Source organism: Lacerta agilis, chromosome 2 (assembly GCF_009819535.1).
Source record: "Lacerta agilis isolate rLacAgi1 chromosome 2, rLacAgi1.pri, whole genome shotgun sequence".
Classification (NCBI taxonomy): domain Eukaryota; kingdom Metazoa; phylum Chordata; class Lepidosauria; order Squamata; family Lacertidae; genus Lacerta; species Lacerta agilis.
The window spans coordinates 216,164-338,059 of NC_046313.1; the positions used below are offsets into that span (position 1 = coordinate 216,164).

The 121,896-nt window shown below is 46.3% G+C and overlaps 4 protein-coding genes across 4 annotated transcripts; 1 reads left to right on the forward strand and 3 right to left on the reverse strand.

The window, feature by feature from the left end:
- Positions 1 to 18,063: 18,063 nt before the first annotated feature.
- On the reverse strand, positions 18,064 to 49,893 carry COLGALT1 (collagen beta(1-O)galactosyltransferase 1). The gene is given in 13 exon segments (XM_033136436.1): positions 18,064 to 18,831; positions 21,614 to 21,820; positions 22,410 to 22,537; positions 24,476 to 24,608; positions 25,336 to 25,442; positions 26,175 to 26,251; positions 33,988 to 34,107; positions 36,365 to 36,430; positions 36,433 to 36,568; positions 37,680 to 37,814; positions 41,482 to 41,599; positions 43,099 to 43,209; positions 49,737 to 49,893. Coding segments are annotated over 12 exon segments (1,551 nt in total). The 5' UTR covers positions 43,155 to 43,209; positions 49,737 to 49,893; the 3' UTR covers positions 18,064 to 18,563.
- A 9,896-nt stretch (positions 49,894 to 59,789) lies between these two features.
- PGLS (6-phosphogluconolactonase) lies at positions 59,790 to 71,865 on the reverse strand. Its single transcript, XM_033136448.1, has 5 exons — positions 71,529 to 71,865; positions 71,028 to 71,135; positions 69,619 to 69,720; positions 61,776 to 61,916; positions 59,790 to 60,304 (listed from the first exon to the last, which is right to left on the reverse strand). Exons 1-5 carry the CDS (start codon positions 71,820 to 71,822, stop codon positions 60,167 to 60,169), a joined length of 783 nt encoding a protein of 260 aa, XP_032992339.1. The 5' UTR covers positions 71,823 to 71,865; the 3' UTR covers positions 59,790 to 60,166.
- A 1,682-nt stretch (positions 71,866 to 73,547) lies between these two features.
- Positions 73,548 to 113,194, reverse strand: SLC27A1 (solute carrier family 27 member 1). The gene is given in 15 exon segments (XM_033142622.1): positions 73,548 to 75,439; positions 79,699 to 79,845; positions 83,305 to 83,469; positions 87,273 to 87,410; positions 89,696 to 89,822; positions 92,461 to 92,630; positions 92,633 to 92,669; positions 94,826 to 94,934; positions 95,067 to 95,155; positions 96,084 to 96,154; positions 96,557 to 96,712; positions 97,940 to 98,288; positions 98,290 to 98,335; positions 105,165 to 105,332; positions 113,113 to 113,194. Coding segments are annotated over 14 exon segments (1,929 nt in total). The 5' UTR covers position 105,332; positions 113,113 to 113,194; the 3' UTR covers positions 73,548 to 75,281.
- A 6,388-nt stretch (positions 113,195 to 119,582) lies between these two features.
- On the forward strand, positions 119,583 to 121,402 carry NXNL1 (nucleoredoxin like 1). Its single transcript, XM_033142516.1, has 2 exons — positions 119,583 to 119,908; positions 120,961 to 121,402. The coding sequence occupies exons 1-2, from the start codon at positions 119,583 to 119,585 to the stop codon at positions 121,256 to 121,258; spliced, it is 624 nt and encodes a 207-aa protein (XP_032998407.1). The 3' UTR covers positions 121,259 to 121,402.
- Positions 121,403 to 121,896: the final 494 nt, after the last annotated feature.

Genomic DNA, 121,896 nt, shown 5'->3' on the forward strand with positions numbered 1-121,896 from the left:
AAGAAACCCCACCACCACATTTAATCATGTTCTTCTACCTCCGTCTGCTGCATTGAACAACCATATATAGCAAATTCTTTGGAAACAGACATCCCTGAGAAAATATGTAGAATAGCATTTGAGTTTTAGCCATCAGGTTTTCCCCTTTTTTCAGTTTTTCAGGATCATTATCAAAGATAGCACCAGTAAGATTGTTTAAGATCTATAATGCTGGAAATTCTAATTCAATCAATTGTATAAATAATGGTCCACAGCTGAAAATATTTTGATATAGAGCCAGAGGGAGGAACCTCATGTCTGGGGTTGGCAAATGTGACCCTCTGGGGTTCTCTATGCAGGCCTCTGGACTCTTCTGGGGCCACATCTCTTCCCCAGGGCAAACACCTCACCTGCCTCTTAATTATCACTGCTTTCCTGGTGCCAGAGGATGGAGAATGGAAACTGCATGGCTGCGACAGAGCTCACAGTCACATCCATTATAGTCAGCCCACCCAAAGCAGCATGAGGCCCCTGTTCTCCACAAGGGAATGTGGCCTTAGGCTGGAAAAAGGTTCCTCCCGCCTGATATAAATAATGGAACCATTCCAGCTCCAGATTGGCCCATCGTTCCACTCTTAAAGGCTTCTGAGAGGCACCAGGTGTCATGTCTGACATATATAATATACATATTATATTTTATTTATTTTCTCGACGACAATACAAACAAACATATACAACTAAACATTATAAACACAAAACATAAAAAGAAAATTAATATCTTCTTAACCTTTCTTCTCTAACATTTTAAGAGTGACTTCCCCCGATCCCCACCTTCTGAATTTCTTTGCCTATCTACTTTGGCAGTCTCATTTCCACAGTCACATCTTATTACTTCTTTCTAATATCCTTATTAAATTCATTTCAAACATCATACCAAAAATCTAATATAACTTCCCTAAGGTAAACTCATCTAAATAAAACAGTATTTTTTCAAATAATATCTAAATTTCTTCCATTCTTCTTGCACCGTCTCCTCCTCTTGGTCATGTAGTCTCGCTGTCAGTTTGGCCAGTTCCATATAGTCCATGATTTTCATTTTCCATTTTTCTACTGTGGGCATCTCTTTCATCTTCCAATATTTGGCAATTAAAATTCTTGTTGCTGTTGTGGCATACAGAAAGAAAGTAGTGTCTTTTATGGGGATTTCATCCCCTATAATTCCCAATAAAAAGGCTTCTGGTTTTTTAATAAAAGTGTTTTTTAACACTTCCTTCAATTCATTATAAATCCACATCCAGTTCGTTGCGGCCATCGGAAAAGAAGCAGGGAATAGCTCTTCAGGGAATTCCGAGCGGCATCGGGGCTTTTAGGGGGTCCTGCAAAGGCTCTGCAGCCCCCCAAAACCACGAGGGGGGTACCTTGTGGATCATGGCACCCAGCAGCACCATAGCGTGCTCTCCCGCTCTGCGGATTTTTGCAATAAATCCGTATGACGGGATCGAGCTGCGGGCGCAAAGGGGAGGCATCGCTAACCCGACGTTGCGCAGTCTCTGGCTTCTGGTGAAAGCGGCGAGTTTCCTAAATTTTTAGATCGGATTCTGTTTTTATTGGGGGGGGGGGGTTTACCCTGTAATTTTTTATTTGGAGTTGGACTTTGAAAGAATTCGGAAAGCTGAAGGGCGCAACAAGGGAGTCCGTCTGACAGCGGTGAGAAAATGGTGCTGGTTTCTTTGAAAATCCTGGAATTCATTGGGCAGGGCCGTCTTAGAGGGATCGGCCGCCGTGGTGCAGCGATCCCTCGGCGCCCCCAGCCTGCTGCCTCTCCACCCGCCTCCCTCCCGCGCTGGCCGCCCCTCGGGAGGGGGGGTGGGCGAGCTGGGGATGAGGGGCGTGGCGTTGGAGCGGGCGCTCGCGCGCCGGCAGGCGAAGGATGGCGGGCGGGCGCTCGCGCACCGGCAAGTGGGCGGGCTGCAAGCCGGCAGGCAGGCGGTCTGCAAGCCGGCCGCCTTCGCCTCCCGGAGCCCCAGCTGGGGTGCTGGAAGGGCACGCAAAGCCCCACGCCGCTCCAGCGCTTCAGCTGGGGCTCCGGGAGGCGAGGGCGGCTGGCTTGCAGCCCGCCCGCCCGTCTGCCCGCCGGCGCGCGAGTGCCCGCCCGTGGGGGTGGGGGCGGGTTGGGGAGGGGGAGCCCGGTATGCCGGCGGGCTCGTGGGGGCACCCCTGGGGGGCCCTGCACCCTGGTGCGCCGCGCCACCAGCCCCTATGGATGAGACGGCCCTGTCATTGGGACAGCAAAGGGGTGGATATCAGGATCCCATACTTTGCTCTGGAGAGATCAGTGAGGGTGGAGGACTGTATTCCCCTATTTGGGGGACATTTGGATTCCCCTGTCGGGGGGTGGATTATAAAGCCCATTGGGGCAGGATTATAATTTAGCTTTATTGGGTATCGCAATCCCCTGTTGGAGGGGGGTGGATTACAAAGCCCATCGGGGCAGGATTACAAGTTTGGATTGTTTGTGGCTTTTGGTGTGGAGATTGACTCTGTGCGCTGGAAAGACTGACTGTAAAGTGTTGATTGTACTCTCGGACTCTTCTCCTTGCTTTTTCTGTTGAGACGTTTAAAAGTTTTGTTGTGATAGTAAACTTTTGTTTCTGCAAAGAGGGGAAACGAAAGTTAGAGAGAGTGTGCCAACGGCTGACATCTAGTGGCAATAACCGGTATTGCTGAGTTTTTGACTTTTGTTTTTTGGATGTGAATAGGAGCTCCCTCTATTGGAGAAATTAAGATTTCGGAACAGCTCTCCCTCCAGTGGTGAAAATAAATCATTACATTTAGAATAAAAATACAGAAATGGCAGGGAGAGATGCAAAAAAGGTTCAAGGAACCCCATTGGATAGACGACCCTCCAGGCAAGAAGAAGTTAAAGATTTGGAAGTTTTGTGGCAAAAGATTAAGGAGGAATTTAGGCAAAATGAACAACGGATGGAGAAAAAATTGGAAAATGTACAGGAAACCTTGGATAAAAAAATAGAAGGAGCGGTTGGAGAATTAACAACAAAAATTCAATACTTGTCAGTAAAAGGAGATCCCTACAAGATTGTTGAGAAAGAGAGATGGATACAAAACGTTAGTGGCACTACTCAAGAAAAATGAGATTCAGCATAGATGGGAGTACCCGGAAGGGATTTCCTTTTACTATAAAGATAAGAGATTCAAGCTAACAGATCCTTTGGAACTTTACAAGGAGGTATGAAGATGAATTGGGAAAGATCAGATCAGCTGGGTTGGCACCAGGAAAACAAAGAGTTTGGAACAGGAAAAGGAGGAGGAGGAGGAGGAGAGTGAATGAATGTACTTTATTCGGTCACAGACCAGCATAAAACAAGATATTTACATTTATAAAAACAATGTAAAAACAATGTAAAAAATATATGTTTAAATGGGTACTCATTACATGATGAGAGCATATTCAACATATCCAGCCCAACTTAAACCATGTCCTTAAAATCATTGATTAAACATAGATATAACTAATAAAATTTAGACTCGGGTATCGGTTCTATGAGATAGGCTACTAAAATATAGATCCAACAATATTTTAGGCCACTATTTAAAGTCGATTTACATCACAGACCATCTTTCGACGTATATCTATCAAGGCTGCACAGAATCTGGCGACAGCGTAAGTGATTTCTGGGCTTTCATCCTGTAATAGCAATGAGATATTATGTTGTTCTGAAAGCCCAGGAAACTTATCTAGAATGGGTTGGATAAACCTTGCTCGGACATCCGTATAATACTTGCAGTAGAAGAAGACATGTTCTAATGTTTCCTGCTGCCCCGCACCACAAGGGCATTTCCTTTATTCATGGGGTATCTTCTCGTAACGGCCTTCTTGCATTGCTGAAGGTAATGCCCGACATCGGGCCAAAGTGAATGCCCTTCGCTGCTTTGGAATTTCAAGATTAGCTACATATGGCATTTGGGTGGTCAAATATCGTCTATTTTCACTAATCAGAAATCTTGGGGAGCTGGCCAAGTCAGCTTGTCTTTGAGTGTCTACCACTCGCTGTTTAATAGTGTTTCTTGCTCCTTCATACCCCATGGCAAGCAGGGTTTGTGGATTAAATCCCAGGGTTGCTATTATTTTTCCCACTGCTTCTTTCCATGTTGTTTGGAAGTCATCTTTGATGGTCAACGGAGCCAGGCCACTCGGGAAGAAGACTAGTCTCAGCCAATAATTTAAAATGGCCAGCCACACTCTTGCCTCGATTCTTAGAACTCCAGTCTCGAGGCGTATGGTGGCATTGGAGACATATCTGGGTACTTGTAAGGCAGATCTTAGGAATTTGGATTGCACCACCTCTAAAGGGGCATAGTTGGTAAATGGGCCTAGTTGAGCACCATATAGCAATTGTGCAATTGACTTGGCCTCAAACAACTTTAAGGCTGCTGGTATATAATTCCCACCTTTAGACCTGAGGTACCCGAGGATAGCATTGACACTTCTCTGGGCATTCCCTGCAACGTACATGCCATGGGTCTTCCTACTTCCTGATGAGTGCAGGGCTATACCTAGATATTTAAAACAGGTAACCTGTTCAATCTTATGCCCGTCTATAGACCACACATATGTTTTGGGCCTCTTTGCAAAGACCATAATTTTAGTTTTTTGATAATTGAGCTCTAATTTGCTCTCTGTGCAATATGCAGCTAGTGTTTTCATGGCTCTTTTAAGGCCGATCGGTGTTCTAGAGAGGATTGCAGCGTCATCTGCATAGAGCAGTACTGAAACCTGATTTCCTGCAAGTTTCGGAGGATGGAAATTTATATCAGAAAGATGAGGGATCATATCATTTATGTAATAATTAAACAGGGATGGGGCCAATATACATCCCTGCTTAACTCCCTTCTCTGTTTCTATTGCCTTGGATACATGGCCCTGGGAGGTATAGCGCACTTTTAATGACGTCCCTTCATATAGCATGCGTATTAGATATAACAGACGTCTATCTATCGTGGAGGTCTCCAGTTTTTCCCATAGTTTTGTTCTGGAAATAGAATCGAAAGCTGCTCTGAAATCGATGAAGGCCACGTAAAGAGAAGCAATTTTACTAGATGAATACTTCTCTATCAGATGTTGAAGGACTAGGCATTGGTCTATAGTCGTACGACCTTCTCGGAATCCCCCTTGTTCATCTGCCAAAATATTTTCTTGTCGAAGCCATTCTTCCAGTTTCCACTGCAAATGTCTTGCATACAGTTTACTTATTGTATTAAGAAGACTGATTGGTCTATAGTTGGTTGGGTCATCCTTTCCCCCCTTTTTGTATATCGGGACTATGATTGACAGCCCCCAGTCTTCAGGGATGTATCCATAAGTATCTATGCCAGTGAAAAGTGAGGCTAGAGTTGGGACCCAAAAATCCGAATTATTTTTAATGGCCTCTGCGGGTATTAGGTCTGCGCCTGGTGCTTTCCCCAATTTCAGTTGGGCTATTAGACTTTCGATTTCTAGTGATGTCACAGGAGCCCATTTTGGGAGGTCCAGAATATTTTCGGGGGGTTGAGCTCTCCCCCCTGCTCTATCTTTGTAGAGTTCTCTAAAATGTGACTCCCAAATTTCTGGTGTTATGTGAGTTTCTTCCCTTGGTGGTTTATTTGGTTGGGAGCATTTTATGACCTTCCAAAAAAGGGCTGAATTGTTTGATTTAGCTGCCTGTATGACCTGTGTCCAGTTATTTTTTTACTGCTTCCTTTTTTTTCTGTGCCAGCACCTGCTTATAATGTCTTTTTTGATATAGGAGAGCTAGTGCAGCTGAGTGAGTTGCATTTGCAGCAAATGTTTGATGTGCGTTTATAAAGGCTTTCTTCGCGCTAATGCAGTCTTTGTCGAACCATGGTCTAGAATGATGTTGACATTGCTGATGGTATCTCTGCTCTGGCCTGCTAAGATTTCGGTGTAGTTCTTTGACCAAGTCCTTGTAGGCTGACAGGAGGGTCTCTGGCGACTCAGCTTTTATCAGAGTGGTACGAATGTTCTGTAAGGTTTCCGTGTTCAGCATTTTAGTAACTTTTGAACTTAGTGAGGGGGTCCATTTGGCCCGGCATAGGGTTTTTCCTACAGGCCTTAAGGTGCACTCGGGATCTCCCTCGTTATGTTCCTTTTGTATGATTCCCGTTAGATAAAGTAAGACCGGGAAGTGATCACTCTCGCATCTGGCTAGAACCTCCATATTGTTTGTATATTGCAGAAGGTCTTCCGAGACAATTATATAGTCTATGGCGCTCATCCTAATTCCAGACAGGAAAGTGAACTCTGCTGGGTGGTCCTTTCCCAGGGTCCCATTTAGAATATAGAGACCTAGTTTATAGGTCATTTGGGCTAGACAGAGACCTGCAAAATTTGACATTTGATCCTTTGAGGCTCGAGTTTTTAGTGGCCCTACAGCCTCCCAGTCAGGTGGGATTTGGCCAAAACGTGTGTATAAAGTTTGATTATTCGGTCCTAGTCTAGCATTTAGGTCCCCTCCCAGTACCACCATTGCACTGGGGTTCTGTATGATGAGATCTGCCACATATCCTTCCAACTCACTCCATTGGGCTCTGATATCAGATTTCTGGCACGCTGGAGGCATATATACATTTATGATTAGTAGAGTCTTCTCTTTTAGATGGAGCAGGGTAGCCATGGCAGTTGTCTTTAGGGAAGGTAGGGGCCTTGGTGTAGAGCCCATTTTGGTGGAGATAAGGGTCCCCAAACCCCCTTTTGCTCTGCCGTATCTCTTTCCTGATTCAGCTCCGATTTTAAAGCAATGATACCCCTTTAATACTATGTCATTCCTGGTCCAGGTTTCCTGGATCAAGATGATGTGATATTGTGAAAGGAAATCCGTGAATTGAGTGTTCTTGGAGGCTACTGCCCACCCAGCTACATTCCAGGTTAAGAGGGTGGCTTTATGCTGGTCTATTGGCAGTCAGTCTCTCTCTTCTTCATGAGATGGTTGAAGGGCTGTTTGATCTTTCTGTACGTTTGGAAGAATTAGAGCTGCGTGTGCTGCAAAGTGGGGGTCATTAGCTAGGAGAGAACTACTATTGCTATTATAATGATCCAGTTGTTCAATTACTTCGGTCATTGTCCCTGGAACACTCACATTTGTATTTACCGGCCCTTTTCTTTGCACCTTGCTCACCCATGGGGATTTCTTAGTTTCAGTTCCTGATTCCTCCTCCTCCAGGTATCTCATCTTTGTCCAGAACTCCGGTGGTTCTATTGTTATCATTCTATTATGGCCATGAGGTCTAATATCAGTCTCTACCTCTGATTTTTGGAACTCTTTCAATATCTGATTCATATGGTCAAGCCTCTTTATGACTACTTGTTGCTCTGCTCTTGGGAGGTCCTTAAAGGAGCTAAGAAAATCTTCATCCAAGGTGTTTACAGAGTGTTCAGGTTCCTGTAGTTGATTGTCTAAGGGCGTCAGTTGTTCCTTTTGGCTCTCCTGCTCGTATGGATGATGGACATGGCTCTGAAAGTTCAGCTCAGTCGTGTCTGTTTCTTCTCTATTTGTCAGGATTTTTTGTGCTGATGTTACTTCCCTTTGTGGCTCAGATCTTAATTTTGTGGCTTCCTCTGTGGAATCAGTCCTCCTCTTACATAGTGGTGTGACATTAGAATTGCGGAACACCCGATTTGGAAAAACTCCTCTGCATATCAGTCTAAATTTCGATTTGTGAATCATTGTAGGCAGTTTAGGAGAGGAGAAGGTTAGCATGATTTTTTGGATTTGATTTGTGGTATTCAGTACTTCCATACCCACTAAATCAATTTCTTTTAGTCCAACACCAAGCAGAACTGATAAATGTCGTTTGGACTGCCGGATCCCTCTCCAGCTAGGGGTTTGGTAAGGTCTTCCACGTATTATCATACAGATCTGCTTTGGTTGGAAAATTAGGTAGGAAGAATTTATTTTAGTAGTTTTAAAGGTTTCTATGCATTCTGTCTCATGCTTAGGGGTCAGCTCTTGTCGCCATTTCCCTTTGGAGCTTTGATGTACCGCTAGTGCCTGTTTATTGTTGGCTGATAGGTTGAGAACCTCCTCAGATAATTTGCTTACTTGGGAGGCAATACCTCTAATTTGATTGAAAATATGCTCCACTGTTCTAGCAATTAAAGTTAGCTGGGTATTCTCCCCACTTGTTATTCCTTCCTCTCTTAAATGTCCAAGGTCAACTTGCCCCTTTATTGGATCTGTTTTTGCATTCCCATCTCTGTTATTCTCCTCTTCATCATCATCATTCTCCTCGAGAGGAGAGAACCGATTTTTTGTTAAAACTGTAAAAACAGATTTATTATTAAAAAATTCCTCCAGCTTAGATTGCTTGGAAGCTGGTGTTGGAGCTGCTTCCTCTGGGTCCTCTGGGTCCCTGTTACGTTTTCTAACTGGCATAATAGTGCAAGTAGAAGTAGATGACTCATCAATATTGGTTTCTTAACCAGAGGGAAGGTAGAGAGTACTTGAGTACTTGAGTTTATTCAGTCTGGAATTAGAGGTTTGCTTTAAGTTTAAATTTCTCTGTGGATACTGCTGAAAGCAGCTTCCAGGAGCAGGACACAGAAGGAGGTGTCGGTAATCAGCAGCTGGCGTTCTGCCCAGAACACTCCTCGCAGCCTATCAATGCCGATAGAATCTCAGTAAGTCCATGTGTTCAAAATACAGATATTTGAATGAAAGAGAGTTTACTTCCCTGAGTGTAGACAGCACTGTTTCCAGCTCTATTATCTGTGAGCTCCGAATCTTGCAGCTTGTTCCGTCGCCATCTTGCCGCTGCCTGATCTTTATTTATGATCTCTGATAAGACTAATTTAAGTCTTCTTGCTAGAATATTAGCAAATATTTTATAATCCACATTTAATAAGGAAATTGGTCTGTAATTTTTTACTCGTCATCTATCTGTTTCTGGTTTAGGAATCAGAGTAATGAAAGCTTCTTTCCAGGTCTCCGGTGCCCCCCCCCCTTAAAATGACATTACATCCATTCATCAGGTCAACCAACCAATCTTTCAAATTTTATAATACTTGGATGTTAGCCCATCAGGTCCTGGAGCCTTCCAAATTTCCATTCGGCTTATAGCCAGTTCCACCTCATGTCTCGTAATCAAGTCGTTAAGCAAGGTCTTCTTATCTGTAGGAATTTTCTACAAACCTTTGGAATTCAGGAACTGTTGAATTTTATTTTTATCTTCTTTTTCCTTTGTATAAAGCTGTTTATAATATTTCTGAAAATTCTTCCTAATCTCTGCAGGGTTCTCGATATTTTTTCCATCTACAGTGATGTGTGTCACAGTATTTTCCTTCTGTCTCTTCTTCAATTGCCAAGCAAGTAATTTTCCACATTTATTAGCCGATTCAGAACTTTTGTCTTCTCTAAACAGGGCTGCCTTCAGATGTCTTCTGAATGTCTAAGGCCTCATGGGGCCTTAGGTGCAACTTCGGGGGCCCCCAGGCGGCACATGCAACATGATTTCATGATGTTATATTAGGTCATGTGCCACTGGGCCCAAGTCAGCACCCCTGTGTCCAGTTCTGGGTGTCATATTTTAAGGAGAATATCTACTACTTTTAATACATCCAGAGGAAGCTGACCAAGAGTGATCTCAAAACCAAGTCGTGTGATGATGAACAGTTCAAAGAGCTAGGTTCATGGATGCTGTAAACAGGGCCGGTGCGTCCATTTAGGTGAACTAGGCAGTTGCCTAGGGCACCAAAATGAAGGGGGCGCTGGCCAGCCTGCCCTCCGCCACCACCCGGTGCCACTTCGCCAGCGGCAGAGTGGCAGGGAGGAGGGAGCAGCCCGAAATTGGGCTTCTCCGCAGGGCCGGTGCTAGGGATTGGCGGGGGGGGGCACCAGAAGGTGATCTCGCCTAGGGTGCAAAAAACCCTAGCACCGGCCCTGGCTGTAAAAGCAGCCTGCATTGCCAATGCTACATTCAGGATGACCTCCCAAACTCCCTCCAACTATAAGATTTTATAATTCTTTTTCTCAGCATGGGCAACCAGATGGTTCAGGGATGACTGCAAGCAAGGCTTGTAGGGCAACACCCCACTCCTGTTGCTGATATTCGGTGGCTTAGTGCCAATAATGTGTCTGGTAGCCACTTATAGACCTGCCCATTGTGAATTTAGCTAATCATCAGATAGCGAACTCAATTCTCTGAGTGCCAGGCACTAAACACAAGATGGTGGTAGCAGACTCAGGGGCAACTCCAAGATGGGAAGAGTCCTAAGAAGCAAAAGAAAAAAACAAAATACCACCTCATCACCAGCCCAATGAGGACTCAGCATGTTCAGTGGACAGGGAATGCTGTCTGATGAGGGGAAATAGGATGGAATATCCTGCAAAAGAGCAGGAGAGACTATCTGGAAGCATGAACAGTGAGAACATGAACATACCACTGTGGCAGAAGGTAAACGGCATTTCCGTGCACTCTGGCACTCTTCACGGTGTCCCGTTGTACCAGAAGCAGTTTAGTCAAGCTGGCCACATGACCTGGAAAAGCTCTGCAGACAAACAACAGCTCCCTTGGACTGAAAGTGAAGATGAGTGCCGCACTCCCTAGTTGATTTTGACTGGACTTAACTGTCCAGGGATCCTTTGCGTTCACCTAGTAGGTGTATGTCTAATTGCAAGACATGAGAGGAGCATGATGGAAAGGAAGCAGCAGTCGCTGGTAATCTTATTGTCTTGCCTTCAGTCATGAACCAGCTGTTTCTTCATCATTTCCACCATGCTTTCTCCTTTGTTTGTCTTAAATGAGCCAAGGCATTTTATGTGAGGCAAAATAGCAAGACACAAGATTTATGAATTAAGGAACAATGTTGCAAAATTATTCGGTGTGCAGTTGAAATAGTCATATATGAGCTGGAAAGCTTATGGAGCTTTAGGGAGACATAAAAGAGAAGTCAGAAGAATAAATATGATGGCAAGAAAAGCAGCTGGTAGGAAATGGGTCAAGCGTGCATATACCTTGGCTCCCAATTTCCCTCTCCCAGTTGCTGTCCCTAAGGCAAACAGCCACCAGCGTGTTTGTTATCTCCATTTGCACTGAAAATGCAGAAAAGTTCTGACTCGGAACCCAAAAGGAAGCAGCCTCAGGCGGGTGGAGAGTGCAAAACAGGAAAGGGATGTATAAACTGCTCTACACCAACATGTTTTGAAAAGTTTGTGGCACACATTTCTGCTGCAGACCAGAACAATTTATATTTGTGTAATAAATTTAGACCCCATCTGTAGGGGGTGTGACTCATAAGATGGCTATCTGCAGATGTTTCTGAAACGTGGACTTATTTTTCACTTATTTTTCTTTTTTGACTCTCTCAGCATGACAGTGGAATGGACTCCCTCAGAAGGTGGTGGACTCTTCTTCGTTGGAGAGGTTGGATGGCCATCTCTCATGGATGCTTTAGTTGAGATTCCTGCATTGCAGGGGGGTGGACTGGATGACCTTTGGGGGTCCCTTCCAGCTCTACAATTCTATGATTCTATGAAAGAGCTTTCCAAACTTTCCATGTTGATGACACACTTTTTAGACATGCATCATTTCGCAACACAGCAATTCAGTTTTACTAGCAACACACCTGCACATTGCAACCGACACGCGGTGTTGCAACACAGTGTTTGGAAAGCTCTGTTCTATGATATACACTTAGCTCATGCAACAGACCAGCTTTCAATAATCTCGTGTTCTCCAGATATTGGCACCAGATTGGGAAAGGCTTCAACAGATGGTGGAGCAACCTTCCCTCCACATATGGGAAAGTGGGGCCTTTGCCTGCAGAGATCCCCCAGGTTCAATCTCCAGCATCTCTGTCAAAAAGGATCTCAGGAAGCAGGGCTGGCAAAGAGCTCAGCCTGAAACCCAGGAGAGTCTCTGTTAACTGGGAGTAGACTGCTCAAGCCACTGATGACCAATACTCTCCTGTGGCAACAGACTGCAAGAGAAGACCAATGGTGCTGGACAAACTGACTTTCAAATAAGTATGTCCACCATGACTGATCATCTGATTGAAGAACCTCTGAGAAGCTGAAAAGAACCCCAAAACACAACTTTGAAAAGCATGGATCTAATGGGAACGTGGTAGAACAGTCGAATGAGTCTAACAGCCGGCTAGATTGAGATTGCCTACTTGTGGGTACATACAATAAACTGTAAAATAAATAAATAAATCACTCTGGAATGCGGAGTATAAACAACATTAAATTCTATGGGTTTTGAGGAGACAGGGACTTCCGGTGGGAAGCGCCATTCCGCACAGCAGGGAGCCATCGGCTCCGGTCGCCTCGGGAATTTGGAGTGACTGCAACCGCGCTGCAGGCTCCGTTAACCCTCGGGAAGGGCGTCCCAAGGGAAGGTTTTCTTGCGGGTACCATTTACGACAACCTGGCTCTCAGGCAACCCTTGTAAAAGGGAGGCTTGAGCGAGACAGGCTCTGTCGTGGTGCTGAAGAAGCCATTGCTGACCGAGGCACCGAGCAGCGGACTAACTGTCAGATTGAGCGCACCGCTTTTCCTTTGATTTGGATTCAAACAAGGACTCTGTAAGTACGGAGAATAATTGGAACCCTAAAATTTAAAATTAGGCTTGCAGAGAGAGATTAAAATAAGGGAGTCCGTCTCTCTCTATTGTGACAAAGGAAAGTAACAAGAAAGAAATGTTGCCGTTTAGAATTGCTTTGAAGTTGAGTGCTGATTCCAGAGACTGTTGAAACCCCGGCAGGGGGAAAGGATTGAAGAAGAAGAAGAAGAAGAGTTTGGATTTGATATCCCGCTTTTTACTACCCGAAGGAGTCTCAAAGCGGCTAACATTCTCCTTTCCCTTCCTCCCCCACAACAAACACTCTGTGAGGTGAGTGGGGCTGAGAGACTTCAGAGAAGTGTGACTAGCCCAAGGTCACCCAGCAGCTGCATGTGGAGGAGTGCAGACACGAACCCGGTTCCCCAGATTACGAGTCTGCCGCTCTTAACCACTACACCAAACTGGCTGAGACTAAGATTGATTGTTTTTTATGGATTTACAACCTCTTTATGGATTTATAACCATGGATTTACAACTTTGTGACTTCGCTATCCTCCGGCTAATGGCGGCCGTGGGTCAGATGAAGTAGCTAGAAAATTACTGAGTCCCGGAAATCCTCCGCCCACACAAATCCCACGGTCTCCTAGACTCAACAATTGGAAGAATGGAAAGAATATGGATTGAACTGAACTTATTTCTGCAGAATGTGGAAAAAACTTTTGAGCGGCTTGGGGCTACTGTGGAAGCTTGTATTAAATATCCACATGATATCCACAAGGCTGATTCAGTGGAAATTTCTGAAGAAGAATGTGCACAGGAAGATGAACTGGGTAGGCTCCCCAGTGAGAGGGGGGAGGCCCTTGTTGCTTTGAAAAGTAAGGACAGTATCTGGGGTGAGAGCCCAGGTGCTTCTGAACAACAAAAGGAAGAACAATGAAACAGTGGGGTCACTTAGAGGAGAAGATGGTGAAATGCGAACAGGAGATAGAGAAAGGGCAGAACTCCTCAATGCCTTCTTTGCCTCGGTCTTCTCCAAAAAAGAAAACAATGCCCAACCTGAAGAATATGGAGCAGATGATTCAGCAGGGGAAACACAGCCCAGAATAAGTAAGGAGGCAATACAAGAATACTTGGCTACTTTAGATGTATTCAAGGCTCCAGGGCCAGATGAACTACATCCAAGAGTATTAAAAGAACTGGCAGAGGTGATTTCAGAACCACTGGCAGTAATCTTTGAGAATTCCTGGAGAACAGGCGAAGTGCCAGCAGACTGGAGGAGGGCAAATGTTGTCCCTATTTTCAAAAAGGGGAAAAGAGAAGACCCAAACAATTACCGCCCAGTCAGCCTGACATCAATACCAGGAAAGATTCTAGAGCAGATCATTAAACAAACGGTCTGTGAGCACCTAGAAAGGAACGCTGTGATCACTAAAAGCATGGGTTTCTGAAAAATAAGTCATGTCAGACCAATCTGATCTCATTTTTTGACAGAATTACAAGCCTGGTAGATGAAGGGAACGCTGTGGATGTAGCCTATCTTGATTTCAGCAAGGCCTTTGACAAGGTGCTCCATGATGTTCTTGTAAAGCTGGTAAAATGTGGGCTGGACAAGGCTACCATTCAGTGGATTTGTAACTGGCTGACTGACCGAACACAAAGGGTACTCATTAACGGCTCCTCTTCATCCTGGAGAGAAGTGACTAGTGGGGTGCCACAGGGTTCTGTCTTGGGCCCAGTCTTATTCAACATCTTTATCAATGACTTGGATGATGGGCTTGAGAGCATCCTGATCAAGTTTGCAGATGACACCAAATTGGGAGGGGTGGCTAATACCCCTGAGGACAGGATCACAATTCAAAATGACCTTAACAGATTAGAGAACTGGGCCAAAGCAAACAAGATGAATTTTAACAGGGATAAATGTAAAGTACTACACTTGGGCAAAAAAAATGAAAGGCACAATTACAGGATGGGTGACACCTGGCTTGAGAGCAGTACATGTGAAAAGGATCTAGGAGTCTTGGTAGACCATAAACTTGACATGAGTCAACAGTGTGATGCAGCAGCTAAAAAAGCCAATGCAATTCTGGGCTGCATCAATAGGAGTATAGCATCTAGATCAAGGGAAGTAATAGTACCACTGTATTCGGAGGAATACTGTGTCCAGTTCTGGGCACCACGGTTCAAGAAGGATACTGACAAGCTGGAACGTGTCCAGAGGAGGGCAACCAAAATGGTCAAAGGCCTGGAAACGATGCCTTATGAGGAACGGCTTAGGGAGCTGGGTATGTTTAGCCTGGAGAAGAGAAGGTTAAGGGGTGATATGATAGCCATGTTCAAATATATCAAAGGATGTCATATAGAGGAGGGTGAAAGGTTGTTTTCTGCTGCTCCAGAGAAGCGGACACGGGGCAATGGATTCAAACTACAAGAAAGAAGATTCCACCTAAACATTAGGAAGAACTTCCTGACAGTAAGAGCTGTCCGACAGTGGAATTTGCTGCCAAGGAGTGTGGTGGAGTCTTCTACTTTGGAGTTCTTTAAGCGGAGGCTTGATAGCCATCTGTCAGGAATGCTTTGATGGTGTTTCCTGCTTGGCAGGGGGTTGGACTGGATGGCCCTTGGGGTCTCTTCCAACTCTATGATTCTATGATTCTATGAACAACATCCATGGAATGTACAGCGAGAAGAGAGTGGAGAAAAGATATTGTGTGAACCCATTTCAACTAGCTGTTATGAAGACTGCTGCATTCTGGAGAAGAGAAAACAACATTTGAAGGAATGGGTGAACTGTTGGGGGGGGGAGACCGTGGGGGGAAGGGTAAGGCTAAGGGGAGGAAGATGGACAGGAGAGGAGTGGGGTAAGGGGGAATTTATTGGGACATGATAGGCTGACCACGGCACCCAGACCTTGGAGGAAAATTAGGTTTTTGAGAATGGAAGTAATATTTTGGTATTGATTTATATGTGTTTTTTTTAATAACAATTGGATTCAGTGGAAATGCTGGCAACAGTTTAAAGAAGTTAAGTGAAGAGAGGATATATGAGGTAGTGAGGCGTAATTTGAAGGTAGATTTGATAATAAGAAATAGATTTTAAGAATAGGATTTGTGGTTTATGATAAATGGATTATGATGGTTTAATGATGTTTAGATGTAAGAAAGTAGATTTTACAATGTTATGGAGTTACTAAAGAAGATTAGAAATGAACGCAGAAGAGAGGATGTGAGGAAGTCTTATGATTAAGATTGTAAAGAAGATTAAGACAAGGATTTATTGTTTTTGTTTGTGTCTATTTGGTGTTGTTTGTTTAGTGTATGTATTTTGTGTATTTTGTTAATAGAAAATTTCAATAAAATTTCATTAAAAAAATAAAAATAAATTCTATGGGTTTTTCCCAGGTAACTGATATATAATGACCCCCCCCCCCAAAAAAAATCTCATCACCATCACAGACATATAATGAAGAAAAGGCATAGATAGGGACTACACTACAGCCAAATCATTTTAGTGTATTGATTGCTTAAAGTAGATGAAACAAATAACATACAGCTCTATTTTAGTTGTATCAATACAACTTGTGCATCATTTTCATGGTGACAAAAATAAAACCCTGATGTGTTAGTTCTCTTGCTTCAAGATTCTGCACCTCAAACATGAGAACTTGAAAAAAAGCTTTGGTCTACAGATGTCATTAAGATGAACAGCAAAATGGAAGCAAGGATTTCTTTACTTATGCCCATTTTTCTAGCCTCATAGTGTAATGGTACAATCCAATTTGCAAACCCACCTCAACCGTCATGGGGACTAGAAGTTCACCAAGCAAAGGTGATTCTAATAAGGCTTAAACAGGTACCAACAATATTGATCATTCTGGGCTGGTGCTGCCCTTGGACCTGTAAGAACTGGGTTCAAACCTCTGCTTAGCCAGCTTCATTTCTGCTTTTGCTTAACAGGCATAATAGTCACTTGCATCTTTGAGGGTTTATTATTATTATTTAAGGGTACCATCTATTGCTATTCTTCTGTTTAAGCCCTACTGACATTAATGGGAGCTGCACACAAGCTTATGGCCCACTTGCTGGTGGATTTCAACCCAATTGTGCATCAAGGGGGGGGGGAATGTGCTTTCTCACTCCAATTGACCCCCACAAACCAAATTCTACCTCTGGGCTGGTTCCATTTTTTTGGCCTCCCTGCAACAGGGACATGGGTGAGGTCAGCACAGACTGCCCCATCTAAAATGACTCAAGAGGAAAGACCAGTATGAAGTTCTTCTCCACTCCATCACTGCCTTCCTCTCCAAGCAACATGTGTAGCATTTTGCAAATGAAACGTCCGTGCAGACACAATACACCCTAAATTATGTGTGTCCTATATACAACATCACTCAAATTGCAACACAGGTGTAGTTCTGCCAATCCAACTCCAATCAGAAGAAATGTGTAGTCCAAGGTTGTTCCCAATACCATGTGCTAAAGAATATACACCTCTGAAAGAGGAGAGTATCAGATGCAAAACGTCTGCGGAGAAGTGGAGGGTGCAGTGAGAGAATGCAGCTAACTATAGGGCTGTGGAGGAAATTCTCATGTAGTATAATCTCATGTAGCAAGAAGTAGCAAGGCACTTGTTTTGTGAATTGTTTTGATTTTGTGCATCTTGTAAGTGAACACACAGAGGTCTGGGGCAGAACTTCCACAGTCTCGCCATCCTGATGTGATGGAAGAGCTCTGCTAGGGATCTCCCATCCCATCCAGCAGCAACCCTCTCCACCTGGTGACATGATGCATCACAGGCAATCTGCTTCAGAGTTGGATGGTGCTTGCTAGCAAAGGCAACTACCACCATGCTTTCTGAGGCACCTCTGCTGTCACCAGAAGGGGCAACATGGTGGTATGTCCTTCCAGGATGGGTGAAACTGCAACAAGGCTGACATTGAGCTGTGTCTTCTAGAACCTTCCAATGTTCTATGTTATGATCGCTAACACTACCTTGCAGGCCTCCCCTTCCTCTCCTTCTTCACCCCATTTGACCTGTTCCAATGTTTCAGCACTGAGTTCTCCAAACTTCAGGAGCCTTTGGACTAACAGTCTTCAGCCTGCAGATCTGGGGCCCACCTTTTTAACCCTGATTTGTAACACGAGGCTCATTTTAATTAACTATATCTTACCCTCTCTTCCCCAGCCTCATATTTTTTATTTTGGCTTGAAAAACAAAAATAATAATGGTGGGATGCTGCAGGTGCAACCCACCTTGAAATGCTGCCCCACAAGTTGAAGGGCAAAGTTTTATACTTGCTTGTCCCAATGTATGAAGGGAAATGTGGTTCCAACCATGCCTCCCACAGTGGATGGCACCTCTCAGGATAAGAATTCATCAGCCCAAGGGAAACAAGGACATTTTTTGACTTTCCACATCAAAACTCGGCGTTGCAATCTCAACACGGACAAGGCACAAAGAAAGGGGAGGGGTGGGGAATCAGGATTCCACAAAAATGAGATCTGAAACTGTCACCAGTAAAAAAATTATATAAAAATAACTGGACAGGTCTGAAACGTACACGAAGATAAATGGTTTGTCTGACACAGAGCATCATTGTGCTGTGGTCTGCAAGTCTGGCCTGCATCTTTTTCAAGGACTAACCACTCTCGCTCCTTCCAGAAGATATAGGGCTCCCTGTAGTACCAATTTTTCAAAGAATAAAACTTCTCTTACACAACTGAGTATGGAAAGATCTCACCCACACCACTTCCAAAACAGAGGGTGGGAGAGGCGGGCGATGGCACAGCTAAGCTAAGCTAAGCAAACCAAACCATTTATGTCGCAGGCTCCCCATGACAGAGGGAGTGGAGCTTGCCATTGTTGCTTTGCCACAAGGTGTAATGAAAGATGTGGACCCCACAGTGAAAAGTGAGGGAAGCAACCCATAAACCCTGAGAAAGGGAAAAGCCCTCCCCGCCTCATGCCACGCCATGCCCTCCTGCTCAGCCCCCTTCATCTGTGCAGGGTCATAGTTCATCACGGGCTGTGCTGTCCAGAGGGGACTGGAGCACATCAGAGTTCTTGGCTTCATTGCTCAGCTCCTGCTGCTCCTTCATCTTCTGGGACTTGGCCCGGTCCCAGTCAGTTTTGACGTTCTCATTGTTCCACACCACGGAGGTTTCCGTGTCGCTGATGTAACCATCGTCTCCTGTGTAGTGCGTTGGGAAGACTAGCAGCGGTTCTACAGAGAAGGCCAGCAAGTTTCGGTTCTCAAAGTGCTCCATATATTCAGAACTGCAGGAGGAGAACAAACACCACATGAAAAGAGCTGCTTCTGGAGATACCTCTCTGCTACACGTGTAAATCAGTCAAACAACTAACTGCACAAAAGTACGATTCCTGGGGTTACATGAGGCAAACCATGAACCCCCTTTGAAGAGAATAATAATAATAATAAAATTTATTTATACCCCGCCCTCCCCAGCCAAGACCGGGCTCAGGGCGACTAACACCAGGTTTAAAAACTATTGATTAAAATACCACTTAAAAACAAGATTAAAATACAACATTAAAATGCAGCCTCATTTCAGTAGAAACTCAAATCAAAAACTGGGGAAGAAAACGTCAAATCTTCACCAAGGCCAGCTATCCAGACTGGTCCTACATGGGCCAGAAAAAAGCCAGGGAAGTCCCCAAATAGGAGCTCCACCACAGAAGGAAAAAGTAAAAAGGAAAGGGGGGAGGGGATCAAGTTGATTCCAAGCAAAGGCCAGGCACAACAACTCTGTCTTACAGGCCCTGCGGAAAGAAATCAGATCCCGCAGGGCCCTGGTCTCATGAGACAGAGTGTTCCACCAGGCCGGAGCCAGTGTTGAAAAGGCCCTGGCTCCAGTTGAGGCTAATCTGACTTCCTTAGGGCCCTGGACCTCTAGGGCAGGGGGTCAGCAACCTTTTTCAGCCGTGGGCCAGTCCACCGTCACTCAGACCATGTGGTGGGCCGGACTATTTTTTTTGGGGGGGGGGGGGAATGAACGAATTCCTATGCCCCACAAATAACCCAAAGGTGCATTTTAAATAAAAGGACATTCTACTCATGTAAAAACACGCTGATTCCCAGACTGTCCACAGGCCAGATTGAGAAGGTGATTGGGCCACATCCAGCCCACAGGCCTTAGGTTGCCTACTCCTGCTCTAGGGTGTTGCTATTTATGGACCTAAAGGTCCTCTGCGGGGCATACCAGGAGAAGGAATGCCTTTACTGTATCCTTCTCCTCACTACCTAAGTTTGTCTTAGGTTTCTGATGAGCTAGAAAAGATGAAACTTCATAATTTCACTTCTCGATGAATACAAGGGTCTACTGTACAAATATATTCTGCTAATATAACTTTCCCCACTCATCCACTCATCTTGCTTATATGGACCAGGTTTCCTCAGTGTTAGATATTTTGTCATATTCTTGTCTTCCTGTGAGATAATCAGCTCCTTGGGCAGCTGTTATGTTCTAGAACACTCTAGATTCTTCCAGCACACACATATTAGGAGCTGTGATATGAAAGCTAGGAGCTAAATTGCTCCTTAAATCTGTTATGGGCACAACAATGGAATGTCTAGGTGCGCTTTTTTATAACAAGAATACACAGCTGAAAATGAATGAACTGCAGCTAAAATATTATGTTCATTTTTCACATGGTCTAGTCCTTCCGCTGCCCACCCCCCACCCCCCGATATTCTTAAGAGGGTCTCTTCTCCAGTGTTCAGAGAGTAGCTGGAAAGAGGGAGGCAGAAAAAGCTCCTCCTTTCCTTCCACTCTGCAGTTTTAATCTGAAATCTTACGCACAGTACTGTGCCCAGAGCTCCGAAACTGCTTGCACTGATGAAATTCTGTATCTCAAAATGTGCCTAGAACTACTGTATGGGAGTTTCAAACATTGTTTAGAAGTGAGAGTGGATCCTACCTAGAGTGAAGGCTACCTAGGCAAAAGCTACATAAGATTCCACAGAGAATTGATTCCTACCTTCTCAAAGAGTACAATCATCTAGCTCAGGAGTTGCTAATGCAGTTGCTCTTCAGATGCTTGGACTCTGGCTCCCATCAGCCCCAGCCAGACTGGCCGATGGTCAGGGACAATGGAAGTTGCCGTCCAGCAACCTCTTGAGTTGACTACCCCTGATCTAATCACACTGAGGGGAATCCACTTCAGCTGCCCAGTGTCCTTGGCTTCAGATAGATGGCATGGCCAGAGAAGATAGAAACCAACTTGGAACAAGGCAAGGGAGCATGAGAGCAAAAACCATTTTCCAAGCAAGAAATACATGCCAGGACAGAATCTACAGATGAGACAAAAGCAAAGGTGTCCATGCCAAAGTAAAGAGGAGGTGTGCAACAGGACTGTGGAAGGAAGCTCAGATACGGCCATCCTTCTGGCCCAACAGGCTGCCACTGAAAATCCTTCTGTAAATCAGGAGGGCCTACAACTATTACCTTGTGATACATATTTGAGAGAAGAATCATAGAGTTGGAAGAGACCACAAGGGTCATCCAGCCCAACCCCCTGCCAAGCAGGAAACAAGAAAAGACTCCGGAGTAAACCCTACACAAATCTGGAGTGGAGTGTACTGGATGGTGCCTTGTACGCCTCCTCCCAGCAACTACTGCAGCCCAGCTGATGCCAAACGTCTTGATCTGCTTTCCTTTGGACCACATCAGCGAGGCCAAGAGGGGAGGTCTTGTCACCTGGGCACCCCAGGACCTTCATACACACTGCTCAGGTTTGCATCCCAGGGAGGTCACTTCGGTGCTGCTGATGTAGCAAAAGCAATGCAGGAGGCAGCAGTTACAAGTCACCAGACTCTGCAGCTAGAGCAGGCGCTGAGATTCTCTGGCCATGTGACTTCCATTGTCTTGAGTCAGATGAATGCCAACAGCTTCTATCCAACAGAAAACAGCAAGGGACTCCTCTCTATCTCCCTCATTTAAGAAGCTGTGCCAAGGGTGTGTCAAAGCACCCTGCTCCTTCCTGCCCAAGGCCACAGGCCCCTCTTCCCCCTCCCAGCAGCCTGAAGCCCAAAACTTACACAGGGTGTTTGTCAAACATGACAGGTAGGAACTCATCCACAGGCAGCATCTTGGAGAGGGGCTGGGCATCCAGGAGCTTCTGGGCCCCCTGGAGGGAGATGACGTAGGCCAGGGTCCAGTAGGAGTAGTCTGCTTCCACCAGATTACGGACGTGGGGCACGGCCTTCTCAGGGTGCTCCACTTGCATGCGCTTCCGGCCAATGTAGCTAAAGGCAGGCAGAGATTGAGATCATGACACTTCTTCCCTTTGAATCACTTGGGGGCAGCTTGGGGGCAGACCTCCACTTCTCTCCATGCAGCCCACCAAGCCCCAGGGCGTCTACCCCCCCCCCCACAGCCACCAGCAGGGAAAAGGTTGCTGTCCCTGCGCTGCTAATTGTAGAACAGGGAGAGCAATTTCACCTTCACTGGGTTTCCTGGCAGACAGTGCTGCAGAGATTCAAGTGTGAGTGTGTGAGGCAGGTGAACAGGAGTGAAAGGCATGGGGGGAACTAGGTGCCTATGAGTGTGAACGGCAGGGCAGATATCATAGAATCTTAAGAGTTGGAGGGGACCCTGAGCGACCACCCCCCTGCAATGCAACCTCAACTAAAGCATCCATGACAGATGGCCACCCAACTCGTGTAAATGTGAAAGGGGCCAGGGAGGATGCTGGTCCCTTAACTCCCCGCTGGCATGCAGCTCCTGCCCACATGAATCCCTCAGAAGCAAACATGTTGCCTGCCCGACTCTGCCATACAAGATTCCCCACTGAAGGATGCTTCCCGGTGCCCGAGTCAGCACTTCCGTACTTACATCAAATCCCAGTCCAGGCCCTCCTCTTCTAAGTCATAGATGAGGTTCATCATGCGTCGCTTAAAAAAGATCTCGAAGCGCAGGTCATCCTCAAACACCACCGACTTCTCCAGGCCTCTCTCAACAACCTGGCAAAAATCAGCACACATCACTATTTATTGATTCATTTATTTAATGAAAATATTTCCATCCTCACTGGAAGGGCAGATCCTGAAGTTGAGGCTCCAGTACTTTGGCCACCTCATGAGAAGAGAAGACTCCCTAGAAAAAAAACCTGATGTTGGGAAAGATGGAGGGCACAAGGAGAAGGGGACGACAGAGGATGAGATGGTTGGACAGTGTTCTCGAAGCTACTAACATGAGTTTGGCCAAACTGCGAGAGGTAGTGAAGGATAGGCGTGCCTGGCGTGCTCTGGTCCATGGGGTCACGAAGAGTCGGACACGACTGAACGACTGAACAACAACATTTCCATCCTGTTTTTCCACTAAGGGGCTCAAGGGGTTAAATTTGCTCTTTCTTGGACCAAGTTATTTTTGACTGCTTGGCTTGAGATTGATGGTCACAGAGAGGGGCAAGAAGTCATGCAGGGGACAGATGAGACCCCCACCCCTACCCCACAGCAACTGGTAGCTCTGCTGGGTCTTGTCCAGCCTTTCCCAGGCTTTTGTCTTTCAGATACTTCAACTCTCACCAGTCCCATCAGCACAACACCTGGAAGACACCAGGAGTGGGAAGCCTGGTCTAGAAACTTGCTTTTTTACTTTTAAAAATGAAAGGTTGTATTCTCAGAAAGTGGGTGGTATTCTCAATGCCACCTTCTGCACTCTTTTTCTTCAGTCTTCTATGTAGCTCTGCCTCCCAGAGCAGAGAAACAAAACTGGCATTCAGATTCTGAGTGGCAAATATCCCCTAAAGGTCCCTTTCATTTCTAGATCATCACACCATGAATGTTTTCCATATTCTGGCTGATGTAATAATCCAACGTGCCAAAGAGGTGGCAGCACATACTAAAAATGCAGTGAAATCCGGTTCTAAGGGATTCCTCTCTGCTGCTTTGGAAGACTGCAAGCAAGCAAGGCCAAGTCTGGCTCTTGTGCCAAAATAAGACCAACATCCCACTTGTGCCAGCACAACAGGGCCAGCTCTGGAATTCTGTGTAACACTAAAGCCCCCATGTTTCTCCACTGATGGAAATTGGTCCAATGCATATTGCTTCATCTCCTTTTATTTCTATTTTTTCTGTATCTTGGGCCAATAATACAATAATTGCCTAAACTGAACCATTTTCACCCATTTCAAAAATAAACTGAGCCCTGAATTACAGACACTTCAATGTGACTGGTCTACTCACGTGGGATGAGGAGACCAATGGAAGGTTGCAGATCTGCATCTATAAAAAGGCATTTCTGTTTCCAGATCATATTCACTTCCAGAAAGCTAATCTGCAGCATTCAATAGGCTCCATATGGAAGGAGGCCACTTACGTGAGCTCTTCAGTATGCAAGAAGGCCAGGGAAGGCACTTTGTTTACCAACTACCATTTTAAAACATCCACTCACTTAAATCCCGTGCCACATTAACCCACATTCTGCAACACAAAACGCTGAATTCTGCAACCAGTGTGAATTATGTAAATTAGGCATGGAATGGTACAAAAGCCCCACCCATTTTCTGGAAATCTTATAGTGGGAATGGGAAACCTGTGGCCCTCCAGATTCCCAGCAGCCCTAGTCAACATGAGGAAATGGATTATGGAACTTGTAGCCCATCATCACCCCAGAGCCACATGTTCCTCATCCCTGTCCTACAGAGAGATCTCTCAACCCCATGGGCCACAAACTTTCAAGCCTAGCTAGGAGGACTGGAAGCTTGCCTACTCCCCTGATGAAAGGGGAGATTCTTTGGAAACTGGATTCTGTGCCAAGTACTGTGTCCTGCAGTCCTTAACTGCTTGTGCAGAACCACACATTTAGTTTTGAAAGGGTTTCATGGTTGGGAACAGATGACCTAATCTCCTGAAAAGACAGACTATGCCTTGCTGTTTGACATGATGAGCATCACTTACCTCTTGCCAAATCTTATAGTGGCTGAGGAAGCAACCCAATTCCCCCTTGGTGAGTGGACGGCCGTGGTATGGGTCCTTGTAACCTGGCAACATCTTAATGCCCAAGGCTTCCACCTGGCTGGTGTTCATTGCTCTGAGGACAGATGGAATGAAAGAATAAAGGAGGACAGTCAGTAGAACACAAGCTATTCATGAAGAGAGCAGCAGAGATACATGCCAAAGATATATGGCTGTGTGATTTTCTTTCTCTGGATCAACTTCTATTGGTGCAGAAGCTTCCAGCCAGCACAGAGTTCTTCACTGAACAGAACAGAAAAGCAGTCAAGCCCAAGGAGCAGGCTTGTGTGCAACTCAAAGTTTGCCTACTTCTTTCCACAGCTGCTGGAGTTTCTCCAACGAAAGATTTCACTTCCCCTATTATTTCTTACTTTCTGTGAGCAATTTGGCAACAACTGTCTGAGGGCAACTGTTCATCTGTTCATCGCTCTGCAAGCGAAGATGAAACAAGGAAGATAAAGAGCACAGGGTGTTGACTTTGGGCAGATTAGTTTCCTTTCTGGCCACAACTGGCTGGGGATCTCGGGAGTCCCAGGCAGAAGGCCCTTCACGTCAAACCTGCTGCCCCAGAGCCTTTTTGACTGCAGATCCAAGACCTTCTGCAGGATGCAAAGCAGGGGCTCCAACACCGAGCTACAGCCCCCCCCCCCATAGGGTGAGTGTGAGCCCATTCCACTACAACACCATTGGGCCCCTAAGTACACAGGATATTGGCATGGCTAAGGTCGAGCACCCTATTCCACCCCGAACACTCGCCCTTCTCCCCCTGGGGCTTTTCGTCTTTGTTCCAGGCGGGCACTCACTTGCCATCCACAGCTTCGACCACTTTGCAGTCTATCTCCTGCTCATAAAGCGCCCGCAGCATCCGCTCCCGGCGGTCGGTCCGATGCTTCAGGTTAATCATGAAGACCTGGGAAAGGAAGCATTGCGGCGTCAAGAATGCAGAGTGGTGGCAGAAAGGCAGAGGAGGAAGCAAAGCAGCACCCCAGGCTTTGCCATAGCTATGCAGGCAACCGAAGGAGGTAGCAGAGCTGTGAGGAGAGAGTCAGAATGGACTCTGCATCACTTCAGACTGTGGGCAGAAGATGCTGAGCTCCCTGCAAATGGCCAAGTAGCAAAGCAGGAAATAAGCTGGGCTGCAACCTTTTTGCTTGCAGGAAGCTTTCTTTTATGCAGGGGGCATTATAAAAGGTGATCTTCCTCCCCACACCTGCAACACACACCTGTAGTCTGAAGTGGTACAGTCCACTCTCCTCCCCTTGGGATTCTGGCACCAGCTCTCTCGGAGGGCAGGGCAGAGATGGAGTCCCATGTCTAGACATTTCCCCTACGGCACTATACTCTAAGATCTGTCTGCAGAGCTGAACAAAGAAGGCTCCAGAAGTGAGAGAACTAGGGAAGTCTGCAACTTGGCTTTCAGAAGGCAGGGTGACTGAAGGCAGCAGCATCACAGTCCACCAATGAAAAAGTCCCCCAAACTGCCCTCTACTAGCCCAAACCCAAAGGAAATCACCCAGACCTCATGGAAGCAGATGTACATGATGGTGGAGATGATGACAATCAAGGGTCGGTCAAATTCTGTGCTCTACTTAAATCTTGTTACTTAGATTATGCATTCAAGCACATGCTTGTTTTTCCTCACCTCATCAAATCCCATCTTGTCCGGGATTTTGGGAGGCACAGACAGGTATCGAGAAGGTTCCACTGGAGGGTTTTTAACTGTAGGGAAAGACATCACTGGGTCATGCGGTGGGTCACGTGACCTGTCCCCAGGTTTTATTTAAGGAAAACAAGCGCAGAGATGCATTTTATGACAAGCTCCCCGCCCCCCGCCCCCCGCCCCCCAATTCTTGGCCTTGTGTCAGATGCTGGGAAGAGCCACTGTTCAGCGGCAGAGCTTCTGTCTCACACACGGAAGATCCCAGGCTCACTCCCTGCCATCTCCAAGTAAGGCTGGAAAAGACTCCCAGTCTGAATCCCCCAAGAGGTCCGTGAAGACAGTTCCAAGCCAGATTAATAAAGCTGCATCCTAAATTTCGGTGTGGAGGCACATACAGTCAACACTTGGGTTGCGAACATGATCCGTGCGGGAGGCACGTTTGCAACCCACAGCGCTGTGTCTGCGCACGTGTATGATGCAATTCAGTGCTTCTGCACATGCGCATGAGATCATTCTGCGCTTCTGCGCATGCGCCAAAACCCAGAAGTAACCCGTTCCAGTACTTCCGGGTTTGGCACGGTCTGCGACCTGAAAACGTGCAACCCTCAGCGTTCACAACCCGAGGTATGGCTGTACATGAATTGTTCCCCATGAATGCCCAGTGCACCACGTAGTCCTGGAGCACTGGGTCTCCCAAACTTTCAGGGGGGAAATTTGCTCACACCACACTGATTTTTTTATTGATAAGAAATACATTGGAAAACAAAAAGTGCTTGATTTATAACATAGAACACAACTACTTTATAATATGATCAGGCGGCATCTGGAAAGCAGCCACAAGGCAGCCACATAAGAACACAAATCATTCCCAAAATGTAAGTATGTATACAAACTACTTGCTTTTGCCTGGTAAACTTATTTATATTAGATCTTATTTGATACAAACAAACTCTCATCTCCTCATCAACACAAAGAAGCCTTTCTCTTTTCTGATTTTTCATATTTGTCAGAGCTGACAATCCCTGTTCACAACAATATGTTGTGGAGAACTGTAGAAAAGCAGCTATGCTCTTGAAGAGAGGCACAGATAAATATAAAAAATATTTTAATACTATACTGAAATGTTTAACTGTTTCTTTGTTTGTCCTTGAATCTTCCTGCCGCACTTGCCTTCCTCTCTGCCACACCCTCGGAGAACCACTAAGAGCTGTCTAGGTGGATTTTTAAAAGGGATTTTCTCCTTAGCCCAGGGGTGGGGATCTTGTGGCCCTCCAGATGTGGTTGGGCTAGAACCCTTCATCCCTGACCCCTGGCGGTGCTGGTAGGGGCTAAGGGGAATTGTAGTTCAGCAACATCTGGAGGGCCCGTCTAGCCTTAGCAAAATGCCATTTTGACTTCTCAAGAGCCTTAGGAAGACAGTTCACTACCTCTGAGTTTACACTAACTTTGTAAATAGATCTCCAGGAAACCAGGCAAGGACATTTCAGAAAGTCCCTGCCCCCTTGCCCCTCTGACTGCAAATGACAAACATATGGGGGGGGGGAGAGAGAGAGAGAGACTAAAGTCCTTTTAAATTTATTTCCTTAAATTATACCTCATTTGTAAACCTTTTAACTCCAAGGTTTCATGGCTTTCTTTTCTCATCCCCTGGTCAATATTTTATCATTGTAGCTTGGGTTCAAGATTGCCCCAAATATTTTCCAGTCAGATTCAAGGCTAAGTTGAAATGTGCCCTTGGCCGTCTCCTGGAGGGCAGGCGAGGGGGTCTGGGCACAAGGCTGGCTCTCAGTGTGGGCTAGAAGCTTCGACGACATGTCTTCCTCTAACTCCAAGTTCTCCCTTAAAAAAAAGAAAAATCTTCCTTTTCCAACCACTATTTTCAACAGACTTGACTGTCCCACTCCTCACAGATACATTCTCTCTATTCTAATCTGCAAGGATGAAAGTGTGCCTGACAGCAAAGGCAAGGTCTTCTTACGTGAATGTGCTTTTGCAGAAGAAGAGATGTGGATCCTGCCCTGCCAAAGGAAAAGATCTGAAGGAGCAGCTGGGTGGCAGTAGGGGGCAGGAATGTCTCTTGACTCTCCAAAAGTCTTGTTTTTAGAGGGCTTCTCCTAATATTCAGACACCAGGCACTGCTATTTTGCCCATGAAATGACAAGCAAAAATCAAAAATCAACCCCCATGTTTCAATACAAAGAGGTTGCAACTTTAAAGAACCGAAACCAGTTGTCCATAGCAGCAGAAACATGCCTGAAACAAACATCACTCCACTGGTAGGGGCAAATGTTGAGAAGCTAAACGTTTTCTCCCCAACACACTACCTTTCCACATGCAGAAGGTTTTTGGCATGGCAGCCAAGCCATGTACATTCTGAGGCGGTAGGCAGCCTACAGTGCACCTCAAAAGCAGCACCCTTGAATGGGCTCTTGGGCTCTCTGGGCCCACAAGCAATCTGCTACTTACAGGTGCTTTGCCTTTGGAGAAATCTCCCAAGGAAAGGTCAGCACACAGAATGCCCCTTTCGGTTTGCAAAAACAAGCAGTTAGTAATGAAAAGGGGGTTGCACACGGAGCTCTCCTACCTTCCACCTCAATCACCTTCTCAAAGAGGCGACCATTTTGCCTTTAAGGGCAGTCAGATTTAGTGAAAGGATCTTTGTGTAGCTGCAACCCTTTACAAAGAGTGACTTGTGAATCCTCCCCAAGGGACGGAATCCTGCAAACTCCTCCAGAACCCAAAGGAGGGGCGACTGCTACACACAAGCGCCATTGATGGCAGAGGCTGCTCTGAGAGGTTTCACACAAGCCACGTGGGGCTGGTCAGGCTGCCTTGAACTGGAGAAGCAGAAAGCATGAGCCAGGGCAGAAATGTTCTGGTCAAATGTCCTGCAATTTCAGTGGCACTTTTTGCAGCATGGTCCTATGCATGCCTACGCAAAAGGAAGCCCTGTTGGTTATCATTGGAGGCCCTTCTTTGTGTGCTCCTCTGCGAGAGGATGGTGGCCGCATAAGAACAGGGTCTTTTCTGCAGTGGCTCCCCATTTGAGGAAGGCTGCCCCGGGGAGGTTTGCCTGGCACATTTGTTGCATATCTTTAGGCAACAGGTAAACTGTTCATCTATAACCAGGTTTTGGCCAGATTAAACAATTTATGGCCTTTCAAACTTTGTGCCTGGGGTGGGGTTGTTTTGTTTGTTACACCGTTATTTTTCTGTTTTTATACTGTAAACTGCCCTGTGATGCTCAGATGAAGGGCAGGATATAAATGAAATTAAATAAATAATTGATGATTTAGTGAGGTTTACTCCCAGCTATAGAACCTCAACCTTAACTTGCTTTGTATCTTTGTGTGCTGTCTTCACAGTGACCCCTGGGAGGTAGGCCAAATACATTTCCCCTTTGACGGCAAGGGAACAGAGGCTGAGAAGCAAAGCTTTGCCAAGGCAGCATAAGGAAGTACAGAGAGCCAGCTGGATCAGGCCACCATCCTGGTCCCACAGCAGCTAACCAGATGCCCATTGAGGAAAACCAGGAAGCAGAACATGAGCTCAAGAGCTTCCCCTCCAGCAACTGCTGTTCAGAAGCCTTTCTGCCTCCAGAATGGCCAGCCTGGCTAGGAGCCATCGACAGCCCTCTCCCCCTCCATGAATGGGCCCAATCCTCTTTCAAAGCCACCCAAGCCAGTGATATGGCTGCCTCTGGGAGTAGCAAGTTTGACAGTGTGTTGTGGGAAAAGGAATTTCTTCTAGTTGCCCTAAACCAGGCACGTCCAACAGGTAGATTGTGATCTACCAGTAGATCACTGGACGTCTGTGGTAGATCATTGGTAGATCCCTGGCTTCCCCCAAAGAAGCTCAACATTTTTGCCCTGCACCACCCCAAAAGTGGGCTTTCCTCCTCCATAAAAATAGCTCAACAACTTTGACCTGAACCCGTAAAAAGGGGGCAGATCACTGCCGGTTTTTAACTCTGTGAGTAGATCACAGTCTTTTGGGAGTTGGCCACCCCTGCCCTAAACCTCCCAACATTCAGCTTCAACTTTCCTCTCTCTACTTTCCCCACACAATGCATAATTTTATTAAATTCCATGATGCCGCCTGTTACTCACCTTTTCTCTAAAACAGGCATCCTCAAACTTTTTACACAGGAGGCCAGTTCACTGTCCCTCAGACACTGTTGGAGGCCGGACTATAGTTTGCAAAAAAGGGCGCCTTCATTATACACCTTCAGGCGCCGGGCGAAAACATTCCATTTTAGCCAGGCTTTTGGTTGATTTGATTGACATCCTATGCCCTTTTTAAATGTGCTTCTTTTTTTGGGGGGGGGGGAGATGTTATTGGGTTGTTGTTTTTCTTTTGCATATACCGGTATATAATTGTGGTTTTAGATTTAGATTTTGTTCTGTGAACCGCCCTGAGACCTCCGAGTATAGGGCAGTATATAAATTCAACAACAGCAGCAACAACAACAACAACAACAACAACTCAGTGGCAGTCCCAAATTCAACCCCTGGGATCCCCAGGGAGAGCCTCCTGCATAAAAACCTGGAGTGCTGCTGCCAGCCAGGGTAGGCAATACTGAGCAATGGTCTGGCTCAGTATAAGGCACGTCCCGATGTGTCTTTCTCCTCCTCCTCCTCCTCCTCCTGCTCACCCGTCTGTTGCAAGAGCTGGCTGCTTGTTGGGAGAGTCTGCCCATTCTCTCCGGCTTCGCCTGGGGCCTCCGCCTCCAGCCCATGGGATCCTCTCGAGCTGCCATGGCGACTCAGGCACCACGCGGCCCCCGCCTCTCCACAGGAGGTGCCCACGGGCCAAGGGGGACCCGAGGACTAAGCGGTGCGGCTGCGACAAGGCAGGCCAGAGTGGTGCCATTGCCCGACTGGTGCCTCTGCCTTAGCGGGAAACTACAGGAAGGTGGAGGGGTCAGGAGCAAAGTTCCACGGAATGCTCAAAACGCAGGAGGAGGGAGGGAGGGAGGGAGAGACACCACTCTGCCTTAGCAGGAAACTACAAATCCCAGCAGGCAACGCAGCCACAGAGAGTAAGTATGATTAGGCCAGGCGCGGAGTTGCAGTCGAATACTTTCGTTGCGTTCAGTCAGAACGCTTTGCCACTTGTTCGCCCCTGCCGGGCAGACCGAATTCAGGACCCTGGCAGGCCACATCTGGCCCGCGGAGCATAGTTTGAGGACCCATGCTCTAAAACATCCCCAACGCTGCAACCTTTCTTCCTCGGGGAGTCGCTCTATCCCCTGGATCATGTTGGCAGCTCTTTCTGAACCTTTTCCAACTCTACAACATCCTTTTTGAAGTGATTCTGCATCAGAAGAGCTCTTGCGTATTGCCCATCAAGTCCAGGACTCCTAGCGACCTGCATCAAGCAATCGCCAACAGACACCTCTGGAAAGCCACTGCCCCACTGCTAGTGCCCCACTTCTCCCAGCAGCCTCTGTCTTGAAACCCAGAGGGTCCGCTTAGCTACCAGACATAAGGAGAAAGAGGATGCCAGGCTCTTAAACTGCAAATTGGTCTTTTACTCCCCACATCTGGATGACATGGCTCCCAGGTTTCATTATGCATCTACATAAACGTTCCTCTACTCTTAGAAATGGCACAACAAATCAGATGACCAAGCCAACTAGCCACATGCAGGGGTAGCAAGGGGGGCCAGGGGCGGTCTGCCCCGGGCAGCACCCTGCTGGGGGGTGACACTTTGGGCGGTGCCCCCCCAGGCTTTTTTAAAGGCTATTTTCTGCACTGCCAGGGTGGAGCCGCAGGGGCGGCCAGCGAGGGGGGTGTCACCGCCCCAGCAGCGCCGAAAATAGCCCCCCCTTCCAGCGGCTTTTTTCGCCGTGGCATGGAGGCAAGGGGCGGGCCAGCGAGGAGGGCTGCCACCCCCTCCTCGCTGGCCCGCCCTTGCCTCTATGCTGCGCTCCACAAGGGCCAGCTGGCGGCCAAAAAAGCCTCTGAAAGGGAGGAAAGGAAGACAAAGCAGGCACTTTCAAGCGCCTGCTTTGCTTTCCTTCGCCCCCTTTCAGCGGCTTTTTCCCCGCCACTGGCTGGCTTGCGGAGCCGGGGCATGGAGAGGGGCAGGCCAGTGAGGAGGGGTGACATGCCTCCATGCACTGGCCTGCCCCTCTCCCTGCCCCGACTTGCGCTCCGCCGAGGGAGCCTGGGCGGCGGCTTCGGGAGTCTCTGCAGCCCGCAGAGACTCCTGAAGCCGCTGCCTGGCATTCCCGGAGGCAAGGTGTCACGGTGCCCCACCCCCAGGGTGCCTCTTGGCTTCCTGCCCCGGGCAGACAAGGGGCTAGAAACGCCCCTGGCCACATGGCTTAGGAGATGAAGGTCCTGTTCAGCCTTCAGTCTCTCTGTGATTGTCCAGGGCAGAATTGCAAAACAGGAAAAAGCATGCCACTTTGCTCAAAGTGCATACATGTATCTGGGTCACATAGCTTTGCCTTTATCAGCCCACAACCAGGATTGCCCAGGGGCCGAAATTAATAGCCCAGAAGCATGCAGAGCCCTTCCTATAGCAAACCACCAGTGAAGATGTCAAAAGCTCTGCCAAAAGTAAGCCACCCTTGCTCTCCCCTAAGTAGGGCTGGGCGATATCTGGTTTTCAACATCACAATATATCACCAGCTAAATATCACAAGATCTCAATATATCACAAATATATCTGCGGCGGCAGAGGACCTTGCTGCCCCCCCCCGGAACAGTGGTGGGTGCACCTCACTTCCCCCGCAGCACCTGAGGGCCTTGATGAGGTTCCCTGCGGCGGTGGAGGGCCTTAAAATGCAAGGTAGTAGATTTAATAAAATATGAAATAAACTTCCATATAAGATATTTAATATATTTCAACCAAGTAGTTTGTGATTTACTAGTCAAGTTGCATCTGCTTCCCCACTCAGAGGTCTAAGTAGAATCTTTGCGTGCACAAGCCCCACTGAATTCAACTAAACTTACTTTCCTTTCCTGGAAGTAAGCCTCGTTGAATTCAGTAGGACTTGTTTGTGAGTAGACACACATTTGCTTGCACTGCTTACCAACAAACACCCTTCCCATCATGCTCTCATAGTACCCACCCTCCATTTCACATAAGGCAGCCAGCTAAATCTTCTCCCTCCACCCCCCACAGAAGCCCCCCCCCCAAAAAAAACCTCATCCCACCAATCTCTTTCTTATTATCAAAGGCAGGGAGGGAGGGCAAGCAAGCAAAAGATAGTCTCCTTAAAAACAAAAACCCTTCCTTTTTAATATGGAGGAAAGGTATTTAGGGGGAACCAACAACATACACACCACCAGAAATAAAAACAAAAACTCTTCCCCCTCTTTTTTCACGGGGGGGGGGTGAGGAAGAAAGAAGAGCTTCCCAATGTTTTATTTATGTTCTTTGTATACTTTGCCACTGAATCCCTGGAAAGACACCAGTGAAGCTGAAAGAGTTCCTAAGCTCAACAATTCCTGTGGTTCTCCTAAAACAAACAAAAACAAAAACCCTCAAAAACTTTTGGGGTGCCCTGGTCTTTGCTTTTTGAAACACGGCCACCCTAGATCTGCTTAGGAGGGAGGAGGGAGAGAGCAAACAAAGCAGGAAACACAGCGCCTTGTTGAAACTCTCATCACAATGTATTCAACGATATGCACAGCCCCCCACCCCAGGGTAGTTTTCTAACCCTCCTTCTAACCCCTACACAAGGTAAATCTGGTGTCTGTTTATACAAATTTCCTCTGGTTTAAAACAACAACTTGCAAAGGCCTTGCTAACTTTTGGCCAAGAGTCACATAGAACTCACCCATCACCTCCAGCTGCACGTGCATGAAACTCTCCACCTCGTCGAGGATGGTGCTGTGGGATCGCAGAGGCACAGGAAGGAAGCCGTACACCTCTTTGTTGCACACGTACATCTGAACTTCTAAACAAAGTGGGGAGGAACCACAAAAGGGAGCACACAAAATCAAGATGTCATTGGGCAGCAGCAACAGACCCCTCTCCATATGGATTCGTTTCACCTCCCTATGCATGAAGTTGGGCTAATTCGTGATTAAAATCAATTCTGATGTACACTTGGCAGCCCACAAAATGCTCCAGTACCCTGTTCAAAGATTTAAAACTAGGTGGAGAACCAGCCAAGGAATCCGCACTATTACATGCAATTCTACAGGAGCTCAAAATGTGGGAAGGGTGCTTAAGTCAGCTTCCAGGACTCGCGGGAAGCTTTTCTTCTTTTTCAAAGCTTCTAGCCCTTGTGTTAATTCTCAATAGCAACAGAGGAGCCTGAACGAAATTTTCTGTGGTTGAGGCAGAGCTTCAGGACCCTTGCCTCTCCCATGACCAACCCAGAACGAAAATTCAAAATATTAAACACAGAAGAACAAAGTATGCAAAATAAGATCAAGATGCACCATTTATATAGCTTGCAGAAATCCACATCAATTTTTTGCTTTTTGTTGTTGCTAGCATGGGAAACATGTAGAATTGGTTGTGCCTGCAAATCCCAAGAATGCCTCCTTGGATTCATGGATTTGTGTTTCTGTTTAGAAGGCACTCGCCTCAGCTGAACTGAACTGGCCCCAAGGAAGCAGACAGGCAGCAAAGTAGATCTGCTTCTCCTTGCCCATGCTGCCACCTGGTTGCCCATTCCATGGCAAGACTATCCCAGGTGCAGCAATATTACAGCAGAGATGGGGAACCTGTGGCCCTCCGGTGTCGTGGGAGTACAATTCCCATCCATTCCATCATGACAGCCAACAGTCCGGGATGAAGGGAACTGGAGTCCAGCACAACTCCACCCCTCTTGTTTGAGTCCCACGTGCAGGCAATGGGGAGGGGAGGAAAAAATGTGCCTTTTGGAAACATCAGCTACCTGGGAGAGACATCCCTTGTATGCCACACTCTTGTTCCTTGCCACAAGTGATGCCAGTTGATTGATCAGAGGATGTGGTTGGGGGAAAATGGCCTCATGGACTGACCCCCTGGCCAGATGTTCCCCATCTCTGGAGTAATAATTTTTCCACAGGGGTGCTATTTCCTAATGGCAGGGAGCAGCATGGGGCTATCCAATCTCCTCCTCCTGGCTTCAAAGAGCAGCAGTTGTATGTGATGAGAACGGAGAATTTCTAGGCAGGCAACAAGTTGGGGGCTGAAGAAATGCTGTGGTTCAATGGTGGAGGGCATGTCTTGCAAGCAAAACCCTGAGGCCCAATCCTGGGTGTTTCCAGGCAGGGCTACGAAGGACTTTGGCTTGAAACTTCGGAGAGCTGTAGCCAGTCCCACTGTTGATATGCTGAATTAGACTGGCCAATTGTTGTTGTTGTTCAGTCGTTTCAGTCGTGTCCGACTCTTCGTGACCCCTGGACCAGAGCACGCCAGGCACGCCTATCCTTCACTGCCTCTCGCAGTTTGGCCAAACTCATGTTAGTAGCTTCGAGAACACTGTCCAACCATCTCATCCTCTGTCGTCCCCTTCTCCTTGTGCCCACCATCTTCCCCAACATCAGGGTCTTTTCTAGGGAGTCTTCTCCTCTCATGAGGTGGCCAAAGTACTGGAGCCTCAACTTCAGGATCTGTCCTTCTAGTGAGCACTCAGGGCTGATTTCTTTGAGAATGGATAGGTTTGATCTCTTGCCGTCCATGGGACTCTCAAGAGTCTCCTGCAGCACCATAATTCCAAAGCATCAATTCTACGGCGATCAGCCTTCTTTATGGTCCAGCTCTCACTTCCGTACATTACTACTGGGAAAACCATAGCTTTAACTATACGGACCTTTGTCGGCAAGGTGATGTCTTTGCTTTTTAAGATGCTGTCTAGGTTTTGTCATTGCTTTTCTCCCAAGAAGCAGGCGTCTTCTAATTTCGTGACTGGCCATTAGTTTCATAGAATCATAGAGATGCAATGTTGGGAGGGACTACAAGGACCATCTGCTCAAACCTCCTGCAATGCTGAATCACAGTATGACTCGGCATAGGCAGCTTCCTGCGTCCCTATTTTCCAAGGCAAAATAGGGGAAAGTACGCAGCTACGCTGAAGAATTGTCTGCAAGGCAGCTCAACAAAGAAAAACCATCTCAATTTATTTTATTGATCCTCACAAACAGATGCCTCTGTGAGGCCAACACACACAAACGGAGGTGGCATCCTTCTCTGTGAATGAAGACAGGGCTTTGACTCACCTGCCTGCCTGCAGGCAAAGGCAAAGACGATGATGTCATCGAATGCCCAGGTGTAATCTGGATGGGTGGGTAGAAGACAAGGCTCCGAGTGGCCTCTTTCTGCAGGTTGATGAGAAAGGTGGAGTGCACCATGGGAACAGCAAAGCAGCCCTGGCGGTCTCGCTTCCTGATGGGGATGTAAGCAGGTGTGCGCTTGTAATAGCCCTAGGAGAAGCAGAAGGGAAATTCCACATGAGATTTCCTACGAAGAGAAGCAGGAATAGAGCCCAGCCTAGGAAAACTTGCAACACTTCAGCATCATGTACAGAATGAGTCTTTGTGCTGAATTATATGAACAGTAAGGCAGGAGAAACGGTGTTTCCGTGCACTGCTCTGGTTCGCCAGAAGTGCTTAGTCATGCTGGCCACATGACCTGGAAGCTGTACTCTGGCTCCCTCGGCCAATAAAGTGAGATGAGCGCCGCAACCCCAGAGTCGTCCGCGACTGGACCTAACGGTCAGGGCTACCTTTACCCTTTACCTTTAAGGCGGGAGCATAAAAACCGGTCTCATACATGATGACAGCACTAGCTGCACAGTTTTTAAAAGACTTGTCTCAATAGCTAAACTAACTTGTTATTTTAGATAAAACACATTTTATCTAAAGAAAAAAGATGGCAAAATTAATTCAGAAGATATTGGTCTTCTTTTACCATGTACTGTAAAAAAAGCCACTGTTTTCAAAAACACACCATAGACATGCAATGTTTTGAAATCAATTGATGTTTACACTTTTCCAATAGGGTAAAGTCAGAACTTGCTTTCTTGGTTCATGGCACAGCTGCTGCAACAAAATGCATAAACTCATTATCTTGCATATCTATAGCAGAGAATATTTCAAAGAAATGTGCAAGCATGGATTTAATTTTAACTGTGTTTAAATACCTCATTATCTTTTTATGGCTCTAGGTGCTTGATTCTTAATTTGCAGAACATATCCTTTTCTTAAATAATCATTTTTTAAATGAATGAGTGCAGATGCTCACCATCCTTGATCCACACACAAAGAGAGATTCACTCTGATGATGAACAAGTTAGAACTGTATTGGCTAGGAGGCAAGGAAATTGCAGAGAATATGCCTGGTAGATATTTCTCTGTGTTGAATTTGTTGAAGGACAGAAGATTGTTGAGGTCATGTCAGCTGACAATGTGCTTAGCCATGGATATACCAAGTCCTTCATGCCTACTGCCCCCAGGCCCCAATCATAGTCTTTGGCTGTGGTCTCAAGCACACATGGCAAGAACAGAGTTAAACCAGAGGCTGGGATCCACCTACCTGAGAGGTCATCCCACACCAAAAGTTTGAATAGGCTGCCCGTGAGTCCAGCATCGGAGCCACCACAGTCTTGTTCTCAGCTATCAAAAGGCCCAGAGTATCAGGGTTCGTCAGGAGATTGTCTGCATCCACAAACTGCAGAATTATGCAGCAAGAAAAAGAAGAGAAAAGTCAGTTCTACAGCAGCTGTTCCAGATTAAATGTTGTGAATCCCCAAGGTCCAAGGTTGCTGGTGAGCATGAAACCTTAGCTAACAAATTACTGTGCTCCTGTCTTAGGACCTCAACTTCTAACCTATGCTTATGACAGGCCAACATTTTTAAACTGGCAGCTGCAGGGCCAAATCTGGACCCGGGAGATTTTGGTCCAGCAGCTGCAGCCTCGAGATCCAATTGCCAGAAAAATAACTTTTCAGAAAGGCAGGACAGGTATGAAAATGAGAGGTGACAGCTGTGAAGGCAGTGAAGGGGACAAGTAAGGATGGTAAGGAGTCAGCCATCTGCTTGGCAAAGTAAAGACATGTTGCTTCCCCCCCCCACCTTTCTTATTGCCCCCTATACCTTCTCAGAAGGAAGGGGACCCAAAACACGGGTGGCAGCTGCTTATTCCAAGGGGCATTATATGTACCTTCTCATGGTCACTATTTACTAGGGACCAAAGCTTTGATATTCTGGTACTTGTTGCTGGTAAATTCTTGTCCGTATTTTGCTTGCAAGGGCAACTTTGGGGATAACCACCATGGTAGCACAAGAAGCCAGAACATTCAAGCTACTAGTCATTCCCATCTCTAAGCGGGAGGCAGAGATGTGAACATGCAAGCACACAGACACTAAGGCTCCATGGAATGTACAGCCTGCCATTTTCCAGCTGGCAATATTTATTTTGGTCTGTCTGCAGTGCGAGACGCCCGTTTGCATTTGCTTTTCCTTTTAACTAAAAGCACCAGGAGCATCTTAGCTTCTAAAACAGCACAGGACAGTGTATTGTGAGGCCATTAAAACACAGAACGTGGTGGAGGCTCTTTTCTGCACATGTAACACAAGGCGGACGCCACTCAGATTGCTGTAAAAACAAATGACAGAGTGTGTCCCATTTTTCATCTGTGAAACAGAAGGAGGCAGAAGAAGAAGAGTTTGGATTTGATATCCCGCTTTATCACTACCCGGAGGAGTCTCAAAGCAGCTCACATTCTCCTTTTCCCTTCCTCCCCCACAACAAACACTCTGTGAGGTGAGTGGGGCTGAGAGACTTCAGAGAAGTGTGACTAGCCCAAGGTCACCCAGCAGCTGCATGTGGAGGAGTGGAGACACGAACCCGGTTCACCAGATTACGAGTCTGCCGCTCTTAACCACTACACCACACTGGTATGCTTGACTTGGAGGACAGCTACAAGAAAAGCCAGCTTAAGCATGCGAGGACACTCTTCCATAAGAAATCCTTTGAGGAACTGTGCGGGGAGCTGAGGTCCATTGTGGGCTTATCTCCTAAGAGCCAAGGTACTACTAGGATTAAAAGAAACCCGATGACGTCTCCACAAACAAACAGGTGCCTCTGCTTTTCATGAGCAGGGCAGCTCCCTCCAGCCCTAGTGAGAAGAACAGAGGCACACAAATCACCCCCTGCCAGCAATTCTGGGCTGCAGGCCACCACCTAATTCCAGAACAGAAGTACAAGGCATGACAAGCCAAGGGGGCTGGCTCCAGTGAGAACAGCTGGACTTCTACCACTCCATCCCAAAATCCACCCCCAGCTGTGCTTGCCCAGGAGTGAAAAGCACCAAGGGAAAGGGCAGCCCACCTAGGAATGTAGGCTGTGCTCCCAGTGAGGCAAGAAGGGGCACTGCAGACAGGGAAGTGGCACCATCGCCCCCAGAGATATTCCACTCTGTACTAGAGGAATCAGGTGAGGCAATGCAGGGCCTGCACCTGCTGTGCTCTGCATTGGATAGTTTCCTTTTAATACCAGATATGGCAGTATTTGAAGAAACAGCAAAGTGGCAAGATCAATGGACTGGATAAGATCAATGGACAAGGCACTGCCGTGGCAAAGCCAGTCTCACCCCAGAAATGAAGGGCCTGTCGTGAGCTCTCTTCTTCTGTTACTTTTGTCCTCAACCAACATCTTATTACAAGAAATTGAGGGTTCTGACCAAATACCACGTTTGGTTTTGAGAAGAGGTCTTTCCCCACTGCAGGGCTGGGGGGGGGGGGGCCGAAAGGCTGCCTTTCCCTATGGAGAGTCCAAGGGCTGTGACCTGAGATCTCTAATAGAGGGAGCACCAAGCTTTTCGGCCAGTGGTCACAGCAACTGTTTCCCCACCCCCCACACGTCACTTCTCTCCCTTCCCCAGAAAGAGAGAAAAGTGCAAACACACATGCTTCACTTTCCCAAGGAATCTGGATAAAAGTCAGATGCAGCAGAATTATCCAGAGGTTTGGGAGGCTCTCAGGGCTGAAAGAGGAAATGGGGGAAAGTGTTGCTCCACCAACTTCCCCTTTCAGTTCTATGTACTTTTCCAAGGGAGACGGGTAACTTCATCACTTCATGACTCAGGGGGCAGACAATGGGTGGGGGGCTCAGAGGCTTGGTAGGAACAGGGGAAATACCGTGAGGGGGCACCTTTGCACCCACAGCTGCCATCTTAGCAACCTCTGCCCTAGGGCCCTTGGTGGCACACGCATCCTTCCCTTCTCTGTGCAAGGTCAGTTGTAGGCAGGGGCACATGGCTTGGCCAAAACAACTTCACAGGTCAAATGGGAGGGAGGCCCAGGTTCAGAATGTATTGAAAGCTTGGAAACAAGTCTGCTCACTTCTCCCCAATTTCCTCGGGAGGTAGGGGCTCTAACAAAACAATCCTCAGTGCTTAGGCAAATTATTCACATCATTGTCAGTAATCCCTACAACAACCCTATAAAGCTAAGTCAGAATCATCATCCTCACATTTCCACTTTGCCTGGGGTGGGGTGAAGAGGGATTATCAATGCAAAGGTGTTTTATTACCTGAAGTCAAAAATCCAAAAAAAAAAACCCTTCCTACATAGGTGGGAACCTACACAGGGAATGAACCACAGGGAAAGGATCAGCTGCACAATTTGGCAGAAGCAAAAATTAGGGCTGGTTTGAAAGGAGGTGGGACCCGAGTGGTGCTGTGGTCTAATCCACAGAGCCTAGGGCTTGCCGATCAGAAGGTTGGCAGTTTGAATCTCCGCAATGGGGTGAGCTCCCATTGTTCAGTCCCTGCTCCTGCCCACCTAACAGTTTGAAAGCATGTCAAAGTGTAAGTAGATAAATAGCTACCGCTCCGGCATTTCCGTGCGCTGCTCTGGTTTCGCCAGAAGCGGCTTAGTCATGCTGGCCACATGACCTGGAAGCTGTCTGCGGACAAACACCAGCTCCCTCAGCCTAAAGAGCGGGATGAGCGCCGCAACCCCAGAGTCGTCCGCAACTGGACCTAACGGTCAGGGGTCCCTTTACCTTTACCTTGAAAGGAGGCATTCCCAGCCAAAACACTGCAACCATTAAATGACACGGTTGTTTACTGAAGTATCCCTAAAAAGTCGGGCTTGTTTACCAGCCATGGGAATTAAAACTGCACTGCCCACAGTGGTCTCCAAATTATCGCTCTCAGCTGTGTGGCTGAGCAGGGCACTAGCATGCGCTGAAACCCATCCTGGATGTGCAGATTGTTTGACTGCCACACAGCATATAGTGATGCCCTAAATCAAGGTCCCTGGAAGTCAGTCATCAGATCTTAGAAATGCAGCTCCCCCCCCCCCGGCTTCCCCCTCAAGCCTCTCCTTACCAGGATGTAGTCAGCCCACATGTCCCGGGCAGACTGCAGCGCTGCCTGGCGAAGCTTCATGACATGTTCATAACGGGAATTGGACCAGTGCTTGGGACCTTCCTCGTCCAGATAGGACCTGCCAGGGACAGCGAGGCTCAGGATGAGGTCACAGAAAGAAATCACCTTACCATAAAAGCAGCTAACACCACCAACATCCCCCCAACACAAAACCCCCACAGAAATCCTCACCCCAGCACCAGTCTAGACAACCTCAACCATATTCCTCATTACCCAACAACCCACACCTTCAACACACACACCCAACTCCACACTAAGGAAAAACAACTCCTCCAACCTTCATAACACAACCTACAATCAGGCTAAAATCTGATACCTAACCAACATGGTGGCACTAGAGCGAACCAATACACACACACCCTAACACCCAAGATGTTGCTATTTACACTGGCAACATTGCTTCTGAACCTTCTACACGACATCGGCTTCACATAGACGCTTCACCCTGTCTCGCTGGACACCCCCTATCGCAAACGACAAGGGGAATGGCCTGAACGCGGCCTTCCACACCAGCTGAGACCCAGGACCAACCCGCCGATCGCCAAAAGGTCCAAAACACCTCAAACAAACACCTATATGAATACATATAGGAAACCCTTTATAACCTACCCCTACTCTCTAACCCAAATCTAACTCCAACCCCACTAGCCCCCTACCCACCACACACTAGGTCAGCACAACTCCATAGGTTCACTAAACAACACAAAGTGAGAGACATGGGACAACCCGAACGGGTTGGCAAGGAATCGCCCTACATGATAGGAAAGCAAGATGGCTAACTTAAAAGCAATTACACTAAACATTGAGAGTAAGTGCTGAAATCTCAGAAGCAGGAGAGATTCCTTTACCACACTTACCTGGGAGCAAGTGCCATGGAATCTGGTAGGACTTACTTCTGAGTAGACATAAACTGGATTACACTGTAAAGGTTTCCAGTGCTTTGGCACTACAAAGAATCTTGCCTTTCCTCCCAACTAGTAAAATAAATTTAGTTCAAATTGCAGAATTGTGTAAAACAAGAGGAAACTACACAACTCTGTTCAATTTGCTATAATTTGTACTGGAAGCAGAAGCTGCCTTTTCCTTGCACAGAATTTGAATTCATTTTATTTTTAAATGCAGAGTAAACACAGCCTGGCACAGGATATCATTCGCCAGAAGCCTCGTTTGGACCATTCATCCACAATGTGCAGTTTCAATGTGCCTGTGGTGCAGTGTCGAGGTGCATGCCCTGCCTTGCTGCACAGAGCCTTCCATGGGAACGGGGTGGGAGTAGGGCAACCCAAGTTGACTCGCTTATGCAATCCACCCACCCTTTTCTACAAGCTGCCCATCAACAAGGCTATGTCTGGAAAACATAAGGCAAAAACAAAAAAACAACAACCAAGTTTGTGGAACTCAGCCACAGAGCAGTCTCTGTGTTCTCACTCTCTCCTTGGGAATTGGATCCCCTCTTCAAATTAAGCTTCTGTTTTCTTTTCCTTTCTCTTCACTTCTCCCACAAATACTGAAGCCCCCTTTTCTCTCCTCCCTTCCCCACAATGCTGGCTTGCTCACCTGGGTTGCTCCATGGGCCGCCACTCCACCGAGTGATACATGTTCTGTACATTCATCAGCCATTCCCGAAGCACAGCTGTCGTGTTGTCCACGTTGTGATCAGTTGCCACCCTAACAAGACACAAAAGGCAATGAATCTGGAAGCTTCCTTCCTCCCCACCTCACAACTTGCAGGCTTGCAAACAGCCACTTGCCAAAGTTACCCAAAATGTAGGACACCAGTATTGTAGAATCTGCACAGGTTCTAACTGGGCACAAACTTCAATTGAAAATATATACCCCCACACTTTGAGTAATTTCTTCCATAGCACAGCTTACATTCTCCAAGAAAAACCAACCCACTTGATGATAAACAATGTACAAAATTACAGTTCAGCTAAAGAAAAAACAAGCATAGAATAGTGAAATACAGAAACAGAACATAAACAGTGAAAGAAAAACTCAAGCTGCAGGAACAGAGCTGACTAATTTGGGATGGTTGGAAGAAACACTTTTGACAAATGTCAAAACACAACAAAGTTGGGGGCTTTAAACTGACTTATGTGGGGGAGGGAGACAGTGGTCCTGAAGGTAGGAGTCTATCAAGTGCTGAAGATGATCATCCAAATGTCAAGGACCAAATGGAGCAAACAGCACGCAGACCTAGTGGTGGGAAGAAAAAATCCTTAAATAACAGACTAGGGGGAATGATCAATGGTCTTCAATGTCTGTATACCAATGCACAGAGCATGGGAAATAAACAAGATGAACTTGAGCTCTTGGTGCCACCAAACTAAATACGACATAATAGGCATCACTGAAACCTGGTGGGATGAGTCTCATGATTGGAATGTAGTAATAGAGGGATACAATCTATTTCAGAGAAATAGACCAAACAGGAAAGAAGGAAGAGTGGCGTTATATGTCAGGGGATGTGTATACCTGTGAAGAGATCCAGGATTTAAAACTTAAAGCCAAACTGAGAGTATTGGGTCAAAATTAAGGGAGAGAAAAATAACAGTGATCTCATTGTGGGAGTTTACTACAGATCCCCAAGCCAAACTGAGGACACAGATGATGCTTTCCTGGAACAGATGACCAAGCATTCAAAAGGAAGTGAGATAGTAGTAATGGGGGATTTCAACTATCCTGATATCTGTTGGATGTCAAACTCAGCCAAGAGCACAAGGTCGAACAGATTCCTCACTGGCCTTGAAGACATTTTCATTGTCCAGAAAGTGGGAGAAGCAACAAGAGGATCAGCCATTTTAGATCTCGTCTAACCAATAGTGATGACTTGGTAAGTGGGGTAGAAGTGGCAGGATCATTAGGTGGGGAGTGATCTGCTCTTCTGGAGTTTATTAAACAGCGGAAAGGAGCAACCAAGCTACTAAGACTCAAATTCTAGACTTTAGAAAGCCGACTTCAGAACATTTAGGGAATGCTGGGTGAGATCCTGTGGGTCAGTAATACTGAAAGGGAGGGATTTCATGATGGCTGGGAGTTTGTGAAAAGGGAGATATTAAAAGCACAACTTCAAGCAGTACCAATGAGACGAAAACATGGAAGGTGCCTAAAGAAGCCAGGGTGGCTATCTAAAGAACTTTTAACTGATTTAAGATTTAAAGGGAGATGTACAAAAAATGGAAAAAGGGGGAAATCACCAGAGAAGAATTCAAAGAAGTAGCCAGCACGTGTAGAGACAAAGTCAGAAAAGCTAAATCACAGAATGAACTCAGGCTTGCTAGAGAGGTTAAAAGCAATAAAAAGGGCTTTTATGGGTATGTCCATAGCAAAAGGAACAAGAACAAGGAAACAGTGGGGTCACTAGAGGATAAGGGTGAAATACGAACAGGAGACAGAGAAAGGGCAGGACTCCTCAGTGCCTTCTTTGCCTCAGTCTTCTCCAAAAAAGAAAACAATGCCCACCTGAAGAATATGGAGGCAGATGATTTGGCTAATTTAGATGCATTCAAGTCTCCAAGGCCAGATGAACTACATCCAAGAGTACTAAAAGAACTGGCAGAGGTGATTTCAGAACCACTGGCAGTAATCTTTGAGAATTCCTGGAGAACAGGCGAAGTGCCAGCAGACTGGAGGAGGGCAAATGTTGTCCCTATTTTCAAAAGGGGGAAAGAGAGGACCCAAACAATTACCGCCCAGTCAGCCTGACATCAATACCAGGAAAGATTCTAGAGCAGATCATTAAGCAAATGGTCTGTGAGCACCTAGAAAGGAACACTGTGATCACTAAAAGTCAGCATGGGTTTCTGAAAATAAGTCATGTCAGACCAATCTGATCTCTTTTTGACAGAATTACAAGCCTGGTAGATGAAGGGAACGCTGTGGATGTAGCCTATCTTGATTTCAGCAACGCCTTTGACAAGGTGCCCATGATATTCTTGTAAAGAAGCTGGTAAAATGCGGGCTAGACAATGCTACCATTCAGTGGATTTGTAACTGGCTGACTGACTGAACCCAAAGGGTGCTCATCAATGGCTCCTCTTCATCCTGGAGAGATGTGACTAGTGGGGTGACACAGGGTTCTGTCTTGGGCCCAGTCTTATTCAACATCTTCATCAATGACTTGGATGAGGGCATCCTGATCAAGTTTGCAGATGACACCAAATTGGAGGGGTGGCTAATACCCAGAGGACAGGATCACACTTCAAAATGACCTTAACAGATTAGAGAACTGGGCCAGAGCAAACAAGATGAATTTTAACAGGGAGAAATACAAAGTACTACACTTGGGCAAAAAAAATGAAAGGCACAAATACAGGATGGGTGACACCTGGCTTGAGAGCAGTACATGTGAAAAGGATCTAGGAGTCTTGGTAGACCACAAACTTGACATGAGTCAACAGTGTGATGCAGCAGCTAAAAAAGCCAATGCAATTCTGGGCTGCATCAATAGGAGTATAGCATCTAGATCAAGGGAAGTAATAGTACCACTGTATTCGGAGGAATACTGTGTCCAGTTCTGGGCACCACGGTTCAAGAAGGATACTGACAAGCTGGAACATGTCCAGAAGAGGGCAACCAAAATGGTCAAAGGCCTGGAAACGATGCCTTATGAGAAAAGGCTTAGGGAGCTGGGTATGTTTAGCCTGGAGAAGAGAAGGTTAAGGGGTGATATGATAGCCATGTTCAAATATATAAAGGATGTCATATAGAGGAGGGTGAAAGGTTGTTTTCTGGCTCCAGAGAAGCGGACACAGAGCAATGGATTCAAACTACAAGAAAGAGGATTCCACCTAAACATTAGGAAGAACTTCCTGACAGTGAGAGCTGTTCAGCAGTGGAATTTGCTACCAAGGAGTGTGGTGGAGTCTCCTTCTTTGGAGGTCTTTAAGCAGAGGCTTGACAGCCATCTGTCGGGAATGCTTTGATGATGTTTCCTGCTTGGCAGGGGGTTGGACTGGATGGCCCTTGTGGTCTCTTCCAACTCTCTGATTCTATGATTCTATGCTTCACTCGGGGGAGGAGGATCTCAGAGAACTGGTGCTGCAGCGTGAAAAGCAGATGCTCGAGTCCCAGCATGCTGCACCACACAGGGATGTGCAGCACCATCAAGAGCCCTTCTTCCACCATGCAAGCGCTGGCTTAGGAAAGCAATTCCCTTCAGAGAAGAAAAGGCCCACACAAGGGCAAGTTTCCAGAAATGGCTCTAGAGTTCCCACGCCTTCTCCAGAAGACTCTGCCTCCCACTGTGCTACTCTCTTGCCATGGAGCCTGGTCCTTTCCCTTCCCCCACGTGGATTTTATCTGTGGGTCAGCAAATCTGTTGCCTCTTTGGACAGCCCTGTTCTGAAGGCCCAAAGCACAATGAGAATCCTGCGGCTCCCCATTGTGTTGGAGGTGTGGAAATGAAAACGGGTCTTATAAGCATATGTGGTGGACGTGTCCAGAAATAAACAACTACTGGAATCAGATTTATGAAGAACTGAAAAAGTTGAAAAATTAATTTCAAAAAAAGACCAGAAATGTTCCTACTAAGTATTCTGCCAGAGGAAATTAAAAAAAAAAGAGAAAAGAGTATTATGTATGTACGGCACCACAGCAGCGAGAATGCTAGTGGCTAGAAATTGGAAAAGCAAGGTTATACCATCTATAGCCGATTGGCAAAATCTAATGATAGAATACTTACAGTTAGCCAAAACAACGGGCAAAATAAGAGGACAGATGACCCAGGAAGTTTGGAGAGAATGGAGGGTATTTAAAGAATATCTAATAGAGAGCGGTTTAACTGAAATCCTAAAAGCAGACCTAGATTGAACCTTAATAATTAAATGGAGAGTATGAGAAGACAGTAAGAGTAAAGAAAGAGAACTACAGCTGTATGTTATTTTAAAGAAGTTAAATAAGAAATACAAAAAGGATAATTGGAAGTTTTGAGATTGAGTGATATGAAGTGTTGTAAGACAGGTGAGAATAAATGTATATATGTAAGATGTCTGAAGGTATGAATGTATTGTATGTATGAAATTATGATTGTTAATGTTTGAAGATGTTTTATTTGTTATGATTTTAAACAATAAAGAGAGATTTAAAAAAAAGAGAGAATCCTGCGGCTCAATAACTGCATGCGCGGGGGGGGGGGGGAGCGCAGAGGGAAAGCAAGAGAACGAAGGATGTCCTGCCCAGCTCCAGCTCCTACCCATCACCACCAAGTGCCCCAGCTATGATTTGCCCACTATTTTTTTAAAAAATCAGACAGCACTCCTCATTCCGAGCCAGGAAGAGACATCCTAAGCCCACAGGATCTGATATTTTAGAAACTCCTGTCAGCCCCAGTCAGTGTGGAGATCTGTGTGAGCCGATGTCACAGTTCTTCAGGCATGTATGTTTAGGATCACAAGTTTTCCTGCAGATTAATTTGTTGACTGTAACTAACCTCCTCCCAAAACTTGCTACTTACAATGAGTACATTTCTTATTCTTATGTGCATCATGATCCTTGCATCTGCCTAAACCTGACAAATTGCCACCTATTACTCTGCCTCCATTCTTCATGAGGATGAGTTGCCACTCATGGCAAGAGAGTGGGAGATCATGGCCTCTTGGGGCTGTCAAGCCACTCAAATCCTCATGGTCCAGGCTATTCATCCTCCTGGCCAGCTGCCAGAACAGGAGAGGGGGAAACAGAGGAAGGCCAGTGTTTCCTTTTACCACACTTTCCATAGCTGCAAGATGTTCTAGTAATGAAATGTTGTTGCCTTTTTTGGCCCGGGGGGCACTCTGCACATGTTCTGAGGTACAACAGATTCTGACTTAGGCTGCCTGCCCATTACGGAGAGCAACACAAAATGGGAGTCAACTGTATGTCAGTGCCCAAAGGCTTGCAAACCAATTTCACAGTGAACAACGATTTTGGGTCCACTGAACATCAACCAAGAACTAGGCACAGCATCAAAAACCACACAAAATTAATATATGATATTAAATGTATCTATATTGCTGGGGTGTTTTAAAAAGTATCAAATCAGGCAAGGAAGGGGGAAATTAACCCTGCCCTTCATTACAGTGATATACCTGTTTGGGTGGGGGCCATTTTGGTGCCAAAGTGACTGTCAGCTTCAGAAGAGGGGTTTTATTCAGGACCACCATCAAGGGAGGGATCAATTATCAGCCACTACAGCTGATATAATTCACATTTTTTAAAAGATGCTTATTAAATCCAAAGAAACATTTTGATAAATATTGAAAATAAAATAAAAATTCACTTTTGAGTATAGTTTGGCCTGCGGATGGAACTGGCTGCAAAACAACTGTACAGTAATCTTGGCAAACAGGCAGGCAAACTTTTGTAAACTGTCCTGTACTGACATTTCCTCTCCTATTCCTCCAGCTGGCTACTCTGTGCGCAATTTCATGGGGCAGCCGCCAAGGCGAAGTTCTGCAGCCTCAAGCCACTTTCTGAGAGTCACAAGCAGGGAGCTGCTCCTGCACCGACCCGAGTTCTGCTTCACTACATGGGCCCCTGGAGAGATCCAGCAGCGTCGTTGCCGGAAGAAGGACAAAGCCCGCCAAATGCAGGCATACTGGGTGGTGGCTGGAGGTGGCGGTTTTTCTTCCCGGGAGTAAGGATTCAATCGTCGCAGCAACGCAGCTCTACCCATATTTACTGGAACTATAAAAAGGGGGGGAGGGGGTCTCACTCTGTTGAAAGTGGGGAGTGAAGCGTGGATGCGCCGCGCCACAAGTTCCGGATGGCCATTTGCCCTGGTTGCTTGAGCTGAGTTTCCTGCATGGCAGGGGGTTGGACTAGATGACCTTTGGGTTCTTCCCTCCCCCATCTACATTTCGAGGATTCCGGGCGAAACATGCGCGTGGCAGCCGCACAGCCATCCGGGTGCCGCTGCTCGGAGCTGCCTCCTTGCGAGCAAGTTGCACGGCGAGTGGGCTGGGATTTCGGCGGCGCCGGCGGCCGGCGGGGCCTGCGCGGGAGCTGCCGCTTGGGCGAGAGGAAGCGGATCCTGGGCATAGCTGTCAACTTTCCCCCCTTTTTAAGGAAATTCCCTTATTCCGAATAGGATTCCTTGCAAGAAAAGGTAAAAGTGGACAGCTATGCCCCTGTTCCTGCCGCTGCTGCGCACGGGGTCGGCAAGGCCGCCCCGATCCCCGGCCTGCCGGCCACTCACTCACTCACTCACTCACCAAAGCGCCAGGCGGTCCTTCGGATGGCGCAGCCTCTCCAGGCAGCCGAGCGCGGCGGGCAGCGAGTGTGCCGCGTTGCGCGCCAGCAGGGCCAGCAGCACGCGCGGCGGCCGCGCCGGAGACTCGGGCACCCAGCGCTCCTCCGGGAAGTAGGCCGCCCGCTCGGCCGCCGCTCCACGCCAGCAGCGCCGCCAGCGCCAGCCACAGACTCCGGCGCGCCGCCGCCATCGCCTCGCCCGCCCGCCCGCGCGGAGAACCAAGCGCCGCCTTCCCGGCAGGAAGCAGCCGCCCCTCCGCCGCCCCCGAAGGCGGCCCTCCGACACAAACGCCAGGCCGGCGGGGGCGGGGGCGTGGTGCGCACCTCGCTCCTTTTCAGGAGGACTCGCCCGGGCTGCGGGCGGGCGGGCGGGCGAGCGGGGCCGGGGCTGCCTGCAGGGCGGGCCGCGAAGGCATCCTCTGGCCCCAGAGGCGCTTCCAGCCAGGGGCAGCAAAAGCTTCGCAGAAGGGGGCTGCTTTGCTTATACGGGCAGAAGAGGACGGTTGGGGGCAACGGGTTTTTGGTTTTCTTGAATACTGGATCTTCCTCTGCAAGAGTAAATCTGGATTACATAGCGGGGGCAGGGCGGTATATTTAGAGACAGATTTATAAACCACTTAAGCAACTCTCTAAAACAGTGCATAAAATGAAAATGTAAATAAAAACAGCTTAAAGACACCCCCCCAAAAAAGCCCACAAAGGAAAGAATACACTTAAAATTAATTAAAACGCAGATGAAATCCAGAAAGGCACTTCTGGGTGCTACATATTAAGAAGTACAGCATACAAGGAAGCTGAGAGCAGCAAAGATAGTCAGGGATAAGGTAAGAAAGTCCCATGAGAAAAGGATCAAAGGACTGGCGTTGGGATGCGATGCTCTTCAACTCTCTGCAGGATGGCCACACAGAACCAGTGGCATAGCACGGGTTGCCAGTGCCCATGGCCAAATGGAGGGAGAGAAAGGGATGGAGTGCGTATGCACATTCAACTAAGGGCATTATCCAGGAGATCGCAGCTGCAGAGATAAGAGGTTGTTCCATTGTCAGGAGAGGTCACATGGAGACACCATTTTCAATGGATCCCTGTGACAGAAGCAGTGGCGAAGGAAGCCGCTTAGCCACCCGGGTGGCAAAACCCAGGAGCATCTGGGGCGGAGTGTCGCTCTGTAGCGTGCATGTGCAGCGTCACTACGTACAACGCATGTGTAACTACATAGCGATGCTGCGCATGGCGCGCTATGGAGCAGCGACAGCAGCAAACCGTGAGCAAGCCGCTCGCAAACCGCTTGGCGCGCACTTAGCAAAGTGCGCACCAAGCAGGTTAGCCATCGGCGCGCGCTTTGCTGCTTCCTGCTTTCTTCTGGCTGTGGGTGGAGGTGAGGGGCGGGCTGGGGAGGGAGTATCAGCCCCTCCCTGCCCGCCCCTCGCCTCCACCCGTAGCCGGAAGAAGCAGGAAGCAGCAAAGCACACAACGAGCAGGTTTGCGAGTCCCACCGCCGAGTGTGGCTTCTTACCAGGCAGCGGGCTTGGCTTGGGCGTCGCGGGGGGTGCCCAGAGTGGCACCGGGGTGACCCGCCCCCAACGCACCCCCTTGCTCCACCCCTGGACAGAAGCACACACTGTATTGAGACAGCACCAAGCATTGAACTTTGTGACCCCAACAATTTTGCGCCTGGGGGCCGGGCAGCCCACTCTGTGGGCCCTCCCACACTACACCACCGCACAGTTTCAAGGCAAAGACTTGTTCTCTGCTGTCCCAGAGGGCAGGACTGGATCTAATGGGCTGCAACTGGACAATCAACCTAGAGGGGCGGCAGGTGTCCTCTCTCTCTCTAGCTCTGGATTGATGAGATGACCTGCAAGGCTCTCACCAACACTATGAAAAATGTTGACACAGCATCCTCCTATCAGCCATTTTAGGTGCCCTCAGCATCTGGCCTGTCCAGGTTTGCCAGCTGGACACTCACAAGATCCAGGTTTGTTTCTTGGAATTATTTAGTGGAGTGGCAGGAAGTGCAACTGCAACTGTGTGTCCCAAGATAACCTCCCCCCCCCCTCCAGCACACACACCCCTCCTTGCAGCCAGGAATGGTGCAAATGCATCTGCACATAGTAAATTCTGTAGGAAATAGTCACAGCCAGCTGCAATAGAACATCTGGAGTTGCATCAGAACAAGACTGTGATCCAAGCACACATCAATATTCTGTCCCAGGGAGGGATGTTTGAACACAAGTCTCTTTGCTAGATCCAACTGAAAGCCTGCTTAATTCAGTCACCATAGAGGTGATCCAGGTGTGTTTAAACACACACAACTACCGACAGCTGGAAAGTTTGCTACTGTGTCCCAGCAAATAGTGGGTGCTGTTTGTCCCTCTAAATAGTGTGGAAAGAGGGGGGGGGGCTTGCCACCTTGCAGCTGGACTCCTTTGTGCATTTACTTAGAAATGAGTGCTACTCAGTTTTAAGTAGCTTTTGAGTATGGTGTCCCTGTTCTATCACTAGTGATAGTTTAATCATTATTGGTTTGATAGTATAGTTTGGTTTATTTCAGTTGATGTTTGTACATTGCCTTGAAAGGCGATCACTGGATTAATAACCCATTAAGAATAATAATTCAGTGGGGCTTACTCCTAAGTAAGTCTGCATAGGAGTGCTGCTGTGCAGTGAATCCTATAATAATAATAATAATAATAATAATAATTTATTATTATACCCCGCCCATCTGGCTGGTTTTCCCCAGTCACTCTGGGCAGCTTCCAACAGAATATTAAAATACAGTAGTCTAATAAACATTAAAAGCTTCCCTAAACTGCCTTCAGGTGTCTTCTAAAACAGTGTTCCCCAACCTTGGGCCTCCAGCTGTTTTTGGCCTACAACTCCCATCATCCCTGACCACTGGCCTTGCTAGCTAGGATGATGGGAGCTGTAGTCCAAAAACAGCTGGAGGCCCAAGGTTGGGGAACACTGTTCTAAAAGTCTGGTAGTTTTTTTTTTACTCTTTGACATCTGGTAGGAGGGCGTTCCACAGGGCAGGTTCCACTACCAAGAAGGCCCTCTGCCTGGTTCCCTGTAGCTTGGCTTCTCGCAATGAGGGAACCGCCAGAAGGCCCTCGGCACTGGACCTCAGTGTCCGGGCAAAATGATGGGGGTGGAGACACTCCTTCAGGTATACTGGACCGAAGCTGTTTAGAGCTTTAAAGGTCAGCACCAACACTTTGAATTGTGCTCAGAAACGTACTGGAAGCCAATGTAGGTCTTTCAGGACGGTGTTATATGGTCTCAGCAGCCACTCCCAGTCACCAGTCTAGCTGCTGCATTCTGGATTAGTTGTAGTTTCCAGGTCACCTTCAAAGGTAGCTCCACATAGAGCGCATTGCCGTAATCCAAGCAAGAGATAACTAGAGCATGCACCACTCTGGTGAGACAGTCCGCGGGCAGGTAGGGTCTCAGCCTGCATACCAGATGGAGCTGATAAACAGCTGCCCTGGACACAGAATTAACCTGTGCCTCCATGGACAGTTGTGAGTCCAAAATGACTCCCAGGCTGTGCACCTGGTCCTTCAGGGGCACAGTTACCCCATTCAGGACCAGGGAGTCCTCCACACCTGCCTGCCTCCTGTTTCCCCAAAACAGTACTTCTGTCACACAGGACCTTCACCGCCTTCACTGGTTCTGATTTGAAAGAGAGGTAGAGCTGGGTATCATCTGCATACTGATGAGCACCCAGCCCAAACCCCCTGATGATCTCTCCCAGTGGCTGCATGTAGGCAGTTGGCCCCCTACCCCTACCTCTCTCGCCCTGATCTGGCCACAGTGATCCATGTGACGGTCACCTCCAGGCTTGACTACTGTAACTCGCTCTACGTGGGGCTGCCCCTGAAGCTGACCCAGAAACTCCAGCGGGTGCAGAATGCCGCGGCGAGGCTCCTCACGGGGTCTTTGCCGTGGGACCACATTCATCCAGTGCTTTACCAGCTGCACTGGCTCCCGGTGGAGTACAGGGTCGGTTTAAGGTGCTGGTTTTGACCTTTAAAGCCCTATGCAGCCTAGGACCCTCATACCTAAGGGACCGTCTCTCCTGGTATGTCTGGGTAGGACCTTAAGGTCCTCAAATAATTTGTTGGAGGTCCCGAGCCACAAGGATGCTAGGCTGGCTTCAACTAGGGCCAGGGCCTTCTCAGTACTGGCCCCGACTTGGTGGAACAGTCTGGCACAAGAGACCAGGGCCCTGAGGGATTTGGCATCTTTCCGCAGGGCCTGCAAGACGGAGCTGTTCCAGCTAGCCTTTGGGTTGTTTCAGTTTAACCCTGATGTTTCATTCTTTTGGTGTGATTGGTGGGCTACTTAAAATATGAGGCTGCAGTTTAGATTTAATTTTAAATTGTATTTTAATCTGTATTTTAATGAATTGTTTTATGTTTTTGTTGTGATTTTATTGGTGTTAGCCGCCCTGAGCCCAGTTTGGTGGGGAAGGGCGGGGTATAAATAAAAATTTATTATTATTATTATTATAGATGTTTGAACAGCATGGGGGAGGGGACAGAACCTGAGGTACCCCACAAGTGAGAGCCCAGAGGTCTGAACACTCATCCCCCACCACCACCTTCTGAACATGGCCCAGGAGGAAGGAGCGGAACCACTGTATAACAGTGCCCCCAGCTCCCAACCCCTCTAGCCGGTCCAGAAGGATGTTATGGTCGATGGTGTCAAAGGCCGCTGAGAGATCCAGCAGAACCAGGAAACAGCTCTCACCTTTGTCCCTAGCCCGCTGGAGATCATCCACCAGTGCGACCAAAGCAGTTTCAGTCCCATGATGAGGCCTGAATCCTGATTGGAAGGGATCCAAATGGTCCGCATCTTCCAGGCGCGCCTGGAGTTTTTTCAGCAGCCACCCGCTCAATCACCTTGCCCAAGAATGGAAGATTTGAGACTGGAAGCGACCCAGCTTACCCTTGCTACAATGTATCTATTTCTATTAGATTTGTAACAAGTGAGGTTTCCATAGACTGCAGTCCATATACCTTGTTAGTGGTTAATGGAGCATGCAGAGAGCTGAGCTGAGCAGCGTCCGCAGAGCGGATGCATCCCTCTGATTGGCTAAAGCACACCTTTATTGGGAAAAAACCCGTTCATTCATAGAATACACAGTAACCCGTACCTGAGTGCTGCAGAGGGGGAAACAATCTTTATCCGTGAGGGGTTTTCGGGTTTCCTTTGGGGTTGTGTGTGGTGCTTGCGCAACACTGTGGTGGGGCGAGAAGAGAGACATTGTCCCGAGGGGCTCCCTTGAGGGCATCGCTCCGCTCCTTACAGACTTACTCAGGAGGAGACTTTGCTTAGGTGACCCCCCCCCCCTTCCAGGGGTAGCAATGTCCTTTGTTTGCATGGCAGCATCAACATGCCTTTCTACAGATAAAGGATTTCCACACCTCCCTGAGGGCTTTGGCCTCCGCCTAGCCTGGATGGAGGACAGAGAGGCTTTGTGGAGAAGCTCGCCCCTTGGACAAAGGAGTCAAGGGGAGGGCGCTGCCTCAGGGGCCAGGATCCACCGGGGAAGCAGATCCTGACAAGTCTTTCCTTCCCGCTTGTTCCTGATGCAGATCTCCCCCTCAGCCCTTCTTCCCAGGCAGGGAGAGGGTGCCATTTTGGGATCTGCCTCAGGTGCCCAGGGGTCTTGGCCTGCCCTCTTCTCCCCCCACATTTGCCTCTTGCTCTGCCCAGAAGGTGGAAAGGGAAAAGGGTTTCCCTCCCTTCACTTGTGTTGTTGAAAGGAAAGGAGGAGCACAGAAAAAGGGCCAGGAAAAGAAATCCTGCCACCTGTTTGCCCATTCTAACACGGAGAAGCTTTGTACCTCAAAATAAACCACATTCTGGTATTGTGGAATATTGTGCCAAGAGAGATTCAGCAGCTGCTGCCTTCTGCTTCCATGTTGAAATGTTTTCTGTGCCACCAGGTTTATGCAGGCGATTAGGAACACATTTTTTTTAATTGCTTTTTATTAATTTTATTACTTACTAGACAAACATACAGAATAAAATCACCAAAATAATGACTACAAACAAAAGAAGATATAGAAATAGTAAAGAAATATTAATAAAAAACATACTAAATACACACTAAATCCATAAGTTCTTGCATATGGACTTATGTCACCATATTCTTTAATGCTAATTCCTTTTCTTCACAAATAGACTTCCATCTTCCTCTAAAAGGGTCTATTCTATCTATTTCTTAAACTGCTCCTGTTATCCTTTCTTCATTTCTACTGTTTTCCACATACTATACTGTACTAATAATCCATACTGTGGTTCGTGAAAGTTAATCAAAGCAAATCCAAGTTTTTACCTGTGGACACTGTTTTTGTTTTTTAAATTATCTCTATATATTCCCCATTTCTTTTGGGATTTTTTGTTAGGTTGTCTCCTAATCGCATCTGTCATTTTTGCCAACTTGAGATCTTCAAATAGCTTATCCTGCCATTCCTTATTTGTTGGTCCTATTTCACTTTTCCAATGCTTAGCTATTAATATTCTACCTGCCATTGTGGCGTATAAGAATATTCTCTTTTTTTCGTTTGGTATATCTGAGTCTAAAATACCCAACAAGAAAACTTCTGGGTATATATATGTTTGCTTAAACATATTCTTCAGAGCTCTTCACAGTTCTTCAGAGGTCCAGAATATGGGAAGTCCAAAGCAGGGGGAAAGTCATGCACACTGTATCTCAGTTAACTGATGGATGCATAAATTTAGTGTTCTTCATAAACTCTGGGATTCATAGGATCATAGAATCACGGAATGGTAGAATTGGAAGGGACCCAAAGGGCAATGCGGGAATCTCAACTGAAGCAACCATGGCAAATGGCCATCTAGAACTTGTGTGATGCATGGAAGTTGCACTTTCCTTTCGGTAGTGCCCCCCCCCCCCCCCCCGTGGAACACCATCCCATCAGATGTCAAGGAGAGAGACTTTTAGAGAGAAGCCTTTGGATGTATGATGTGATGTTTATTATGCTTTTATATATGCTGTAAGCTGCCCATAGTGGCTTGGGAAGCCCATTCAATGGGCAGGGAATAATAATAATAATAATAATAATAATAATAATAATAATAATAATAAAGCCACATTCAACAGTGGGTTTCCTTACCCCCTTCTGAGTAAATAAGGGGAGAATTGTATTGTTGCATGCACTGCATCCGTACTTTATGGAAAAAACCAACACCCTCCCACACCTGTCAACCTCTGCTTAAAAACCTCCAAGAAAGGAGAGTCCATAACTTCCCAAGGGAGACCATTCCTCTGTCAAACAGCTCTTACTGCCAGAAAATTAGCTGGAATCTCCTTTCTGGTAACCTGAAGCCATGGGTTCGAGTCCTACCCTCCAGAACAGGAGCAAACAAGCTTGCTGCCTCTTCCATGGGACAGATTCCCCTGAAAAGATTTGAAGATGGCTCTCATATCTCCTCTCAGCCTCCTATTTTCCAGACTAAACAGACCAGCTTCTTCAACTATTCCTCATAAGGCTTGGATTTCAGATGCCTGATAATCTTGCTCGCCCTTCTCTGCACAAATCTTAAATTGTGGGGTCCAGAACTGGACCCAGGACTTCAGGTCTGGTCTAACCAAGTTAGAGTAGAGCGGGACTGGGACTTGCCTTTCACTGTGAAGTGGGGCAAAGGTTTGTTCTTTTGTATAGAAGTCTGAATCCCTAGGATTCTCTCTCACTCACTAATCCCCCCCTGCAAAAAAACCCTATAAGGCTGGAAAGCACTAGACATAAGGACCTCAGGGGATTAAATCCCAGGATTTTGGGGGAAAGCCATGACGGTTAAAGTAGTATGCTGTTTTAAAAGCAAGGTGCAGCTGCGACCTTAGTTAGGCCAGGTTCAAACAGTGACTGGCCCAGAGGACCTTCCTGGCTGATCAGGGATGTGAACCCAGGTCTTCCAAGCAACGGACTTACCGTATTTTTCCGTCTATAAGACACCCCCCATGTAGAAGACTCAGATCTAAGAAAATGGGGGGAGATGTATCCGTGTATAAGACGCCCCCTAATTTTTGACATTTTAAAGGAAAAAACCTAGTCTTATACACGGAAAAATACGGTACTTGCTATCCCCCCCCCCCCCGTTTCACTATTCTATGACTGACATTACAAAGACTGCTGCTCTCTGGGAGATGTACATAATGGAGCAACAAAGCTGCCTGCCTTTTTTTAATTTCTGCTTTTTCTTTCCTTGGGGGTGTCAGTGGGAGGCTAACATGATGAGCTCCTGCACTTCAGAATTTACCTCCCTCCCTCCTGTGCAGGCCATTGGGTTGCTCAGCCTCCTCCCACAGGGAGCAGCAGTGCCAGCCAAACGTGGACATGGTTTGCAGTCATCTGGCTGTGCTTTTCTGTTAACCTCTGAAGATGCTCCAAACAGTACCTGGTTGAAACACAACTGCCTCCCACCCCCCATATGCACACACCTGTACATACACACCTGCAGATGATCTAGGAAGGTTAGGCAATGCCTTCAGAAGCGAAGAGATGTATGTAAAAGGAATTAGGCAATCACATCTAAGCAACTACCGCATTTTTCTTTGTACAAGACAAGCTTTTTTGACCCAAAAATGAGGTGGAAAATTTAGGCTCGGCTTATACATGGGTAGTGCTGGGGGGGGGGGGGGAACGCGCAAGCCCGAGATTGTAAGTGGCGATTGGCCGCTTGATTGTGTGTGTGGTGGGGAAGCCGAAAATCGCTCACCAGCCGGAACGCAGCACACAACTGCTCACGTCCCAGCTGCCTGATCACCGCCATTAGCCCTCCTGTTTGCCGCTGTGGCAGCCAATAGACAGCTGCCCTTGTTGTAGCAAGCGGGAGTGTGATTGGCAGCTGCTGGCGGAGATCAGGGAGCTGATAGGTGGTTTGTGCGACGCGAGCGGTTGTGTGCTGCGTTCCGGCAGGTGAGCAGTTTTTGGGATTCCGCCCCAACAAACAAGCAGCCAATACCGAAAATTGCTCACCCACCGGAACAAAGTGCGAGCCTGAATTTTTAAGTGGCGATTGGCTGCTTGATTGTTGGGGGGCGGGGAGATGCCGAAAGTCATTCACCTGTCAGAATGAAGTGCAAGCCCGAGATTGTAAGCAGCAATTGTAAGCAACGTGAGCGGTTGTGTGCTGCATTCCGGCGGGTGGGTGATTTTCAGCATTTCCCCCAAATAATCCTCCACAAAAGCTAACCCCCCCTATTTTCTAAATTTTGAGGCCCCCAAAATAGACGGGGGCATCTTATAGATGGAAAAATATGGTAATATGGTATAGAGAAACTTCCCAAGAAGTTGCTTTAAAAAAAACTTCTTAGCTCTTACATCTGTAAATGCTGGTTGACAGTGTGTAGACAACGCTTGTTGAACCTTCAGAAGCTGGAGAAGCAGCTGAGCAGAATTTTTAGCAGCTAAAAGCAGGACTTCCTTCACCCTGTAAGCTCCTTACTCAATAAATTAAGTTATACAAAACAGACCACATTGTGCAAAATATGAGAAAATTAGCAAATCCACACAATTTGGATGTGTCAGAGAATTCCACTTTTCTTGGCTTCCATTTATTTCTTCCCACTATTTAGCGGGAAGAAACTCCAAAGAAAATCCTCATTATTACATACCCGGTATTTTTACATGGCTGTTTATATACATTTTAAAATTTTATATATGTATGTTTTATGATGGCCTATATTTGTAATGCCTAATAAAGGTTTGGTGACGGAAGTTTGTTTGTTTAACCAGGGAGTACACACAGCCCTTCCTGTACATTCTTTATCTCCGTTTAGAAGCTTGTGGACTTTAGATGTCACTGCAAATGGCTCCGTTGCATTTCAAGTCCTCTCTGCCTCTCCCACCTACATCTTTTCAACTGCACATTGACCCAGCATCCCTATATAATGTGTGCCAATGCAGAAAAGAGACTTCACACTTGTCCCCATATTAAAGAAAAACCACACAAGGAAGAGAGGAACACACACAATGCCAGCATGGAGTGGCTGTACTTTACATCTTTAATTGTGCACTCACTTTACACCACATTAGACCGTTCACATGATAAAAGACTGTAACGCTGTTCCCTGCAACTCCTTTTACAACTAGTAGCTGGACCCAAGCGCCCCCCACCCCCATTTCACACTTTGTCCTGGCTAAAGAAATAATTATATTGGTTACAAGGTGCTCCACAAATGTATCACTTCATTAATTTTTTCAAGAGGGAGAAGGAAGGGGGGAAAGACAGTGTTAGTTTAGTGCCACTCCTGAGCGCTACAACCAGATGTGGAGACCGTGACCTGGAATGTGGGCAGGCTGGGCTCCACCCCACAACCTGCACTTGATGGGCTCTCCCCAACCTGAAACACGAGCGTCTACAAGATGGAGTGCTTCTCAAAAGGAATTGTCAACTCCTTTGCAGCTGGCTCATCCAGAAACCAGTACAGCTTCCCAGTGTGGGGCTGGACCAGGGCAGCTGGCAGTGGGTTCTCTTCATCACCTTCCAAAATACGCTGTCCCAAAAAACAGGATGTTAGAAGCTCATCACTTGGAACTTGATGATTAGCACAGTGCTCAAAAGTTACAGAGATTTCCCTCACCACATCTCCAACAAAAGATCAGAATCAGAATTCAAAGACTTGTTCTTTCACAAACCCAGCCTGTGGAATCCAGGTAGGTTGGTAGGGTGTAGCAGAGGCAGCAGTTTGAACAAAAGGGGTGTTTTTAAACTCTAAATGCTGCTGGAAAGATAGGCTTAGACACCCAGTGGTGAGGGCTGGACCTCCGGTTCTCTCCATAAGCTCCCTCGGCCCCAAAACTAACAGAAACAGATTTACACAAAATGAATCCAGCTTGCAGAAGTTGATGAATTTGAATAATCAGAGTGGGGAGAGAGAACATGAATCTGTGGGGCAAAGTATTATTTATTATATTGTGAATCATTTCCCATGAAAACATCTTAATGTGACATTTTAATGTATAACATTTGTTGGAAGCCGCCCAGGGTGGCTGGGGAAGCCCAGCCAGATGGGCGGGGTACAAATAAATAAATAAATAAATAAATATTTACTTTTTTAAAACAACAACACCACCATTATAAAATAGAGAGCCATAGCTCAATAATGAAGCACATGCAGAAAAGCCCCTCCTTCCATTCCTGGCATCTCCTTGTCTGAATCCCTAGAGAGCTGCTGCAGCCGCTGTATGCTAAGGGTGGGAATCCTGCACCCATCCAGATGTTGCTGGACTCTCAAGTGCCACCAGTCCCAGGCAGCCTGGCTAAGGGTCAGGGATGATGGGAGACAGTCCAGCAATGCCAGGAGGGCAGCCAGTTGCCTGCCGCTGGTGTGGACAATACTAAGCTTGATTACTCCTATCAGGCCACATGCCAGGCTGGCTTAGAACAGCTCTTTCAAGCATTTAATGAGGTTGCAGCTGTTCTCCCCTCCCAGACAAAAGCAGCCGATGCTGGAAGAAACAAGCCAGTGCTGCTTTAAGAAGGGGCTGCTGCCATGTGGCTCCATTGCTGCTTCTCCAAGAGGTGTGTTCCCAACAGCCTCGCCATCCTTATGCAATTGCTCTGTCAAGGAAGATGCGTGTTCTCTTCCTGGGGAATTCTAAGACAGACAAATTCTAAAACACTCAACATGTTGCATCTTTAGGAGGTTAATGTTTGATTCAGTCAAAGATCTGATTTAACTCCTCCACAGATAAACCAGGGCAGGAGAGGCTGAAGCTCTCCAGACCTTGTTGGGACTCCAAACCCCAGCTGGAATGGCCAGTGTCCAGGGATGCTTAGAAGCTGTGGTCCAAAAATGGACTGAGAATCACAGGTACCTCAGGTAAAAACCTACCAGTACTAAGTTTCCTAGCTCTGGATATTCCTGACACCCCCCAATAAATCCATTCTCCTCTTTTCTTTCCCAGGGTGGAATCCAGCGCACCTTCAAACCTGTGAGAACGAAGCCCCGGGATGCATGTTACCTTAATGACGGCAGCCTTGCTGTCCCCAGTGGCCACAAACACCACGCTGCGAGCCGCGTTCAACACTGGGAGAGTCAGCGTAATGCGCTCCGGAGGTGGCTTTGGAGAATCGCTAATGGCAGCCACTATTTTCTCCCGCTCCTGCCACAGGAAAGAGGGAGGGAGGGGAGATTAGGGGTGTTCTGTCACAGCCCTGCCTACGCCATATGATCTCCACAAAGCTATTCTCAGGCACATTACTGGCACTCTGTGGCATCAGCCAAGCACCTGTTCTGAAGAGCAAGCCTAGATATTTCAACTGGGTATTCAAGCCTCCGCTGCATCCATGCAGAGCAACCAGTCTTGAGAGCCAGCCAGCTAGCCAGTCATATTTAAAGAATATGAAGAATGCATGCAAATTCATATCTTCACCCAGAAATGAAGCAAGGTGTAGATCAGGTGGCTGGGTACACAGAAAGGTTGAGTGAGATTTAAACACAAGGGCAAAAGAGGAAATTTGGCATGACTATATATGTAGCCATAAGCACTTAACAGCAAACTGAAGTCCCGGGAGCACTCCAGACTTGAGAATGCCCTGGAATCTGGTTGCCCAGGCGCTTAGATTGAGCAACTATTGCAGCTAGGAATTGGGAATATTTGTCAATTTGGGAAAGGGGGCCTGGCACCTAAAAGATTGATATTGATTCCAGCTACGTTTGATACTTTCTTGCTTCTCCAAATACATGCTGTCTGAACAGACATAAATGGGCACAGGAAAAAAGAGAGAGGACAGCCAAAAGAGGGGAACTGCTGCAACGACACTGGGGGGGGGGGAATCTGCAGAGCAGGCTTAGATGGGGAGTGGCTTGCAGGCTTGATAAACTAAATGAGTGTGCCCATAATCCTCCCCCTCCAAGAAATCTGCAAGGAAGTGCTCTGGGATGAGCAAGATGGTTTGAACAGCTAGGGATTTATTTAATATGGAATTTGGTGAAATGTTTCTGCATATTTTTGAGTCATTCTTGTTGCAGAAGCTTGTGAAATACTCCAATAGGACAAGGACTTACTCAAGCATTTAACTGTTACATACAAGCAATCCTGTTTGGCTCCTCCTAAGCCTCTCAGGGATAGGGCAGAGTATAAAACCCAATTAGAGAGAAGAGAGTTCTCACCCTATCACATCAGCTTTACTCGCCTGGAGCAGCAGTGCAGTAAGCAGTTATATCAACATGCCCTAAATGGTCCCGGCCCCTGGAAGTGCAATGCTGGCACATCGTCGGACATTATTTCAGGGACCTGCAAGGCTGGAACCTAACTGGTACTTCTATCTCTGCTAGGCAAGTGATGCCATTTCCTTTTTTTAAAACAGGGGTTTCAACAGAAGCAAAAGCAAAACATGGGAAGTGTTTAGAAACAGTTTCACTCCATTTTGGAATGTTTCAACTGCCAATGGCTGCCGCAACATATTTTTGAGTTGACTATTTATTGTACTTCAACATTTACAAGGTACATTATTTAGAACCATTATTTATCCAAACTTACTGTTTTCTTACTTTCCCAAACTTCGAAAGGTCGATGTCAGGGAACTATCCCCTGTTCAGCGCAAGGTGGTGGAAGGGCTCTCGGGACGTTACAGAGAGCCCCGACCCCTCATCACTAGCAGTACCTCCTCTAGCAGGGGAAAGAGTGACGTCTCCAGTGGGGAAGGGCGAGCAACCAGGAGCCAGGAGCGTAGGGGCTTGGGGGGTGCTGGGGAGACCCAGCGCTCCCCTCGCTCAGCGGGCGAGGAGGGAGGCACACCACTTCCGTTGCCCGAACCGCACAAAACGGTGAAACGCAAGGAGGGGAAGTGGAGACTGGGGGTGCCGAGACTCTTATGTTGGGGTCGCAACCGGAAGGGGCCACTCCCGGATGCTGCGAGCAATTGATACAGTCATGGAACTTTTAGCTCTGCACTGTACATAGATAGTATGCACAATAAACCTGTTGAAAGACAGGTTGGACTCCTGCCTCGTTACTCGTGAGCAACCACCACACGGTCCTTACAGTCAGAAAACAAATGCATCTTTGATGAGATTTCTTTTTTAAAAAATAGATCAAGATTCTCACCGATACACGCACTAGTACACAAACACTAGAACAGCAAGTTTGAACTACATTTAAGCAATTAAAACTTAAGCTGATTCGATGTTGGGGGCAATTTTAATCTGAGAGGCTGTGAGTTTGCACAGTTTAATTTCTAAAGTTATTTGGGTTCTTGTGTATTATTGCAATAAGGAATGAAAAAGAAAATATTATGGCTCTTCCTTCTAATAGCCGAAGGGTAGCTCCATTTATTAAACTGAAAAGTCTCTTTGTGGTTTCTCCAACATCTCAAACAGCAACCTCTATTGAAGTTTTGGTGCAATACAAATTTATTTAAATTTAATATATTAATCAGTTAGGAGGCAGGTGGTTAAGTAACTCATCTTTAAATTGCTTGATAGTCCCTAAAGATAAGTTTCAAATAACTTCAAATGTCCACCTTAGAGTAGGGAGCTGGTCAAAATCTGAGATAAAAAGAAAGTGACCAGAATATTCAGTTTAACCATTTGCCAGATCTGTTCCACTGGCAATCAGTTTGCCATGCCTTGCAGCCCCCTACAGTTGGGGGGGGGGACCCACAGGGGTTGTGGGACCACCTCTCAGCTCCCATCTCCACTGGTCACAACCACTGGAGCTGAGAGGAGCTGGAGTCCTCCAACAACATCTGGCTCCTCATCCATGACCTAGAGCAGGAATGGGGAACTAGGTGTCAAGTCACACCCCTCACCAGCCCAGCCCTGGGCCCTCTCTGGGTGCTTTCGCCTGGCTAGAATGCCTACCGTCATCATGTGTCTTGCGTTCCTGGATGGAGGACACAGAACAAGGACTTCCAACTCCATGAGAGCAAGCCTTTCTGCTTGTCTGATGGAACTATCTCCCCTCTCCTGCCCTTGTGTGCTGTTCTGGAGGTTCTCCTGCCCCCCCCCCAACCAACTGAGGAATGGGAGAGGAGAAGTGGGGAAAGTCCTTGTGCAGACTTCTGCTAGCAAGATTAGTTAACTAAATTTGGCTCAAAGGGAGGTGTAGAAATCAGCAGGGCCGTCTTAAGCATATCCGGCGCCGTGGTGCAAAGATCCTTCCAGCGCCGCCGCCCCTGCCCCCCCCCCCGGTTCCCCAGAGTTGTCGACCTTTCCTCAACGGGAAAGATGCCCCTGCGTGCACACATGTTGTCGTCAGCATACTGAATCTCTTATGTCGGAGGTTATGGTAGCTTTACTCTTTGCTTTCAGCCTACTCAGATTAAACAGTTTTTCATCTATTAGATATGATTTCTACTCCAGTGGAGTGTTTCCTTTCTACAAAGTGTAGGATCATGGTGATGAAAATAAGAGTTGGGGCGATAACACAACCCTGTTTAACACCTGATCCTACTGAATGATTCACTTTGAGAGCCATTGTTATTTGCGATTGTTGCTGTCATTTTATCATGGAGGAGCTGAAGGATGTTCACAAATTTAGCTGGGCACCTGATTTTCAGGAGGGCAGTCCACAGAGCATTATAATTTACAGTGTCAAATGCCTTAGTCATGTTAATAAATCCCATATACAGAAAAATGAAGGAAGGAATGAATGTCATATACAGGCATTGGTTTTGCTCTCTGCATTTTTCTTGAAGCTGTAGAGCGGTGAACAACATGTCCACTGTCCCCCTAGAAGGTTGAAAACCATTTTGGGACTCAGGATATTGTTAGGAGACAGCTTGCTAAGATACTTGCAAGAATTTTGCCAGCCACAGCTAATAAGGAGATCCCAAGTAAATGTGCATGGGATTGTGGCATAGGGCCATTTCTCTGGGATGAAGCCTCACTGAACTCAGTGGAGTTTACTTCTGAGTAGACATGCATAGGATAGTGTTGCTATTTGGTAAAAGGTTTAGTAGCCATTATCAGCTTCTTGGGTATTTTGGTTTTTGAATGTTTTGCTATTTGATGTAAAATATTTTGAATCCATGTATATTCATTAGGTCTGGAGATAAGGCAGAAATATGCTGCAACTATGTTAACACAAGCTCAGCCCAGGCGGAGTGAGTGGAGCTGAAAAACACACTATCAACCTCCCCCCCCCCCCCATAAAAATGGCACAGATCCACATTTTCTCTAGATATACTGTCATAGCCCACTGGCCAGAGATTATACCAGTGACAGCGCTTTCATTTCAACTCCCCACCCCAGCTCACAGTGGTGCCATGCTTCCAGCACACACACCCCTTTCAGGTAGCGGCTTGAAACCCTTCACACAGTTCACAATCATTGAAAGAGAGCCTTTAGGGCTGGGGGATTTGTAGCCCTCCAGATGTTGCAGGACTATAAGCTCTGACGATTGACTAAAATGGTTGTTGCTGATATAAGTCGAGTACAACCTCTCACGAGCCAAGGCAGGCTTTCCACCCACCTCACAATGCAGCTTCCTGGACAGGTCACTGGCAGGGGGCACACAGCCCTCCTGTGACAAAGGCTCAAGAACCACCCTAGGAGGAAATGGCCGAGGGAGTGCTCGGGACACCTGTGGCGGGAAGAGAGAGACACCTGGAGCAGCGCCCTTCTTCTGCAGGGCTCTGGGGCACCTGGCGAGGGGAGCAGGAGACGGATACATGCGCCCCCCTGGGTGCTTGGCGGCAGGGAAGCAGTTGGTGGGGAGAGACCTAGAGGGCGCTGCGTCCGAGGGCGCGAGATCAAAGGCGCCTGCCTCACCCGGCCCACTTGGTGTAAGTGTAACCCGAGTGGCAGACGCAGCTCCTGGGCACTTCAAAGGCTTGCTCTCCCTCTGCCCACTTCGGCTGCACGCTCCCCCCTCGCCATTCTTGCTCTCCCCTTCTTCCTTCAGGCTAGCGGCACTTTGAAGTTGGGGGGCGCAGGCTGGGAGTCCCCAAATGGGTGCTGGCTCCCAGCCCACTGCACCCCCCCCAAACTCTACCTCATTGGACTCCTCCTGGACCCTGGGAAGCGGCTCTCCCTGCCTATGTGCTCTGCTGCTCTGCCCTATCCTGTCCCTAGTTCCGCCGACGTGCTGCAACCTGTCGCTTCCATACCAAAGCTGGGCATGCTCGTAGCGGTAACAGGGGTGGCTTCTTGTGGCGGCGGCAACAGCAGCAGTAGCTGCTGCAGATTCCGCACTTGTTCAAAATCACGCACCCAGCGCCATTCTGCCGCTGCATCCCCTTCCCTTCATGCCGCCCAAGCGGCTCAGGACTCCCCACGCCCCCCAGTGGTAGCTTCGGGCACTGCAGGGCTCTTTCTGAGCTCTGTTCTCGGCTCTTCCCTGGAGTCCCGGAGGACTCCAACTCAGCCTGGACTCCCAACCAGGCGCCCTCCGGAGCTTGGCGCACTTGCACCACAGGGTAGAGACGGGTCTGGAAATCAGCTTACTAGCATGCACATTTATTGCTCAGCCCCCTTTTGCTTCTGGCCCTGGCAAGCACTGTAAGGTTTCTCAGAAGGGAGTGTAGTCTTTGGGCTCAAAAAGTATCCCCACGCCTGACCTAGAAGCTCAGTGGGCAGCTAGCTCCTAGTGTGGGAGAAGTACCAAGATGAGCATCACTCTCAAAGATCCAGCTGCCCAGTGAATTCCTGCTCGGCACTGCCAGAACAAAATCCAGTTTAAATGTGTCAGGCAGCATGCCTTCAGGACAAAGACACCAGTTAGCCTTAATCCGATTACCCTCAGCAGTTTTAAATAGCCAGCTTGATATACAGCAGCCCCTTCTACTTCCTCCTCCTTATTCAGATCCTGTGAGGAATGACCTCTGAAAGGAACAAGGCACACACAGGGGTGGAGAACTCTTTTCAGGCTGAGTGTGACTAAACAAATGTGAATGCTGCTTTGGAAGAGGAGTCTAGCTTCTGCACTTCTCACTCAGTCATGCACACCCCTCTATCCTGCACCCAGGCAAGCAAGAGGCAGGATCCTGCTCAAGGACACAAAGGGGGCAAAGCAGGGCCAGTGAGGGGCGCAGCCTGGAGAGAGTTCCAAGGGCCAGACTGAGAGACCTGGGGGCTGCATTGGGTCCTGAGCCTGGGGCTCCCCTGTCAGGAGAGAAGCAGGGCAGCAATTAACCTGCTGGCACATTTGCAAAGCCACACAGGGTCCAGTATGGTTTCAAACCAATCTCTTTATAATATTTATCTCATTTTACATGCTTAGTAAGTCTTTTATTGTTACCCATTTTAAATCAAACCGTGTGTGTGTATTTGCCTTGTATTTGCCTTTGTTTTTCTATGAGCTTAAAGCTGAAATAAAATCGATTCATGGTTTCAAACTGGGTGAGGGACCACGTGTTGAGATTCCTGCACTGCAGGACCCTTGGGGTCCCCTCCAATTCTGTGATTCTATGACACGGCTCAGCAAACGTTTTCAGCAGGGGGCCGGTCCACTGTCCCTCAGACCTTGGGGGGGGGGGTGGACTATATTTTCTGGAGAAAATGAACGAATTCCTATGCACACTGCACATATTGTATTTGTAGTGCACAAAAAATAGGAAAAACAATACAGTGGTGCCCCGCTAGACGAATGCCTCGCTAGACGAAAAACTCGCTAGACGAAGGCATTCGTCTAGCGGAAGCCCATCTCGCAAGACGAATTTTTGAATGGGCTTGCCTCGCAAGACGAATTTTTTTTTTCGTCTAGCGAAAACCGTGGTTTGCATTGCCGCTTCGGTAGACGAAGAACCCGCTAGACGAAAATACTCGCAGAAGGAATTATTTTCGTCTAGCGGGGCACCACTGTACAGTATTTAAAATGAAGAACGATTTTAATCCCGCTCTCCTTCCGTTTTCAATGGGGGTGTATGTGTGGGTGTTTGTCTTACAGAAACTGAGTTACCAGCTGTTCACCCTCACCCACACCTACCCACCCCCAAAAGTGACACAAGCCAGCTCCCAAACAGGGAAGAGTACCCTTCCCCACAGAAAGAGTGCCTCCACACCACAAACAGTTTCCCTTCCACAGGGTTTTCCTACCACAGCTCATCATCCTTGGCACTGAGAGTGCCTCCTGACCATGGCAAGAGTGCCTTGCTAAGTGTATGTGTGCGACAGAAACTTCCCCCTCCCCCCTCCCCAAGAATAAAATATTGGGAGAGGCAAGTAAGCCCCACCCTGTATAATCGATCGCATGGTGCTTTGCACGTGCACACCATTCAAAAGGCAACGTCCATCAACCAAGAACAGAGACAGGCCAATCCCCGGAATGGCAACAACCACTCACAGTGCCTCCTGCTCTGCTCTGTCTCTGCTGTCGGTGATGAGGAAGCCAAACTTGTTGACGTGGCGCTCACCATCGGAGCTACCGCCACAGCTGCCCCACAAGCTCCGTGAGTCCACCTCGCTCGTCACAGCCGCCGCCTCGTCTTCAGCAGCATCGCTGTCATCGTCCTCCACCTCAGCCAGGGTTCCATGGGGCGCAGAGCCCATGCCACTGGCCTGGGGCAGAGGCAGCCTCCCTGCCACCCCTTCCTCCCGCTCAGCTCTTGGCCATACACGGCCGCCTCAGCAGGAAGGAAGGGGTGTCGCCCAGAGGTGTCCGTGGCTTACTGCAGCCAATCCGAAGCCATGCCAGCATTGTGGAAGTCAGTCCCCGCGCGGCGAGGCGTCTGCGACTTCTTCTGAAGGAAATGCTGCACCGCGTCGGCTTAGATCAGCACGCGGGGACTGACTGAGCGGGCAGCAGGGTCCGCGGGCCAGATTTACGAGCCTGGTGGGCCGGATCTGGCCCCTGGGCCTTAGTTTGCCAACCCATGTTCTATGTGATCAAAGTTTCACTGCAGCTCCACTCCCTGGCTCACCTGCAATAGAGAATGATCCGGAAAGAGTGAGCAAGTGTGCCCATCTGGTCCCACTCCCAAGATCAAGAGGTCAAACACAGGCATATCCTCACCTTGGAAGGCCTGCACAGAACAGGAGAACACACATATATCAACCACATTTTTAGTACTGCCCTTCAATATACAATTATCACTGTGCTTTACAGAGCTTAAAATAAAAGTAAAAATGCAATGGAACAGTATCGCAATCCTAATGGCAGGAAAAAAAGAAGACGCCATGATAATATCATCAGAAGATAATAACAAGCCTGGGAAAAGGTATTTGACTGGCACCAAAATACCTTAGTGCCAGGCAGCCAATTCCTTGGTGTGTCCAAGTGAGGGACAGCCAACCTTCAAATGCATTTGAGGGAAGACCTTGCCTCCCACCAGCAATTTTCCAAAGTGCTTTCAGTCTTCAAGCTGTCAGGGGGGACAAGGGGGGGGGGAGACCCAATTCATTTAGCAAAGGGAGGTGCATATTTCTGACTATTACCAGAAAATCCCTCTAGGCTTGATTAGAGGTGGGAGAAACAAATAATGTCCTTGGCCAGCACACACAGCCCTTGCAACCTTCGGTTTTGCTTGCACTGTGCTGCAGCGCTAGCCTCCCTCCTGCATCTTGTTGGCTGATCTCAGGGTTGCATGAAGTGTCACTTTCCTGCCACCACAATTTTTCTTACAGAAAGAAAAAGGGTGTGGCTTTGAAATAGGGCCAAGTAGAAACTTGAAGCAAACAAGTTGATCACCAGGCTCCGCACACCACCCAATTAATCACAATCAATGTTATTGGCTCATCAAAACTTCCACTAGGTGCTCTGGGACTTTATTTGATTGTTTTAATTTAGTGTTTCCAGATGACCCAACAAACTGTGTCTTCTGGGCACTGTTCAAAAACTGAAATCAATAAACTACAAATTCAATTAAAATATTAATCCATACAGGTATATAAAAGTTGGACCAGGTCAAAATTAACAAAAAGCATAAAAACCCATTCAACTGCATTAAAAAAACTCTCACACACATAATAAAACAGCATTACAAACCAATACAAAGAATGCAAAATAGTTCTAAGAACTAAAAACAATTTAATTTAAAAAGTGAGAACAATAAGGTCTTCACCTAGCACCAAAAAAATCCTAACATAGGCACCAGTCATGCCTCTTTGGGGAGAGAATTCCAAAACTGGGGTGCCACCACTGAAAAGGCCCTCAGCACATTTAATGCAGAGCAGCAGAGCAGATTAGGAAGAGCTCTAGCCAGGAACTCAAAATTTAGGATGTTGAGTTAAGCAATGAATGGTAAATAAGCTCAGTCCATAAGCTCTCAACACAAGGATTTTTTTATCTCAACATGGGAACTTGTCTGAAAAAACAAACAAACAACTGTACCTCTTTCAGTTTTGCTGCATAATCTGCAGCTGCCTCTTCCACCGGTAGCGAAGGGTTGATAACAACAATTTGGTCCTCAGGAACAGCAATTTTAGAAAGCAGGTACGTCTGAAATAGGTCACATAACAACAAAACCACCTATGATGAAGCATAAGTTTTCTGTGTTCTTTCCAACTTTTGTTCTATGTGATGAAAGCATCATGTAAATTGCCTCTTTTTCCTCCCTTCCCTTCTTGAAATTTAGATTGTAAGCCCCTTGGGGCGGGGGCTGGTTTCTTTTTAGCTTATATGTAATATTTTGTAAAGTACATCAACCGTACTATATAAATATTAAAAACAAGTTTACTGATTATTTAATTTCTATATCCCGTAAGGCCAGCCCGATCTATTTGGGCCGGTGCGGCGGGAAGGAGGGACATGGGAAGATCTGCATCGAGAACCGGGGGGGTCCTGCCGCCCTGGGGGTTTCTGCTGGAGACCCCGGGGCCCCTGCGCTCCCACCTGGTAGGCCCCGTAGTTGCTCTCGGGGTCGCTGAGCGGCACGCGGCGCTCGTCGGCGAAGGCCAGGAGCCAGCGGGCCGGGCAGGCGGCGGCGGCGGGCAGCTCCTGGGCCAGGACGCGCACCAGGCTGCCTCCGGCCAGGCCCAGCGAGAAGCGCCCGCCCGGCCCGCACTGCGCCTCGCGCTGCGCCACCAGCTGCGCCAGCGCCGAGCCCAGCTCCTGCGGCGAAGGGAACACCGAGACGTGCGGCGCCGAGGCCGCCGGGCCGCGCCGGGACGACGAGGAGCCGGGCATGGCGGGCGAGGCAGCAGAGAGGGAGCCGGCGGGCGGAACGGAAAGGCCGCGCGGCGAGGGAGCCGGGGGGACCCATGGCGGGAGCGAGCGCGGCCGGGCGGAAGACCGGAAGGTAGCCGAGGGAGCACGGGCGGAAGCGAAGCGGCGGAGGAGAGAGACCGACGGAAGAGACGCCGGAAGGAAGCGCAGCGCCGTCCCGCGGCTGGAGGCGCCGCTCAGGGCCGCTCGGGGTTGCAGGCATCCCCCCCCCGCCCGAGTCGTATCTCTGGCTGCCCGCCTCTGTAACTCGCCCTGTCACACTCAGCCGAAACTCGTCGGGGGGCTGCTGCGCACGCGCGCAAGCTGGAAGCCAGGATCGCTCTGCCAGTGTTCAGAAACTAGAAGCGATCAACGAAGCCACGCTTCCCACGTCCAATAAGAGCCCCGTTGCAAGAGCAGCTTTGGCCTTTGCTCCTGCTTCCTCATCGGCGCTATGGCCAAGTCTGGAGGGCGCTGTGTCCCATCAGGCACAGTGCAAGACCGTGTGATGGGCGTCCCAGAAGCAGGTGGCTAAGCCACAGGTAAAAGCCCGCTCCTGAGGAGGCCAGTCAAGTGAGCAGCTCCTCCTCCTCCTCTGCCTTTAACAGTAATGGAACGTAGTAGGTGGAGATGTTAGTGTCCTGTTTCAATACTACAGTTTATCTTGTATTTCCCACCTTTCCTGGACCAAAAGTAGTCCTGAAATGTAGATTGGTGGCAGCCACACATCTCTCATTACAGTTAGATTCTAAATCTCAGGGGCAGGACTATTTACTGAAGATACAGGCGCAAATTAACCTGAAATGAACCCTGCACCAAAAGAAATATTGTTTCTTGAGCATGCATGCCTAGCTGCCTATGCCATTCTCCAACCCTTTTGAATACCCCCCCCTTTAATGTAGAGACTGTCTTCTTACTTTGCTGCATGTCTCCTGCGTAGGAGTTCATATCCAGTCCTCCATTAAAAATAATGCATAGTGTGAAGCAGTTCTTTTGTCTGCCCTGAATTTTCCAATGATTAGTTTTATTAGATGTCCTGAAGTTCTAGTTCAAGAGACACCTGCAGGAATTAATGTTAATGTGTGCAGAGAATACATACTGCGTGTCCACGCCCTCCAATGTGCATGCTGGCAACCCCAGTTACTAATCCAAATCAGACTTGCCTGTGATAACGGCTTATGCAGATATGATGAAGAGACACAGGAGAGGATCCAATGCTAAGTGGTCTCCACCCACAAAAGTCTTTTTAATAATAATAAAAATAATATTAAACCTTTACTGTCACTACACCACCTGTGTGCAGTGAAATTAAACGAGCCCCCCTCCCCTCCCCTCCCCCCCACATACACGCACTCTTGTTTGCACTCTGTGTGCTTGTTGGAAGTCAATTGCACCACTATTTTTTTCCATTCAGCAGCCCAACAGCCCACGGATAAAAACTGTTCTTTAACCTGTTGGTGCGGCTGACTATACTTCTATATCTCCTGCCTGAAGGTAGATTAAAGAGGTGCTGGCCAGGTGTGAATCGTCCCTGACTAGCTACATCCATCCATTTTGCTTGACTAGCTACATCCATTGGTTTAATAAAGCCTGACAGAACAGAACAGAGGGCAACAAAAAGTGAAACAGGTCTCTCCATTTGACTGAAATGGCATGCAGCTGCAAACATCAAAGAGAGTCGGAGACAAAAAAGAGCAAGACAAACTCTTAAACTTTCTTCATTTTTTATTTTCAAAACAAAGTTATACATTGACAAGTGACTCCATCTGAAAATGTAACTTTGCTTCAAATAACTGTTAGTGCATGATTTTTGTTCAAACCATGAACTATAGCCTTAAAAAAATCTATGTGCTTTTCTCCAAACGACAGGGCTTAGTTAGCTGTAGGTGCCTTTTCTGAGGATTAATAACAAAGCTAAATTTATTACAAATGTTAACCTGCTCTGTCTGGCTCTGATGAAAGGCACATTCTGGGTCTAATAAAAAAGGGAAAGCACACATTCCACTTGTTTCAGAACCATTACTTAACAATGGCCCTACTCGTATTGTATGGTGCTCTATTATACAACATAACATTGCACATAAGTCTTTGTAAAATGGTTTTGTGCAAAGTTAAATTTTTATGAAAGAGAAGAAGAGTTATTAAAGGAAAAAGAGCACAGAAAGAAGAGTACAGGAACATCCCAGTAAAATAATTAATTCCATAGAAGTTAACTAGGATATCCTAGGAATAGCTGCATTAGTGGTACAGGTCTTCCACAGCAACATAATCACAAGAAAGAATCACAGCAAAATTGAAAGTATGGTCACCCACAAGTCTCAGTATCCCTTCTGTCTTCCTCGTTTTAAATAAAATGCTTTGTGCCATCTACAGAAATTGCACTAGAAAAAGCAGTAGAGTTAGTAATACCCACAGTTGTGTACTGATGGAAGGTGAATGTTAGGATTATGTTGCAACTTGCTTTAAGCAGCTGCCACACTTCCTACAGAGAGCAGTGAGGATCAGGGAAACCAAAACAAACGTTACCAGACTTTGTTCTCAGGATTATCGCACTGTTTTCCAAGATTCTGGATCAACATCAAGTAATCTGAAATGTTGCAATGTTCAAAAGTGGACATGTAAGCCAATATATCTTTAGGCAGATTAGCAAAGCAGAATGGCTTCCCCTAAGAGGATACAAAGTATTTTATTAATCTTCTGTCATTGTGTGGAAGCTTTCGAGCACCACAATGGATTAGAAGGGTGTTTCCTGTGCATTTTTCGGCCCAAATTTGTTTTTGCTTTAATATAACATTTTTAATACCAACATTGTTGTTACCGGTACTTCATCAAATTAGTCATTTTATTTTTAAGATCAAAGTCTCTGCAGATAAAATGATATTGCATTTTGAAAGCCAGTCCATTAAAGTTCCACATAAATACGGGTACATTTCAGAGCGATGACAACTGGAGGGACTATAAATATGTAAATTAGGAAGCTGGAAATCCCAAAACAACTGAAGACTCTCCGCAGCAATTGTGCTATTGCCTTAAGTAAGGAAAATCCTGCTGAGACACGTGGCAGAAGGCAAGTCCATCAGTGCTACTGCAGGCTCAGTCACACCAACATACTGAGGGCTTTAACAATGTAGTAATGGGGACCATAAATCTGCCTTGCTTCACACAGTGTCTTACAATGCAATGGTTACATAGAGGAAGGGGAACAAAAACCATTCTAAAAACTGAACAGTAGAAAGGGGCCACCACCTTTACTCAGGAAACAGTTAATGTGCTTTTTAAAAAGATGGTGGCCACTCTACGCCCTGTGCCTTGCTAGTTTTTGTCCCTACTGCAGATGTTCTGAATGGAAACTTTGCTTCACTTATTTAGCCAAGTTTGTTTCTCTAGCCAAGCAAAGCCCTCCAATGGCAAACTCTTCACTAGTGGCTTTTGCTGATGAAATCACAGAGACGCTTTTCCAGCCTGGATCCTCTCAAACACACACTCATCCACAGGTAGGTACTTGCCAAGTTTTACATCCAAGAAATATAATCGATCAGATGTCTGGTGTGGGTTGTAGCTTTCCCTTTGCAAACGTGTTTTCTGAATTTTGAAAGTGCCTGTTGGAAGAAAAGAAGTAAAAATAATGGGGAGGGGCAGGGCGGGGAACAAGGGCAGCAGCAAGGAAACAGCTATACAGTACTGCACATTGAAGGGAGACGGCTGGTTGAAGGAACTGCCCCGCTCTCTTCTTCAAAGCAAGCATGTCATAGTCAGATGTGAACACAGCTCAAACTTCAGCTAGATTCAGGAGGAAGACTGGTTATTTCTGTGAGGCAAGTTGTTGGTATTGTTATATGCATTAGTCACCAAATACAAAAATAGCCTCTGAGCAATTTAACAAATAAATTCAAAGACACAGTTAAAAATATAGCAATCAATACACCAACAAAGCAGCAACCTCAAGATGCTAACAATAACTAATAAGAAGGGTGAAAAGGTAGAGACAGAAATTACTAAAGTATCATGATTGTTACAATACGGAATATGGTGAATCAGTCATCTTGCCACTTTGGATGCTTCTAGATAGGAGCTTGATGTCACAAACAGGTGGTTTAGAAGAAGTTTTTTTCCCTGTGCACAACTGGCATGCTCCATTTTTTAGGTATTCATAGGTATTCTGCTGCTTCCCATCCTCATCAGTAGGTGGCCCTTGATGAACTGTTTCTGTGCTGTGTTTTCTGGCCCCAACTCTCATCCACTCCTCCCCTGCCAACCACTACCTTCTCTGGTCTGGGCATGCACTCATGTTTGTCCATCTATGTGCATGCACACTTAATGAACTCTACAGGAAGTGTGCAAGAGTAAACATTACCAGCTCTTAGTTATACTTCAAAAGGTAAAAAGGTAAAGGACCCCTGGACGGTTAAGTCCAGTCAAAAGCAACTATGGGGCTGCGGCGCTCATCTCGCTTTTAGGCCGAGGGAGCCAGCGTTTGTCCACAGACAGGTTTCTGGGTCATGTGGCCGGCATGACTAAACTGCTTTTGGCACAACAGAACACCGTGATGAAACCAGAACACACGGAAACGCCATTTACCTTCCTGCTGCAGTGGTACCTATTCACCTACTTGCACTGGTGTGCTTTCAAACTGCTAGGTTGGCAAGATCTGGGACAGAGCAATGGGAGCTCACCCCGTCACGCAGGTTTGAACTGCCAACTTTCCAATCGGCAAGCCCAAGAGGCTCAGTGATTCAGACCACAGCACCACCCACATCCCCTGCTTCAAAATGGAAGGCTATGCTTTTTTGGGGGGGGGGTGCGTGTGGCTGAGTACATCATTCATTTGCATCTGGGTTTTGTTTTAATACAGATATCTTGCACAAGGTTGATATTTAGCAATACCTAGAGTCTGAAAAAAGATAGAAATAAAAATACTAAGTTCGTTTGAGCCATATTGGAACTTCAGCATTTGCTGCCAGCATGTGGCTATTGGTGGAAATAGGCAGAGGCATATTGGTTGAGCTGTCAGAGCAAATGGCTATGTCAGAGCTATCCAAACTTTTCATGTTGGTGGCACACTTTTTAGACAGGCATCATTTCGTGACACAGTAATTCAGTTTTACTAGCAAACCGGAGGTTAAACTAATACCTTTCTAGTCCCAGGAGGAGCACAGGGACTGTTTGTGCAACACACCTACACAGTAATGTGTCACAACACACACTTTGAAAAGCTCCGGGCTAGGTTGTGCTCAGATGAGGAACAAAAAGAAAGAGGAGTGTGGCAATAGAGACCATGGCCAAAGCACACGCACACGCACACACACACACACACACACAGAGAGAGAGAGAGAGAGAGAGAGAGAGAGAGAGAATGCATGCTCACCAGCTTCCACACCAGTGGGGACAGGCTGACAGATTATTTTACTTAATGGGCTTTCTGTAGTAAGAGAACATCTGGATTAAATGTTAAAACAGTATGGGCTGGCATTTTGATAATGGCAACATCATGTGGATGGTGTGAAAAATAGCACTACAGGCACCTATTTCACCATAAACCTCTGCCTGGAAACACTACAGCTCAGATAAGGCAGCAGACTGTAGCCAGACTTACAAAAAGGTGGATGAGCAAAAAGAGAGAGGCTATTTTCTGTGGTGGCCCCACACTTCTAGACTCCTTTTCAGTTGACACTCAGAAGCTCTACAAAAATAAAAATAAAAAATCAGCAGTGGGGATGTTTTTACTACTGATCTTTTATTAACTATGTTTTATTGTGAGATATATGGAGTTTTAGGGGAGAGGTGTTAACTCTGGTGGGGAACACATTGTGCTCCTTCTGGGGTAGTTTATTCCCCTTGGGTCCCCACCCTGCACTCAGCTCTCACCTGTGGCTCCTAGAAGCTGTCAGCAGGCAACAGCAAACACACTGGCTTTGACTGGCTGGCTAAACCAGGTGAGGGTAGCTGATGCGTTTGAAAAACTGAGGGGGGGGGAATCATATCTGCTGCCTTATGGGACATATTTAGGAGAAGAATAGGCTAAGGAGTAAACCCTACACAAATTCAGTTCCTTTCTTGTACACCTCCTTCAAGGGAACTCCTGCAGTCAAGCTGGTGCCAAATATATTGCTCTGCTTTCCTTTGGACCACATCAGCCAGGCTGAGAGGGGGGTTGAGCCCAGCACCTCCATATTGCCCAGGCTTGTGCCCCAGAAATGTTACTTTGGTTCTGCTAATGCAGCAAAAATAACGCAGGAGGCAACAGTTATAAGTTAATGTCTCTGCAGCCACAGCAGGCGCTATGATTCTCTGGCGGTTTGACTTCACCCCTGGAGGCACACTCCATTGTCTCTTGAGCCAACATCAACAATGCTTTATTGTACTTGTTATTCACATTGTTCTGTAGGAATTTCTATTACAGCTGATGCATTCTTGTTTTAAATATGTAAGCTGCCTTAGAAGAATTATTCTGTTACACTCTCAGGGTGCCCTTCCATGCATCATGACAGGTATTTTGCTAGTTACCTGCAATCTGAATGGGTTCATCTAAGTCAGTGTTTTTCAACCACTGTTCCGCGGCACACTAGTGTGCCGCGAGATGTTGCCTGGTGTGCCGTGGGAAAAATTGAAAAATTCAAGAGAATTACTTTATATATAGTCAATATAGGCACAGAGTTAATTTTTTTTAACATTTTCTAATGGTGGTGTGCCTTGTGATTTTTTTCATGAAACAAGTGTGCCTTTGCCCAAAAAAGGTTGAAAAACACTGATCTAAGTTACAGCTATTAATTCTGTCTCACTTCTAGGTTATAAGTTCCCTTTATGTCCAGCTCTTCCTCCAAATTACAGAGAAGGTCACCCTTTCACCTTCTGGCAAGGTGCATAAACTGTTAGTTCTGTCTGTTGCCAGTATATTGAAGCAAAGGGAGAGGAGCAGAAGTCCACGGGTGAAATCTGGTGTCAATTAATTTAAGTTAATGAGGTCAGTCTTAAAGATTTCAAACAAAAAGCCACAAATCTTCCAGGCTGCTATGCCCAGCTAATAGTTACTATTTAGTTGTGAAAGATCAAGCAGAAACTCTTTCACATAATGGAAGTTACTGCCTGATACATTTAGTTCTCCATTACGCAATCTGCATCACATGCTGGTTTTGTTCCTGTTATTTAAATCTGGCCGCAGCTCAGTTTGCTAAGAGAGGCAGAGTTTCTCACTTCAAAGCAAAGACAGGATATTTTAAAGACTGCCAATCATGAAAAGGCTCTTAATTCCAACATAAGGGAGTGTAAGCAAGAATGCCAAGATGCTGAAGCAAACAGGCAGTTTCTTTGTGGGTGCAGACAATGAATTCTTTAGCAACAAACTTGACCAACAGTCTACTTGTTAATCTGAGCCTTTTGAAGAAACCTGCTTAGAACACATCCTGTTGCTTTCAAAAGAAAATAAAAAGAAAATAAAAGAGAATTCTCTGGGGTTAGCTCAGCTGCTTCATGAAGAGAATGTGAGTGAGTTTTATGTGCTTGTGGGTCAATTTCCACAACCACTCTCCACTTTTTTTGAAGATATCAGCATCAACGGTTACCGTGCTTGATGGTCAGGAGTTCAGCAATCTCAAGCAGCTGTACAAACCACACAGGGCTAATGGTTGGAGAGGGAGAATGCCCATAGTGAGTTGATTTACCACCAGGATCAACCTGCTTCCAGAACCTTTGGAGAAGAAGCAATTCCCACTTTGCTTCACCCTACTCAAGAGAAATGGAAGTAAGGATCAAGTGACTGGGTTGATATACCAAGACCGAATATTCCAGCATAGAGTCTGACAGCAAACAGGCAACCTGGGCTGGGTGCCAAGAAAGGAATGTGCTGCGAATGTGCCATTACCTGTAGTGTCAACCTGGGGCAAGAGCCGGAGGAAGATGGGTCGTGCATAAGGGGGCAGTACTTTCTGCATCTCTAGGTACAGCACATTAGGGTTCAACTTGGCTTCAGGATCAGCAATGGCTGCCATTCCTGCCTTGCCTTCTACTCCTGAAATCAAAACCAAAAACACAGGAAGGGACACAATTCGACACGGCAAAGAAGCAATTAGACCCCAACCTAGCAAAATCCACAGCTGGAATTCAAATCAGGTTTCAATCCTCCCTCCCAGGAATAACTTCACAGCAAAGGATAAAAAACAGCCTAGCCAGAGATGTTGCCTGCTGCCTTCCCATAGAAAAGAACTGTTACTTGCCCTGTGACTGTGCCAGGAAGGTCACTCTAGACCAGGCATGGCCAGACTACAATTCCCATCATCCCTGACCACTGGTCCTGTTAGCTAGGGATGATGGGAGTTGTAGTCCCAAAACAGCTGGAGGGCCAAGTCTGGCCATGCCTGCTCTAGCCTCTGTCTCTGGAGAGGGAGGTGTTGTTAGTTGCTCCCCTCCCTACCAGTAAAAGGAACACCAGAGGAAAATGCCAATTCCAACTCACCAATTTGTTCTGGCAGCGTCAATCTCATCTTCCTCCCTTCCCTCATTTAACCTCTAGTATTTTAGTTTGAAGATCCAAAGGCAGGGCTCATGTCTCATTTTCAATGATGCAGTTTTCTGCCCTGCATCAACATTGTGTAGTGAATTTTAATTGCCGCGAGCCATTTTGGAGTCAGTGGAGGAAACAATATAATAAACTACACTAGTGGCCAAAATTGTTGAAACCTTTTGGAGAAAGTGTATTTCCAAGGTTTGATGGCTCATAACGCCACTTGTTTTTGGAGTAATACAACAAAGTTATATATCAATGGAAAGATAATTTTATGAAGCATGTAATGCAACCAGGTTTGTTCAGTTATCTGTATTCTATCAAAGTTTATAGGCAAATAACCAGAAAAGGGGGTGTTTACAGGGCCAATCAGGTGTCATCTTGTTTTGGCAATGATGGCTCATAACACCATTATTATTATTATTATTATTATTATTATTATTATTATTATTATTATTATTATTTGATAATACCATAAAATTATATATCAATGGAAAGATAATTTAATGAAGAATGGAATGCCATAACTTTTATGAAGGATTATTTATTACAACAGCAGCCATAAAGAAAAAAAACATGAAACACACAGAAAAAATGAGATATACAAAAATTCTCACTATGTCAGTTAATACTTAGGTGGGCAACCTTTAGCCTTCCCATGGAGTGAACCAAGTGTTTTAGTTCTGCAGCTGTAATAATGTGAAACCAAGATTGAATTATTGCCTCTATTAATTGGGTTTTATTGCTGGGTTGCTTCTGACTAACAACTTTCTTTAGTCGGCTCCATAGATATTTGATTGGGTTAAGGTCTGGGCTATGCATTTTGGGGCATTTACATTCCCATTAATGATGCAAATTCTGCCCACATGTTTTGCTGTCATACAACCCCAGGTCATAACACTAACTGGGTGTTTCACAGTAGGTGTAATACAAGTGGGATGTATATCTTCTCAGATTTTCCTCTTCACGTATTTCATGCCATCACTATCAAGCAAGGAGATTTTGGTCTCATCATTCCAAATAACTCTGTCCCATTGTTCCACTGTCCAGTTAACTTGGGTTTTAGCTCAGTTTAATCTTCTCAACCTTTGTTTGGGAGATAACAATGGCTTTTTCCTTGGAATTCTAGCTTTTAGACCATATTCCTGCAGTGTGCGCTGAACAGTCCTTGCACTCAACTTCACATTATATTGCGCCAAGTCATCTAGTATACAACCAGATGATTTTCTTCTGTCACCTAGGCACAGTCTCTCAATTCTTCTATCGTCACTTGCTGTTGTGCACCTTTTCCTGCCTTTACCAGTCTGATTTTGTAGTGACTGAGCCTCCTTATACCTCTTCCAAAATTTAGAAATGCCACTTTTGGTTAAGTTTCTACCAATTTTTCTTCTAATTTGTTCATAACTGTAGCCTTGTTCACTTAATAGTACTATTTTGCATCACTTTCTGGGTGACCAGTCAACTCTTTGCGCCATTTCTTTAATTTTATTACGTTTTTCAAGCTCACTAAATAAAAAAAAACCCCAACAACTTGATAGCAATCACATAACACACTGACAAATGTCCTCCTTATTTATGTTGTAATAAATAATCCTTCATAAAAGTTATTGCATTCTTCATTAAATTATCTTTCCATTGATATATAATTTTATGGTACTACTCAAAGAAAAAATGGTGTTATGAGCCATCATTGCCAAAACAAGATGACACCTACTTGGCCCTCTAAACACTCCTTTTTCTGGTGATTTGGCCATAACTTTTGATAGAATACAGATAACTGAACACATGTTGCTGCATTACCTTCTTCATTAAATTATCTTTCTATTGATATACTGTATACTTCTATGTTATTACTCCAAAAACAAGTAGTGTTAGAGCCAACAAACCTCGGAAGAAAACTTTATCCAAAACGTTTCCACAATTCTGGCCACTAGTGCCGATAACTGAAAGGACCCCTAGGGGATCAGACAACAGTAGACTTTCTGAATCAAAAGACAATTCCTGCCCTCTTGCTCACATTAACTCTTCACTCTGCTCCTTTCATTTCGGTCATCAGCTATTATTCAGTGACTCCGCATAAAGGATGTTTTGTTCTGCTCCAAGAATCCATGCCAGAAATCTGGGCTATGCCACTGACAGCGACCAAGAGTCCTTTGACAGAAGGAAATAAGCCCAGCCTATACGTCTTCCTCTCCTTTACCTAGAGGAAGACCTTTGCCATCACATTATTTTAATGGTCACTGTGGATTGTCCTTTTCTATCTGCTTTACCTCTGTTCAGGCAGATATCTCTGTTGTCAGTTTCAAAAGCCTCCTCACACTGCCCCACAGGGGCCTGGGACTTGTCTCTCCATTCCTAACAGCAAGGACTGGCGGGCTGGCTGGCTGGGCTCCCTCACCCACTTGCTTGCTTACTCCGAGGCTGCCTCAGCTCCTGGCAACCAGCACACCCTGGCCAGCCACAGAGGCATCATTCGCCTGCAGAGCTTGTAACCAGGGCTGCTGCAACAAACAGCTGTGTAAGCCTTTGGAAGTCAGAGACGCAAGAGGGTATCAAAGGAGGGAGGGAAGGAAAGAGGGACAGAGGCCAGTGTAGCCCAAGGCACCCCTGCCCACCATTCAAGGGACTCCAGGATGCCACGGCAGACTGGTCGAAAACCACTGCACTAAAGACATTCTGATGATGTTTTTAGAGGATTACACTCTGATTGCTCATTTGTATTTACTTCCTCTCTAGTGGTGAATGTATCTCTGCTAGGTGAATCCTGTTTCTGTATGATTTACTCTCCTTTCTCATCAGCTTGTTTGCAGGACCCCAATCCCAAAAGCAAATACTGATTTCTGACTATTCTGGGAAACTAAACAGCCAGATGGGCAGGGTATAAATAAAATGATGGTGGTGGTGATGGTGATGATGCCTACTTGCTGGTCCAAATTGCATTCCCTGCAATTGCATTGTTCCATTTACCTGGCACCTCAACTCCATAAACGGCAACATCTGTCTTGCTGAGGATGTGGCTCAGGATTCCTTCAACCTCTGTGGTGGAGACATTCTCCCCACGCCAACGGAACGTGTCCCCACTCCGGTCTTTGAAATACATGTAGCCAAGTTCATCCATCACTAGTACATCTCCTGGAAGTAAAGAAACCACTCTCAATACCCAAACAAACAGCAGAATTGCCTGCTTTGGGGGATCACTGGGTATCTACTACCTACTGCCCTGGAGGAAGGGTTCCACAACACCAAGGGAAGGAGGCAAGAACATCACATGCCTGTTCCTGTTCCAGGTGGCTGTTCCCTTCCTCTGCAGCAGGAATGAGAAATGTGCAGCCTTTCAGTTATTGTTGGACTGCAGCTCCCATCCTTCTTGACAACAGGCCAGGCTGATGGGAGTTGGGATCCCAACATCTGGAGGACACATTTCTCATCAATGCAGACCTGGCCTACCACTAAATGCCTGTGAGAAGGATCCTGATGCTTTTCTATGTTGACTTTCTTAATTATAAAGGTAAAGGTACCCCTGACCGTTAGGACCAGTTGTGAACGACTCTGGGGTTGCGTGCTCATCTCGCTCTATAGGCTGAGGGAGCCGGCGTTTGTCTGCAGACAGCTTCTGGGTCATGTGGCCAGCATGACAAAGCCGCTTCTGGCGAAACCAGAGCAGCGCATGGAAACGGCATTTACCTTCCCGCTGGAGCGGTATCTAATTTATCTACTTGCACTTTGATGTGTTTTGAAACTGCTAGGTTGGCAGGAGCTGGGACTGAGCAACAGGGGATTCGAACCACCGACCTTCCAATCGGCAAGCCCAAAAGGTAAATTGCCTTGGAAGGATTTGTATCCTGCAAGACAGGCTAGAAATAATTGTGATTGGTTAATTAATGATGAACCTAGTTGTCTCTGCCTCTACAAATTGGGGATCCAGCAACAGAAGACCAAAGTAGTGACGTTGTTGCTCTCCAGCCGCTAATGGAATGACTCGAGCCAAACAAGCAGATAAAGGCTCAGAGGCCGGGCAAGAGTGAAGAATTCCCTATGGGAAAACTATTCCATCACAATAGGTAACAAATATCTGAAGAAGTGTGCATGCACACAAAAGCTCATACCAAGAACAAACTTAGTTGGTCTCTAAGGTGCTACTGGAAGGATTTTTTTTATTTTATATTTTATTTTGAATAGGTAACAAAATCAAACCCGAAGACTTAGAAGGACAAGAACCATAACCACTTGGAATCCCCTGCACATGGAGCCGTGCTCTATTGAAACAAAGACATAGAAAGAGCAATGAAGGCAACACACAGGCGTCCACCACCACCCCGATCATTTACCGTATTTTTCGGTCCATAAGGCGCTCCGGACCACAAGACGCACTTGTTTTTAAAAGGGGAAAAACCAGGGAAAAAATATTTTCCTGGTTTTCCTCCTCTAAAAAACACGGAGGGGAGTGCTGGAGGGGAAGCCCCTTCTCCCTTCACAGCGGCTCATCCCCGCTTCCTTAAAGGGACATGGGGACGAGGGGAGAAGATTTCTCCCCTCCTCCCCATGTCCCTTTAAAGCAACAGGGGATAAGCCTGCTTTTGGCGTCGGGGCACAGGGTGGTGGAGAAAGCAGCAGCATCCCTGCTGTTTCCTCCACCATCCCATGCCTTGCACCGATCCCAAAAGCCTGCTTTTGGGATTGGCGGGCAGCGCGTGGGGTGGTGGAGGAAATCCTCTACCAACCTCTCTGCCGCCCACCGATCCCAAAAGCAGACATCGCAGCTGCCTCCCCCCACCTCCCGCCGAATACGGCGGGGGATGGGGGGAGGCAGCAGAGATGCTGGTGGATTGTGCTAGCAGCTCCGTTCACGGAGCTGCTGGCACGATCCACCAACATCCCCTTTGCTCCCCGCCGCCTCCCCACATCCCCCGTCGCGTTCAGCGGGACGTGGGGGGAGGCGGCGGAGGTGTTGGTGGATCGTGCTAGCAGCTCCGTGAACGGAGCTGCTGGCACGATCCACCAACATCCCCTTTGCTCCCCGCCGCCTCCCCCCATCCCCCGTCGCGTTCGGCGGGACGTTGGGGGAGGCGGCGGAGGTGTTGGTGGATCGTGCTAGCAGCTCCGTGAACGGAGCTGCTGGCACGATCCACCAACATCCCCTTTGCTCCCCGCCGCCTCCCCCCATCCCCCGTCGCGTTCGGCGGGACGTGGGGGGAGGCGGCGGAGGTGTTGGTGGATCGTGCTAGCAGCTCCGTGAACGGAGCTGCTAGCACGATCCACCAACATCCCCTTCGCTTCTTGCCGCCTCCCCCCACCCCCCGCCGCGTTCGGCGGGACGTGGGGGGAGGTGGCGGAGGTGTTGGTGGATTGTGCTAGCAGCTCCGTTCACGGAGCTGCTGGCACGATCCACCAACATCCCCTTTGCTCCCCGCCGCCTCCCCCCATCCCCCGTCGCGTTCGGCGGGACGTGAGGGGAGGCGGCGGAGGTGTTGGTGGATCGTGCTAGCAGCTCCGTGAACGGAGCTGCTGGCACGATCCACCAACATCCCCTTCGCTTCTTGCCGCCTCCCCCATCCCCCGCCGCGTTCAGCGGGACGTGGGGGGAGGCGGCGGAGGTGTTGGTGGATCGTGCTAGCAGCTCCGTGAACGGAGCTGCTGGCACGATCCACCAACATCCCCTTTGCTCCCCTCCGCCTCCCCCCATCCCCCGTCGCGTTCGGCGGGACGTGGGGGGAGGTGGCGGAGGTGTTGGTGGATCGTGCTAGCAGCTCCGTTCACGGAGCTGCTGGCACGATCCACCAACATCCCCTTCGCTTCCCACCGCCTCCCCCCATCCCCCGTCGCGTTCGGCGGGACGTGGGGGGAGGCGGCGGAGGTGTTGGTGGATCGTGCTAGCAGCTCCGTGAACGGAGCTGCTGGCACGATCCACCAACATCCCCTTTGCTCCCCGCCGCCTCCCCCCATCCCCCGTCGCGTTCGGCGGGACGTGAGGGGAGGCGGCGGAGGTGTTGGTGGATCGTGCTAGCAGCTCCGTGAACGGAGCTGCTGGCACGATCCACCAACATCCCCTTTGCTCCCCGCCGCCTCCCCCCATCCCCCGTCGCGTTCGGCGGGACGTGGGGGGAGGCGGCGGAGGTGTTGGTGGATCGTGCTAGCAGCTCCGTTCACGGAGCTGCTGGCACGATCCACCAACATCCCCTTCGCTTCCCACCGCCTCCCCCCATCCCCCGTCGCGTTCGGCGGGAGGTCGGGGGAAGCGGCGGAGATGTTGCTGGATCGTGCTAGCAGCTCCGCTCGCCGAAAGAAGCTTCTTTCGGTGAACGGAGGTGCTGGCATGATCCAGCAACATTGCTGCTGCCTCCCCCCACCTTCCGCCGAACGCGACGGGGGATGGGGGGAGGCAGTGGGAGCGAAGCCTTCGCTCCATAAGACGCACAGCGATTTTCCCTTCCATTTTAGGAGGGAAAAAGTGCGTCTTATGGAGCGTAAAATACGGTAAGTCTTTTTCTTTTTTTGTCCAAGCTTATATTGTACTTCCAGGTTATACTATCGTTAAGTCGTCTTCTCAATTCTGGTTAACAGAAAGGCAGGGTACACATCTTTTAGATAAATGTGATACAGAGAGCAGTCTGACCTCGCACATCCATGCTTAGGAAGTGCTGCTTCCTAAAGCCAAGTCACATGAGAACAGTGGCACTCACTCACTTGCATGAGTCACTGCTGGGTACTCATGGCATTTTTAACTATAGAAATTCAGTCAGATGTTCCTTCCTCCACTCAGCTGCCAATATAGAGCAGCTCCCAAGGAAAAAATATCAAATATTTGAACCTGTCCTTAGAGGTTGAGTGACTGAGGGCAGGGTTTGCTGTCTTTAGTCTGAGAAAGATCAATCTTCTAGGCCACAACTGTAAATATCCCTAGCCACCAAAGAGCAAGATGATGGCCTGAAGAGTACCTGAAAGGTAAGCCTGGTCCCCTTTCTGGAAGACATTGTAAGCAATCTTCTTGTTGGTCGCATTCTCATTGACATAGCCATCAAACCTACGCAAAGGATCCTCCTGGTTTATTCGACCCACAAGCAGTCCTGGTTCTCCTGAAAATAATAATTCCAGATGGAAAAAATAGAAATCAGGATACTTCTGCAAAGATTATTCCAAAGTAACCACTAGAAATGCAGCTGGATAGAATTTGCATCTGAAATTTCCATGTTTCTGCCTCAACATCCCAAGAAAAGTAGATTGATTTGCTCACAGCCTTAAAAAAACAGACATCCAATGAGACATGTAGCCCAGTCTTACTCATGTATGAAGTCAGTGGGCCTCTACTTCCAGGTTAGGTGTGCAAAGGACTGCAGCCTGTGGAAGTCTGTTCAACAGATAGTCCAACTATCTATCTATCTATCTATCTATCTATCTATCTATCTATCTATCTATTTTATATGCCACCTTTTCCTCCAAGGAGTTCAACATGGTTCTCCTCTTCCCTAGTTCTTCCTCACAACAACCCTGTGAGGTGTGTTAGGCTAAGAGATGGTGACTGGCCCAAGGTCACCCAATGAGTTGGGATTTAAACCCTGGTCTCCCAGGTCATAGTCTAACACTCTAACCATTACACCATTTTGTGCACTTTCATCTCACAGTATATTTGCCTGACAAAATTCATGCATGCTGCAGAGTGATACCATCATGCAACGTTATGACACCATTAAAGAGAAGTACAAGAAAGAGAGAGAACCGGCTCACCTAGGTGCATGCATCAACTTTGGTGCCAGGGAGTGAACAACTGGGGAAGGGAGGGTGGCCAAGAAAAGGAAAAAAAGACAATTGTTCTTCATAAGTGACAATCACATATGGTTCAGCTCCATGGTTAGCTTCAAATATAGGACCATACATTGAGTTGTCCTGTTAATCTACATCAGTTCAGGACACCACATGTTCCTCACACAGATGCTGCTGGCAAAATATGTCTTTAATTCACATTTAGTTGAGATGGGTCAGTAGTACATGGAACAGTAGTAATGCAGTCAGACAGAGAGGTCCAGTTTATATGTTCATGAGGTAGCAATTCAGTTCCCTTGAGGAAGCTGCATTTTCCCATGTATATGTGGTTTCTGATCACTACACAATAAGTACATGGGCCCTAGTTATCTAAGGTGCCACAAAATCTCCAATCTGCTCTTGAAGTCATACTAACTGCAGGTGTAACTATGCCAAAGAGCAAAAGCAAATTAGCAACAATTCAAATCTTAATGATTAGGAACAACGGCCCCTTTGGGACAGTCAATTTGTCACTTAAGAAGCCGGGATATACACAAGTGCCATGGACCCAAACTTAAGAGCTTCCAAACAGGATCTGAAGCTAGTTGACTTACAGATTCTGGCTTTCTGGAAGCTAGTGACCATATTTTGCCAGTTCAGATGTAACAGGGAGCTGCAGTTCACCCTGTCTTCTTGATTTGTTCAGCAACCTGGGAAGAACAAGTTGGCTGCAAAGGAGTTGCATACAGGTGTACAGAGCTTGTGCATATCATGGCTTATTAAGCCACAAACTGATCACCCAAACCAGATCAATATTTCACAATAGATTAAGACCAATTAGCCAATTACAACAAACAGAAGTACACCCATAAATAATTCAGCATCAAACCACCATTGGTTATGTACATGGACACAATCATCAGTTGGCTGTCACTTTTTGGGATGGCTGCCAATCCCTGTCCTAAAAGGGTCATTTGAATCTCTCAACTCTGCTGCTTTACATCAGGAGTAGCTAAGCTATGACCCTCCAGGTGTTGTTGCACTCCAGCTCCCATCATCCCCACCTAGCATGGCCAGGGATGATTAAAGCTGTAGGCCAGCAACTTCTGGAGAAGCTCTGCTACCCCACTGTGTTTACCCTGTTTACCTTTCTTTTTATCTACCCTCTTCTTTCTCTCTCTTTGTCCTCTTACGTTTCTCTTCAACTTCTTCTGCCCCTTCCAACCGCCACCAGCTAACTTTTCAGCCTGTTGTTCTGTTCCAGGATTCTATGCTCCTCCCTCCCTCCCTCCCTCCCCCTGCTCTGCATATTTATTTATTCAACTAATTTATATCCACCCTTCCACCTTTAGGTATTCAGTGTGTCTTACAATCATGTTTAGATTAGCGGCAGTGAAGCCTTTCACAAGACCACAGACTCCTTCACCTGACACTTGATGTCTACTCTGCTTTCTGGCTATCTTGCTCTCCCTGGTGGAGCAAACAGCAACCCTTCCCTAGAAGTGTCTGTCCACGATCCTCCCCACAATCAGCCCTGGGAGGTACACCATTCATGTCAGAAGATGGTCAGGGATGCTCCTAACACACAGCAATATCATGTGGCAATCACAGTGACATTTACCTGGGCGGCAGGTGATGCATAGTCCATTCTCTTTCCTTATCAATTCCATGGTATCCTCATTTACTTTTACCAAACGAATAGGATACACATTTGGCAAAATCCGGCTGTTGAAGCCACAGGCACCAACCTCACAAAAGATAAAGCAAAGTTTAAAAGACGATGGAGGCTACCCCTCCACTGCTATAATACACACTTTACATAGGGTAGTAAAATGTTCAGGTTCAAGCAATATCTTTAGTGCCTCAGAAAGTGTCCTTTCCCCCAGTCCTGAGCTTCTACTTCACCCAACCCCCCCCCCCCCGAGAACAGTCTACAGTTCCTGTTTTGGGCTGGCAGGAACCCCAAGGAGGAACAGTCCCCTCTTAGGGAATTGGGATGCACTGTGACATTAAAAAGGTAAAGGTAAAGGACCCCTGACAGTTAAGTCCAGTCGCAGACGACTCTGGGGTTGCGGCGCTCATCTCGCTTTACTGGCCGAGGGAGCCGACGTTTGTCTGCAGACAGTTTTTCCGGGTCATGTGGCCAGCATGACTAAGCCGCTTCTGCCAAAACCAGAGCAGCACACGGAAATGCCGTCTACCTTCCCACCACAATGGTACCTATTTATCTATTTGCGCTTTTTGGTGTGCTTTCAAACTGCTAGGTTGGCTGGAGCTGGGACCGAGCAACGGGAGCTCACCCTGTCGCAGGGATTCGAACCGCCAACCTTCTGATCAGCAAGCCCAAGGCTCAGTGGTTCAGACCACAGTGCCCCCTGCAATCTATAAATGAAAACTGAACGTTGATAGTATGAGGATTTAATAGAGTGAAGCTGTTAATCTGGACCTGGTGGTAAGCTGAGAGCATGTCAGTAAAATTGTCCTTTCTGACGTCAGTCTACAAACTGCTGTCACATCTAGCAATGACCTGCTGTGTGAAGGGATTTCCCCACTAATCCAGTCACTTCTTGGGTTACTTAAACTACTGCATATTCATCTCGCTGCATGGTTCATAGCAACTTGCTATGACTTTGGGCATGTAGCCCTGTGCTAAAATGGGGCTGTGTTTCTTGTTGCAGATGGTTGGAGCTACATAAAAAGTTGCAGCTGTTTGTGTATTGGGTGGGGGGTGGGGTGGGGAATTCAGTTGCTTCCAATTAACACTCTTCAGAAATGGAGTTTGCACATTGAAGGGTCTCTGCAGAGATTAGGCTCAGTGAGCCTATGCCACAAGTGGGCTAGGTAATTGTCAGGGACCACATGCTGTCAGTGTCTGAGGGCGAGGCCGGGGTGGCCAGAGCAATCACCACCCTTCCCCCTCTCTTCCCCTCCTTCCTTCCCCCCAATGAGCTGCAAGGAGAGGGATGGATTACACTTGCCAGAGATCTGAATTAATCACTTGCCTTCCCTGTCCCCCCCTCCTTCCATCACTTCCTCCATCTTGTGTTCCCTGCCCTCCATTTTTTCTATTCACAGCTTCCTTCTCTCCCCTCCAGGCACTCCACCCCGACCCCCCACTTGACATTAGGCCCACTCCCATCCTGCAGGAGTAAGAATTGTTGTTCAGGGGGATTAACACAAACCAATATATAGCGCACATATATGCCTCACTGAGTCTGCATCCTGCAGGGATCTCAGAAGCCCTTGAAAATCTCTCTTTCGATTGGCTTTCTAGGAGTGACTTTAATTAGACTGTGGCTATGTAGAATTATGTTTTCCTGACCTGGTTTTTCTTTTGAGGAGATTGGTTCCCCCCCCCAAAAAAAATACCGTATTTTTCATACCACAAGACACACCAGACCATAAGATGCACCTATTTTTTAACGGGGGAAAACCAGAAAAAAAAATTTTCCTTCTCTAAAGGCTGGGAGGGGGGCGCTGGAGGGGGAGCGGAGGAGGCAGGCTACCGGGCTTCCCCCTGCCTCCCCCGGTCCTGCCGACACCAGCGAAAGTGGGGCAGAGAAAGGGGAAGCACCGGTAACACCGTGTGCCCCTTCAGAGCGGCTCATCCCCGCTTGCTTTAAAGGGAGCTGGGGAAAGGGGCGAACCAGAGCGTTCTCCCCTCATCCCCAGCTCCCTTTTAAAGCAAGCGGGGATGAGCTGCTAGCGCCGCGCATAGCATCTCTGCCCCCGCCCCCCACCTCTCACCGCGTTCAGCAGGGGTCGGGGTTGGCGGCGGGCAGCAGAGATGCTGCTCCTTCCTCCCCGCCGCTTCCCGCTCACAAAAGCCTGCTTTTGGAGTGGGGGGCTGCTGGGAGGAACAAAGAACAGGCTTTGGGGATCGGCGCGGGGTGCGAGGCAGTGGTGGAGAAAGCAGCAGCACCCCCGCTGCTTTCTCCACCACCCTGCACCCCATCGCCGATCCCAAAAACCTGCTTTTGGGATCGGCGGGCGGCGTGGAGGAGGAACTTCTGGATCCACCCCGCAGCCTCTGTTCGCAAAAACAAGCCTCTTTTTGTGAACGGAGGTGTGGGGAGGATCCAGCAACATCTCCGCTGCCACCCCCAACCTCCCGCCGAACACAGCGAGGGGTGGGGGGAGGCAGCGGAGAGTGAAGCCTTTGCTCCATAGGATGCACCAACATTTTCCCTTCCTTTTTAGGAGGGGAAAAGTGTGTCTTATGGAGCGAAAAATACGGTATATTACCATTTCTTGTTCTTGTTTTATGACTGTAAGCCAGTCAGGACAGGCATAGCCCCAAAAAGCAGCCTAAAACAATTTCAAAATAAAGAATAAATTACAGACGCCTCCCCAAATATATATTGCCATGGCAGCCCTTTAACATACCTTTCCATCCAAATTAGCAATGCTACCGTTACACTCTGTAGCCCCATAAAATTCCACCAATCTGTTTAATTTGGAAGCGTTGGGTGAAGTCTCCCATATGGTGGGCCTCAAACCATTTCCTATTGCCAGCCGCACTTGGTGGTGTTTCTCTGCCTCCCGCACCGGTTGGTCAGCAGATACCTGCAGATTTCCCCAATATACTGGATAATCTAAGAAGAACAAGACATACTAGATTTGAAAGATTACTAAACCCTTTAGAAAATTAGGTCAAAATACAACATTTCCAGAACTTTTGAAGAGACGGAGGAAGGATATCTGTTTTTTTCTGATTTCTTTCAGGAGAAATGGGCACAAGTTGATCTGTGTATAAAAAAACATTTTTACTACTTTAAGTATGGGGGGGGGGATGTATTACGAGTCCATTCGTCCAGAAAATACTGCATTGGTTGAATGACTGAAAGCTTCAATTGTTTAGCTTTCATATAAACCACCCCCAGACTCTGCGTTCATCATCTGAGACCCTTCTTCATGGACAAGAGGTCCAGAGGGTGGCAACACGAGAACGGATCTCCTCTGAAGTTGCTCCCCATTTGTGGAATACTCTCCCCAGGGAGGTTTGCCTGGCCCCTTCAATACATCCATGTATAATCTAAGATGAATACATCCATGTATATCTAAGATGAAGGAATGCTTTTGTTTTCAGAGAAATATCTTAATTCATATGAATATAAAATCTATTAATGAAAATGTGATTGACTAGTAAGATTTAGTAAGTTATTCTAACCGCTTTGACTACAGGTAAAAATAAGAGAATCAGAGGAGGAAGCATAAGTGTTGCTACATGTTCTCATGCCAGGGCACATTCAAACCAAATCCATAGTAATGCAACACATATAATGCAAGATTGTCTTGGAAATAGCCACAAAAGTTACCTATTCCTCAGCCACAATTCTGAGACAGCACTACAAGGAAGTCAGACATTTCACCCAGGTCCAGTGTTGTGCCTGGAATTCTATATGGTGGGGTAGTCTACAAATACTTTTTATAAATCAATAAATACGCACAGTACTGTAGCTTTAGTCTGATCCTTCAAAGAAGAAGTGAAGCCTAGCACTACAAGGAAATGCTAGGAGATGAGGTCAACTGAAAGAATCAGTTCTTGATCAAGTCTCCAAATGCAACAGAAGAGAGGAAACATCTATCCAGTACTTTCCTGATGAGTGTCACACTGCCAGCAGCAAGAGTGTTAGAACTGGGATTTGCTTTCCTACTCTGTAAGCCTCTCCGTGTTACCAAGATACAGTTGTACCTCGCTTACGTATTACTCTGCTTACGTGAACTTTGGGATACATAAGCAGCAAACCCGGAAGTATATTTCCGGGGTTTTTGCCGCACACGCATGTGCGGAAGCAGTCTCTCTGGTTGTGGAAAACCTCAGGATCCAGCCAGACCTCCAGAACGGATCCCGTCTGCAACTGGATGGTACCACTGTATCTGGAATGGGAGGGCAAACGCTCAAGGGATTCCCTGCTGGAATCTTCCTTTGCAAGGAAATTCTGAAACCCAAGAAGCACATGAAGCTGCTAGCTAGGCACTGGCCCTCAAGTGCAGTACTGGAAGACAAGGACAAGCAGCTATGTATTCGACTTAATTCATTGCCACACCTCCAATAAAGGGATAAGAGACTGTCCATCTCTATTCAGAGGTGGCTATTCACGAGGCAAAGTGAAGTGGTTGCCTCAGGTAGCAGATCCCCAAGTGCCATTAGGCGTGGCAGAGTGAGACACAGAGTTCTGAACCACAGGACTTAATCCATTGAGATGCAGGAGGGATGACAGTTGGATTTTCCACCACAACCTCATCATGACTTGGTGTGTAACTAATTCACTTTAGCACCTACAACTACCAGGGTTAAATGACTCCTGCCTGTCCATGGGTGTCTCTTGGCAAGAAAAACTAGCTGTAGTATCCAACAGGTACCTGCAACATGTTTAGGGTGGGTACAGATCAAAATATTTGAACAGGACCCCTTCCTAATTACTTGCTCAGGAGAACCCAAATACTCTGGATCACAGGAACGTCCACAATGTTTAATGTGGACAATACCAATTGCCCTTCAGTGACTGAAACAGCTTGGGATCTTATAAATCCAGCTGAAACGGATTTGCAAGGAACTAGTGCACACATATATTTGGAGTACCCCATTTACCTCAAGGTAATTTCTGATTTCATTCCTGGTTAAAGGGTCTTCTTGATCTTTTGGAGCTGGAGCTTTCTTTCCAAGTAGGACCATCCCCACAAATGCATTTGCTCCCACCTCCTACAACCTGTGGTGCCTACAAGCAGAGTTTGGGGCTCTCCTTACTGTGCACTTGTATTTCACACAGTCATCCCAGAAGCGACTGGCAGAAAATTTCTTCCTAATCACTACAGTCAGGCCATGGATCACACACTGGCCAGCACCATGATATTCCCTAAAAAAGAGAGAAAGGTTGTCAGCACAGTGAGTTTGCCATGAACCTGGAGGACAGCATCATCTTTAAACAACAGAGTGCCCCCGGCAATGCCAGAGCAAGCCTCCATAACTAAAACAAGCCAGCAGCAACTATGGCCTACCTGCTGAGTGATACAGTGGTAGACAGTTATAGATTATGTCATTGGGGGTCATTCTGTAGGCATAATAACCAAAAAGCTGCTATTCCGGTAATACTCTGCAATGAAACAAAAAGCATGTATGAATTTAGGCCACTTAATTCTATCTAGCACGCAGCAAGAGAAAGCAAGTATTTGGTAAAAACATGTATTATATAAGGATAATTCAGCTCCATAAGCAGACCTCTAAAGCAACAACACAAGAATATGCAGGCAATGTAACAAAGGAGACTATTATCAGGATCCTATTTCTTGTCACAGGTACATCTCAGGAAAAAAGTGCAAAAGGTACTAACCGCATGATGAATGGCTCCTGCATGATTCTATCCATAAGATTTCTATCCATATTCTGTAGATAAAACTCAGTGTTTTATATAGAATCATAGAGTTGGAAGAGACCCCAAGGGCCATCCAGTCCAAACCCCCTGCCAAGCAGGAACGACCATCAAAGCATTCCTGACAGATGGCTGTCAAGCCTCCGCTTTAAAGACCTCCAAGAAGGCGACTCCACCACACCTCATATTATTATGAAATTCATTTCCACCTGGCCCGCGGGGTTTCTTACTTTTTTCCTCTTGCAAAGGGAACTGCATGGCCATAATCAAACTAATGGTCTGGCTTGATATAACATAGCTTCCCTACATTTGTATATGTGATTAGGCACCGGGTCACTATCCTGGGGTGGGGAGGAGATGCACACCACATTGGTGCAGTGGGCCCAACAACATCAGAAACCTGCACAAGCTGCATTTCATTGCTCCTGCTGCTCCTCTCAACAATTCAAAGACAGGAAGGAAACGGTTATGCCTTCTTCCAAGAAGAAAGCTGTAAAGATAAGTGTCTGACAACCTACTGTCCAGTAGTGCTTCTTGGATATTTGTGTAAATATTAAAAATAATAATCACAAATTAAAAACTATACTGAATATTGGCAGGACTAAGTTCCCAGGACAGTCACGTTGATTCTCCTCACCTGCTATGCACCACAATGGCAGCCCTTGGGCATTCCCGTGTGCCAGAGGTGTAGATGTAGAACAGCCGATCTAGGAAGAAAATACAGAATGTGGAGCATGATGAGACATTCAGCTTTTGTTCTGTTATTCTATCTTACCTTGGCAAACTACTTGCCTCTGAGGCAGCTGTTATGAAAAAACAAGAACAGAACAATAAGCAGAAGAGCTTCTGTGCCAGTTAAAAGTGACCTGTGGTGGCCCACAGCTCAGGTTGCAAGATGCAGTTATGCTCTTTTGACCCAGCAAACAGCCCTGAGGTTACAAGCTTCAATTTGCATGCCTTCCTGAAACTAGGACAGGTGCCTGGCTGAGACAATCTAGTAACATGATGAAAGGTCATGTGAATCAGTGCCTGTCAGTAGGCTCCTGCTGGACTGTGCAGGATAATCTGATTCATTAGGGAAAGGCATGTGGGTTGTATGGACACATCACATCTAATCTTTGGCTGGAACTGAGCTGGAGGAGATGTTGATGCCTTAGCCAGAAGAGGGTCCAGGTGTTGGTGCCTGGGTGGAATGGATTCAGGTTTGAAGTCTCCAGAGCAGAACTTGACATATTTTTTCCCCAGCGTCCCATTCACTTCGAATGCTGCAAAACATAGTCAGCCTTACAAGAAGCTCAAAACAGTAGGCACACAAGGGCAAAGAGTTTCAGAATCTAATCTATCCAGGAATGGTGCATGCACACGCGCACACACACACACACCTACTCCCTGCAAACAAAGGCCACAGGCACACAACACCACCTGCTGCAGATATACAGAAGATATACAAAAATAGATGTATCTGCCATCTTGCACTAGAGAACTTTCTAACAAGCTGATGGGGGGCCTGTTTAAATTGTACTTTCTGCTGCTTTATATATTTAAGCACCAATACACAGCTTTTAAAGTATAAAACCTCCCAAAACAATTTGCCAGCATTCTTAAACAATATAGCATCAATAATGATTGATACAATACAACAGGAAAACATTTTAAGAGCCCAATAAACCTATCAGTCAAACTAAACATCCTGTAAAAAGATTGGAAAGATATCAGAGATGGGACTAGGCGTGATTCCCCAAGGGGTGAAATCCAAAGACAAGGAACCACATCCAAAAATGCCTTTTTACAGGTTACCCTCCATATTGCCTCATATGATGTAGGAACAACAGTAGGGATTCTTCTGGTGAGGATCTTAAAACCTAAACAGGCTTGTGTGGAAAGTTTTTGAGGTATCCTTTACCTAAGCCATTTTATTCTAATAGTGTTTCCATATATGTACTGTTCTGGTTGTACACTGCCTTGTGCATTTTACCAAGGGGTGCACAGAAGATGTCAACATAATTAAAATATGAATGAATATAGTTGAGCTCCTCCTAGCAGAAGACTAAGCTAAATGTCCATTTGGGGGGGGGGCAGGTGGGTGATGAGTGTGAAGTGGAGGATTAGGGTCTGAGAAGCCCCTTGACACCCATCTACCATTCTGCCTCTACTTCCAGACCACACTGGCTTCTGCACAGTACACACAGAGGAGAGAGCAAGAGAAACCTGCTCCCACTTCTAGCACCAAGGAAATGATGGAGATGTTAGCACTGCCTTGAGATGACCCATTCCGTAACAGATCAACAAATTCAATCTTGGCAAATATTACTGACAGCCAAATTACCACAGTGCAATTGCAGATCTTCAGTTGGGCACCTGAGGAAGTGAGCACCTTTCAAGTATTTCCTCCAGAGAAATCAATCTTCTCCCCCTCCTCACAAATCAAAAGTGTAGTTCCTCTGGGTGCAACAAGAAGTGCTTAAGGAGCAGCAAACCAAATGGAGTCCCACCTGCTGACAACTCTCCGCCGAAGATGATGGCTTTTGCCCCTGATGTTTTCACACAGTAAGTCAGAGAATCAAGACGCAAGTTGAAGTTGATGAGGGCTGCCTCGATGCCCACTTTGGCCATTCCTAGCCAGAAGCCCACAAACTCAGGTCGACTCTCCATAAAGATGGCAATGACATCACCAACTCGAAAGCCTTGCTGGTAGAAGAAGTTGGCCACAGCATTAGAATATTCATCCAGATGCCGGAAAGTCCATTTCTCATCAGTAGCTTCATAGATAAAAGCCACTTTTTCTGGATGTCGGCGGACCACATCCTGGAATATCTTGGGGACATTGCTCTTGGCTTTCCGAGTGCCAGTACAATTTATATTTAACCTGTATGAGCACCGACAGCCCCCTGCAACAAGGAAAATCTAGTTACAATAGCACTTAACACAATGCTTCCTGTTCAGAGGGAAAGACAGCAATATACCAGAGTATCGTCTTGTCCAGGTACTCATTCTTCAAGGTACAGACTTCACAGATATTAACTTCAATTAAGGAGCTACTTATATTGTGCCAGACCCACAGTCAGTACCATGCCGAAATTACTTCATACAAAAAAATAAATAAAAAATTCTGCATATAAGCAATCTAAATTCTACACCCAGCTAAGTATGCATTTTCCCTCCTTACTTGAGTACTTAATACTACAAGTTGTTTTCACTATTTGCACATTTTAGACTTTATAGCCCTGTGGAGAGGCAAAGAGCTAGTCAGGGCATACAGACTTCCCAACCAGTGAAAAAAATAGTCACACACCTCTCTGGCTTCTTGAGATTTCATCGTGTCATCCATGCATTTCAATCACATCTTCAGTCACAAGGGCTAGAAATTTGTTTTATTTTTAAAAAAGCCAATATTTTTGAGGAAGCTGAGTTTTTATGTCCAATATCACGTTCTGGTCTTGTTCTGCCCTCCGCTGCAGCATACAGACATAAATATCCTCAGTTCATCTAACCAAGTATTTTTATGTCTGACAGCTACCAGCACTTGTGCTTCAAAGGAAGCAACAATTTTTTAAACTACTATACTGGGAACTTGTGCCACAATCTACCCTCAGGTAACCATTCCCAACACTCAAGATTTCAAGACTGAACCCTTAGATATTGTAGCTCCTGATATCTTAGCTTATAAGCACCAATGGTTCAAAACTCTCTGCATGAAACAGAGTCTGTTGTCAATGCAGAGTGAAATTAAATCTGGTTCTAGCCAAGTTGAGGAGGTGCACTCTTACAAACCAAAAAGACATACTGAATGTTAAGTATTTCGAACACTAATCCATACAAATAAAGTTTGTTTTTTTCATTCACTGTGAGATAATGAATTGCTGCCTCTTTGCTGCTTCCTGCCTTAACTCTCATTTTGGAATACAGTGGTACCTCTGATTGCGAATGGGATCCGTTTGCGGAGGCCTGTTCGCAAACATGAGCAGAGCGCACCTTAAGTGCCACATCTGCGCATGTGCGTGGCGCAATTCCATGCTTCTGCGCAGGCACCAAGAACCGAACCTGGAAGTAACCCATTTCAGTACTTCCAGGTTGGCGCGTTCGTATCCCGTGACAAACGCAACCCGAGGTATGACTGTACTAAGAAGCAATGGTCTGTGGTTATCCCACCCAGCCTAATTAATGCAAGTGTTACATGGGAGATTTGGGAAACTCAAGAAAAAAAATTTCTACAACATCTTCCAGATAATTGTTGCAAGTTTTGCTCATCTTACTGTGAAATGTTTTTAATGAAGTGTTGCCTTTGGAGGTCAGGGGTTAAAACAAAAGACTTCTAGTTCTGTGATAGCTGGGAATGTTTTTTATACCTTTGAATGGTTATACACCATAAGAGTTCAGAGGTAACAACCTCCAGCTAATGGGAAAGAAAAGAAAGCATTTGGAGCCAAGCCAATATGCAGCTTTGAATTTGAAAAAAATATATACTGAGCTGTCAGGAGGGCCAACTTGCATAAAACATTGGGGAGGGGGGCCAAGTAAGCTTTGCCCCACATATTTGATCACAGGACGCAGTGCACCCACACCATTTGAATGGCAATGCCCATCAACTATGGGTGGACCTGGCTGCCTTCAATATTTTAGGGGGCGCTGAAGAGTCCTCGGTCCCTGGGAGTTGGCTTCTAGGTGAACTGTAGTTGACATTGAAATAAACAAGAGCCAAGCCTTGGATCTGGCTGAAGCAGTTCCTATTTCAGTTGTGCTCTGTTTCTAGGAATGTTCCTGCCTCTGTTGTGGTCTGCTTGTATAGTGTAAATGAAGCAAGTGGTTACAAAAGGACACTAAGTGTCTGGTTATCTCATCCAAAAGGAACTAAACTGCCTAATTGCCACGGAATTTCTCACGATCAGATTAGTGCAGAATATTATACAAGCATACCTTTAAGTATGCATAGGATTGTATTTTAAGATTGGATCACAATGCATGCTTAAACAGAAGGTAACCCTCCAAGTTCAAAGAAGCTCACTGCTTCATATTGTACTCAGGACTGCCTGGTGTTAATTATCTACTATCCTGACTTTTAGTCTATACCAGACACTGAAAGCAACTTTTCAGGGTGGGTAACTGATCTTTCGGTTTTGTTGGATAATTAAAACAGTAGTAACCATGGTTCTACAACTTAATCCATTCCAGGAGTCTGTTCGACTCCCAAAACAGTTTGAAAACTAAGGTGTGGCTTCCAATTGGCTGCAGGAGCTTTCCTGAACTCAAGCGGAAGCCGGGTTGGACATTCGGCTTCTGAAAAACATTCGCAAACTGGAACACTTACTTCCGGGTTTGCAGTCCTTCGGGAGCCGATTTGTTCAACAACTAAGCTGTTGAGAACCAAGGTACCACGTATTGGACAATTATGATCAATTTTGAAGTAGGAATCCTTTTTAGACTCATCAGGAAGATAATAAAAAGTGCTACAGCATCAAGACATGACTAACAGGGCTGCACTAAACACATTCTGTACCAAAAAGTCACTTTGCTGTTGATCTAAGAGAAGTACGGAAGACTGCTCGGAGGAGGAGACCACCAATACAAATCAATAACATTAACAATAAAATAAAAATCCTACACATCCCTCCTGACTGAAGCAGGAGCCTTGAGGGATTGGGGAGAAGAGAGACTGGTTTAGTAATAGGCTGTTGGCATTTCACCAACAAGGCTTGTCTGTCACAGTGACCCTGCCCTCAGCTCTGCCAGGAAAGAAACAGAAGAGTCTTTGCAAGCTTTAGCTGCACTTTCCACATTCTTAGGGGCTTTATTCTCTCCTGTTATTTCTCACTTGCCATGCAGTGGGAGGAAGTGGAGATCCAGAAGGACACTGGAAAACCACTGTAAGAAGTGAAGCAGTCTTTGAGAGCGCAGCAGCCCTAAATCCTTTGACAACATAGGAATCTCAAGGATATATGAACTTGAAGAAAATAGGTGTCACTTTCAATTACAGCGGTACCTTGGGTTAAGAACTTAATTCGTTCTGGAGGTCTGTTCTTAACCTGAAACTGTTCTTAACCTGAAGCACCACTTTAGCTAATGGGCCTCCCGCTGCCGCTGCGCCATCAGAGCACGATTTCTGGTTCTTATCCTGAAGCAAAGTTCTTAACCTGAAGCGTTATTTCTGGGTTGGCGGAGTATGTAACCTGAAGCGTCTGTAACCCGACGGTACCACTGTACAGAGCAAAGCACACAGGAGAGCAGTATGGATCCAACACATAGTTTATATCTTCAATCAAGAAAGCTCATCTATGGTTGTTTAGATGATTCTTCTTGTTACTGCCGCTCTTGTGATTCTTTTGTATTTGTTCTTTTATATGGTTGCATTTATATTATAGTACCCCACCCTGCAGTGGTGAGCAGATTGAAAATATTTTGGAATAAATAATAAAACAAAGAACAAGAAACCCATATATACACATAAACTCCACACAGAATTCATGATCATTTCTAGGTGCAAATTATTTCCAAGTAGGAATTTGAATTTGGCTTTAAAATTATTTCCCCTCTCTAACTTTTAATTTATCTAATTTGGATTCTGAAGCATACAAATGAGCTTTATCTCCTTTTATCATCACAACAATAGTATGATGTACACTGGACCAAGATTAGTACCTGGCCATGGACGCAACCAAGGGGGAGCACAGGGGGGCAGCTGCCTCCCCCCATCAAGGTAAAGAAATAAAAATACTTAACTATCGACCAATCACATTGGCTCTGCCCCCTCTTTCAAAAGTCCTGCCCCCACACAAAGAATCTGCCGATGACCTGGCACCAAATCTACCTCTAACGACTCAGTTACAACGGGCTGAGGAATTGAATTTTATCAAGATATTTATCTGCTTTTAACTGTGTATTTCCACATCTTAGGAAGTGAGAGCTGTCTCTTTCAGATGTATACAAATGGTATGGTACTTTGCTTCTGAAGCAATCTAGCAAATGCTTCACACACTGTTTCATTTCACAATAAGAGTATTTCCATTCGACTTCCGGCGAGGACGCCATTACCGGCGGTCGGGGGTTGCCTCGGCTGTGAGGCGACCCTGGCTTCCCCGGGGGCTAGGAGCTCCGCTACCGCACAGCGGCTTCGTTAAGCCGCGGGGTCGAGCGTCCCGCGGGTGGGGCTCTCCAGCGGACCCCATTGCGCTGACCCTTTCTCCGGTTCCCCTTGTAAAAGGGGCGCCGGAGTGAAAGGGCAATGTCGCGGGGCTGTGGAGGTGCCCCAGCCGGGGGAAGCTAAGTGGCGGCTGCTGCCGTGGATGAGCGCCTCGTTCTTACCTAATTGAAGGAAAAATTTAAGCTGTAAGTACGGAGTTTAATTGGCTACTAAATTGGCTCAATTGGCTTTTGGGGAGGAACGTTAAAAAGGAAGCCCGTTCCTCTCCCTGTTGATAAGCGATAAAGTAACAGTGTATCTGGCTGTTGCCTGCACTTGGCTGACACAATGTTTCTATTGGAGTTTTTCTGATTAGTTCGATCTGTCAAAACCCCTGTTAGGGGAGGACTGAGACTTTTAAAGCATTTCTTCTCAAAGCCGGTGGAATATAAAGAGAGAATTTTTGCCACCCTGATTAGGGGGAAATGGCGGCTGCAACTTGAGACTTGAAGATGGAAAAGTACTGAACTTTGTTATTTCCTGCCTACTTCTGCCTTTTTTGGTTTCGCTTTCAAAATTATTTTAGACCCGGGAATGACCCAAGGACAAAGGACAATTCTTTTGAAGTTAGAACTGTTGAATCAGAAATTAGAACTGTTTGAATCAGAATGTCGCTCAATTTTTGGGGGGGATTGATAAGGTTTCAGAGAACTCTGCTAAAGATCTTGAGGAAATATCTAGAGAACAACATACAGTGACTGTGCAACTCCAAGAAGAAGAAAAACCCTGTCGGTGTGAGAGGCCCAGGGCTGGACTCAGACATATTGTAACGGATTTCTGGGGTGGGAGCCCAGAAATTCAGGAACAACAATCTTGGGGAATTACAATTAAAATTTGATTGAAGATTGAAATGGAGAAGCCAGATGGTGATGTATTATATTTCCTGAAGAGCTTTGCAAGGATGTTTTGGGACAAGGCTTTGGCTTTTAGATACAAGGAAAAAGAGGACATTCTGGACAATGGTTTTGGAAAGGTTTGGGGGAAGTTTGGTGGGTGATTCCGAGGGGGGGAGAAAAAAATGGTAAGAAGAGGGGGTAGGGTGAAAACTTTAGATGTGTAATCAGGAAGGCCCATCACGGTACCCCGAAGTCAGAGTGTCAAAATTGATTTGGAATAGAGAAGAGATACTTGGATTGTTTTAAAGAAGGTTAGTTTAATATTTTATAAGGCATCAATTAGAAATACCAGCAGCAGTTTTAGTGAAATAAGAGATAGTTAAGGTTATAAGAAGTTAAGATTTGTACTAAGAAGTTGTATTTTGATATTTGATATTAAATGACATAAGCTTTAAAGAGGAAGATTATGAATTTAGGAGAATGAATTGTTAAATAGATAGAAAGTTACTAATGTAAATTAGAATTGAAAGCAGAGGAGAGAACGGGGGAAGTCCCCTAATTAGATTGGAAACAGAGTATAATTAAACTTATGGAGTGTTGGTGTTCCGGTGTAGGTATGTATTTTCTTTTATTTCTGTTTTTTTTCTTATTGTTGTATTTGTTGTTTTTTCTTTGTTGTAGTTGTATTTGTTTTGATGTGAAAACCAATAAATTTTTGTTTTTTTTTTTTTAAAAAGAGTATTTCCATTCATATAGGTGACCCATTCAACACAGCTTTGTCCCCAGATAAACCAACCTTGGGTCGCTTTCCTCATAAGTACAGTACACAAGAATGAATAAACAGAAGATTTAGAATGTTGTACCTTGATCATCTATGGATTTATCTGCAGCAATAAAGCCAATTTACCACAAGTTCCACTTCCACTGAAGTCCTTAGCACACTGAGCAATATACAGGTCTATCAGGTGTGAGAACACCTTATTATTTATGGCATAAGTGGCAAACCCTTTTCAGCCTGAGGGCCACACTGAGCGTCAGCCACCTGTCCAAGCAGCATTGGCCATGGCCAAAGGATACAGTATGTGTGCGTAAAGGCTCACTACAAAAACAGCCAGTAGTAGCCAGCGTGGCTGAGGCTGCATTGCTCTTCCACCTCTCCAACACCGTGTGTCACAGCTGGTACCAAAGGGAGAGAGGAAAAGACAAGGCAGCATGGAACTCAACATGGCTTTTGGCTCAGCAGCACAGCTAATCCAATGCACTGTGACTGCACCCAGCACAACACAACACAGACAGCACACATGCACTCGCTACACAAGCACATTCACCACACACAGTTTTTTCACCAGACATGTAACCACAAAGTACACTCGTCCTTTTCTCTCATTCTCCACACGCAGCATTGCCAACCCTCACCACTCCAGTGGTGGATGAGAGTGTCTGGAAATGTTGTGTTTTATACTCTTAAAGATCAGGCAAGGGGCTTTCACTCCAATCTTAGTTCTATGGTGCTCAGTGCAAAGGTCAGAAAGAAAAACCCTCTATGTGCGCTTTTGTTTTATTTCCTGATCAGATCAGAAAATAAAGCTGCTCAGGGCTGGAGAGCCACTTTTCATGGCATGATGGGCCAGATCTGGGCCGCAAGCTGGCTACCCGATTGATGTAAACAAACAAGCACATTGTAATGTAAGAGGAAGTTGTACTTACAGGAGATCTCTCAAGGCTGTTTTAAAGATGATCCGGAGAAATGTCCAGCCACCAGTACCAATGTAAATGCCCAGAGCAACTGCAATACTCCATGACCAAGCCAAGCCAAAAAAACGCATCAGGCCAAGAGAACCAAGTGAGGCAGTGCAAACGCCAATCATACGCATTCTAGAGAAAGAGATAGGCTTCAGTGTTAACCACTAAGTTCATTTGTTTTGCATCAACATTTTATTAACTGCGGTTGAGCAGTGTTAGAAACTCAAGATATATAAGCTAGACGCCAAATGGCTCTTTAAACCAGGATTAGTCACCTAAATGGAATGCCTGGTTGCCATTTTGGGGTCAGACGGCTCAATAACTTTTTGGTTCCTGAAATTCATTGTGTTTGTGTAGATAAGTATAACAGATATAACTCTACAGGATATGTTGCTTCTGTATGAAACAGCCAGGATGCAAGGATCCCCAGGGACGCACCTCCAGATGGTGGAGACGTCGGGCACCATCCTGGCACCTGGGCATCTTCACTTGGTCGCAAGTGGTTGATAGGCAGGTGCAAAAGGTCTTAGGCACATGGCAAATTTCCAAAGCTGCTGTTGAGATCATGATCACAAAGCAAGTGCAGCCATAGCCTACACAATACAGTTGGACAAAGGTAAAAGGAGCCCAGGAGTGTTGCAAAGGATGCTGAAGGTAGCAGAAGTTGTACAAATGCCAATACAGACATGGAAAGACTTTCCAGGAGAAGCTATACTACTGTAGTGCACTCTGATTGTAGCTACCACTGAACACTGCCTGGAAGCTTTCTCTGATCCCATATGTAAGGTAAAGGTAAAGGGACCCCTGACCATTAGGTCCAGTCGTGTCTGACTCTGGGGTTGCGGTGCTCATCTCGCGTTACTGGCCAAGGAAGCCGGTGAACAGCTTCCGGGTCATGTGGCCAGCATGACAAAGCCGCTTCTGGCGAACCAGAGCAGCGCCTGGAAACACTGTTTACCTTCCCGCCGGAGAGGTACCTATTTATCTACTTGCACTTTGACGTGCTTTCGAACTGCTAGGTGGGCAGGAGCTGGGACCCCATATGTAGTGCCTCTCAAAAGACTACAATGTTTTCTAGGTACAATTCAAGGTGCTGGGCTTGACTGAGAAACCTTGAAGACAAGGGAGACTGCCCCCTTCTCTTGTGAATGCCAAGAAGATCAACAAATGGGTATTTAACAATGCGATCCACACACTATGTTCTGACGCAAGTAATGAACAGAATGGCTGTCCGTTAACTGAAGCACAAGCCTGAGTTTCATTCCAAAAAGTTACAAATACTCATTTCATCTTTTTACTTGGTGAAGGCTAAGGTAGCCAAGGTGAGGACTTTCACACTGAATATACTTAAATCCATTTTTAGTCCTGAGTCTTCAAGCTTGGAGGAAGCACACATTTTATGAATGAGTGAATGAAAGCTTAATGAAGGAGTTGAAACAGGATGAGCAAGTAAGTTACTTGGCGAATAGAAAGGAGCAACTTGTTCCAGAAATAGGGAACGACATGAAAGAAGGGTACAAAGACAGGAGTGGCAAAAGGGAACAAAGGAGAACCAGTGTGGTTTTTGCCACAAAGCTGCACACTCCAACACTTTCATTTAGTTGATTTTCTGTCTAGCACACTGTCTTGCAACACACACTCTCCTTTGACTAGACTCAAATACAATCCCATCATAACATAGTTAGCAACAGTCTGTCAGGGTGCAGAGTGCAAATGCTGCTTATGCACCAAACAAACTGCATTATTTACATAGTTAAATGACATAAAAAGTAAAAAACAAAATCACCATGCTCGGCTAGGAACATTATTTAGATAAGTTAAGATTGTATCTCTTAAAGTCAGGAGATAGATCCCAAGGCCTGTGAGGACACTTGCTTGCTTGTCCTTAGTTACAATTTCCAACCTAATAATAAATATAGTGCATGCCAGTTGTGCACATTTATAATTTGTACCTGAAAATATAATCTTCCTAGGGTTCCTTCTTTAGGTACAACTTCCTCTAACACAATGTGTTTTATACTAGGATCATGTGTTTGATACAGTCATGGATTCAGTTTAAAAAAGATAACAATTGTAGTCCTTGTTTTAGCCTGTTTCTATTAAATTCAGATTTCACCTTTTCTCTTTCCTTTTAAAACAATCTCACATTAACTAAATAGCAATAATAATAACATAATAAAATCTGGCTTCAAAAAACAACATCAATCATTCATTCCATTTCAGCTTCAAAATAAAATGCAACTCCCTAGCATTTTAGGGTAGATGAAATAGCAGCTCTACTTACAGGGAGGGTAACTAATGCCATACAGAGAATTTCAAAGACAGAGACTGGATCTTCTAACAAATCCAACTCTGATCAAAGCATTTGTTTTGACATTTAAAGCCCTAACCAGATTTCAACTCCTGCATACTTGAAGGATTGCCTCTGCCATGGGCTCTGATATCATCAGTGTCTATGGTGAGAGCATGACTACAGCTCACAAACACATGTTCATTGTGATTGGTGGGTATTTTGATATTTTCTATTGTTTAGACTGATTTTAATTTGGCAGAGCAATCCAAGCAATGGGGAAGCAAAGTGATTCATACCCACCAGCCATATGCTGGGACCACCTTTTCAAATCCCATGCTGGAGGGAGTGTTTTTCACCAGTGAGATCTCTCCTCTACTGGGTGTGTTATGTGCTTGTGGATGTACTGTATTCTGCGTCCTGCCACACCTCAGCCTGGTATATTTGGGGATTGAAGGGCAAGTTATATTATTACTGTTAGAGCCAAATGCTATCAATAAAATTCACAAAATGGATATTGAGGTGAGAGATTTCCTGAAGCAGATTCTTTGGATAACAGACAAACAGTTCAATACTGTACTATGCATGCCTACAGTTCAATATTGTACTATGCATGCAAGTTCAAAGGTCTAAACCAGGGGTCCCCAAACTAAGGCCCGCCCAATCACCTTCTAAATCTGACCCGCGAACGGACCGGGAATCAGCGTGTTTTTACATGAGTAGAATGTGTTTTATTTAAAATGCATCTCTGGGTTATTTGTGGGACATAGGAATTCGTTCATTTCCCCCCCCCCAAAAAAAAATATAGTCCACCCTGCACAAACACACCCCAAGGTCTGAGGGACAGTGGACTGGCCCCCTGCTGAAAAAGTTTGCTGACCCCTGGTCTAAACCATTTTGGGGTGAAATATGAGCAACATGTTTACAATGTTGTTTTACACAAACCTGGACAAGGCTTAACAATGTTTGTTCCTGAATGCACCTTGAGAATATCCGACTCGGCCTTTTGGCTAAGATCAAGTGTGAAATGGGAGGAAATGCCAAAGGGCAAAAATTGCAGCACAGACTGAGGGGGTGAGGAGAGTTCTTTTTTTAAAAAAAAGTAAAAATATTTAAATACAGATATTTGGATTGAATTCTTTATAATTATTGTAATAACAAAAAGGAATATTCGTTCTAAAGCCAGTAAACCTAGCATCTTATATACAGTGTTAGAAACTCAGATATGTAAGTTAGGTGCCAAATGGCTCCATAAGCTAGGGTTACAGTTGCCAAAACAGAATGCTTAGTTGCCATTTTGAGGCCATCCAGCTCGAAAGCCGTATTTCTCAATACAACTTTTGGTTCCTGAAATTCATTCTGATTGTGCAGATGAACTGATACAATTCTACAGGACATGTTGTGAGTGTGTGAAAACAGTCAAGACCCAAGGATTCCCAGGCATGCACCTCTAGATGGTGGAGATGTCAGGCACCCTCCTGGTGCCCAGGCATCTTCACTTGATTGCAGGTGGCCGATAGGCAAGTGCAAAATGCACCTGGTGAATTTTCAACGTTGCTTATATAACAATCAGGGTGTACTTTAATTCAAACAGAGGGGTAGTTGGATAGTTAGACTCTGGACTTGACTGTCTTCCAATATCATGTCCAGCCTTTTTAGATGGCAGTGCGTATTATGTGCTTTGTTTACTTCAAAATGTGATAAAGCCACTCCCGCTATGTTTCAAGGTCCTTCTGCTCATTCTGCTGAGCAGGGCCAGAAACTTCTACCCCAAGATACTGATAACTTGGACACAGAATACCATCCCTAAAACCTTAGCTTCCATTTTATATTTTCAAAATGATGTTTCTAGTCTTGAAAACTAGGAGCTAGTGGGGTGGTGAAACACTGGTGTGGAGTGCTACTGCAGCTTACAAGGACAGGGTCAGGCAGGAACAAGGAAAGGGCTGCAGGCATGCACGCGCAGGGCCAATCCTGCACTTTTGTCATTGCACCCATAAGCACTGACCTCACCTCTGCCCTGCCCCGCCCCCTCCTGGTAAGCTGCAGCTACACCAGTCAGTGTCAGGAGGACAACTCAGTAGCACCCTCCCACCACACCAGCTGTTACCGTCAAAACTGCAACTCAAGAGCACAAGGCAGTCTTCCAATGGTTAGGAAACAAGGTTTTACTATCCCAAAAGGGTTCCCAGTGTTTTCTCACATACGTAGTTGCTATTCCTTCTTGCATCAACAATAAAATCTAATATTCCCTTTCTTCCCTGGAATTCCACTTCTTGCCAAATTCTTTTAAAATTCCAGTCTTAGAAGCAAAAACTCACTACACCAATTTCAGCAACAACAAGTGAATCCACAAATGGCATCTTGAAGCAGGTAATGTGTAACATTTTCTGGCATAAGTTGTAGGTCTCCTTATTCATTCACATGTTTATCTGCCCCTTGTTTCCAATTCCACATTGAGAGTATTGCTGAATGCCACAAGGAAAGGTGTAACTTGGTTTTGCCCCCTGGATTTGGGGGGAATCTCCTGAACTACTCTTAAGATCAAAGTCCTTCTGAGGAACAGAACCAGCCCCTTGAACTACTTCCAAAACAGCTACACCTATAATTAAGATGTAAAAAGCCCCACCTTGGACCATTTGCCATCCTCTCTTTCTGTCCAAAGTAAGGAGTGAAATGTCTGCGCAAAAGATCATCAGATCACTAAGCCTTTTCTCCTCCTGGATTGTGGATGATGGGAGCTCTATCATCACCAGGATGACATCCTGCAAGCCAGTTTGTCAGCTCTTGGGCTTCAATAACTGCCTTTCCCTTCTTTTCACATCTGTGGTATGTTAATTCCCAAACCAAATTTTCAGAAGCATGCCCCTACTCACAATCCAGGCTTTTTCTTTGAGAGTCTTGAAGGAGATGGTGCACTATAGCATCTAGAGGATGAAGTAGGACTAGAAGAGTGTGAGGAAGAGACTTCATGGCTTCACTTAACGGCTGTCCAGGCACTTCCGGCAGCAGCCTCTGGATACCTCAGTCCACCTCAGCTCTTATAGCTCTGCTAAGGATCTTCTTGTCCCACTCAGTGAAATCAGGGTGCACTGAGTTCCCTCCAACCACCCTTACATTAGGGTTGGGGGTTTAGGGGAGTAAAACAACTCATGATCTTCAAAGAAGTCCAATGTTTCATATATTCGAACCCTACACTTCATTCTACAAGCACATTTTTTCTTGGCACATTTGTGGGGAGGGTGTAGTGTACATACAGCCCTACAGAGAGTTAATAAGATTGTGCTTTGTACTGTCACTAATCAAGAAGTCAATGTAATGTGGCAGAGAAAACCCAAGATCATACTCCTCTGTAGTCATGAAGCTAAGAGTGATACAGGGCCAGTCACAAACTCTTGACCCAGTTTATGTCATAGGGCTGTTACAAGGATAAAATAGGATAACCCCTATACACACCACACTGAGCTCTTTATAGAAGGGGCAGGATAAAAATATAAAGCACAGGCCTATTTCTGTCAATAATCACACATGCCCTATTCATCTGGGTTGGTAAATCTATGTATTATTTCCTATTCCTCAATTTAGCAATCCATGCTTGATCTTTATTATATTAGAGTCTGACCACATTGGCTTCTGTATTCAAAGTTAATAATAGGTCTCCCACAGAGACTGGAAGAAAATATTTAATTCCATGTACAAAAACTTCAACTTTAGAAACTAAATTTTAAGTGCCCTGTCAGAAAATTAACAATTCTGTGCAGAGAGAGATTAATTGGTAATTGGTTCAGAAATACTTCATGTAATGCACAGAAGAGGGTGGCATGAAAAAAAAATACCAACAATGCCTGTTTCAGCTGGGCTGCCCCTTTCCCCCATAGGGCCACTTAATTTCTAGATAGAAGTTTACTTCACAGAATTGTAGAAGTGGAAGGGACCACAAGGGTCTTCTAAATCCAACCTCCTGCAGTGCAAAAATCTTTCACACAAGGTGAGGCTCAACCCCTTGACTGTGGGAACATTAGGAAGAGGGATTAAATCAAAAGATATTGCCAGGTTTACTGTCAGCTTTGGGAAACCCTCAAAAAGGATGTCTTTGGAATAGAGCTTCAGGAGACAGTGTTTGGTGGCATGTTATCTGTGGAAGGCAGTAGCCTTAGAGTAAGAAAATGTTTTGACATGCTGAGATTCCTTTGCCAACTGCCAACTTAGTCAAACTGTTTTAAGTTTTGGAAAGTCTGGTGAGGTGTCTTCCTAGGTTGATGGCACTGAGGGTTGCCATGAGACTTTTAATTGTGTGCACTGAGTTAAAATAACTTATGGCTGCTTTAGCATAATGTGTGGCAATATAAGCATGGCGAGCTTGTCTATTGAATTTGCAGGGATTCCTCTGTCTGCTCATCTCTTGTCAAAAACATTTTGGGTGGGTGGGTGTGACTCCACAAATTCCCTACATCACCTATTCAATTGCCTAACTGTGCTTAAGTTTCAAAAGCTTTTTCTGTTATCCTGCCTAAATCTGCTGTGTCTCAACTTGATTCTTGCCCTTCCCTTGTGACTCAGGTGAACAGCTCCATGTGATCTTTATTGCAGTCTAGATATTTGCCAGCTGATATAATGTACTGCTTTAATCTTCATTTCTCTAAGCTAAACAAGCGCAGTTCCACCAACTTTTCCTTATGTCATAAATTCTGGACTCTTTGTTGTATCTCGTTGTATGCGTTGCTATCCAACATGCTCTCTGGATTTGTTTTTCTCTTCCTCTCCCCCTTTTAAAGTGTGGTGACTAAAAGCAGGTATGATACACCTGAGTCATGACCAGCACGTTTGGTTCTGTTGTGAATATACCTTGTGGTAAAAAACGTGCCTGTGTAGAAATATGAGCATCAGCTTGATTCTTGGTTTATTGGTGATCAGACCTGGAACAGGTGATTTTAGAAATATTTTTCACCTTTTTTCTGCAGGTATGGAAGATAAGCCTTCCTGGATTGAATCAAATGTCCATTTGGTCCAGCATTCTGATTCCCGCAGTGGTCAGACAGATTCTTCTGGCATATTATAGGCATGCAATGGCATTCCCTGACATTTCCCCGGCACAGGACCTCTCAAAATGCTGGGTGGCTAGCTCCCTGTTGCTATCGTGTCTAGTCATCTGTCCGTTTGCCTAGTCTTTTCAGTGGCCATTGATGCATCGTGTGCCAGGGAATTATGGTTGATTTTTATCATACCTTTAAGGAGACAGATCCACCACAGGCAGTTTTACAATATAGTAAAATGACATCCCTATGGGGCACTGGGATGGCAGCATACCTGTCAGCTTTTCACTTTTCTTGCGAGGAATCTTATTCGGAATAAGGGAATTTCCCTTAAGAAAAAGGGAAAAGTTGACAGCTATGCATCCCACCCAGGCCGCGGGTCCTTGGGCGGTTGGAGGGAGGGAGGGAGGGAGGGGGGGCTTCTCACCAAGCTTCCTCCCGCGACCCTCCGAGCCCCATCTCTCGCGCGCCCCTCACAGCCACTCTCCCCCTCCGTTGCCAGGCAATGGCACGGCGCGCCCCCCCGCCCCCTCAGGAACCGTGGCGAGGGCAGCGCCCCCGTCGTCAAGGCAACGCAGCAGCTCCGTACCTCGCGCCGCCACCGCCCACCGCTCGCTCGCGAGGCTCCTACCACCTTCCGCCCGCCCGTCCGTCCGTCTCTCTGACGGCCGCTTCAGAGGAAGCGCCGCCCCTCGACTCCAGCAGCGGGCCCGGTGGGCGGGGCCTGGAGGCATAGAGCGCGGGAGGCCTAGAGAAAATGGGGGAGGGCGGAAGGCGAGGATGCTGGGAAGGCGGTGGGCCCGCGGTGACCATGGCGACGGAACGCAAAGAGGGGGCGGGGTTCCTGCTCAGCTTTTTGCAATGGGAGGGGCTGCGAAGGCGGGAGGGGAGGCTGGTCGGGAATGTTGTCTAACCCTCATCGTCCATCTGTCTGTCACACAAACACAACTCTTTTGATAACTGACTGGGTGGTTTTGGTAGTTGTCCGTTTGCAGCAACTCGTCAGACACCCCCCCCCCCACCTGATCGAAAGGGCTCTCTTCAGAAAACGGCCCGCTTCCCGCCCTGGCCTCTGCAGGTTTGCTCCAGAAATGTCAGGATTGCACCCAACCTCAGTGAGTTGCAGGGGGTTGCAATAGATGACCCTTGGGATCCCTTCCAACTCGACAGTTCTTTTAATGGAGAATTCATGTTTCAGGAGATGATTACAAATTGTTTGAGCAAGCACCAGTCACTGCTCCATATACAGGGGAAGGCAGCTTTTCAAGAGTATACATTCGAAATACAGGAGCAAGTAAGGGTTACTTGTCTCAGAGAAGCAGTGCAATTTGTTGATAATCCACAGTTAAGAAAAACAAATTTCTGTGTATTACATATTTGTTGTTGTTGTTCAGTCGTTCAGTCGTGTCCGACTCTTCGTGACCCCATGGACCAGAGTACGCCAGGCACGCCTATCCTTCACTGCCTCTCGCAGTTTGGCCAAACTCATGTTAGTAGCTTCAAGAACACTGTCCAACCATCTCATCCTCTGTCGTCCCCTTCTCAAAAATTACATATACAAAAATTACATATTTACAGGATTTTAACTCTGCTCTGTAATCAAAGAGGCCCCCCAGTGGTTTACATAGTCCAGGGAGCAGGCGTTTGCTGGGAACTGATCTTCCAGCAGAGACAATCGATTGGCCCAGCTTTCAGCTCATGCTGCAGCCCAATACAGTAGAATGGCTGCTGCTAGATGATGAGGGAGGGAAGAACCCAGTGGAGCTGATAGGATCATAATAGGATCCCATGTGTGGATAAATTCTTCCCTCCTAGCATACACAAGTGAATGCATATGGGATGTCTCATTTTATCCTCAATAACTCTGTGAGAAATTCCTTCCAGTAGCACCTTAGAGACCAACTAAGTTTGTTCTTGGTATGAACTTTTGTGTGCCTGCACACTTCTTCAGATACACTGAAACAGAAGTCACCAGATCCTTAAATATAGTGAGGGAGTGGGGAGGGGTATTACTCAGAAGGGTGGTGGGAATGGGGGATTGGCTGATGGGTGTGGAAAACCTGTTGACAACTGTTAACGACTGCAATTGGTCTTACAGGAAAAGGCAAGGGGTGAGATGGCTAAAGGTAGCTTTGTCATGTATAATGAGATAAGAATACTACTATTAAATTTACCAGTACTTAATAGTTAAGAGGAAATGATATTACTGCTGGATAGCCAGGATCCAAATAACTTAGACCCTCCAAGTGTCCCAATTTTCCAGGCACGATCCTGGATTTACAGAAGCCATCACAGTTTCTGATTTGACCACAGAATTGAGGGGGGGGGGTAGGCAGTGACCCCTGCACCAAGGAGATAAGTAACTATACAACCTTTAGAAGACATCTGAGGGCAAAGTTATTTGTACAGCAAAGTTATTTAAAATGTTTTCTTGTGTTTTTATGTATGTTGGAAGCCACCCACAATGGGCAACCCAGTTAGATGAGCGGAATATATTGTTGCTGGCCTTATTTTCATTGGAGAAATATTGGCAGGTATGTATAACTGTCATGGCCCACAGCGCAATGGATCAGATCAGTCAAATTCATCATTTTCCCCCATAGTGAATGGCTGGTCTGTCCATAATTTGCCAAATTAAAAGGTAGTCTTTTGTGCCTGTAATACTGCACATAGGTTACTTAAATGCCATGACTTCTATGCTAATTGCTAATGTAGAAAACTACTGGAGGCAAACTGATTATGCTGTCTTCCCCACTGATATCTGCAATTGATTTGTTTTCATGAAAATAGATGGGCATAGTACTTCAATAGGAGATTTATTGTCCAAATTATTTCAGATACAGGTAAAGAACTATTAGCTTTCTTGTGAAATACTCTAATTTTAAAGAAACTGTTTTAGTTGCAAGGCACTGGGACTCCAAAAACACTTATTATTTGGGGGAATGAAAAAGAAGTGGGGAGAAGAAAGCTCGAGACCTTTTCATAACCATAACATTTAAACATTTCACAAGCAGGAAACACTATTAAGTAGTGTTGCTTGAAGTTACTTCCTTTTATTATTACAAATAGAACTGTGGCATATGTAAAGAAGAGGAACATGTGTTGTGTGTTAAAAGTCACAATGTTCTAGATGCAACAGCTATTCAAAATGAAGTGCCTCTGGTTAGTATTATTTCTTGAAGAATCATCTGTTTTCAAAACCAGTGGGCAATGTAGATTTATTTGAGAGACATATTTTCTGTTATAAATTAATCAGTACAAATAATTCAGCTGCAAAACCTCGATAGGGCATTATGTTCAATTTCTCTTTGTATCATGATGGAAATTGTTGTGTACATGATGTTCCAGTGACCTTTCCTCTACTTCCAGATCAGCAGAAAACCTCCTGAATCTGATAGTATTGTCTGAACCCTATTGTTAGAGAACTCACATGAACTGTTCAGTGGGGGAGGGTTTCCTGTAGTATCAAGTGAGTCAAGAGCTACACAGAGATTCATATTACAAGACACTAACAGGTTAGTTAGTTTCTTGAATATAAATCACTTACCGGTACATAACAGAATGTCCCGAAGTGAGTTACAAGAATAATGTACAAGAAGAAAATACAGTGATATAGTAATAAAATTATAATAATAATAAAGATAAAGATAAAAACATCCTTTCCAGCTATTCTTGAATTTGGTGCTGAGGATAATACACATTGTTGTATGCCAAGCAAATTCCTAATTATTTGGCATATTAAGAAATCCCCAGATTCTGATCCATTGTGTGACTCAGTTTCCCAATTCATGGCTAAGTTTGAATGAACAAGCAAGCATGTGAGTATTCACAGAAAATATTAATGCATCCACTTTCTTTCTACCCAGGTCCTGCTGCTGTTGCTGTGCTACTCAGAGCTAAGCCGTGTTTGACTTGGGGTTATGTCCAATCCAGGGATCATGGTTTGTTTGCCCACCCCCGGGTCAAACCACAAGTGGTAACCCACGTACACACCCTGGTTATGTGGAGGTAAGGCAACAATGCATGTGATAAGTTACCTGACCTGGGGAGGGGGGGGGCGATGGTGGCAATAGACAGAAAGGCAACCTATTTTTCTCTCATGATTCCCTTCTTCCCTAGGATTTACTTTCCTCCCTCTTCCGTCAGTTGGTATCGGACCTTCTTTTGCTAACCTCATCCACATGTAAGCTTCTATTAATAATGGTTTTGTTTGCCAGGAGAAATAACTTCAGTTTTTTTTTTTATTCTTTCAATCAGCAGTTTTACCAGACTATTTACTTCTGTACTTTTTATTATCAGGGTGACAGGGGCAACCCAGCTGGATGGACAGGGTATACATAATAAAATGATAATAATAATAATAATAATAATAATAATAATAATAATAATAATAATGTTGGTATACTGATGCTTTTGAATTATGGTGCTGGAAGAGACTCTTGAGCAGGGGTCAGCAACCTTTTTCAGCCGTGGGCTGGTCCATAGTCCCTCAAACCATGTGGTAGGCTGGACTGTATTTTTTTGGGGGGGAGAACGAATTCCTATGCCCCACAAATAACCCAGAGATGCATTTTAAATAAAAGCACACATTCTACTCATGAAAAACACACTGATTCCCAGATCGTCTGCGGGCCGGATTGAGAAGGCAATTGGGCCGCATCCGGCCCCGGGCCATAGGTTGCCTACCCCTGCTCTTGAGAGTCCCATGGACTGCAAGAAGATCAAACCTATCCATTCTGAAGGAAATCAGCCCTGAGTGCTCACTGGAAGGACAGATCCTGAAGCTGAGGCTCCAATACTTTGGCCACCTCATGAGAAGAGAAGACTCCCTGGAAAAGACCCTGATGTTGGGAAAGATGGAGGGCACAAGGAGAAGGGGACGACAGAGGACGAGAAGGTTGGACAGTGTTCTCGAAGATACCAACATGAGTCTGACCAAACTGCGGGAGGCAGTGGAAGACAGGAGTGCCTGGCGTGCTCTGGTCCTTGGGGTCACGAAGACCATGGGGGGGGGGGCGGAAAGCAGGCGGGGCACCCCAGGGGCGTGGCACGTGTCCCTCGGGGGTGTGATGCGCATCCTGGGGGTGTGGCATGGTGCCTATGTGCAGGCAAGGGGGCAGCCGCGATGGGGCTCCCCCCGCATTCCTCTTCCTCCGCCAGTGGTTGTGAGTCATTTGCCACTGGACCTAAAGGTCAGGGGTCCCTCTACCTTTACCTTTACTCTGCTTTTATTTTTCTTCCTGGTGGTATGTTTCATTTGATACACAGAGAGTGTTTTAATCTTTTGTTGTTCAGTCTTGAATTTTACCTGCCATATCATCTTCTATCTTATTTTTTTGTGGATTCTAATTTTATTAGCTTTAAAGGTTTTAGGCTGCCTTGGACATCTTATGGAAAGGTGGAGTAGAAGTAATTTAATTAGTACGTGTATTTGTTTGCCAACAAGTCACCATTGCTCTGCACAGTTATGAAAAAACAATATTATAGGATGACACAGAGAGCACAACCAAGTAACTCTTTTTCTTTTATTTGATCAGGCTCATCACCTGCCCAGGAAGCTATCAGTACAAAGAACAGATTTCTGGCAAGCAGTGCATGGGTCATATTATCTCCAAAGGTCTGCTTTAAGAAGATTAAGGTACTGACTGTGGATTCTATTAATAGGGAGGGAGGTGAAATCCAGCAGGATAGGTTATGCACATCAGTGATCCAAACTAGCAGCTAGACAAGGGTTGTGTCACACTGGAATGTGAAGAGGGGAATCTCAGCTGCACAAGGAATGACAGAAGGAGGTTTCTAATGATACAAAACACTGAGCAATGTGAGAACTCTGGCTTCTTATTCTGGGCATGGAGATGTCTTCAAGGTGAGAAAAGTGGAACTGTATCATATTGATGTATTCTTTTTAAAAAGTATTAAGTTTTTCATTTTAACAATCCAATCAAATCACATCATATATTCCAAAGTACAGTATACATATTATTCAATAATCAAACAGTCCAAATATTATGCCAAATTATAAATTTTTCGGGGGGACTTCACCATGCTCCGAGGTCGGGATCTGATCATCTCATACTTCTACTGCTTTTCATAATCTTTCCCAATAGTTCACATAAGTCATTCTGATGTTAATCCTCATTATTTTCCACAGCCTCTGAGTTCTTCTGGCAAGCGAGATAGCTTTAAAAAGTGTGTTTTGTGTGGTTTTTATGTCCAAGATTCCCCTCCACATTGATGTATTCTTAACTTAGAAGAAGACTCCTTGGGAGGATACTACGTAACACCTGGCAGGTATCATCAACATGTATAGACTAGATTGCATTCCCAAGACTTTCTTAAGACCCCTCTAGACCTTTATTAATGATTTTTTGTTCTTGTAGTCGTTGTTACTGCTGGAGTCTTGCCAAAGCCCCAGCCTGAACTGAAATGCCTTATTTCTCAAGATCTTCGTGGGGAAACCTAGTTCCAAATTGAATGATTTGCCAGAGGAGGTCTGTGTAGTGCTTTCCAAGACACACCGATATCTATTGCTTGCCCTGCAATGGTTTCTAGTAAGGGCAATAGCCATTTATTGCTCCTTGACTAACCTCGCTAGCTGCCATCAGAGGTAGGTTAGACAGAGAGTGAGCCTAAGTCTCCCATTTTGCTTCATAGCTGAGCAGGGATTTGAAGTTTTCTCTTTGTCAACTCTGTCCAATATTCTGTTCATTGTGCTTAATTTTGGGGCCTCACAACTAATGGCAGAGCTGGGTAGTGGTAGAATGTGAGGAACCATAATTTAAATGATTTGTTGCATTTTGTTTTTATTATGTGCATCTCTCTCTTTTTTTTTTTACACAACCTTTATTTTTTATGCCTTCCCCACCAGTAGTCTGAAGTAGTACAGTCCGTTCTAACACTCCCCCACCTTGAATCAATAATTCAATAAAAATAAATTATATGAATGCATGATGAAGCTACAAAAAGAATAATTTCCCTGATACTGCCTTCTTGTTCCTTTTCAGTCCTAAAATTGGTATATGGCACCATAAAAATGGTTCTTTAGCACAATAATCAGCCATGGCTGCCATTTTTACCAACAAGACCCTGATTGTGAACAACAAGGACAAGGATAAGTTGGAGCTGGAACGAGAGCTCACCCGAGCATTGGAGAACAAGGTTATGCTGCTGTATTTTGGCTCTGGTGAATGTCTTCGATGCCAAGAGTTTGCACCCATCCTGAAAGAATTTTTTGTGAGGCTCACAGATGAATTTTACGTGGAGAGAGCATCCCAGCTGGTCCTGGTCTTTGTCTCACTGGATGAGACTGAGGAGAAGCAAGACAAGTTTCTGAAGACCATGCCCAAGAGATGGTTGTTTTTGCCCTTCCAGGATGAATTCAGGAGGTAAGGATTCCAGTGCTTAGACCAGTGTTTTTCAACCACTGTTCTGCGGCACACTAGTGTGCCGCGAGATGTTGCCTGGTGTGCCGTGGGAAAAATTGAAAAATTACTTTATATATAGTCAATATAGGCACAGAGTTAAATTTTTTAACATTTTCTAATGGTGGTGTGCCTCGTGATTTTTTTCATGAAACAAGTGTGCCTTTGCCCAAAAAAGGTTGAAAAACACTGGCTTAGACAATGGCCAAATTCAAAGTGAGTCACCAGAGGCATAGTTTATTTGCATAGTTTATGCATTGCAGGGGGTTGGGCTAGAGGACCTCGAGTCCCTTCCAATTCTAAGATTCTATGACCTTTGCCAGGAGCTGCTGCATAGTTGTGCAGCACACCCATGTGGTGAACTGTTGAATTGCAAGGGGTAGCTTCTCCCTGAAATAACTTTCATGCCTTAGACTGACTTGAATATAAGGCTGAGTTGTCGGGAGGTGTGGATAGGCTGGGTAGATCAGGACCAGGTGGGGTGTGGGAGTTGCTCAAGGACAACCGCTGGGTGGGATGCAGCAGAATAGGACCAACCACATCAGAGTCCTGGGATACCAAAAGTCCTCAGGGGAGGAGGGTCCTCCCCAGGGAGCATCCCAATGGGGTGCCTTTCCACACCCTGTTCTGTCACCCCAAAGTTCCACCCTTGCCTCCTGACCTGGCTTCACCTTTAGAGCCCACCGCCAGTTCACTTTCCCAAGAGGAGATCACTGCTCCCACTACTCAAGGTGGGGAAATGCATAACGTGATGATGTCACAATACTGAGTAAGTGATCCTACATGTTGCAGGGGGAAAGAACTTGACACAGAGATTTTTGGTGGCATCTCCATGATATATAATGTGCAGATATGCTCAGAGACAGTAGCTGGGCAAAGGAAATGAGCAATCATCAAGCAAGCAATTCGGTTTCAAAACTAACTAACTAACAAGCAAAACCCATTGTTTTCCAGACTTCTTCAAGCTTCTATTCAAAACCTTGGAGCTTAATCTCTCTTTCTGTATTAACTTCCAGGGAACTGGAATTGAGATTTTCTGTGACAAACCCCCCAGTGGTGGTGGTGTTGAAGCCAAATGGAGAAGTCATTGCTGCAAATGCAGTGGAGGAGATTAAGCAGGTGGGCCCTGCTTGCTTCAGGAACTGGCAGGAGGCAGCTGACCTAGTGGAGAGGAACTTCCTCCTGGCCCAGGACTTTGACAACGTAGCTCTGAGGAGCATCATGGATCCCATCCGCCGGCTCAAATATAAGGTTGCAAACAACAAAAGCAGAAAGAGAAGCAAAGATGACAACGAAGAAGAAGTGTTCTCCTGACAGGACATTTCTTCCCATGGTAGCTTTGTTGTAGGTGAGCTTAATTCTTCCCAACCCATGGCCTGTGTGCAGGATAATGATTGTTGCCTACAAGCACAGAAATTGTTGCTGAGCACAGATTTCAGGCTTCTGAAAATCTAAGTGCCTTTTTGGTTTACTTTTCTAAAAAAAAAAATTAAAAAAATTCTAGCCTTTATGACTGTGAAGATGGTCATGAAAGTGTGTGGACAATATCTTGTGAAAGCATAGAATGTGGGAGTCTGGTGGGTTAGGGTTGCTCATGCAGATTTTCAGTGGTTGCTGGGGACTGTGTCTAGCATTTGCCCCTTCCACTTGAATAGCAGAAGACGCCCATGTGGATCTGTTTGCTTGGATTTGCTACCCTCCCTTGACTGCAGGGTGCCAGGATGTGCATACATTCAATGCAGCATATTAAATGTCAGTAAAACATCCCATAAAACCATAATTAAAGCAGCATAGGGATTACAGTACTACTGTGTAGAAGCAGCAGAACTACTCAGTCTAAAATGACTCATTTGCTCCCAAAAGCCTGGACGAAGAGGTGTATCTTGACTCATCAGCAAAAGAAGTGCAATGGTGGTGCCAGATGCACCTCCAAGGGGAGGGAGTCCCTAAAG

Excerpts from the sequence above, each read along its gene's own strand:
- PGLS (XM_033136448.1), bottom strand. The coding sequence starts at position 71,822 with ATGCCCGGCTCCTCGTCGTCCCGGCGCGGCCCGGCGGCCTCGGCGCCG. Across the intron at positions 69,721-71,027 it reads ATGCAGCAAAACTGAAAGAG|GCCTTCCAAGGTGAGGATAT; the intron begins GTACAGTTGTTT and ends TGTTCTGTGCAG. Across the intron at positions 61,917-69,618 it reads CGGATCATTCTCTATTGCAG|GAGCGGGAGAAAATAGTGGC; the intron begins GTGAGCCAGGGA and ends TTCCTGTGGCAG.
- NXNL1 (XM_033142516.1), top strand. The coding sequence starts at position 119,583 with ATGGCTGCCATTTTTACCAACAAGACCCTGATTGTGAACAACAAGGAC. Across the intron at positions 119,909-120,960 it reads TTCCAGGATGAATTCAGGAG|GGAACTGGAATTGAGATTTT; the intron begins GTAAGGATTCCA and ends ATTAACTTCCAG.